Raw genomic sequence first — 131,016 nt, 5'->3', positions numbered from 1 at the left:
TCAGGTAAAAGTGAGAGCCGAAGACATCCCCAAGATGGCATTCCGAACCAGGTACGGACACTATGAGTTCCTGGTTATGCCGTTTGGGCTAACCAACGCCCCGGCCATCTTTATGGATCTAATGAACAGAATCTTCAGAGAATTCTTGGATCAATTTATCATCGTATTCATCGATGATATCTTAGTCTACTCAAAAAGTAGGGAAGAACATGTTCATCATCTTGCCCAAGTCCTGCAGGTACTCAGGGAAAAGAAGTTGTATGCGAAGTTGAGCAAGTGTGGATTTTGGCTCGAACAAACCGCCTTCCTAGGACATGTTATATCGAAGGAAGGGGTGTCGATGAACCCCGAAAAGGTTGAAGCGGTACTTGGTTGGGAAAGGCTGACAACAGTTAAGGAAATTCGCAGTTTCCTAGGGATGGCAGGCTATTACCGCCGGTTTGTCGAAGGGTTCTCTAGTCTAGCAGCTCCTCTGACCCGACTCACAAAGAAAAATGCAAGGTTTGAATGGAATGAGAACTGCGAGAGGAGTTTTTCAGAGTTGATGAAGCGACTGACTACTGCACCAGTGCTGGCACTACCGAGTGGATCAGGAGGGTACACAGTTTATAGTGATGCCTCCTATATGGGCCTGGGTTGTGTCCTAATGCAGCATGGAAAGGTTATAGCATATGGGTCTAGACAGCTAAAGAATCATGAGAAGAACTATCCTACCCATGACTTGGAGCTTGCCGCAATCATACACGCCTTGAAAACCTGGCGCCATTATTTGTATGGAAAGACCTTTCAGATCTACACCGATCATAAGAGTTTGAAGTATATCTTCACTCAGAAGGATCTCAACATGCGTCAGAGAAGGTGGATGGAACTCCTCAAGGACTATGATTGTGACATCCTATACCATCCAGGTAAGGGCAACGTGGTGACCGATGCCCTCAGCAGGAAAAGTGCAGGCACCCTAGCCCATCTGATGGTTTCAGAATGTAGGTCCATCGGGGCTACACAGCAGGTTCGCCTGCGAGATCTGAAGAGAGTCACATGTTTGGGCCACCTAGCAGTCCAACCCGAGTTAATCCAAAGAATAAAGGAAGCCCAGTCAGTCGACCTCGCCCTAGTAACTCGCAAGAAGAATGCAAAACAGGGAGTGAGCTCAGAATTTCATATCTCTGCCGACGGATTGATTCGTTTCAAGGACAGAGTGTGTGTCCCAGATGACAGTGAGTTAAAAAGGGACATCATGACAGAGTCCCATAGTTCAAGATTCGCCATGCATCTAGGAAGTACGAAAATGTACCAAACTATGCGACCTCGATTCTGGTGGAATGGGATGAAGAGAGATATAGTCGACTTTGTATCTAAGTGCTTGGTATGTCAGCAGGTCAAGGCACGATCGGGACATGATGCTATATGGGTAATTGTTGACCGACTCACTAAGTCTTCCCACTTCCTGGCCATCAGAATGACTGATCCTTTGGACAAGTTGGCAAGAATGTATATCCGGGAGGTAGTCAGACTGCATGGAGTTCCAGTAACAGTAGTATCCGACAGGGATCCCAGGTTCACTTCTCGGTTTTGGAATAGTTTCCAGCAAGCTATGGGAACAAAGCTGTCTCTTAGTACTGCTTTCCACCCCCAAACCGATGGACAATCAGAGAGGACAATTCGTACGCTGGAGGATATGCTCCGAGCTTGTGTCCTTGACTACGGAGGCCATTGGGACGACCACCTACCCCTGATAGAGTTTGCTTACAACAACAGTTACCAAGCAAGCATCGGCATGGCCCCATACAAGGCGCTATACGGGCGTCCGTGCAGGTCACCGATCTATTGGGAAGAAGTGGGCGATAGAAGATTGTTTGGCCCGGATTTGGTAGAAGAAACTACGTCCAATATAGTTAAGATCAAGAAGAACATCCAGACAGCTCAGAGTAGGCAGAAGAGTTATGCTGATACCCGGAGGAGGGACCTGGCCTTTGAGAAAGGCGACCGGGTGTTTCTTAAAGTCACCCCCTTCAAGGGAATTAGTAGGTTCGACAGGAGGGGAAAATTAAACCCCAAATATATTGGACCCTTTGAAATCTTAGAAAAGATTGGTACCACTACCTACAGACTAACACTGCCTCCTGAGCTCTCTCGGGTTCATAATGTGTTTCACGTATCTATGCTACGCAAGTACAATCCAGACCCTTCTCATGTCTTGGCTCATGAACCGCTTCCACTCCGAGAGGACTTGTCTTATGAAGAAGTACCGGTCGGTATCACGGACTGAGAGAGCAGAATACTCCGCAACCGGGAAATATCATTTGTAAAAGTCGTGTGGCAGAACCACACGCCCGGGGAGGCCACCTGGGAACTGGAATCAGAACTTAGGGCCCAATATCCCCATCTGTTTGATCAAGAGTAATGAGGCAAATTTGGGGACAAAATTTCTTTAAGGGGGGGAGAGTTGTAGCGCCCGGAAAGGGGCCGACAAAAAAAAAAAAAAAAAACCACGTCAGCAGTCCTGGCCAACCGGGACCTGCCACGTGGCAAGACCACGTCGTTCCGGAACGGGCCACGTTGGCGATCCGCGTAGGCGCGATCGGACGGCCCATATTCAATCAAAAACGGACGGCCCAGATTAAAACAAAATGGATGGCTAAGATCATAAGGCAAAGGGTTATAAATAGAACCCCCACACCAGACCACAAACCCTAGCCGCCTGCCGCTCGCCGGAGAAGACGAACCAGAAGCCAGACGCCGCCACCCGCCGCCGCACCGGGGAAATTTCCGACCGCCGATCGAGGTTGACTGGAGCCGAATCACCAAAACACGAACCTCCCCGGAGAGCCGCCGCACCCGAGAGCGCCGCCGCCGGTAAGCTCCGTTTTTTCGTGATTTTTTGGCCCCCCGAGGACCCTAGGGTTGTTTTCTCCCAGGGACCGATGCGAGTGTGGCCGAATTCGGCCAGAAACGGTCGAAAACAGCCAACCCGAGGCGAATCGCCACCGCCAGCGGCGGTGCCATCGCCGAAGCACGGCGGAGCCGCCGTGCCGGAGTTGCGATATTGGCCGAAAGGGGCCCTGGGCCTAATTTGGGATTTTTTGGAACACGTGCAGGTACCAGTAGTGCGTTTCAGTTCCCCGAAAAAAAATTTAGGGAAAATTAGGGACAACCTGTAGGCGCACTGTGAAGCCGTGTTCGGACCCCGAAACGTGTAAGGACCCCTCACCTTATTTTCTATCACGGTTTTAAAGTTCAATAAATGATAAAACGGTATTTCATGAATCAACGAATGTGTGAAATTGCTTAAGGTCGCTAATGGAGCCCGAGTCTAGTGTGTTTGTCGGTTAACTGTTATTTGGCCTGTTTTACAGTTTTAAATGCAGCATGAGGTTCGATGTTTTTATTTTATAGTTTCGTGTGCATATTTTACTGTTTTATTGATTATGGATTGAATGACCGAGATATTGATGCTGTATGTTGTCTGTTTGGCATAAATTATCGTTTTGCTTGTTTGTATGTGATTGATAATGCTGATTGAGGGAAAATGAGAATGAAAGATTATGTAAATGGAAATTGTATAATGTGTTCAGCCTGACTAGATATCCTAGGAGATAGTGGACGGACCGGGTCCGTAGGGAACCCTACCGGGATTGTGGTCTCCCATACCGGACGGGGTATGGAGATCTTATGTGTTTTGGCGCCCATACCGGACGGGATATGGGGACGGCCCGTTTCACCCTCATACCGGACGGGGTATTAAGGTTTATGGTTTTTGCGCCCATACCGGACGGGGTATGGGGACGGCCCGTTTCACCCTCATACCGGACGGGGTATTGAGGTTTATGGTTTTGGCGCCCATACCAGACAGGGTATGGGGACGGCCCTGGAATCTGATGACGAATGTTAAAGGTTAACGGGTAGCGGGACCCCTATGGACCCCCCACGGATACTAGTAGGCTGGTAAATGAGGAAAAGATATGTTGTATAATGATTGAATTACAAAAGGCGTGATAAGTGTTATGTTTTACAGTTTATATGATTCCATGATTATGATAATGTTATTGCTTTCGTATATTGTTTTATAAATTCCACCGAGGTAAGTGGATGGTAAAGGTTTTATTATTAATAAAAGGATTTGTCGTAAATCATGCTCCATTGGTCTTTTGTGTTTTCTACCCACCTTTACCTCCGTGACGGTGAGATATCGTGATGTCCTTACTGGGCTAGTGTAGCTCATTCCTTATTTAATCATTTCAGATCAGGAAGACATGGTTCCCGAGCCCGTTCCGCAGGAGGACGAGGAAGGGGATGCCTAGAGACTCCATAGTCATACTCATAGCTTTACTTTCGAGTTTCTTTTTTTTTGTTAGTTTAATCTTTTATATTTTGAGCACGTTTTTGATTTTCGTGTAAGGGATGTTAACTGAAATTTTTATCTCGCTTCCGCATTTGATATTTTTGAATATAAATTCCATTTTAAATTTCCGGGGCTGCTACAAAATCCCTAATTGGGCAATCTTATTCTTTTTCCTCCTCCCTTGTTCACTCAAAACCAAGCACTTATTGGTTCACCATAGAGGAGCATATAGTGGCCCGGAACTTAAAAAGAAATAAATCATAAATTGAATGTGGAAGCGAAATAATAGACTTATGATTTATATTCCTTACACAATAATTTACAATAACCAATAGAGCTACGAGAATGACCATTCTAAAAGAATAAGCGAAAAATTAAAGAAATAAATGAAAAATAAAAACAATTAGGTATCATATGACGATATTCACTAGTCTTTGAAAGGAGTCTGGATGGTGAACTATTCACAAATTCCCTTGTTGATCGGGATCTGAATCTTAGTCCTATTTGTAACACCCAACATTTAATATTTTTTATTTTTATTTAATTATTATTATTTTTATATAAATATAATTATTATTTATATGATTTTAATTTATTTTATTTTAATTTAACTTAATGAAAATAATAATATTAATAATAATAAAAAAGGTAAAAAAATTAGTTAGGGATTTAATTAAAAACAATTTTGGAGAAAAATAGTGAAAATTTGGGTTCTGGAGGTATTTTTGAAAGAAAAATCAAAAAATGGAGGTCAAAACGATTTTTAAAAAGTTACGCCATGCCAGCTGCCCAGTCAGTAGCCCCGACCAACCAGGACGCGCCAGGTGGCGGAGGCGCTGACACGGGAGGAAACGCGGGGGGAGCCGTGTGGGCGATCCGCATGCACGCGATCGAACAACTAAGATCTGTTCTTGCGTGCACGCGGCCCAGATCGAAAACGCATACAAACGACCCAGATTGCATCGCTCACGGACGGTTCAGATTAAATCGTGCACGGACGACCCAGATTGAATCGCGATGGACGGTCTAGATTCACTCTTTATTTAATCATGATTGGACGGTCCAAATTAAAAACGATGGACGGTCTAGATCAAAAGCGGATGGGTATACATAACCCCATCAGCACCAAAACCCTAACCCTAATCGCCAGAGCCCCTCACCGGAGAAGGCAATCCAGCCGTCAGGGAGCCGACCGCCGCCACCCATTGCCGTACCAGAGCAATTTTCGACTGCCAAACGAGGTAAAAAAGTTTTCTCTCACACAAAATTCAATTTTAAAATCTCCCATGGAAAAATTGGAGTGAAAGAACAGGCCAATTGGCCGAAAAACGTCACCGAATCTCGGTAACGCCGTTGCGGGGTGTTTCAGAAAATGCCTCCAATGAGGCCTTTCCTTATTTCCGTTCAATATGATTTTTCCACCGTTGTGACCACCGTTTCCTTCTCTACAGGTTGACCAAAGCAAAACACCCAACCGCAACGTTAGCCGGATGAGCCGCCGCACCAGAGAGCCCCACCGTCGGTGAGTTTCAGTTTTTTGTATTTTTTCGGTCCACCAAGGGCCCTAAGTGTGTTTTCTCGTAGGAAACGGTGCAAGTTTGGCTGAATTCGGCCGAAAATGCATTATGGTATCTGATTTATCTATTCTATAATTTTAAATGTATGTATCACTATTTACTTCACTACTATTTGATTTTGAGAATCTAAGATATGATTGCATTGTTGAATGCACGTTACTTGTTTGTGTATTTATGTTTGATTTGGTGACGGAGACTAAGAACAAATAGGAATGGGATGTGATCTAATAAATGGATAAGATGACAGCCTCACTAGATATCCTGAGAAATGGTGGACGGATCGGATTCATAGAGAACCCTACCATGAACGTTGTCTCATACCAGACGGGTTATGGAGACTTGGTCATTTGGCGCTCATACCGGAACGGGGTATTGAGGTTTAATGTCTTGGCACTCATACCAGACGGGGTATGAGGACGGCCCTGGAATTAAGATTATTAATGAAAATGGTTCACGTGTAGCGGGGACACCCCTATGGATTCCCATGGATACTACTAGGCTGGTGAAATGAGAAACGGTGATGATTAGTTATTGTCAATAAATATGAATTTATGATATATTATATGTTACTGATTGTGCATGAAGTTATGATTTGTATGATGTTATTGTCTTTATAGGTTGTTTTCACATGTTCTCCAAGGGTAAGAAAAAGGAAAAATGATTTTAATTTTAATGAATGTATTGGTTTAAAATTTGTACTCCATTGGTTGTTTTTCATTTTCTACCAACCTTTACTTCTGTGACGGTGATATATTGTGATGTCCTTACTGGGCTAGTGTAGCTCATCCCTTATTTAACCATTTCAGATCAGGAGAACCCAATTTCCGAGCCCGGTCCGCAAGAAGGCTACGAGTAGATGCTAGATACTTTATAGTTTCTTTTATTTTTTCCATTTTTTGTATTTCTTTCAGAGAATTTGTTCTTTGATGTTTGTTAGTACTTTTGAGTTATCGTGTAAGGGATGTCAACCTTAACCTTTATTTCGCTTCCGCACTCAAATTATTATATGCATTTCTTTTAAAATTTTCGGGATTGCTACACTCTTGATCTGAAATGGTTAATGAAAGTGTAAGATACATTAGCCCAGTAAAAAATATCACACTACTCACCAATATAGAAATGAAGGTTTAAAAATCATAAAAATACTTAATGGAGTTCTTAAATTAAGTAAATTTATTCATCATAAATAAAACTATTTATTGTGTACTTACCATTGCAAGATTTCTAAAACCGACTTATACAGCCAATAACACAAACAACATCTTAATCTCATACTCAAGTGAGCAAAATAATAAGTTTTCTTTTTTATTTGTTTATTAGTATCCCTGGGGGTCAATAGAAATGTCCCACTACGAGTGAACCTATATCAAACCTTGTTAACTAACCAACCGTACCCCGTCCGATATAAGGGTGAATTGGGCTGTCCTCATACCCTGTTCGGTATGAGCACCAAAAGTACTATCCCTCACTACCCCGTCCGGTATAAGAGTGAATGGGGTCGTCCCCATACCCTGTCTGGTATGAGCACCAAGAATACAATTTCTTGATACTCCATCCGGTATAAGTCAACGTTCACGGTAGGGTTCCTTATGTATCCAGTCCGTCCACCATCTCCCAGAATATCTAGTAAGATAATCATTTACTCATTCACTTAACCAATTAATTTTTTGTTTATATTTTAAATTTTTAGTTTCACAATTTAATCGTAAATTACGCAAGAAAAGTAATATACGCATCAATGAAATAGAATTGAATCATCTTTACCAATTTCAATATATTTTTATACATTTAAAATTGTAAAATTAAACAGTCAGTTAAAACAGGACAAACAATAATAGACAACCGGTTCTGCCTCCATTAGTAACCTGTAATTAATTATCGAAATTTTCTAAATTACGCAAAATATCGTATTATTTATAATTAGACTTCAATTCCATAATAGGAAATAAGGTAAGGAACTCTTACTCGAATTGGTGTCCTAAATAGAGAATTTTCTATTGTGCCTACTGGGGGTCCACAGGTTTTCTATTTTTTTTTGCAAAAATCAAAACACATTTAACGTACCTAAAAATACCTAAAAAAACTAAAATCGGTGTTAAAAACAAATTTTGGCAAATTTCCAAATTCAGGCATGGTGGCACCGCCGTGCTCCGGAGACGGCACCACTACTTGAAGCGGTGGTTTGCCATGGTCTGGCCTTTTTGGCCGATTTTGGCCAATTTCGGCCGATTTTATACTCATCCTTGCGAGAAAACACGTTAGGGGGCTTCGGTTGGCCGAAAAAAGTTAAAAAATAAAACCTACCAGCGGTGAAATTTTCCGATGTGGCGGCTCTGCTAGCTCACCTTTGCGGCTGGGTGTTTTCCTTTGTTCAACATGTATAAAACAGAACGGTAATCACAATGGTGAAAAAATCATTCAAAACAGAAATCGGAAAAGGTCTCAACGGAGGAGGTTTCAAGTTTTTCTTACAGTAGTACCGTCGAGCTTTGCTAACAGTTTTTAGCTCATCCACTGTTCTTTTTGCTCTGATTTGGCCATGGGGTATTCTAAATCAAATTCCAAATGGATATGAGAATTTTTACCTTTTTTTGCGGTTGAATGTGGCTCCGGAGCGGCGGCATGCGGCAGTCAGCTCTCTTCTCCAACAACGGGTTCTTCTTCTCCAGCGGGATGCTGGCGGCTAGGGTTTTGGTTCAATGTGATGCGATATATTTATAGTTGTCTCGAGTCAATCTGGGTCCTTCATCACGTTTGATCTCGACCGTCCGATCGTATTTAAAGAGGAAATAAATCTGGACCGTTTATCATGATTTGATCTCGATCGTACGATTGCGTTTAAAGAGGGAACGAATCTAGACCATCTGCGCGCGCAGGAACGCTTCTAGACCTTCTGATCGCGGGGCTCGGGATTACTAGCGTGGCCTCCCGCGTGGCACCAAGTCAACGTGCCTTGCCACGCGATGCACTCCAGTTCGTCGAGACTGCCGTCCCGGCAGTCCTATGTGGTGCAATTTTTTAAAACTGTGTTCTTAGCCCCAGTTTCTGATTTTTCTTTCAAAAACACATTCCAATCCCAAATTTTTACCTATTTTTTTAAAAATTATTTTTAATTTTGTTCTCAACATATTTTTTTTCATAATTCACATTAAATTAAATTTTATTAATTTTAAAATTAAATTTTTATACATGTTTTGAATGTAAAAATTAATCTCAAGCCAAATTTTGGGACCAGGTAATACAACTCTCCTCCTCTTAAAAGAAATTTATCACCCTCATGCTTAATCAAACAGTTGGAGATACTGAGCTCTGAAGTCTGATTCTAACTCCCATGTGTCCTTTCTTAGTGTCTGATTCTGCAATAGGACCTTAACGAAGAGAATTTTTCAGTTGTAGAGTACTCTGATCTTTCGGTATATAATACCCACTGGTACCTCCTCATAGGATAAATTCTCTTGTAGTAAAAGAAGCTCATGGCCCAAGACATGAGAGGGGTTCGAGTTATACTTGTGTAGCATGGATACATGAAACACATTATGAACTCTAGATAGTTCTGGAGGTAGTGCCAGTCTGTAGGCAGCGGTACCAATTCTGTCTAAGATCTCAAATGGCCTAATAAATTAGAGATTTTATTTTCCTCTCTTGTAAAACCTACTAATCCCTTTGAAATGGGTGACCTTGAGGAATACTCGATCATCTTTCTCAAATTCCAAATCCCTCCTTTAAGTGTCTGCATAACTCTTCTGCCTACTCTGAGCCGTTTGGATGTTCTTCTTAATCTTAACTATTTTGCTTGTACTCTCCTCCATAAGATCTGGGCAGAATAATTTTTTATCACCCACCTCTGTCCAACAAATCGGCAATCTGTAATGGAGGCCATATAACGCCTCGTACAGAGTCATGCCAATACTTGCTTGGTAGCTGTTGTTGTAGGTGAACATTATTAAGGGCAAATGATCATTCCAATGGCCCTTGAAGTCAAGAACATAAGCTCAGAGCATATCCTCTAGTGTGCGGATCGTCCTTTCTAATTGTCCATCGGTCTGATGGTAGAATGTGGTACTAAGAGATAGTTTCGTTCCTATGACTTACTGAAAATTAGAGCAGAACTGAGAAGTGAACCTGAGGTCCCTATCGGATACTATTGTCACCGACACCCCATGTAACCTGACTATCTCCTGGATATACATTCTTACTAGCTTGTCCAAGGGGTCGATCATCTTGATGGCCAAGAAGTGAGAAGATTTTGTGAACCGGTCAACAATTACCCAAATGATATCATGTCTCGAGCGTGCCCTAGGTAATTCTATCACGAAATCCATTGTGATGTGTTCTCATTCCCACTCCGGAATCGGTAATGGTTGAAGTAGACCATCTGATTCCTTAAAATCAAATTTTGAACAAAAAGGAAAGAAAAAATTACCTCCTTAATGTCGACGGTGGCTCTGGTGCGGCTGCGATAGTGCTTAGTTTTCTTTTCGACCGCCCTTCTTCTTCTCCGGTGAGGACAGGTGTGGCTAGGGTTGAATTTTTTAGGATGCGATGCATATATAAATTTTTTGCGTCTATTTGATCGTCCGTGCAGGCACACGTGGCTCATTCCCCGCCGTTAGATCGCTCTTATTTGGAAAATTAATCTGGATCATGCGATCTAATTGAATCTAGTCATTCAATCACACCAAAAAAGAGAACGAATCTGGGTCGTCCGTGTGTGCGGGAAGAGATCTGGGCCACTGGATCTGTTAGCATGTGGATCGCCCATATGGCTTTCCGCGTGGATGCATGTCCACATGTCTGCCACGCGACTCACGGTGACTAATCACGTTACTGACATGGTAGTCTATCTGGCCAAATTTTTATTATTTTCACTTTTATCCCAATTTTTCAAATTTCTTTTCAAATAGGTCATCCCTTATTTATACTCGGTCCCTAATTTTTGGAAATATTTTCAAATGCACCCAAAAAACAAATTTTCTTCAAAAAATCCAAATAAAATTTAAAAATAAATTTTTCTAATTTATTTTATTATTGCGATTTAATTATATCTGTAACGACCCCGAAAATTTAAAAGGAAATATATAATAATTTAAGTACGAAAACGAAATAAAAGGTTAAGGTTTACATCTGTAACGGCCCTGGAATTTTAAATGGAAATATATATATATATATATATATAAGAAAAATTCTAAATGCGGAAGCGGAATAAAAATTTTGATTAATATTCCTTACACAATAATCCAAACGTACTAAATGTATGAAAGAATAACTAAATAAAGTAAATACTAGAGATGAATGTTATAAATAAAACTAGGAAATCTTTATACATCTACTCGCCGTCTTCCTACGGGACGGGCTCGGAAACACTCCTAGGGCCTTTGGTGGGCCAATAAATTACAGAAAACCAAGACTTACCGGCGGCAGAGCTCTCAAGCGCGGTGGCTCCTCCGGTGCAAGTTGCGATTTGGTGTTTTGCTCCGGTCAACCTGTAGAGAAAAGGATGGTGGTCACAGTGGCATAAAAATTACATCGAACAGGAACCGGGAAGAGTCTCATCAGAGAAAAAAACTGAGGAAACCTGCGACGGCGCCGCTGGATTTTGGCGGTGTTTTTCGGCTAATTGGCCGGTGGTTTGGCTCCAATTTGGTCACAGGGAGGTTCAGCATCGAAAAACGAGCTAATGGGAGAAATTTTACCTCGTTTGGTGGCCAAAAAATCCTCCAGTGCGGCAACGGGTGGCGGTGACCGGTTCCTCCGGTGGCTGGGTCGTCTTCTCCAGCGAGGGTTCTAGCAGCTAGGGTTTGGGGTTGGGTGTGGATGCAATTATTTATAACCTTCTCCTTTTAATCTGAGCCGTCCATCATGATTTAATCTGTGCCGTCCGATCGCGATTAAATTAGAAATAAACCTGGGCCGTCCATTACGATGCGATCTGGGCTGTCCGTGCGTGATCAAATCTAGGTCGTCCGTACGCGTGAGATCTGGGCCGTCTGTGCGCACGGGAACAGATATGGGCCGTCTGATTACGAACACGCGGATCGCCCACGTGGCTTCGTCCCGCGTCAGTGTCCCTGCCACGCGGCGTGTCCTGGTTGGCTGAGGCTGCTGACCGGGCTGCTGATGTGGCTGCTGACGTGGTGCAATTTTTTTTAAATTACATTTTGACCTCTGGTTTTCAATTTTTTTTCAAAACACCCCCAAAATCCAAATTTTCACCCATTTTTTTCAAAATCAATTTTAATTAAATCCAAAAAATAATTTTACCCCATTTTATTATTATTATTATTTTTATTTCTATTATATTAAATTAAATTAAATTAAAACCCTATAAATTAATTATTAAAATAAAATAAGATTAAACAAAATTTCAATAAAAATTAAAATAATAAAAAAAAAAAGTTTTTGGTGTTACAACTCTCCCCTCCTTAAAGAAATTTGGTCCCCCAAATTTGCCTATTACTCTTAGTCGAACAAATAGGGATACTGGGCTCTAAAGTCTGATTCTACCTCTCAGGTAGCCTCCATTGGCGAGTGGTTCTGCCACACTACCTTTACAAATGATATTTCCCGGTTGCGAAGTATTCTGCTCTTTCGATCCGTGATACCGACTGGTACTTCCTCATAAGATAAGTCCTCTTGGAGTGGAAGCGGTTCATGAGCCAAGACATGATAGGGGTCCGGGTTGTACTTACGTAGCATGGATACATGGAACACATTGTGGACCTTAGAGAGCTCTAGAAGCAGTGCTAGTCTGTAGGCGGCAGTACTAATCCTGTCTAAGACTTCATATGGTCCAATAAATCGGGGATTCAGTTTTCTCCTCCTGCCGAACCTATTAATTCCTTTGAAAGGAGTGACCTTAAGGAACACCCGGTCGCCTTGTTCAAAAGCTAATTCTCTCCTGCGGGTGTCCGCATAACTCTTCTGCCTGCTCTGAGTCGTCTGAATATTCTTTCTGATTTTAACTATTTTAGACGTGGTCTCCTCCACCAACTCTAGGCCGAACAATTTTCTATCGCCCACTTCTTCCCAACAAATCGGTGATCTGCATGGGCGCCCATATAACGCCTCATACGGAGCCATGCCAATGCTCGCTTGGCAGCTGTTGTTGTAGGCAAATTTTATCAGGGGTAGATGGTTGTCCCAATGGCCCCCAGAGTCAAGGACTCAAGCTCGAATCATATCCTCAAGTATACGGATTGTCCTTTCTGACTGTCCATCAGTCTGATGATGAAAAGAAGTGCTGAGAGACAGCTTTGTTCCATGGCCTGCTAAAAGCTACTCCAAAACCGAAAAGTGAACCTGGGGTCCATGTCGTATACCACTGTCACTGGAACTCCATGCAATCTGACTATTTTTCGGATATACATTCTTGCCAACTTGTCCAAGGGATTGGTCATTCTGATGGCTAGGAAGTGGGAAGACCTGGTAAGCCGGTCAACAATTAGCCAGATGGCGTCATGTCCTGAACATGCCTTAGGTAATCCCGTTACGAAGTCCATGGCGATATGTTCCCACTTCTGCTCCGGGATTGGTAAGGGCTGAAGTAACCCGCCTGGGCGTTGATGGTCTGCCTTGAGCTGCTAACATACCAAGCATTTAGATACAAAGTCAACTATGTCCCTCTTCATCCCATTCCACCAAAACCAGGGTCGCATGCTTTGGTATATTTTGGTGCTTCTAGGATGCATGGCAAACTTGGAGCTATGGGACTCTATCATGATGTCTCTCTTTAACTCACTGTCGTCTGGGACGCACACCCTGTCCTGAAACTGGAGTAACCCATCGGCAGAGACCTAAAATTCTAAGCTCGCTCCCTGTTCTGCATCATTCTTGCGGGCTACTAGGGCGGGGTCGACTGACTGGGCTTCCCTTATTCTCTGTATTAACTCGGGCTGGACGGTCAGACGGCCAAAACATGTGACTCTCTTCAGGTCCTGAAGCCGAACCTGTTGTGTGGCGCTAATTTGTCTGCGTTCTGAAACCATTAAATGGGCTAAAATACCTGTATTTCTCCTGCAGATGGCATCTGCCACCACGTTGCCCTTACCCGGATGATACAAGATATCACAATCATAGTCTTTAAGGAGTTCCATCCACTTCTCTGATGCATGTTGAGATCCTTTTGAGTGAATATATGCTTCAGACTCTTACGATCGGTATAGATCTGGAAGGTCTCTCCGTATAAATAATGGCGCCAGGTTTTCAAGGCGTGTATGATTGCGGCAAGTTCCAAGTCATGGGTGGGGTAATTCTTATCATGATTCTTTAATTGTCTGGACCCATAGGTTATGACCTTCCCATGCTGCATCAGGACACAACCCAGGCCTAGATAGGAGGCATCACTATAAACTGTATATCCCCTCGATCCACTCGGTAAAACCAGTACGGGTGCAGTGGTCAGCCACTCCTTTAATTCTGAAAAACTTCTCTCACATTCCTCATTCCACTCAAACTTGGCATTCTTCTTTATGAGTCGGGTTAGGGGAGCCACTAGACTAGAGAATCCCTCGACGAACCTGCGGTAATAACCTGTCATTCCCAGGAAGCTACGGATCTCCTTAACTGATGTCAACTTCTCTCAGCCAAGTACCGCTTCAACCTTTTCGGGATTCACTGATACTCCTTACTTCGATATGATGTGTCCTAGGAAGGCGGTCTGCTCAAGCCAGAATCCTCACTTACTCAACTTTGCATATAGCTTCTTTTTTCTGATGACCTGCAAAACTTGGGCTAGATGGTGAGCATGCTCTTCTCTACTTTTTGAGTAGAACAAGATGTCATCAATGAACACAATAACAAATTGATTTAAGAATTCTCTGAAGACCCTGTTCATCAGATCCATAAAGATGATTGAGGCGTTGGTTAGCCCAAATGGCATGACCAGGAACTCATAGTGTCCATACCTGGTTCGAAATGCCATTTTGTCTTCTATTCTTATTTTCAGCTGATGGTAACCTGATCGCAGGTCTATTTTGGAGAAGACCTGCGCACCCTGCAGCTGATCGAAGAGGTCGTCAATTCTGGGAAAGGGATATTTGTTCTTGATTGTGACCTTGTTCAATCCTCTGTAATCAATGCACAGTCTCAACGTTCCATATCCCTTTCTGGCAAACGTGACTCCAGCACCCCAAGGAGACACACTGTGTCAAATAAAACCACTGTTTTACAATTCAGTGATTTGTTTCCTCAGCTCTTACATCTCAACGCGGCTCATGCGGTAAGGAGCAACCGAAATCGGCTGGGTGCCTGGTTGTAAGTCTATAGTGAACTCAACTTCCCTGTCCACTTGCAGTCCGGGCAGTTCGTCCAGAAACATATCTAGAAAGTCTCGGACTACCAGAATCTCTTAGATATAAATTTTCTTCTTGGGCTTGCCTAGTTAGAGAAAATAGCAAGGTTAAAGTACTTAAAAATTAAGGAAACTTGCCATCAAGGAATAAGTATCAAATGATCTTATTAATTTGTAAATGGCTCCTCATTAGGAGGATTAAATACAACCTTCTTGTTAAAGTAATTTATGGTGGCGTGATACGTCGCTAGTCAATCCATCCCTAAAATTACATCAAAATCCCCCATGTCTAACCCTATTAGATCTACACTCAGTTTTCTATTTGCTATCTCCACGGCACAAACCCTGTAGACAACTTCCCCTAATAGTATTTCACCCCTAACAGTAGACACAAACAACATTGAATCAAGTTTATCATGTGATACATTAAGTTTGGATGCAAAAACATGTGAAACAAATGAATGTGATGCACCAGTGTCAAATAAAACATGAGCAATATGGTCACAGATAGTGTACATACCCTGTACCACGTCCGGGTCGGCATCGGCATCCTGCTGTATGAGGTTGTAAACCCTGCCCTAAAAAGGAGGTCTTCCTTGGTTCTAGTTCCTCGAGCATTCTCTCGCATAGTGATGGGCACTACCACATATGTGACAGGTGTTGTTGAGGCGATAGCATGGTCAGTCCCCGTGGTCCCTGCCGCAGTGCTGATAGATCTTGCCACGTGCTGCCCCTGGAGCCTGAGGGGGAGCCTGGATCGCCGGTCTGGACCTCTTATTTTGTTGGACTGGCACAGTAGGTACTGGTCTGCGGGGTGGAGCTGAGGGTCTGTGACTCGCTGCTAACTGAGAAAGGGTGTTGAAACTCCTCTCCACGATCTGCGCCTTTGCCAGAACGGCTGAATATGTCTTGAGTTCTAGTACCAATAAGTGCCACTTAATCTCTGGGCGAAGGCCCCACTGGAACCTCCTGCCTTTCTACCATCATCCATCAATGTTTCAGGGGAGTATTGGCCCAGCTCTAGGAACTTACGAGCATATTCTAAGACCGTCATGTTTTCCTGGACCAGTTGAACAAACTCCGTCTCCTTTAAATGTCGGATGTGCTTGGGGAGGTACTCCGCATGAAATGCTGTTAAGAACTACTCCCAAGTGACTGGCGTAGGCAGGGTGGTCTGCTTGAGCTCCCACCAACGATCTGCTTCCCCCACCAGCATGTAGGAAGAAAGAGTAACCCTCTGCTCATGAAACACTCCTAAGGTCTTGAAAGTCTTCTCTGTCTCCGCCAACCAGTACTGGACATCTTCAAAAGAGGACTCATCTGCAAAAGTGGAAGGGTTTAGTCTCCTGTACCTCTCTACATAGCTTGGGTCAATCAGGGAAGGAGTTGGGTCCCGTGGAAGGGGGACTGAGCCAGGCTGCGGATAGACTAGGGGGCCCTGTGGTGGCACCTGCTGATATAGTGGGGGCACCGGATTATACTGTGGCGGTGCCGGGCAGTACTGTGGCTGGGGCACCAGATTATACTGTGGCGGTGGTACCGGGGGGTACTGTCGAGGAGCAGGCTCGTGCCAGGGTGGCTTGAGATCTACTCGCTGTAGCGGTGGCTCAACCTGTGGTAGTGGAGGAGGGTCGGGTAACTCCCTTCTCTCGTCTCGGCCTTGCTGGGCAGCAATGATCCTTTCTAGCATCTCAAATATTCTATCCATATCTTCCCGAAGCGAATCATCCCAGGCTGCTCGGTTTAGTGGGAGTCTTCCTCTCCTCATCTCTCTGCACCTGCATTTCACAAGGAATGGTTGAGTAATGATTAATCGATTGGTATTTCTCTAAATATTATTATGTAAGGGACGAGTCCGAGGAACGCGGCTCTGATACCAAATGTAACGGCCCCGAAATTTTAAATGGAAATATATATAAGAAAAATTCTAAATGCGGAAGCGGAATAAAAATTTTGATTAATATCCCTTACACAATAATCCAAACGTACTAAATGTATGAAAGAATAAACTAAATAAAGTAAATACTAGAGGTGAATATTATAAAAAATACTAGGAAATCTTTAGACATATACTCGCCGTCTTCCTGTGGGACTGGCTCGGAAATCAAGTCTTCCTAATCTGAAATGGTTAAGTAAGGAATGAGCTACACTAGTCCAGTAAAGACATCACACTATCTCAGTGTCACAGAAGTAAAGGTTGGTAGAAAATAAAAACGACCAATGGAGCATAATTTATAACAAACTCATTTATCAATAATAAAAACTTTTACTGTCCACTTACCTCGGTGAGATTCATGAAAATAACTTATGAGAAATAATAACATCATAAACATCATAAAATCATGCACACTCTGTAACATAACACATATCATACTTTTATATTTCAATCATCAGGCAACAAATTTCCTCTTTTATCAGCCTACTAGTATCCATGGGGATCCATATGGGGTCTCCGCTATACGTGAACCATTCACATTAATAACTTAATTCCAGAGTCGTCCCTATACCCGTCCGGTATGGACACCAAAACCATAAACCTCAATACCCCGTCTAGTATGAGGGTGAAATGGGCCGTCCCCATACCCCGTCCGGTATGGGCACCAAAACACATAGAGTCTCCATACTCCGTCCGATATGAGAGACCACGTTCTCGGTAGGGTTCCCTATGGACCTGGTCCGTCCACCATCTCCCAAGATATCTAGTGAGGCTGTCGACATTATCCATTTATAAATTCATATACCTTTTTCTATTTTTCTTAATCTCAATTATCCAATCAATATAAACACGTAAACCAGTAATGGACACCAAACAAGGCAACACAACATCGGGTTCACAATAATTCAAACCATAATAAATAAAATCGTGATTCATACATATGAAACCATAGAATAAACACATCAGACATCATACTGCATTCAAAGCTGTAAAATAAATCAAACAACACTTGATCGAAAAATACATCAGATTCGAGCTCCATTAACAACCTTAATTAATTATACATATGTATTAATTTAAAACATATTATTTTATCATTTATTAAGCTTTAATGCCGTAATAGGAAATAGGGTGAGAGATCCTTACTTGTTTTGGAGTCTGAAATCGGGTTCTCACTGTGCCTACGAGCAGTCCCTAGATTCCTTGAATTTTTTCACGGAAACTGAAACACACTTCTGGTACCTACACGTCCCCAAAAAACCCTAAATCAGACCCAGAGCCTTTTTGGCCAATTTTAGAATCTCGGCACAGCGGCTTCGTCGTGCTCCGGCGACGACGCTGCCACTCACAGCGGCAACCCGCCTCGGGTTGGCTGTTTTTGGCCGAATTCAGCCAAACTTGCATTAGTTCCTGTGATAAAACACCCCTAGGGCCCTCGGTGGGCCAAAAAATTACAGAAAATCGAGACTTACCGGCGGCGAAGCTCTCGGGTACGGCGGCTCCTCCGGTGCGAGTCGCGATTTGGTGTTTTGCTCCGGTCAACCTGTAGAGAAAAAGACGGTGGTCACAGTGGTATAAAAATTACATCGAACGGGAAACGGGAATGGCCTCATCGAAGGCAAAAAATGACGAAACTCGCGACGGCGCCGCTGGACTTCAGCAGTGGTTTGGCTCTGATTTAGCCACAGGGAAGTTCAGCATCGAAAAACGAGCCAAGGGGAGAAACTTTACCTCGTTTGGCAGCCGAAAAATCCTCCGGTGCTGAGGCGGGTGGCAGCGACTGGTTCCTTCGGTGGCTGGGTCGTCTTCTCGAACGAGGGTTCTAGCGGCTAGGGTTTAGGGTTGGGTATGGATGCGATTATTTATAACCTTCCTCTTTTAATCTGAGACGTCCATCATGATTAATCTGAGACGTCCGATCACGATTAAATTAGAAATAAATCTGGACCGTCCATTGCGATGCAATCTGGGCCGTCCGTGCGTGATCAAATCTGGATCGTCCGCACATGTGAGATCTGGGCCGTCCGCACGCGCTCTTGATCTGGGTCGTCCGTGCGCGCAGGAACGGATCTGGGCCGTCCGATTACGCGCACGCGGATCGCCCACGTAGTTCCCCGCGTCAGCGTACCTGCCACGCGGCGTGTCCTGGTTGGCCATGGCTGCTGACGTGGCGCTATTTTTTTAGATTACGTTTTGACCTCCAATTTTCGATTTTCTTTTTAAAAACATCCCCATAATCCAAATTTTCATCCCTTTTTTTCAAAATCAATTTCAATTAAATCCCAAAAATAATTCTACCCAATTTTGTTATTATTATTATTTTTATTTCTATTAAATTAAATTAAATTAAATTAAAACCCTATAAATTAATTATTAAAATAAAATAAAATTAAACAAAATTTAATAAAAATTAAAATAATAAAAAAAGTTTTGGGTGTTACAACATTCCTTACACAATAACTTAAAAATACTAAACAAACATTATGGAATGAATTCTCTGAAAAAAATATGAAAAATACGAAAAGTAATGGAAAATAGAAAGTATCTAACATCTACTCGCAATCTTCCTGCGGATCGGGATCTGGAACCAGATCCTCTTGATCTGAAATGGTTAGATAAGAAATGAACTACATTAGCCCAGTAAAGATATCACATTATCTCACCAGCACATAAGCAAAGGTTAGTAGAAAATCAAAACAACTAATGGAGCACTAAATTTAGCAAAATCATTTACCAATCATAAAATCATTTACCATTCACTTACCATTGTGGAATTTATGAAAACAACCTATAGAGACAATAATATCATACAGATCATAACTTCATGCACGATCAGCAACATAGAACATATCATAAATTCATATTCCTTAATAATAAACTAAATTATAATCGTTTCTCATTTTACCAGCCTACTAGTATCCATGGGGATCCATAGGAGTGTCTCCGCTACACGTGAACCCTTTCCCTTAACAATCTCAATTACAGAGTCGTCCCCACACTCCGTTCGGTATGAGTACCAAGACATTAAACCTTAATACCCCGTCCGGTATGAGGGTGAAGCGGGTCATCCCCATACCCCGTCTGGTATGAGACAACGTTCATGGTAGATTTCCCTATGAACCCGGTCCGTCCACCATCTCCCAAGATATCTAGTGAGGCTGTCATCTTATCTGTTTATTTGATCACACCCATTTCCTGTTTTTCCTTAATCTCCGTTACCAAATCAAATATAATCACATAAACAAATGAACATGCATCCGGTAATGCAATCATATCTTAAATCCCAAAATCAAACAGTGGTCAAGTAAGGCAGTAATACATGCATTTAAACCATAAAACAGATAAATCAAATACCATCATACTTTTAGACTGTAAAATAAATCAACAGAAATCAACAGAGAACAATGTCCGATTTTGGTCTCCATTAGCAATCCGTAATTAATTATGCACATCTATTTAATTTGTACAAAATATCGTATTATTATTCATTCAAACTTCAAATCTATTATAGGAAATAGAGTGAGGGGTCCTTACTTGATTTGACACTGAAAAGCTAAATGGTTTACTGCGCCTACGGGCAGTCCCTAGGTTCCCTGAATTTTTCTCTGAGAATTAAAACACGCTTATGGTACCTACAAATGTCCCAAATAAACCCAAAAATCAGTCCCCAAGACCTACTTGGCCAATTTTAAAAATTAAGCTGTCGTGCTCCGGCGATGGTGCCGCCATCCGCGACGGCAGTTCGCCTCAAGTCGGTCGTTTTCAGCCAAATTCGGTCGATTTTATATCGATTCCTGCAAGTACACACGCTAAAGGGCCTCGGTGGGCCGAAAAAATACGAAAAACTGAAACTCACCAGCGGTAGGGTTCTTCGGTGCAGCGACTCCTCCGGCTCACGTTACGGTTGGGTTTTTTACTTCAGTCAACCAGTAGAGAAGAAAACGGTGATCACAACAGTGAAAAAATTACACGAAACAAGAATCGGGAAGGGCCTCATTGGAGGTGGTCTGTGAAATTCTCCGCAGCAGTGCCGCTGGGATTAGGCGGTGTTTTCCGACCAATTGGTCGATTCTTTCACACCAATTTGACCATGGGTGAGTTTAAAATTTGATTTCGTGCAAAAGGAGAAATTTTACCTTTTTTGGTGATCGGAAAGGGTTCCGGTGCGGCGGTGGGTGGCGGTGGTCGGCTCCTCAGCGGCCGGGTTGTTTTTTCCAGCGAGGGATTCTGACGGCTAGGGTTAGGGTTTGGGTGCGGATGGGGTTATTTATACCCATCCACTTTTGATCTGGGTCGTCCATCGCTTTTGATCTGAACCGTCCGATTGTGATTAAATAAGGAGTGAATCTGGGCCGTTCATCGCGATTTAATCTAGGTCGTTCGTCCGCGATTCACTCTGGACCGTCCGTGCGCGCGAGAACAGAGCTCAGCCATTCGATCGCGTGCATGCGGATCACCCATGTGGCTCCCCCCACGTGGTCTCCTGCGTCAGCGCCTGTGCCACTTGGTGCGTCTTACTTGGTCGGGGCTGCTGTCCAGATGTTTGACGTGGTGCAATTTTTTTAAATTGCGTTTTGACCCCAAATTTTTACCATTTTTTTCTAAACTTATTTTCAATTTAATCCTTTATCAATTTATCTAATTTTTTTTATTAAATTAAAATAAAACAAAATATAATAAAATAAATTAAATAATTAAAAAAATTATTTATTAATAAAAAATAAAAAATAAAATTTTAGTTGGGTGTAACAATATCATACCTAAATTTCAGACCCGGGTGTTACAATTAAAATAAATTTTTTTAATTTATTTTTTATTTGAATTTGTTTAAATTGGTCAAAATTAAAAAAATATATATTTTATCAACTGTCACATGATTAAATCTAATCACAGAATTTCTAACAAGTAAAATTTGGTCATAAATTTTCTCTTTCAATACATAAAATAAACTTAATTATTAATCTTATATATAAATGTTAATTTTCACCATTTCAAGTTATATGATTAAAAAAATATTAGCTACTTTTATAATTAAGTTAACATATGCATATTGTGTGTAAAATTAATTTTATTATTTTTCGTTTAATATGATTTAATGAATTTAAACATATTCAATACATGCATTGTATATAATGTTTATAAGATGTTTATTAGTAACGAAAATAAAATTTTGCAATTAATAACATTTTAATTTCATGAAATACAAATTTTCATTTATTTGTAGTGGTCTTCTCTCAAGTCTTTTTTCTTTTTTTAGGGTCTTTGTTGTCATTGTAATGTATCCATAAACGTGTGTGTGTGTGTGTGTATATATATATAGTAATGTGTTATTTTATTCAAAATATCATCTTAGTTTTTATGTAATGACCAAATTCTTGATTATCAGATAAATTATATTTGGGGATCACAAAAAAAATCTATATAATATATTTAATGATCATATTATTTGATCTTAAGTTGAGATTTTTCTCATTAAATCCAAGTAAATAAATATGTTGAAACACGATAAAATGATAAAATCATTAATAAACTATAAATGATAATTTATATAGATTAGATTGATCATTTTTATTGGTGTTATTAATTATATAGTTTAAATAGTATTATTTAGTAAATAGATACACAATCATAAAATTATGTTATTTAGTAGAAAAGAAAATTATTGAATAATATATTATATATATGGTTTTGAATTAGCGAGCGTTTTGGATAGACCCTTATGAATTCGGAGAAGAAGAGGAAGAAGAAGAAAAGCGAGAGAATAGTTTAGGAGAGACACTTGTAAATTAGGAAAAGAAGAAGAAGAAAATCGAGAGAATAGTTTAGGAGCTTATAAAGAAAGAAGAGGGAGTGAAGGAGGGAAGAAGATATAGAGAGCTTTTAAGGAAAAATCAAAGGCTTATTATAAACTATAAAAGTAAGTGAAAGTCATTTCGAGATTTGAAAATGAGATTGAGAACTTGGGAAAAAAATGTTTAGAATGTCAGAAAAGAAAAAATAAAGGTTTAGGAAAAAATAAAGCATACAACGAGCAAACAAGAAGAAAAAATAAAGGTTAAAAAAAAAAGAAAGATTAAAAGAGGGAAGAAGATTTTGAGAACTTTTAAAGAAAAATCAAAGACAATTATAAACTACAAAAGTAAGCAAAAATCATTTTGAGATTTGAAAATAAGATTGAGACCATGAGAAAAAAAAAATGTTTAGAATGGTAGAGAAGGAAAAATAAGGGTTTAGAAGAAATTAAGGTATACAACGAGTAAATAAGAGAATGAAATAAAGGTAAAAAAAAAACAAAAAACAAAAGAATCACGTCACATGCAAAACTCCGCAAAGAAAATTCTATTTTCGGTGCGAAAATAATTCGAAACAAGAAAGAGATAAAGACAAAATAACCAGTCTACGACTACTGTTCCACGAACTCTTCCTCACTCTTAAACCATTAATTGAATGTATTATTCTAAAAATTTTAAACTAATAACAAATAGTTCAATCAATTATTCATACATTAACACATTCATTCGTAAATAAATTTTTTAAATTAAAAACGTAAATTAAATACAGACCTATTAAATATTGTACAAAATTAATTTTTAATAAAAATAACAAAACTATAATATTAACACTAAAATTTAGAATACCAATGGCCAAGCACAAAAGCTAATTTGAATTACTACTATTTTCTATTCGTTAACAATAAATATAAAATTATACCTAATAAATATATAATTTCATCATTAAAAAAATAAACAAACATATAATGCGGTGGTTATTTTATTGCAATTTACAAACCCAATGGAACCACAAAAACACTTTTAACTGTGAGTAATGGATAATTAATCCAAGCACTCGCTGTAAGTGGGTTGGTACTCGGTAATGGTAGGTGGCCGGTTGCCGGTGTCCTTTTACACGTCGCCATCGCACCGGCTTTCTTTATCCTTTTTTTTGCTTTGTTTGTTTCATGTTTTCTTCGTCTATTTTCAATAATGCTAAACAAGATTTTAACTTTTTCAACCTCCAAAAACGTCAAATTTCGAAAATCCCAATAGTTTTGGACACTGGTTTATATAAACTACACACCAAACTTCTGCACCTGCAATATATTTGTCTAGAAACCAAAAACACAGGTCATCCGCCATCTCTGTTTCTCGTCTTCCTTCGACTCTTCCGGTAACTTCATCCTTTCCTGCTTTTGGTTTTGTTGGGTATTGTTACTTGTCCACTTGGAAATTGTTATATCAGAGCATGGGTTTTCTCATCAATTGAAGATAGAATTGGCGACGGCTTCTCTGGTTTTTGGGAGCCGCCTTGTGTTGATTGATGGGAATTTCGAGGAAAGAGAAAAAGAAAAAAATTGGGAAGTTGGGTTTTTTTTTTGCTGGGTTCTTCTATGTTGACTTTTGGTAATAGCTTTTTTATTTAGTCAAAAGAAGCGACCGGTGACTGGTCAAGTCCACAAATGGGTTCTTGTAATTAATTGGTTGATGGTTGCTTGTTAGGTGCCTGTTAATTTATATTGGGTTTTTTTTCCTTTTCTCCTCTTCAATTGAATCGTTTTCCAATTTGTGTTTTGACTTGGTGGGTATTGTTTTGATCATCAACAACTTTGATTATTCGATGCTGGTGGGTATTGTAGAACTCTAAGGTAATTATTCTTTCTTCATTTGCCTATTGGAAATGGAGAAAAAGATAGATGAAATGTTGTTGGGTGAAAATGACTTGCTCTCCGCTACTTTTGGAATTATTCTTTTCTCTATGTTGTTTTCTTTTAATTATTATTCGTTGTCATGAGGCTTAGTTAGAAATTCCTGATTGGCTCCTTGGAAAAAAGTTTTTTGTTCTTATTGAAATTGGGTTGGAAAATCAGAGACTTTCTGGAAAGTTAAACTCTCAGTTTTAAGAAAAGGATTTATAGGTAAGGTGAAGGTTTCAAGTTTATCACGTGTTTGGGTGTAAGGAATGTTTTTCTCTGGTTCTCAGGAGGAGATGGATAATGGAAGAGTACACCCGAATTGTGTTAATGCTTCAAATCCCTACCATGAATGTGGTGTTAGCTGTATAGAGAAAATTTCTCAAGGCAAGGGAAGAAAAGATGTCAAAAAGACTGGTAATTGTCTTTCTTTTTGTTTTTGTTTTGTTATCTTTCGATTTCTGTACTTCATATCATATTCCGCTTTCATCCAAGGCCTATGAGTAGGTAGTTTCTGGAAGTATTAGATTGGTGCATTTTGGATTTTTGTTTTGAACCTTTTGATAAGTTTTCTTAGACCCACCCATATAACTTACAGTTTTATGGATTGGCCTTTTCTCGTTTTTTTTTTTTTTTAAAATCAAAATACGTGTTATCTAAAATGCACGAGCCTTTCTAATGTTTCAGTTTAATATGGGGCTGATCCTGCATCAATTCAATGTATTTTCATTAGATATTACATGTAATGAAGACAAGCAAAAGTTTGGTCCACTTTATTTGGTTCATAGCCTTCCCATGTCCGTGTCACTTACAAGGAGGAAACTGAATATATCGGGTCTATTGCAGATTATAGAATTAACACAATATGACAACTCATTTGTGAAACTAATTGATCAAACCAAGTCATTGGAACTGGCTTGTAAAGTACTCCGGCAATTGATTCTCATTCATTTTTACCTTCTATTAATTGAAGTAGGTGTTATCAAAAAGTAACATTTTGCATCTTTTCTTTTTCTCTTCATTTAAGTACAAGTTCTTGGTAATTATCAAGCCTTAGTCTAGACTGAGTATATTGGATATGTTGGTAAGTCCCGTCAAAGACTTGAAATTGATTTTGTTTTAACTCAATCCTAGATATGTCTCGAGTAATAATTATCCAAATAAATTTGTTCACATAGAGACTGTCTGAACTTGTCTGGGTTTCGTTGACTTGTGGACACTCGTGTAAATTTTTTATTTTGTAACTTTTTTAGACAGTAGCAGAGGTAAAAAAGGTGAGCTTAGCAAGGGGAAGGATGAGGAGAGAAGAGTGCGCTCGTCTTGCACCAGGGCATCTAATCCTTACCATGAATGTGATGCCAATTGCTCCAAAAGAACTGCTGGATCTGATACTCGGGGGATTAAAAATGATTCAGGTCCCCGCCACCCCTCTTCTTTTCATGTTTGCACCCATGGAAATGCTGGAAATAACTATAAAAACACCAATTTAATTATTTTCATTGGGAGCAACCTACAGTGATTATGAGATTAGAGATAAGGACAGGCAGTTCATGTTAAAGATATAGCATGAGGAAAGTGAAAGTAACTGTATTATAAAAATAGAGGCATTATTGAAACAACCTTGACATGTTTTTTTCTGAGATTCAGCTTTAAAAGTAGTCGTAGACTGAGACGTATTAGGTTTTCTGTTTCAAAATGACATATCCACCTTGGTGATATCTAGGAAATATAAAAACTTCATACTCATGGCTTTCTGTGGTTAATATTGATCTCTCGACTCACTTTTCGTAGCATCCAGATTAGGAGACTACAGTTATCTAGTTCATATTGTGGTTGCATGACAATAGGGAGGATACAGCTCTTGCCTTAAAGATGAAATTTCTTAGGGAAAATAAACCAATAACCATTGGTTTATTCTGATTGAATTTACGCTAAAATTACATATATGGATAGTATCTATATCAGTAAATCATTTCCTACCCATTTATGGGTCTAAAAACAATATATTTCTCAATTTAATTTGTAATTCACCTAGCTTTGGTACCTCACTGTTTCAGGCTCCAAGATTCTTGAGATCTCAAGAACCTTTGGTAAGAAAAAGAAGGAATCTGAATCTAATTCGAATTCTCATCACTCATCAGATGGCAGCCATGAATCAAGTGTGGGACACCCTGCAAAAGCTCCATCACCTCCATCACATTCTCCTGCAAAGAAAAATGTTGAATCAGGGAATTACGAGTCATTTTCCTCGGCTGAGCAACGTGATGGAGACATCTATTCTCGAGAACAATCTTTTGACAAGGAGCAGAATCAAGCTCCTGAAACAATTCCTATATATGCAAATGGCACGGTATTTAGCTTAAATTCTGTCTTTCATTATCTTCATTTCATAAAAATATCCTTTTTACCAATTTTGAGTATTCCTTTGGCAGCCTGATCATCATAAAAGCTCTCCAAAAAATAGTATGAATGGCATTCTTGGTCAAACACCAAACAAGCTAGAGAAGGATGAAAAAAAGCATTATGATTCACCTGTGGTAAGCGACATAGCTAGGAGCTTTAGTTTCTTAGGCCTTCTCCGCTCACAGGAGGACAGTGATGACGAAGAAATCCAATCCGTGATTTCCGATTCCTGTGTCTCGGTTGGAAACTACCATGTCAGAGCAGGTGTCTCTTCCATCCTAGAATCCATCTTTGATAAGTACGGAGACATTGCTGCAGGCTGCCAATTGGAATCAGTTTCCATGCGGGGTTATTATCTAGAATGCTTGTGCTCTGTGGTTCAAGAGCTGAAATCCATTTCGTTTAACCAGTTAACCAAATCTAAGGTTCGGGAAATGCTTGCTGTTCTTAATGATGTAGAATCTGCAAAAATTGAAGTTGAATGGCTTCGAGATGTTCTCAATGAACTCTTGTTAGCCACAGAACTCAACAGTCAGTGCCAAATAATGGAATCAACAAAAGCAAACTGCAAACATGATTTGGAGTCAACCAAGAAGGAACTCGAAGATCGGATGGAAGAGTTGGCTCAGAAAGAGAAGGCGGTTGAGGAAGCTCGGGAAAGGGTCACAGAGACCAAAGCAAGCCTGAGGGAGCTTGAGCTCGAGTATTCTCGGTTGAACAAGAGCATTTTGACTTTCAAATCCAAGGTTGAAAAATTCCATGGCAAGTCCCTTGTAGATGAGCTCTTATAAATGATAAAGCATAATATAGTACTTATATAAGTTATTGTACTTGAACTGAATCATTAAACTGATGAGAGAAGCTGGCTTGATATGAATTATAAGGCTTAAAAGGGTCTTGAAATATTGCAGCAGCAATCTGATCTGTGTTTGAGGGTTGGTTATTTTTCTTTTTTTTTTTCTTCTTTTTTCCCTTTAACTTTTAATTTCTACACTACAAGATGAAGCAGTGCTTTAATTTTTTAAAGCGGCCAGTTATTTTTTTATTTATCTTTTGTATACTGATATAAGTATTTGTTAATATACTTATATGCAGCATTGAGAATTTAATGAAACTTTGGCAACCTCCATCTATTCATATGTTAACTATATATATAATATCAATTAGTTTTATATTATGTTGAGATGTTAATAATTCATGTAACTACTAATTTTGCAGAACCCAACTTTATATCATAATATTAAACTATTAGTTGTAAAAGTTATTCAGTTTATCTCGCATAAAAATTAATTAGCAACAACGGACGAAATCAAGAATCACTAACACGGCAAGCTAGCAATTAAAATTTTTACGCTTTTCTTGAACACACGACTTTAAACCTAACGGAATAAATAGTATTTATTACTTTATAAATATATTATGAATTGACAGCTGCCGATTTATAATATTTAATTTAATAATATCAATGACTTATAATAAATAAGAACTTTTCTAATTAGAAGAAATTGAATCGGAGTTAGAAACAATTCAATTGTCGGCCATCCCTTTTCATATTTGAGTTTGATCTTAGTCCAACCTAATCCAACTCCAAACAATTGAATACCCTAAATATAAAGCAAACTAATTCACTTTAAGAAAAAAATTGTATATGATTATCTGCCAGCTTTATTCAACCATATAAGAATTAACAAATCATTGTAGAAGCCTTTGTCCCCCAGTGCAGTAAGACAAATGAAATTCTAACATAATGAGCATATAACTCAAGAAAATAATATAATCAAATAATATTTAATTAATATTAAGTTTATATTAGTTATAATCATAATTCATCTCAAATTTTTAAACTACTTCAACTAAAAAATTTAATTAACACAGAAGTTTTTTTTTTTACTTAAAAATATAATAAATTTGTTAAAATGTAAGTCAATTTTATTACTATAATTCTACTAAATGTATATAATTATTATAAATTAAATATTATTATATTAAAATAAATGATAGGACCCATGGAAAATTCAATATATTCACACATTGGTTAACAAATTTCACTATATTGTCTAAATATTAAAGCTTTCAAATATTTTATTGCTTTTAAGTAAATTTTGTCCACATGTATTTTGTAACACCCACCAAAACCTCTTTTTTTTTAATTTTTTATTAATAAATGTAATTATTTATTTATTTATTTTATTTTATTATATTTTATTTTATTTTAATTTAATAAAAAAATAAGTAAAAATTTATTAATGATTAAATTGAAAACAATTTTAAAAAAAATAGGTAAAAAGTTGAGTTCGTTGAGTATTTTTAAAAGAAAAATAAAAAACCGGAGATCAAAACATAATTTAAAAAAAATTTGCCACGTTAGACGTCCGAATCAGCAGCCCCGACCAAGCAGAACGCGCCAAGTGGCAAAGGCGCTGATAAAGGAGATCACGCGGGGGGAGCCATGTGGGCGATCTGTGTGTGCGCGATCGAACGACTGAGATCCGTTTCCGCGCACACAGACGGTCCAAAGTAAATCGCGCACGGACGACCAAGATTGAATTGCGATGAACGGCCTAGATTCATTTCCTATTTAATCGCGATCGAACGGTGCAGATCAAACACGATGAACAGTTTATATCAAAAGCGGATGAGTATAAATAATCTCATCCGCACACAAACCCTAATCGCCAGAACTGACCGCCACCCCAGAATTTTAAACACACTCATGGCCAAATCGAAGTGAAAGAACAGGCCAATTGGTCGGAAAACACCGATGAAGCCCGATGCCACCGTTGTGGAGAATTTCACAAACTGCCTCCGATGAGACCCTTCCTGATTCCCGTTTCGCGTAATTTTTCTACCATTGTGATCACCGTTTTTTTCTCTACAGATTGACCGAAGGGAAACACCTAACCGCAATGTGAGCTGGAGGAGCCGTCGCACCGAAGAGCCCCGCCACCGGTGAGTTTCAATTTTTTGTATTTTTTTTGCTCATCGAGGCCCTTTAGCGTGTGTGCTCGCAAGAATTGATACAAAATCGGCCGAATTCAGTCAAAAATGGCCAACCCGAGGCGGACCGCTGCTGGAGCACGACAGAGCCACCGCTGGCAGCAGTGTCGACGCCGGCTCCGTGCTGAATTTTCGAAATTGGCCGAACGGGCCCTGAGAATGATTTTGAGTTTATTTGAAACATTTGTAGATACTATAAGCACGTTTCAGTTTCCAGAGAAAAATTTAAGGAATCTAGGGACCGTCAGTAGGCGCAGTAAACTGTTTAGCTTTTCAGCATCAAATCGAGTAAGAACCTCTTACCCTATTCCTTATCATAAAATTAAAGTTTAAATAAATAATAATACGGTATTTTGTACAAATTAAATATATATGCATAATTAATTACGGATTGCTAATGGAGCCCGAATCAGACACTGTTCTCTATTGATTTATTTTACAGTTTAAAAGTATGACAGTATCTGATTTATTTATTTTATGGTTTAGATGCATGTATTACTGTCTTACCTGACCATTGTTTGATTTGGGATTTGAGACATGATTGCATTACCGGATGCATGTTTATTTGTTTATGTGATTATATTTGATTTGGTAATGGAAACTGAAGGAAAACAGAAAAGGGGTGTGATCAAATAAACAAATAGAATGGCAGCCTTACTAGATATCTTGAGAGATTGTAGACGGACTGGGTACATGGGGAACCCTACCGTGAACGTTGTTTCATACCGAATGGGGTATGGAGACGGTGTAATTTGGCACTCATACCGGACGGGGTATGGGGACGATCCACTTCACCTTCATACCGGACAGGTATTGAGGTTTAATGTCTTGATACTCATACCGGACGGGGTATGAGGACGACCATGTAATTGAGATTGTTAAAGAAAAGGGTTCACGTGTAGCGAGGACATCCCTATGAACCCCCATGGATACTAGTAGGTTTGTGAAATGAGAAACGGTTATGATTTGGTTTATTGTTAATGGATATGAATCTATGATATGTTATATGTTACTGATTGTTCATAAAGTTATGATCTGTATGGTATTATTGTTTCTGTAAATTGTTTTCTTAAATTCCACTATGGTAAGTGAACGGTAAATGATTTTATGATTGATAAACGAATTTTCTAAATTTAGTGCTCCATTAGTTGTTTTGATTTTATACCCACCTTTGCTTCTGTGCGGGTGATATAGTGTAATATTCTTATTGGGCTAATGTAGTTCATCCTTTATTTAACCATTTCAGATCAAGAGAACCTGATTTCAGAGCTCGATCCGCAAGAAGACTGCGAGTAGATGCTAAATACTTTCTATTTTCTATTACTTTTCTTATTTTTCGTGTTTCTTTTAGAGAATTCATTCCGTAATATTTGTTTAGTACTTTTAATTTATTGTGTAAGGGATGTAAACCTTAACCTTTTATTTCACTTCCGCACTTAAATTATTATATTTTTTTTTTGAATTTCCAAGACAGTTACATATTTGTCTGTGATTTATGTATACATTATATGAGCAAGTACATAAACCATTACTAAGTTAGAGTCAGAATTTCATTAAATATGTAGAGTTCACACTTTATAGATATATTATAAATTGCAATAACTATTTCATAATACTTGTTTTAGTAAAATCAAATACTTAACTCACTAGTGTGTTAGTGATATTATCTTTACAAAATTGAGTTAAGTTTTAATAAATTTATTATACTTACAGACGAAATGAACATTACGTGAAAATTATGAACATTATGTAAAAATTAAATTCTTTTAATTAGGATAAACACAACATTAAAAAAAAAAAAACAGTTGCTTTGACAAATAAATTTAGAAGCAGTTGGGATAAAGATGACTAAATTGATTTGTTTAATAAAAACTATCCTTCTTAAATGGGTGAAAGTACCTAAAAGAAAATCAGTCTATTTTCAGACATCAGCTTTTTGGATTTTAATGGCTGGATTTAAGCTTATAGAAATTGAACCTTCACTCTGACTTAAGAAATTTTTTTTTAACGAAACTAAGACAATCTTAATTATTTCATACCGACCAATATTTTATCAGGTTGTCTAGACCAGAACCAAGTAATCAAGCAGAGCCAGAAACAGAAAGAAAATGAGAGAGATACCAGATATGACTGAGTTCACAGATCTGCAAATAATATAATGGAAAATTCATCAATACATATCTATTCATCTAGAATATAATAATGGAAATATAAGTCAACTATATCTAAAAATGTCTCAAGCTCAAATATCTAACATTAGCTCATCAAAATCTATTTAATATTAGATAAACTATGTACATATAGTAATAAAACTAAGTGCATTAGTTAAGGGGTATATTTAATAACTTCAAGCTTACAATATTAACCATATATTACTAGTTTTTTAGTTGTAAGATCTGAACATTTAGATAACCTAACAGTTATAGCACTAGGGCGTACAACTAGTATTATAAACTTACAGTAACATTATGCGTTAGTCATTGAGTCAACTAGCTGACTATTTGGGTGCCAAATATTCTGTAGTTCCTGGTTTCCCATGGTTTCTGCTTATCAAGGTAGTAAGATTTAAGACAAATTTGCACCCATGGTGGATTTCTAGGAGCATTCTCACTTTCCTGTTGATTGTTACTCCCTGCTAATCCCAACAATTTGTCTCGCTTCTTCCTCAAGTCATCAACAGAGGGATAACCATCAAATAGCCTCTCCTACCAAAGATGCATGTCAAATTTAGAATCATGACCCAAGGAAATTAATAGAAAGAGAATCAAAAAGGAAGGACACGATGTCTTCGTAAAACTGTTGGAAAATGGACACCGCACTGACAAATTGAAAACAACAAATCTAGTAGCAGCTCTTACCCCATCTTCACCATACACATAAGCATGGATTCTGGCAGTTGGATCCTCTAGGGTAAACCTAATTCTGTAAATCCCACTGGGAGAACGGAAATCTTCTGCTCGCCATGGAAATGATGCCACAACCCGAGCCACACACTTAAATTTTGCTGTTACCTGTACAAAGCTCATCAATAAATCTACTCAGCTCAAAAACAAAAAGCATTTTAAGCACTTAAATCTTCTTTTAATGCCAGTTATTTTCTCATTGAACAGCATCCTAACAATCAAATTTTTTTTGTCTAGGGATGCAAGGCCCCACCCACTTTCTCATAAAAGAAATGCTTTTTTGTGTAATTGGTGACGCAAAACCACTTTTAATTGAAGGCTTTGCATGATTAATTACAAGGAGTTGGATACCTGGGCAACTTTCAGAATCATGAAAAAAAAAGAAACATGCAGGATGGCATATGAGTAATTAGTTTGAAAAAGAGAAAATCTACTGCAAGAAGAAGATACCAAACAAACAGCAGCTTAGATCCTGTGTATAAATCTTCATCGTAAATATGTGTCCGTACATGCTAAAAACCATAAAATCTACACACCTTAAAGTTTAAACCCTGTTTTCTAAAATGAAAAGAGAGAACCATATTTTTACTTAAACAATTAAAACCTTGAAATTTACAACCTGGAACAAACAGTTAAACCTTCAATTCACTTTAGGATTGTAACAATACTCGAGCAGCAAATTAGCTGGACCATGACCATTAAATTATTCTTATTCTCAACTACATTTTTTGAGCACCCTTGCCCCAATGGTCAATCAGAGAGGAAGATTTGATGAGAGATAAACTGCCACGTCCTGGCTTTTGATGTTCTAATAACTATCAAATTTCGAACCAATTTGGCAGCATGACCATATACCTAAACCTTTTTCTTTTCCTGAAGTGGAAAACTGTTGCCAGTTTTCTTCCCAAAACTAATGACAAATTGTTAAATGTCAATACCATATCATCCCAGAACAACCAGGCAAACTTTCAATCAGGGGCTGCAAAACAAGCAAGCAAAAATGATTGAACCTAAAGGACCCCTAACTAATCCCAGTCTCCTTTGTCAAAATTTCTAGGACATACTCCACTCTGACCATTGAAGAAATTTAAAATCCAGATTTATGTCAAGATTTACAGTATTAAAGGTAAATAAATAAATAAATTATCGAAAATATAGACCATTCATGCTATAACAGAAGTAGTAATTGTACAGGTACTGAAAAAATATTCAAGATGATTTTCTTACCTAAATTGGGATTAGGTTGTTGAGTCTGATGATAAAAAGTACAAGCGGTAAACACAAACTATATGGCAAATATAATAATAGATTAAATATAAGAGTATATTTATCCATTTACCAAATATAAGTTGTTCAATATAACATGCGTAGATGGCGAGTGATTGAATCTTGTCAAAGAAAAGCCCTTGGTGAAAATATCAATTAACTAATATTGACTGAGAACATATAGTACAACTAAATGTACTGCTTGTATTTTTCATCGAACAAAGTGCATATCCAATTCAATATGTTTGGAATTGATCAGGTTAGCAGCCATATGAGTAGTGGTAACATTATCATAAACTAAGATAGAAAGTTTTGATGAAGCAAAATGAAGCTCCCTAAGCATGTTATGGAACAAGGATATATTAGAAACTAGCCATTCTGCCTCATGCATTAGAATGAGAAACCATAGTCTGCTTCTTGGAACACCAAAAGATCAAATTGGTGCCAAGAAAAATGCAATACACTTTGGTGGATATTGGTGTCAACTCATTCTGCCTAGTTTGCATCCAGGCATCCTACTAAGTGTGTAAAGGAGTCAAAGATTGAAGCTCATAATATAGAGCATCCCACATCTAGCATAATAGTTTTTTGAAATAAAAGTATGAAGCTTGTATTGGTATAAGGTGCTAAGGGAGCACCACCCATGTACAAAATTTACAACTCAGTTAGTATATCTACAATGTCAACTAGATCATCAAGACAATCAAGTTTATGCCCCAACAAGTTAGAACCAAAGTAATGAAACCAGTTGTCCTTAACTTTGTTGAAATCAGACTCAATCCCATCAAAAGTCCTGTTGTTTCTTTCTTCCCAGATGACCCAAAAAATAGTAAGGGAAATGAGTCTAATAGATTTATTCTTGCTGCCTAAACCCTCCCAGGCCATCAGTTCAGTACAAACATTTTCTACTATTGCCCAAGAAACTCCCAACAGTCCAAGAATCATGTTTCAAAGATTGTGAGTAGTCGGGCATCGAAAAAGAAGATGATTGCAGGTTTCCAGGGCATTTTTACATAGGAAGCATCTGTTTGCAATAAAGTGACCTCTTTTCATCAAATTGTCCAAGGTGAGAATCCTCTTGTTGGCGGCCTCCCAAGTAAAAAAAGAAATCCTTAGGGTAGCACCAGAATTCCAGATGATCTTGGAGGGAAAGGTTATAGGAACATTCTAGTTGTGGCCATCCAGAAAGTAAGATAGTGATTTGACAGAGAAGTGGTCATTCTTCTTGAGGTTCCACAATAGTTTATCATCATTGTCATTAAGAAAAATACTGGCCAAGATGAGAAGTAACGATTTATACTGTTCTAATTCTCAATCGTCAAGGTTCCTCGCAACCGGGATATTCCAGGAAACATAGCCATCAAAACCAGCAGCTTCTCTAACAGTGGCAGATTTATTTATAGCCAAGGCGTAGATAAGAGGGAATCTGTCCATGAATTTCTCTGTACCGCACCAAGTATCTTCCCATAAACAAATTTTTGTCCCATTGCCGATAGACCATTTAGAGCGGCCCAAAACAGTACCATTCATGTTGATGATATTTCTCCACAAACTCAAACCATAATTCCTGATTAGTAAGATCATGGAGATTGTTGTTATATCACTTGCAATTGATAACCTTTTTCCATTACAGAAAAACTAGTAGTTGTGACACATGTTTTGATCCATTTTCTCCATTTGCTTTCAAAACCCATTCTCTGAAGCATGTAATCAAGAAATTGCCAGTTAACATGATCAAATGCTTTTTCCATATCTAATTTGCATAAGATACCTTCCTTATTGTGTCGGAAGATGTCGTCCACCACCTCATTAGCTATAAGAATGACATGCGTGTTGGCAATTACTGATGATGTGATGAAGCATCATGGACAACCTGTTAGCCAGTACCTTTAATAGCAATTTGTAAATGCAACCAATGAGATTTATAAGACAGTATTCGTTGATGTTCCTGACTTGAGCTTTCTTTGGAATCATCACTAGGAAGGTAGAGTTGAGAGATCGGACAAAAGAACCATGAGAGTGAAAGTCACTGAAAAACTCAAGAATGTCCAGTTTGATTACCTCCCAAAAGGTTTAAAGAAATCTGAAGTTCCGGTCCCGGAGCTTTATCCCCCTCACAGTTCTTTAGGCAGGACCAAATTTTCTCCTCGGTGAAATCCTCTTTAAGTTGAGATTTTTGGGCTTCAGTAAGGCTGTTGAAGGAAAGGTTGTCAAGTTTAGGTCTCAAGTCAAAATCTTCCGCAAATAGCTTCTGGAAGTAGTCTTTAGTCCCCTCTCTCAAAGCCTCATTACTTTGAAACAGTTGCGTTGCATGACCAGTTCTTCAATAAAATTCACTCTCCTTCTGTGATTAGCTAACAAATAGAAATACGTGGAGTTTTTATTTCCATCTTAAAGCCATTTTTTTCTTGCTTTTTGCTTCCAGAATATGGCATCCATATGCAATTTTTTGGCTAGGTCAGCTTTCAGGGAACATTTTCTTTCTCTACCCGTGTCAATAAGATTACCACATTCTTCTTCTCCGTCCAGGATATCAATTTCAGAAATCAAATCAGTAATACTCTCTTCTTCTTTCCGACCAGTTTCCTTAACCCACTTTTTAATTTCCTGCTTTATGACCTTGAGCTTGGTAGCAATTCTGAAGCTCATAGTCCCCTCGGTGAAAGTATTAGTCCAGGTGTCAGTGACAAGTTTTTTGAAACTGTCAAGACTCAACCATTTGTTGTCCAGGCGGAAGGAACAAGGCCCCATTTAATTCTATCCATAGAAAGAGAGATGGGAAGTGATCAGAGGTAGCTCTAGAAAGGACATTTTGACTTACACCAGATAACTCCAAGAGCAACTCTGATGAGATAAGAAATCTGTCTATTCTTGAGAATGAATGATGGCTCCTTTGGTTGCTCCAGGTCCACCTCCCCCCTTTTAAGGGTAGGTCATTAAGATCAAGCTTGTCAATTAAGACCCTGAACTCATCAATGTCGTTGATTGAAGAACTACTACCTGATCTTTCATAAGATTTAAGAACCATGTTGAAGTTCCCACAAACAATACCCTTCTCTCCCCAGCTATTTCTGACACGGATTAACTCCTCTTCAAGTAGAGAACGCTCTGCCGGATTGCCTCTACAATACACTCTAGAGAAGTACCAAGAATCATTGTTGTTGTTAGAAAAAAGACAAGAGATTGAAGTTTCACCTGAGATGACATCCAGACGCTGTGCTTTGTCTTTTCTCCACATAATCAGAATGCCTCCAGCAGCGCCTTTAGCAGGTAGAAATTTCCAATCAACATCAACCATTCTCCAAATACTGCCAATCCTTTTATCGGTGATGATTTCCATTTTAATCTCTTGAAGACAAATAATAGTTGGCTTCCATCTACTGAGACAGCACCATATGATGTGCCTTTTCTTATGGTCATTAAGACCTCTGACATTCTGTGATATAATTTTGTCAATTATTTAATCTAAGTAAGTTGAACACCTGTTTCTTTAGATTTCTTACTTTGACCCTCGTAATTGATAGAAGACTGAAGGTGCTTTAGTTCTCTGGACCCATTTTCTTTATGCTTTTTCTTATCATCCTGAAGCAACAAAGGCTTACTTCTGCAAGTACCAAGCTTCCTTTCCAACTCCAAGAATAGGGTTTTAGCTTCCATTTCACACCCAAAGGAGGAAGCCCCAAGAAATTTGCTGATACAGAAAATGTTTTGAGTGATCCAGTCAGAGAAAATTTGATGATCGTATCTGTTCTTATCTTTCAGAAGTGTCTAAAAACTTAATGACTTCAGTCAAAACTCTGTCGTTGCTTGTGACTTCGACCTCCACAAGGGTGTACTCATGTGCAGATTGATGCACCACCATTGCGAAATCCAGACCAGAAAGTTTCTCTTCTTCCATGCACATGGATGGGCTGCAAGGTAAAACGGGTTCAGCACCCCAGGAATTTAAACAGAGGACATCAGCAGCCATGTCACGATAAGGTTTAGGGTTAGGGGGCTGTTTAGGAGAGAGCGAAATCTCATCGAGTAAAGTGGCCTCTTGCTGCTCCGAATTAGTAGAGGACGGGATTGGGTTCTGGCTCGGGTTCGGGTGAGGATCTTTTACCTTTTCTCTCCACGTCCATTTCACCTTTTGATTCACCCAAGTCGGGCTGGCTTTCTTTTTAGGCGTTCGACTTGGACCAGCCTGATTAGTCCATTTTTCTTTTTCCATCCAAGTGTACCTAGGCTTATGAAGTTGAGCAGATTTCGCATGGGCTGAAGTTGTGTAGGCCTTTTGCAATTTCCCGCTTGAGCCTGTCTTTTTTTAATTTCAAAAGCCGGGTTGTTGGCTTTCCGGGTCAGGTCAGGTACATTCTTCCTTGCCCGCTTAGGGCTAACGATAGCTGAGCCCAACACCTCCGCATATGACTTTATCTCTGTGATCGGAATATTGAAGTGGTAAATTTGTTTACAATTCAGGTAGTTAAAATATAAATGAGAGGATTCAATTTGGTTCTGATTAGAGAGTGTGGCTGAGACGACGCATTCTTGGTTCCTCATAAAAAGATTTTTTAGAGGCGTATCAGTGAGCTCAAATATGGCCTTTATAGTGCACCACCAACCACCCACTTCAAACCCATCTAGGATAAAAATTCTTTTGACAAATTGATCTCTTTCCTCTTATAAGACAAGATTTCTACCCCTTCTATTCCATACTAATGCAAGAGACGCCGATGGTGAAGCTTGATGTTTCTGCCCCATGCCACTCTGCCTTTATTCCAATAAAAGTCCTTTAGGCAATCAACGATCCATTCCACCTCGGTCTTGTTAAGAGTGATAGATATACGGTTTCCTCTACTATTTTCGTAAATTCTTAGCCATCAGGTTTCTTTCCATCACAAACAAAGTCAAAGGTTTTCCTCCCAATTTGAACAAAGCGTTTGACGTTTTCTGGAAGCATTTTAGGAGGAGCTGTGGTTTTCAGTCGGTTGTAGCACAAGGCCCTCGAGAGTGGGATGATGGAGCTTGTGTGATGAAAGTAGAAGGGAGAGTTGGAGAAGAATGAGGGAGCTGAGAAGAGTGAGGAAGATGAGTAGAGAGATTACTAGAGAGAGAGTTTTTAGAGAGAGAGAGTAACGCTCAAGATCAAGGCAACCCTTTATCAAATCCACATCTAGCATAATATACGTTTTATATCTTGGAAATAGCCCCCCTGAGATTCATGCATGTGTTGGTAAGCTTGATTATTAGCAAAGGAAATCCCGGGGCAAGTCAGGGTAAGATATCGCTGATCCAAAAATATTGCAATATGAAGTAACACCCGAAGCAAAAAACTAAAGTCTTTACCAATCTAACTACAAGATAGTACAAGTGTGGTTAGTGGCTAACAATCCTCCATAATATGTTGATGCAATAAATCCATAGTATACTTGGTCAAGAAAGAGACCCTCTTTATTAGGAGAAACTTGGATACCCAAAAAAAAATAATAGAGAATACTCGAATCAGCAGTTAAATAATACCATTAACATATAACAGGATTATAACCAATATAAGAACCATGTTTGTAGATAAACATCAACATGTCCGTTCGACTTAAAATGAATCCTTGACTAGAAAGAAAAGATGTGAAACGTTGAAACCAAGAACGGAAAGACCAAATAATTAGTAAAATCAAGTTGCTTGCTAACATAATTCTTAATGTCGGAACCTCCAAAGAAAGATAAAAAGCACGGAAAAATTGAAAGAAGAAGAAGAGGAGTCGGCTCTAGTAGAGTAAGAAGAGCATATGCTGAGGGAAGACAAAAAGATTTTGAAGAAGAAAATGATATTTTTTTGTTGATGATCGGCTCTGATACCATGAACAGGTATGAAAGAAATATTTACGGTGATTTTATTAATAACCACATGGGATTAGGTTATAGAGTGCTAATAATACAAAAGTACAAGAGTAGTAATAAAGAAAAATTGTATGACAAATTTAATAGCATGTTCTATATAAGTATCTATTTGTCTCTTTAGTAACAGTAATAGTAATAGTAATAATAAATTGTTCTTAAAACTTATCTAAAAGGAATAGAATTTGGATTTTCATAGCCCATGTACTGCTTAAAAAAATGTTCTCCATGTACAATAAAAGAAGCTCAACAACACAGTACCTCTGAATAAGTGAGAACATCCATTAACGTGAGGAATGGTGCATGATCAGCATCAGCATCAACATCTGTCAGCAAAAGGACGTCAACAGAACAACCTCATCATGGAAGTTTCAAAAAAAAAAAAAGGTGGTGTTGTCCAAATAAAATTTCATCTAGTGTCAAGTAAGAAAATCTAAACAGAAAGTATTAAGTAACCAATTGCAAATCCATAATTAAAACCTGTGAGTCGTGAATGCCAAGGGAAGCACCAGTAGGGCAACCGCCCCCATTGTAATGACAATCGCTCATTATATTTGCTGATTTTGAAAGGAAAAAAATGATAAAAGATAAAAAAATCTGCTGAAAACATAAAATAAATGGATATAATGAATATGTTCATCAACTAATCTATCAATAGAAAGGACAAACCTTTCAAGACTTAATATGAGATCATCTTCTTTCGGTATATATTGAAGCTTCGTATCGGATTTCAAGACACCAAACCATAATCCAGCATTTACTTCACAGCGTAAATCCAAAAGTTTTACCCATTCACCAATTTTTAGTGAGTGCAGAACATACTTTTCCATGGCTTTGTCTAGGACCACTCGAAAGACAGTTCCAACAGTAGGAAACATGCACAGTATGCTTCTTGACAGAGGAAAGGGCTCCAACTGTAGAGCAAGCTGATTATCTCTTTCTTCCTCTAGCCTGTTGTCCACAGTCAACAATGCTTACTAATTTTAGAGGACATAAATCTAAAGGACTAAAACCAAATACGCAAACAACTTATAGAGCTATTCAACTCCAACCCAACTTATAAAATCGGGTGCCACATAGTTTTGCAAGTTCTATAGATAAAGAGAGCTTGTATAACCTTGATATCATGAAATATCCTTGAAAAATAAGGATTACCAGTAACACTCAGATTTCTTCCCTTTGAGTTTGAAATTACAGCAGTCACATTTTTGCTCCTTGGCCATCAAATTGATCCCCCATTTCTTACACTTTTTCATTCAACATACCTTCCTGACTCATCTTATGGTCAAATTTGCACAACAAAGGAGAGAAATTTTTTTTTTCTCAAACCAGCTAGACAAAATTATCAGTACATTGCCAAGCTATTGACAAGGCTCTAGTTCACAAAAAGAAGGTGGTATAGAAAGTAAGAGAGATGCAAGATCAAAAAGCATTGAAGAATATTGTTCCATAAATATATACAAAAACCAAAGAGCATTTGAAGTAAGAGAGACGCAAGATCAAAAAGCATTGAAGAATATTGTTCCATAAATATATACAAAAACCAAAGAGCATTTGAAGACACTTACAGAAACTAAGAAGATAGCCCTTACCCATCAAAGAGGCTAGAAACCACATATAGAAGTTCTTGATGCTAATATTAATTGGGTCCACAGGCAAAATTAAGAAGATATCACTAAGCATAAGTAATTGGTCGACTGGTGAAATTAAGAAGATATCTCCAAGCATAGGCTGAATAAATGGACATGAAAGAAAGGCGATTTAACAATATTTAGGAATTAATTTGAGAATTGATAGTTGCTTACTGAATCATGTAACAACATGCTTTTGCATTTAAATGGTATAGAAGTCCTTTCAGTAAGACTTGTATAAGTAATGGATGGGGCAACTTCACATGTAAGCTAACAATAGAGATAACGTTATAGTTTTCTACAAGGTAACACCAACTCCCAAGCAGTTTATACGATCCAAGTAACTATTAGCCGCAACTAACTAAAGGTTTCCACCAAAAACTAGAAAAGATATATGCTCACATGCAGATATGCACACAAATATAGTACATATTCAAATCTCAGACAGCTACAACTCTAGGGAACAAGAAACTTATTCAAGTATTTTCAAAATTGAGTTGGTGAAGCAGCAAATAATATCAAATAAATTCAGAACTACATCAGCCAGAATGCATTAGTGAGCATAACAACATAATTAGACAGCACTGTCAAAAATGGCATACCTTATCATCAAAGAAAACAGCAGTCAGGACCTTGACTCGTAAGGGATTCAAATCAGTGTCGCAGGCTCTAGGGTTAGTTAAGGACATAATATAATGAGACTGGAGAGACGAAGAATATATAGAATAGAATATAAACAGAGAGAAGAACTTTCAGAGTCCAAAATAGTGATAGTTCTGATTACTCATTCTGGTAATTTTGGTATAATATCTGTACTGCTCCCAATCATTGGGTACAGCAGTCAAATAACAACCTAATGGTACAAAAAGACAGCTGATAACCCAGCCCATATTTCCTACAATATTCTAGTACAATGCACTTTTCTATATTGCCAAACAGTAAAAAGAAAAAAAAAAAGAAAAAAGGAAAAAATGGTGGGAAATTGCCAACATCTATTTGTTATGGTGTTTGTGTTTCAACTTGTATCTTAGTGGTATTTATGTCATGGAAATTAAATGTAAAATAATTAAGTAATTAGTAAATAGGTGTATTTCCAGTGCTATGTGTTTTGTTTTTTGTGTTTGTGTTGCATTTGTGTGTGTTTAGAAGAAACCAACAATGAGTGAAACAGATGGGTGGTTATGCTGATTCTGGAAGTAACTTCCAGAATAACTCCCCTTCCTTCATTCGTGTAAAAACATATGCTGCCTCTTTTAACAGCTTATGTATGGAAAGTTATATCCAAGTATTGAGTACTTTCTTGGTGAAAACATCATAGGATTTTCTTTTAACCAGCTTTTAAAACCAGATTAAAGATAGGTAAGGGAAGAAAAACTCAAAAACATCAAAAAATCCTATCTCTTTCTATGTTCATAGACCCATAACCAGATCTATCAGTAAGGACAATAACAATTTGGGATCAGCTGGGGGTGGTCCATGGTGCTCTTTTGGCGCTTCAACATAGCTTCAATATATTGATACTGCAATTAAGCTTGTTCAGAGGCTATGTTGATCTTTTGGGGTTTGTAAAACTTGATCATAGGCCTTAACTCTTTACTTAACTCACTAACAAAGCTAGATATGAAGTAAGCTTCATTTAGACGAGGATTGGTCCTCAGCATCACCTACTTCAATTCTTCAGACCTCTCTGGGAACTCCATAATAATTCCTTATTGTTTAAACTTGTTAAACTCCTCTACCACATCAATTACTGTCAATCTCCAAAACACTAACATTGCTCTTTTTCAAAAACCATACACTCCATGTCTCCATTTTAAGCTTGCTATCATTGATACAATAGTTAAATTGCTCCCAACCGTCGGGTATAGTGGTCAAAAGACAACCTAATGGTACAAAATGCCAGCTGGCATCTCAGATAACATTTCCCAGCATATTGTAGTACCACGTCATTGTTCATAACAGCCAGGGAAAAAAGTTAGAAATGGTAGGAGACTCCAAGCAGCTATTCTCCCACACAGTGTCGTTTAGGATGTAACAAAACCTCTTTCCATAATACATAAATGAGAGATCATAAGCTTGTTTAAGCTGAGAAAGATCTACCACACATAAACAATTTGTTTTTTGAACCAAAGAAGAGAACCAAAATATATTCACAAGCCAAAAAGGAGTACTGGTCACTTTAACAAGACTAACAAAGGGTTAGCAACAACTAGTCTGCATCATAAAATTTGAGCTATATCATCAGTAGTTGATATAAACTCACTTCTTATGAATACTGGCCGGTGGAGTATCAGTTCCATCCCAAACATATAGCATCAACTCATCTTTATTGATTTCACTGGTGTGGAGAATCTTCATGGGGAAAACCATTAAAAAATAATAGATTAGTGCTTCAACCAATCCAAAATTAGTAATTTTTAGTAGAATCAGAAAATAATACTAATGAAACAAAGAAACAAAGCACTTCGAAGATCCTCGAGAAGATCAAGTATTCAAGGCAAACATGCTTCTAACTTGATCAGAAAGAAATGATAAATACATCCGCATAAATGATATAGTCTCCTCAAGAAAAATAAGTATTTTAAAGAAAATATTGAAAAAACACTCAGATCCAAATAGAAACCAATATATGATCGAACTACCTTGCAAGCTAAATTAACACGTGCACCTTCCTTGATCTCTCTCAAGAAGGAGAAGTTATCTGACCCTAAAATCAACATAAATAAATATTTAAACTATTATACTTCGCAAGTCAAATTGTCCAATATGCACAACATGTACAATAGGTTTTAGGAAAAAAGTACAACTGCAATATGAACAAAATATACAACAGAGCCTATCTAGAAAAATTGCCCTTCACATAACATCAATGACAATAAAGTATAAAGATTCCTGAGGAAGTGAATTCTCAAAGTGCCAGATTTTGTAATATCCTTTGGATAAGGTTTTAACTTGTAACATCAAAAATACCTTCTAACAGAAAATTAGGAAAAGAAAAACATTTATCCTCAAAGTTCCAATTTAGTCCTCTATTTATAGAGAACAACGGATAGAAGTAAGAAATGAATCTACAGCTTATTCTGGAGTTTACCTTCCTCAAATTTAAAATCAACCAACCATCTTCTCAAACCAGCTATAAACTCCTTGTCTTGTTCTCTCTGGCAAAATCTTGAAGAATATTGGTAGGGAACGAAATCTTCATCATCTTTCCCCTTGTATAGGGCAAAGGAAGAGAACTTTTTATTGAAAACAGCATATATTTCCTGCTTGAATGTTTTCATCTGCATAAACAAAATTTAGCTTAAGCAGATGTGATCAAAACATATTTTAATACAACTTGCTCCACCACAGCTAACACTCCAGGCAATATTGCTTTTTTTTTACAAGTGCAGTTACAATAAGAAAATTCTTCCGAAACTTATCCTAATTTCAACAAACATTCATGAAAAAAGATCTTCTCAATCTTATCTCCACATTTTTCTCAATAATAATCTTTGATCATGGAGTCTCTACCACTTGGTGAGCATAAGATCTTCTCAATCTTATGTCCACATTTTTCTCAATAATAATCTTTGATCATGGAGTCTCTACCTAGTTTCAGACTTGGCAGTTCAAGTTGTTGGAATTATTAGATATCTTACCCTGGCTTTACGGATTAAAACATCAGGGTTTTTCATTAGAGTTCAGATGAATCTATGTTTTAGTTTTGTACGTATTTATCCAAGAGATAGTGATTCCATGTTACCTTGAGAATCTGCAATTTGATGCTTCCCTGAACCTGGAAATCCTTATTGTACAGGAAGTTTCAAAACCAAACATCTTTCTTTCGTGGTAGAAAGATGCACTTCCTATGCTAGTTTAATAACTGCTACAGAAAATACTTGCTTCTAGATTCAAACAGACAGCAACTTACTAAGCACAACATGGCCTCAGAATGGAATAATGGGGAAGATATTTGCAATTTCCAAGGCTGCTTAGTAATGATAAAGATCTTCTTACTATGGATGTGCAAGGCTATACCTCACGTTCAAAAGCCTCTCGACATGCAAAGGCTAACATGAAAAATAATTAAAAAAAAAAAAAGAACAACAGAAGCAATATAAACATAGAAACAAGAAATATCACATCCAGCCCTCAGTAATAATTGCTAGAGCTAGGCCAGAATTTTTAAGAAAAGGTTCCCAACTCAACACCTGGTACCTCATCGTGTTTAATGTGGATGGTTGCCAATTGCAAAATATTAATCTGCGACAATCTTCCTAAAAGTTCACATGTGGAAATATCTTATACAAGAGACAGTTACACCACAAGGGAACAGCAAACAAACTTCACTTGATTGCCACCTTTTTTTTCCTTCTTTGCAGTACAAATTACTCACACAAGCCCCGTTAAACTATAAGCAAATTACAATCTACTTCATTATAATGGTTAAACACATTCTAATAGGCCAGACGTTGGCCCAGACGTTCGTTTCATCTTCAAGCATAGAAAACACAAGAAACATCAACAAGGTCAAATGGTTCACACAGTTGACCATAAGGAAACATGAAAATGTTACATATGCTCAATATTTTCAATAAGTTGCTTCAACCAGAACTCAAGTAGAGAGTTAACTCGTTGCAAGTGTTTCGCCTATCAGAAGCCAAAGAACCATGAGGCAGAAATATACTGGAAAAGGAGTAATTTAAAGAAAGCTGTAATCAGGTTATACCATGACACGTGAAAGCTGAATTATGTCCCCAGCTAATCCAACATGAGGTAGCATTTCCATGGTTGGAGCAAAAACATTAACCCAAATCCCAGCTTTTGGATGAGATTCATCAACTATTTTTAGCTTACAAAAGCAATCTGCAAACAAATAATAAATGCTTGCTAAGCAACACATACACAACGGAAAAAAATAAAATGTTTAACCACACTCCTTCCACAATGACAGTTAAGGATCAATTAAATTATGCATACACAAAAATGGAAAACTAGAAAAAAAAACTCAGGTATTCATTGAATAAATAAAAGCTAACATATAAAATCCACCGTGTAGAAATGAAAAAGCTTAGATATTTACTGAAAAAATTAAATCTAAAAGATAATATCCACAGTGTATGCATATCATCCACGTATACTTCTTCACTGCCATAAAAGCAAAATATTGGTGAGGAGGAGAAATAATTGATTTAAAGTCCCCTATTAAGTCACACATATTGCAGTTAATAAAATTCTAAATAATGCACAATGCCCTCTAAACCAATTTGGCAGGTGCCCATACTTGCAGGTTTTTGGATTCTTTGGCTTGCTCAATCGTACAATTTTTTATGATTGTTTCTCGTCATTTCAGGAGATGTGGGAGAGATTGACTTTTCCGGCCACTTTTACGGGCTAAAGCGGGAACTATTCTAACCATACTCTTGCTAAGCTCCATTAGTATTGAGAGGCAATCGTTCATCCTCCCACAGGATGACCGTTTTCATTGTCTTTGTTGTTTCTTCTAGTGATACAGTGTGAGGAATATGTCTTATCCTCCATGTTTGTATTTGTCTCTCTTTTTTCGTAATAATTCTTCTTTTTCTATCAAAGAAAAGAACAATGCCCCCCAAGCATACAGACAATTAAAGATCTTTAATCCACTGGAAGTGCACCTCCAGCACGGTTAACATCCAATTAACTCCGGTTCAGAGCCTTTCACTTATTAATGCTTGCCATGATCCATGAGGAAAATCATCAAATTTTGATACATGTGCATGATAATGGCATGGGTAGATGCTACCATTACCTTAAATGCATTGTCTCCTAAAGAAATGGACAATGGTTTCTTGTGGATCTTACACTCCAATTCATCCAACTTAAAACAGAATATGCTTTCTTTTCTCCATATGCAGTTCTATGTCAAACCAAGCAGCATATGGAAAATATAAAGAAGACCTGCTACAAGAACACTACTAACAAAAGGAAAAGTTTGAGAAAGGGGAGAGTGCATAAAGAGACCACATAGATTTTAAATATTGCATTACTCCATCCAGAAAAGGAATAACATGGACATGAAAGCGTCCGGGAAAATATCAAGTCTTCGAGGATATGTACCAATTCACGATGCACTTAGTCAATTTCTTTTATTTTTCCATCAAAAAGTTAAGTTTCAACTTCTACCAACGATGATAATTTTTTTTTTTGAAATAAAAGTCAATTCTACCAATGATGATAATAAATGGAGATTATATGTCAAGCAGAAGAAACACACGAATTTTCATCCAAATTAATACTGCATAAGGCAAGCAAGGGATACAAAACATAAACCACAATCTGAACACCCCCTTAAAGAAATATACCACAAGATTCTTGATTTCTTGTATCTAATTTCTTTAAGACTCTCATATTTCAAAAGAAAAATTCTTAAAGATTCTCTACCAATTACCACATATGGATTCCAAAAAACTGACACAAAATTTTTTATCTTATCCATTAAACTTGAAAATTCATCCTTAGCCATTTGTTTGACTCTGGAAGAAACTTAAACAAGAATATAAACTAAAGGGCAGAAAGAGTTTAAACAGACTTTTTTTTGGGGGGGAAAAGCAAGTTTTTGCAAGGCTAACGATACAAAGAGGTTAGAATTCATTAGGTGGATTACATTTAACAGTCTCCCGGCCCATTCTTGGTTAACTTTATTAGTTACCCCAATGCCTATTTTGGCCATGAACACATGATATGCACAAGAAAATGAGTTGAAATCAAAAGGCTGATTAAATTTCAGTCAACAAATAATATTCAAGTGACAGAACAAACGATTGGGTTACAAGTGATCTCATTAAAGGACATAATTTTAAACACTACTTGGTTGAAAACCATGAACAATAGTCAAGTGAATCTTATCAAATTAAAAGCCAAATATTTTTTCAGGAAACGGAGACTAAGTGAAGAGACTATTAAAAGAGGATGCAAAAGATATATTGTTAGCAATTCTTCTAAGTTTTAAGAGATATAAGTGAATATCAACCGGCTCAGAACAAACACCTTACTTGCAACTTACATCATTCTACTACCAACCAGCTGGTGGGTGGAAGCAGCCGTAAGCCCGGCCTTTTTATCATCACTGCCGGTGAAAGCATTTTGTACACCATAAGTACCACAGAAAATAACTTAGAAATTAATGGACCGAGAAATTACATTAAACAAGACAAATTAGTATCATTTACTCATCCCATGAAAACGTAATGGCCCACCAAAAACTAGCAATTACAGGACTCCAATGCCTATTTTGGCCCATGAGGTCATTATATGCACGAGAAAATGAGTTAAATCAGAAGCCTGATTAAATTCAGTTAACAAATAATAGTCAAGTGACAGAACAAAAGATTGGGTTACAAGTGATCCCATTAAAGGACATATAATTTTAAACACTAATTGGGTGAAAACCGGGGACAATAGTCAAGCAAAACTTATCAAATTAAAGCCAAATATTTTCCCAGGAAAAGAAGACCAAGTGAAGAGATTATTTAAAGATGCTGCAAAAGATATATCTTCTAGGAATTCTTCTAAGTTTTTTTAAAGATATTTAAGTGAGTATCGACCGGCTCAGAGCAGACACCTTACTTGCAACTTACATCATTCTACTACCAACCAGCTGGTATGCGGGAGCAGCCGTAAGCCCGGCCTTTTTATCATCATCGCCGGTGAAAGTATTTCGTAACACCATAAGTACCACGGAAAATAACTTAGAAAATTAATGAACCGAGAAATTACATTAAACAAGACAAGTTGGTATCATTTAGTCATTTGGTCCACCAGAAACTAGCAATTATAGGACTCTTGAGATTCAATAAAATGCCATCAGTTATTGGTGCAGCGCTTCAGGAAAATGGTCCTTATACAAGTGAAAAATCAGATTATTCAAGGTGGAGACACGAGAAATCCACTTCTACTTCTAAAAACTTTGGAGCGTAGGAATCTAGGGTTTTACCAGTGCCGCTGGTCTTCTTAGGGAAACCGAACTCGACAACGACACCGATCAGATTAACTTTCTGGTTGATAGCAGTAGTAGCGTCTCTTATCTTCATAAACACATAGTCATCTCTCTCCATCTCTGTCAGTGACAGTCTAGGTTTTTACATAAACAGACGAGCTGCAAGAAAGGATTCAAATGAAGAAAGAGCAATGGGAGTTTAGGAGGGAAAATGCGGCTTCTAGCGCGTGAGGACATATTGCTTGATATATATTATATATTTTATTTTTATTTATTTTTTATTTCAAAAAAGAAAGAGGATATATTTTATATATATATATATATTGAGCAAGAATTGACTTATAATTTAATTTTTTATATAGTTTTTAATTTAATTAATTATTCAAATTTATTTTTTGATATATTCTTTAAATTGTTGAAGAATGATATATAACCATTTTAAGATTTTCTCACTAAGAAAATGAATAAAACTATATATTTAAAATAAATTAAAAAAATAATAGATCAAATTATAACAAAAATATTAATATTTAAGTTGAAAAAATTTAAAATTTACAAATTAATTTAACAGAATGGTTTTTTAAAATTAAAAATCAAAATTTCTATTTCATAGTATGCAATTTATTTTAGTTATTATTATTATTATTATTATTTTCACAATATAACTATAGTAATATTGACCCTAAATTTATGCACATATACAGAGAGATAACAATATGAAATTAAGAATTTATTATTTTAATTATCATCAACTGTAACACCCAACCTTTTTTTTTTCTTTTTATTAATTATTATTGTATGAAAATAATTATTATTTATGTAATTTTATATTGAATTTAATTTAGTTTAATTTATCTTAATGGAAATAATAATAATAATAATAATAAGGAGTAAAAAATTATTTAGGGATTTAATTGAAAATAATTCTGGAAAAAATGGGTGAAAATTTGGGTTCTGATAGTATTTTTGAAAGAAAAATCGGAAACCGGGAGTCAAAACGTAATTTATAAAAATTATGTCACGTCAGCTGTCCGGTCAGCAACCCCGGCCAACCAAGACGCTGACGCGGGAGGCCACACGGGAGGGAGCCAAGTGGGCGATCCGTGTGCGCCTGATTGAACGGCTGAGATCCATTCTCGTGCGCACGAACAGCCCAGACAAAAAATGCGCACAGACGGCCCAAATTGCACCGCGCACAGACAGTTCAGATTGAATCGCGTACGGACGGTACAGATTAAATCACGATGAACGGCCTAGATTCATTCTATATTTAATCGCGATCGGACGGTACAGATTAAAAGTAATGGACGGCTCATATCAAAAGCGAATGGGTATAAATAACCTCATCCGCACTCAAACCCTAACCCTAGCCGCCGGGGAGCCGACTGCTGCCATCGGCCGTCGTACCGGAGCAATTTATGACCGCCAAACGAGGTAAAAAATTCTACTTTTTGCTCAGAATTTGATTCTAAACTCACCTATGGCTAAATTGGAGCGAAAGCACTGGCTAATTGGTCGAAAAACGCCGTCGCGAGGTGTCTCAATTTTTGTCTCCGATTAGACCCTTTCCGATTCCTGTTCGATGTGATTTTTCCACCGTTGTGATCACCGTTTCCTCCTCTACAGGTTGACTGGAGCAAAACACCCAACCACGACGTGAGCCAGATGAGCCGCCACACCGGAGAGCCCCTCCACTAGTAAGTTTCGGTTTTTCGTATTTTTTCGACCCACCGAGAGCCCTAAGTGTGTTTTCTCACAGGAACCGATGCAAGTTTGGCTGAATTCGGCCGAAAACAGCCAACCCGAGGCGGATCACCTCTGTGAGCGGCGACGCCGTCGCCGGAGCACGGTGGAGCCGCCGTGTCGGAATTCTAATATTGGCCGAGTAGGCCCTAGGTCTTATTTTTGGGTTATTTAGGACATGTGTAGGTACTGTAAGCGCATTTCAGTTTCCGATAAAAAATTTAAGGAACCCAGGGACCGCCCGTAGGCGCAATGAAAATCTAGTTTTTGGTGTCAAATCAAGTAAAGACCTATCACCCTATTACCTATCATGGAATTAAAGTTTGAATAAGTGATAATACTGTATTTTATCAAATTAAATAGATATGCATAATTAATTACGGTTGCTAATAAAGCCCGAACCGGATATTATTCTTTGTCAATTCCTGTTTGATTTATTTTATAGTTTAAATATACTATGGTATCTGGTTTATCTATTTTATAATTTTAAATGCATGTATCATTGCTTACTTCACAACTGTTTAATTTTGGAAATCTAATATATGCTTCCTTTGTCGGATGCACGTTACTTGTTTATATATTCATGTTTGAGTTAGTAGCGAAGACTAAGGACAAATAAGAATAAGATGTAATTTAATAAATGGATAAGATGACAGCCTCACTAGATATCCAGGGAGATGGTGGACGGACCGGATTCATAAAGAACCCTACCGTAAACGTTGTCTCATACCGGATGGGGTATTGAGACTTTATTGTTTTAGCGCTCATACTGGACGAGGTATAGGAACCGCCCGCTTCACCCTCATATCGGACGAGGTATTGAGATTTATTGTTTTAGCGTTCATGCCGGACGAGGTATGGGGATGACCCTATAATTAAGTCTTTTAAGGAGAATTGTTCACGTGTAGTGAAAACCCCAATGGATCCCCATGGATACTAATAGGTTGATAAAAAGGGGCAATTGTTGTTTGATGATTTGAATATAAAAGTATGATATGTGCTATGTTACAGATTATATATGAATTCATGATATTTACAATGTTATTGTTTCCATAGGTTGTTTTTATAAATCTCACTGGGTAAGTGAACGGTAAATGGTTTGATTATTGATAAATGAATTTGTTTAAATCTACTGCTCAATTGGTTGTTTTAATTTTATACCAACATTTACTTATGTGACGGTGATTAGTGTGATGTTCTTTACTGGGTTAGTGTACCTCATTCATTATCTAACCATTTCAGATTATGAGGACCTAGTTTCCGAGCTTGATCCACAAGAAGACGGCGAATAGATGTTAGATACTGTAACACCCAGAATAATTTTTTCTATTTTTTTTAATTTAATTTAATTTAAATTAATTTTTGTGAATATAAAAATATTAATAATGATAAAATTGGGTAAAAATATTATTTGGATTTAATTGAAATTGATTTTGAAAAAAAACGGTGAAAATTTGGATTATGGGGGTATTTTTGAAAAGAAATTAAAAAACCGGGGGTCAAAACACAATTTAAAAAAATTGTGCCCCGTCAGCGCCACGTCAGCAGCCACGTTAGCGGTCTAGTCAGCAGCCCTAGCCAACCAGGACCTGGCGCGTAGCAAGGCCACGTCGACCCGGGAACGGGCCACGTGGGCGATCCGCGTGCGTGCGATCGAACGTCCCAGATGCGTCCCCGCGCGCACGGACGGTCCAGATCAAGTGTGCGCATGGACGGCCCAGATGCACGCGCACGGACGGCCCAGATTCAATCAAGTACGGACGGTCCAGATTTAATCGCGATGGACAGCCCAGATTTAATCCAAATTAAATCGCGATCGAATGGCCCAGATTAAACCAAGATGGACGGCTGTGATTAAAAGGCAAAGGGTATAAATAAACCCCCCACACCTGACCACAAAAACCCTAGCCGCCAGCCCTCGCTGGAGAAGACGAACCAGACGCCGGAGGAGCCGGCCGCCGCCACCCGCCGCCGCACCGGGGAGTTTTTCGACCGCCGATCGAGGTAAATTTCATACCTCCGGGTCGTTTTTCAATGTTGAGTTCCCCTGTGGCCAAATCGAAGCCAAACGGCCGTAAAACACGACCGAAACCCAGCGGTGCTGCCGCGCCCCTCCTCAGTTTTTGCCTCTGATGAGGCCATTCCCGGCCTCCGTTTGATACAATTTTTATATCACCGTGATCACCATTCTTTTCTCTACAGGTTGATCGGAGCCAAATCACCAAAACACGAACCTCGCCGGAGAGCCGCCGCACCCGAGAGCACCGCCGCCGGTAAGCTTCGATTTTTTCGCCTCCCGATGGCCCTAGGGTTGTTTTATCGCAGGGACCGATGTAAGTGTGGCCGAATTAGGCCGAAAACGGCCAACCCGAGGTGAATCACCGCCGCAAGCGGCAGAGCCGCCGTGCCAGAATTGCGATATTGGCCAAAAAGGGGCCTCGGGTTTAATTTGGGATTCTTTAGGACACGTGCAGGTACCGGTTGCGTGTTTCAGTTTTTCGAAAAAAAATTCAGGAAATTTAGGGATAACCCGCAGGCGCTCGGAAAAGCCTATTTCGAGTCCCGAAAATAAGTAAGAATTCTTCACCCTATTTTCTATCACGGTATTAAAGTTCAATAAATGATAAAACGGTATTTCATGAATCAATAGATGTGTGAATTTTTTTAAGGTTGCTAATGGAGCCTAAGTCTGGTGTATTTGTCGGTCAGTTGTTGTTTGTTCTATTTTACAGTTTCAAATGCAGTATGATGTCTGATGTTTTCATTTCATAGTTTCGTGTGCATGTATCACTGTTTTATTGATTATGGACTGAATGACTGAGAACCCGATGTTGTGTGTTGTCTTGTTGGCATGAACTACTGGTTTGCATGTTTGTGCGTGACTTGATGATGGTGACTAAATAAAAATGGATAAAAGGTTATGTGAATTGGCAAACGGATAATGTGGACAGCCTGACTAGGTATCATGGGAGATGGTGGATGGACCGGGTCCGTAGAAAACCCTACCGGGAACGTGGTCTCTCATATCAGACGGGGTATGGAAACCTTATGTGTTTTGGCGCCCATACCGGACAGGGTATGAGGACGACCCGTTTCACCCTCATACCGGACGGGGTATTGAGGTTCATGGTTTTGGCGCCCATACCAGACGGGATATGGGGACGGCCTTGGAATCAGGTTATAAATGTTAAGGGTTCACGGGTAGCGGGACCCCTATGGATCCCCATGGATACTAGTAGGCTAGTAAAAGAGGAAATCTGTTTTCTGATTATTGAAATGTAAATGTGTGATATATGTTATGTTATAAAGTTCATATGATTTCATTTGATGATAATGTTATTGTTTTTATATGTTGTTTTATGAATCTCACCGAGGTAAGTGGACAGTAAAGGTTTTTATGTTAATAAACGAGTTTATTATAAGTTATACTCCATTGGTCTTTTGTGTTTTCTACCTACATTTACCTCCGTGGCGGTGAGATAGTGTGATGTCTTTACTGGGTTGGTGTAGCTCATTCCTTATTTAACCATTTCAGATCAGGAAAACATTGTTCCCGAGCCCATTCCGCAGGAAGACGGCGAAGGGGACGCCTAAAGACTCTGTAGTTATATTTATAGTTTTTATTTTCGAGTTTCTCTTTTAGTTAGTTTGTTCTTTTATACTTTGAGCACATTTTTTGGTTTTAGTGTAAGTGATGTTAATCAAAATTTTTATTATGCTTCCGCATTTGACATTTTTAATACACATATTTCATTCTAAATTTCCGGGGCCGTTACAGATACCTTATAGTTTTCTTTATTTTTTTTATTTCTCGTATTTCTTTTAGAGAACTTATTCCGTGATATTGTTTAATACTTTTAAGTTATTGTGTAAGGGATATTAAACTTAATCTTTTATTTCGGTTCTACACTTAGATTATTATATATATTTCTTTTTGAATTTCTGGAGTGTTACATCAACACTTAAAATCACCATTGTTTTTCTTAATCTTACACAAATATCACTACATTGATTTAATCAAACAACAAACTAATTTATTTTACACTCACATATTTATATATATGTATTAAATTAATTAATTAATTTACTTGCACGTCTCGGATTAATTTAATTTCATATATATACATGAATATATTATGCTAAATTAAGATTTCTAAAATTAGTAATTAATTTAAATGGACTTATTAAATCAATATTTCAAATTGTTAATTCCATGAACGTTTTATTAGTTTGATTATGAAAATTAATTTTACAAACAATTATCAAAATATTAATTGCTGAGACGAATTTTACATTTTTTTTAAAAAATGTTCTATTTTAAGAAACACTTACACGCTTATTTTCCAAAATTACCCTCACATGATTATTATAATTACACACATGCCCCCTCTATAAAATTCTAAAACCTTCCATCTTCCATGCTCTGCCTCCATCTCCAAAATAAACCCTAGGCGCCACCGACCCGCACCGTTTCGACCTCCGTGGACGCCACCACCCTTTCATCTTCCTTTTGTTCTATTTTATAACCAGAATCAGGTCGAAATCACAATCTTCTCTCGAGCTTTTTCGTAAAATAATTGGGTAATGATGTTTTCTATTTGGTACTTTTTATTAGTAGCGCTATATTTTTTTATTTGTGTCCATATGCGGAGTGGTTACATGATGATTCATTGTCGTTTTGATAAATTCAGTGTTTCTGTTTCTTGTAAAATCATCGACGTTATCAACTGCAGTAAAAATTGTGTTGGCATTTGGTTCGAGCTGCTTCGTTTAATGTTTCTTGTAAAATCATCATCTCACGTATTGCTTCTCTTGCTGGGTTGTTGGTTCGATCTGTTTTTGTATGGAAATGATTATTGTTCATTATTTCGTCTCTTGTTGCTAAATTTAATGAAAGTTGTGCACATAACTCTCAAATTCACCGAGTCTATTATTCTTCCCATGAGCTAATGGGTTTCTTGGTTTTACATTTTTTTTTTGAAACAGAGTTATTTATTTGGTGTGAAACCATATTAGGGAGTAATGGCAGATGATGACTCAAAGCCATTGACTTACATACCTGAGATTATACTGAAGAAAAGGAAAAAGAAGGATGAGTTGGCAATTACAAGGAAACATCAATTGGAGTTGGGAAACCATGGAAAGAAGAAACTGAAGGTGGCAGACATAAAACGACCCGAAGAGTTTGTCCAAGTTTTTAGGGCCAAGGTATTTATAGTCTTCTTGCAATAACAATCAATGAAGTGCAGGTTTATTTATTTTCAAATTTCCACTTCTTGAAAAACATATGTTCCACACCCTCCCCACGCGGCAGCACTGAGAAGTCGTCAAGTTTGGCTAGCTATCTTTTGCCTTATCGCTTTCCTTAATAGAAATCCATTTCATTTGATTTCCACATTCTTGTCATACAACCAGCTTTAAATTTACAAGCGCATATGTGATTTCTACCATATGACGGGGCATTTATTTTTGTAGTTCTTTTTTTTTCAACAATCCATTATTCAAAAGCTCATTATTAGTAAAACTGATGGCTAAGTTAGGATACTAGTCCTGTAAAATTTTTGGAATTTTTAGAAGATAGAATATATTATTTTACTTGTTGAACTCAGATAATTGGGTTATTTATCTCATATGTAGAAAATCTGAATGTGGTGCGAGTAATGTATATGGTAGAGTATAACCTTTCAGTACATTTTATTTCATCTGATAATGATATTGATTATTGAAGCCAAAAGCAAATTCTTGAAGTCCTATGCTAGTTTGTCTTTACCATGGCATAGTAATTGAAGTGGCTGGCCTTTTTGCTTTCGGTTCATGATCTTAGCTATGCGAACTGTTTATTTTGTAATTTCTAGGCATACTCAAATTCTTTCTTGTTTGCCTTGATCATCTTTGTGCTGTTATGAAGTAAGGTATAATCATCCTTAACGAGATACTTTATGATCACAAGAGGTGTCTAGTGAGTAGGAGAATGGAATAATAGAACTGATGATTTTGCCATCTAAGGATATCTGCATAACCATATTAGGAATTTTTGTACTTGAATTTCGTAATCTGCTGTTAATAAAAGAAAAAAATCTAAGTATTTGTTCTTTTCTCAGTGTGGGAAAGCTTTTCTTTTTATTTTACGCACTTCAGTGAATGTTATCTTTTTTTTTTAAGTAAAAAGTATATTATAATTCATTCACAGGCACTAAAGGAATGCAAATTTTATCTTTTTTTTAAAAATAAAAAGTATATTATAATTCATTCACAGGCACCAAAGGAATGCAAACTCACATACAAACATTTACATATAGACCAAAATATATATACTTTTTTTTTAAGTAAAAAGTATATTATAATTCATTCACAGGCACTAAAGGAATGCAAATTTTATCTTTTTTTTAAAAATAAAAAGTATATTATAATTCATTCACAGGCACCAAAGGAATGCAAACTCACATACAAACATTTACATATAGACCAAAATGTCAATAAGGTCCCGTAGATTCTCAAAAAAGTAAAGAGGATGATTTTTAACAAAAAAGACCTAGGGTCTACGAACTAGCTATCCTTAACTGTATCAAAACCCACTTCCTTGCCCTCAAAAGCTCTTTTGCTCCTTTCCTTTCGCACCAGGGATAAGGCGTATGTGTTTCTTCCCAACCACTGATTCCTTTCCACCCCTAAATTTCCTCATTTACTGAGTTGCCCATCACCAATTAATGCCCAAGATGCCATAACCAAGGTCTAAAATATGTAGGCGAAGGGGCACCAAAAGATATAGTTGCACGATTCCGCATCCTTTTTGCACAAGTAACAACCATTCACTAGAATCTTTTACTTCCTAATCAACTTGTCCAGAGTAAAGATGCAACTTCTAACTGCCTCTCATGCAAAAAAGGCAATTCTGGGTGATGTATTAACCTTCCAATTTTGTATAGACGGAAAGTCTCTACTTGTGACCTCCCTTTTTTCACATGGTTGTGGAAGGATCTAACAGTGAAAATGCCCATAACATTGAGGCTTCAAAGGGGTCGATCTTTGGTCTCATTGAGTTTAACCCTGGTAAGGGCAAGAAGTAGTGCCTTTTACTCCCTAACTTCTCCATAATTAAGGTTCCTTATGACCTCCACAAACCACTCCCCATTCCCATGTTGCGAATGCATGAATCTTGGATCAAGGCATCATTCTATCAAGCGATAGTATAAATAAGAGGAAGTTGGTCTCTAAGATTAGCGCCTTCCAACCACCATCATGCCATAAGCTAACCTCGTCTCCGGTGCCAATCCATCATCTGTTTGGAACTCCCTCTCTTCCCATGCAAATTTTCTTCTGCATCTTGTTACAACAGGGTCTAGACCCCTCCTCAGTTTCTCTTGAGAATCCCCTCGTGAAAATCTGCATCATATGGAATCTAGTCTCTTGGCCATACTCGTAAGGATCGTCATCAAAGACTTTTGATTGATAGGAATGTCAGATTTTGATGAGAGTAAGTCTTTCGTCTTTTGATAGACGAATTCTTTTCCACCTGGCCAACCGGTGTTCAAAACATGCGGCCACTAGATTCGAAGTCGAGTCTTCCTTAGATCTGGCTCCCAGTGGGGTAGGCCCATATACTTGATCGACAAATTTACACATTTATTCCCAAGGATAATAGACAAGTTGTTCTCATCACTCCCATCACCTAATCTCACCAACTCAAACTTAGCAAAATTAATGTTGAGTCCAGATACTGCTTGGAAGCTCAACAAGATACATTTAATATTAAGTGAAGCTCGGTTCGCAAAAAAGCAGGGTGTCATAAGCAAAAAATAAATTAGTTACCTCCTCGACATGCTCACCTTCCCCACCTTCAAACCCTTAAACATCTAAAGATCTGTGGCTTTCAAGACGACTCTGTTGAGTGCCTCCATAAGAATAATGAGCAGCAGATGGGAGGCCTCATTTATCTCTGAAGAAAGAGGATGGTCCCCCATTAACCATAACGACAAAAGATGTCATAGAAATGCAGTATCTGATTCATTTCCGCCATCTATCTTCGAAACCCATTCTTTTCATCATATAATTGAGGAGGCCCTTGTTCACATGATCATAGGTTTTCTCCATATCAAGCTTGCGTAAAACCCCCTCAATGTTTATCATGTTATTGGTTAATGATCTTGTCTTTAAATTTTTGCTATGCCATTGTTTAGCGATTCTTATATTTTGTTTTTGTATAGGAATTGGATCTCATTCGTCTTAAGCAGAGGATGAAAAGGCCTAAATCAGCATTAATGAAACCAAAGTCAAAATTGCTATTTATCATACGCATACAAGGGTAAGATTATTTTTATTTAGCGATCTTTTTTTCCCCTTAAAGTTAGGTGTTCTCAGTAATTATCTGTCTATTGTTTGCAGCAAAAATGACATGCATATGAAAACTAGGAAGGTTCTTCACAGCCTTAAATTACGAAAGATCTTTAGTGGTGTCTTTGTAAAGGCGACAGATGGTGTAATAGAAATGCTGCAAAGAGTGGAGCCCTACGTCACGTATGGGTAAGAGAAACGAACCTTCATTTCTATTGATTGTGTTCTTCTGTTGTGAAAATAACAAGTCTATGGTAGTGGTTGATACATACTTGGAGTAGAATATGATATGGTTAGATAGAATTGAACATAAATAAATAGTGGGGGGTCTAATCTTTTTTTACTATCATAAGATAGAATCTATTCTTCATATAAGGTGCATTTTCTTATATTTCGAAGCTGTTTGGGCTAAAGATTAATCTGGTTAAGTCTTAACTAGTTCTTTTGAAGCGCTGCATGGGGGTGGGGGTTGGCAAGGCATGGTGAGTGATAGGAGAAGGGAGAAGCTTATCTTTCATATTCCTCTGGCTAGCTTGTGGAAAATTTGAAAGGAAAGAAATAGAAGACGTTTGAGGATATTTCTTTTCTTTTGACAAGTTTGGGATATTTGGTTCTGAACTTTTTTATCTGTTCTTTTTTTTTATTTTTATTTTAGGGCCATCTTCTAAATCTGCTAAATTTGGTGGAGGATTTAAGGGACATCACAGACTTATTGACTAATTTGTAAATTCTGCAGCACTCCCTTAGTGCTCTTAATCCTTTTTCTTAAAAGATGTTGGTGGTTGCAAACTATCTTTGCCTATGCTAGAAAGAATTTGAAGTTTTAGTTTTTCAGAATTTTCTTTTATTTCAATGTCTTTTCTGTTCTCCTTTTATTTCAACATTGATCCTTTGTTTTATATTTTGGTGTAAGACTTCCTTTCTTTTGTTTTGGAGTCTTTGGAACTCTGTTATATTACATAGTTTGTTTGACTCCATCGAAGTGTTATAAGATTTATGACCTTCATATAAAAGATATTTGTGGTTCTAAACATTCTTGCTTGTACAGGTAACTATTGTGTTAGTTTACCATCATTACTGTTCTGATGCAACTGAGGTTGAATAGCTAGATTTCATGCCATTTGGAGGGCATTGAGTAATAGTCAGCAGTCAGACTAGACTTGCTTTAGTGCAAATCTGATTTGTGTCAGAGTGCCATATATGCATGCCTCTCCTTTCGGCTGCAGGGTTTGAGATTTGGGGATCGATTTCTTGACAGCTTTGTTCTGGAGGCATAGAGTATTAGTCCAGAGAGGGGAATCACATTTATCCTGAGATTAATTTATGTACTTTTCTCTGGTTGTTCCCTTCTTTGGTACATTTTAATTGTCAATTCTGTTCAAGATACATTGTTTCTTGAGACAGTTATGGCATCACCATTAGCATGTCAACTTGGCTATCTAACCTCACTGACTTCAAAAACAGTTATCAATCTTTATGATTCTTTTTTTCACTTTCTGAACATTGATTAGTTACATGAAGGAAACATTTACAAGCACCGCCTTGACAAGTAAATCGTTAGGGTTGTTAAGGAAAACATTTCTTACTCACAAAATTTAGTTATCTTGTTTGTTTCTTGTTTCATTTTAGACTCTACCAGGTGTTTATGGCTTTTTCTTTTTAATCTTGCTTTTATGAAGATATCCTAATTTGAAGAATGTGAGAGAGCTGATATACAAGAAGGGGTATGGGCAGGTAGATAACGAAAGAGTACCCCTTACTGATAACAATGTTATTGAGCAGGTATTCAACTTATTCCACATGATCACTGGTATGACTTTGCAAGTCATCTGACGTACTCAATATTTCTAATGCATGTTGAATTTTCTTTACTTTGTTTTCTTTGACAGGCGTTAGGGAAATATGGCATAATAAGCATAGAAGATTTAGTACATGAAATTGCTACTGTTGGCCCACAATTTAAGGAGGTTGTTAGGTTTTTGGGGCCATTGCAGTTGAACAAGCCAGAAGGAGGATTCAAAGCGAACAAACAGTTATTTAAGGAAGGTGGAGAAGCAGGCAATCGGGAGGATCAAATCAATGATTTGATTGATAGAATGAACTAGCGGCCGTAGGGCATGTATCGAAAGATTAGTTAAAGATCTGATAACCTTTTCTAAATGATCTGTAGGCAAGTAACCGTAGTCCGAATGTCAAACCTTGTTTTTTTTTGAATGATCTGTAATGGCAATTACCCTCAAGTCTTAAGGTTTTCCTTACTTCCTGGGTCAGTCGTAAAGTTCGTGTTACCCATGTCTATTTTCATTTTCACGTAAAATCTTTTCGGTGTTTTGTTTTGCTCTTAGTTATTTCCAGTAATGTGATTAAATTTTATATGATTTGATTTAATTAAATTTAGAGAATTAATGCTATTCAATGCAACATTATTGTGGTATTCTTAAAGATCTTTAGACACTTTTGGTGATTGGATTTTTACTATAACCAGAGTGTTTGAAGTTTCTTTCAACTAGAGATGAATATTGAAGTTTTAAAATATGTTAGATTGTATGGTTTTTTGAAATTACTTTTATCTATATTTTATTTTATATTATAAAATTTAAACTCATTTTAATTTTAAATATATAAAGCAAACTTTGGTTAAATTTAACAAATATTTTATATTTCTAGTCTAATCAAATTTCTAGTTAAAATCAATACTTTTAATTCTTATTATATATAAAAATAAATTACACATATTCATCAAATTAGAAAAAATTATATATAACACAATTGAGTATTAAACACTTTTTTCCCTGTAAAATAATAGTTTTTTTAAATTTCTCTCTTTTTTGTCTCTGCTGATGAAATTTAAAAGTCTGAGAGCAAATTTAATTTGACTCTCTTTTATATAATAAATTTTATATCTCACTCCTCCAAAAAAAAAAACAGAGATTGTAGAGGAAAATTTTTTCTCCATCTCATTAATATTAAGTGTCACGTGTCAAATTTTATTTTTCTTGTCTTATTTATTTTTTAATAATTTAAAAGTTAAAATTAAAATAAAACATTAGGTAAAAAGCCTAGATCCTTTTACAGCCCATAATGCTCAGCATGGGATGTAATAAAACCCAAATGACGCAGCCCGACCCGAGAAAATATTCGGACCGGGTCGGTCCGTATCGAAGATGGTCACTTCTTCCGTGTCGTCTTTCATTTCTGAACTAGGGGAAATTGGGAAAACATGTACGAGACTTGCACCAGTTGAGAGGCTGGAGTGGTGAAGATACATGGAGAAGAGCAATGATGACGACAGAGACCCCTGGTTTGCACCAGACAAGCTCTACCATGTTCTTTTTTGTTTGTCTCTCTCCTTCTTCTTCTCTTTACTTGCCTCTCTGACCCGGTACATGTTTCTTAGACGAAACTCCATTTGGATCGGGTCTATTCTCTCCCTGGCTGCTGGAGCCGCCAAGGAGGCTGCCGACCACATGGGTATTTTTCCTTCAGCCGGCGCCTCGGCTAAGGATGCAGTTGCTGACGTAATTGGCGTACTGATTGCTGCTTTGGTTCTCTATATCCGAAAGCATTCCAGGCCCGATTCTGAATTAGGGCAGACCCGTCTAGTTTTGCCTCTTTGATCAAGGTTGGGGAGCCTTGTTATTTGGACGGTAAGCGGGTAATGAGGAGGTCCGGCTTGGAAGTAAGGAGGAAGGAGCAATTTCATTTTTCTGAGAAGAAGGAATAGTGACATGGAGTGAGGTGAGAAGATGTGCTGCATGAGATTAAGGGAGGTAAATATTTGATTTTGTTTAAGTTTAACAAGTCTATTGATATTTGAAGAAACAATTAAATGATAAATGTAATATTTTCTTATCTTTCATGGATACTGTAGAGAATTAAGATATTCACCTACTGCATTTTCTGTCGTAACAGCATGCATAATGGAGTGTGCTATGCCAGCTGTGTTTTCTGTTGTAACAGCCAACTGTTTTGTTATCCATTTCTGGTGCTCCTTTTATTTTTTTCTCTTCGACCTTTTTCTTAGATATATATAAATAGCAGTAGCCTTCTTGTATGGGGTGTAAGAAAATTATATATTTTAAATAGAAAGATTTCTTGGTTCGACAGCTTACTCTGTTCATGGTATCAGAGCGCAATCGATCCAAATTGAGAGAAAACAAATAGTTTTTAGGTATGGGGGGAATTATTGGCGTTACAGAGACTGTGACAGGAAGTGTTCCAGGAGCTAGACATAACGACGAAGATCCATTACTTCTTCAATCATCTAATAATCCAGGCATGATTCTTGTTTCCACTCCATTAAATGGAAACAACTATCTAACCTGGAGTTGTTCCGTGAAGATAGCTCTAGGAGCCAAGATGAAGCTGGGCTTCATAGATGGAAAATATGCAATGCCAAAACAAGGATAAGAGAATTTTGAAAAATGGAATAAAATGGACTGTATGGCACAGTCTTTGATACTAAATTCCATTGCCAAAGACATTGTAGATGCATTCTTGTATACTGCATCTGCAAAGGAACTTTGGCAGGAATTGGAGGAGGGATTTGGAGAATGCAATGGTTCGTTACTATACCACTTGCAGAGGGAGATTTCTTCCATTTCTCAAGGGAACCAAACAGTGGTTCAGTACTACACAAAGTTTAAGAAGTTATGGGATGAGCTGCAATGCTTGCAACTAGTTCCACAATGCAGCTGTGGAGCAGCTCAGCAGGTAATAGACTATAACTCTTCTAGCAAGTTGATGCAATTTTTAATGGGTCTGAATGATGGATATGATAACATAAGAAATTAGATTTTGGTGATAGAACCATTACCTTATGTGAACAAAGTTTATTCAATGATTTTGAGAGTTGAAAAACAAAGAAAAGTTAAAAATGTATACACAGATATCCTGGATAATGTTGCTATGATGACAGTTAATAACAAAAGAACATGTCATGATGCAAAGAATTATGGCAATGATAGAGGTGGAGCTAAGAAGATTGATAAATCTAATTTATGTTGTTCACATTGCAATTTTACTGGACACACCAAAGAGACATGTTTTAAGATCCATGACATTCCTGATTGGTACAAAGACCTCATGAAAACCAAAGGGAAACAAGGTTTTAAACGGATGGCAAATATGGCAGATGTGGATACTAAGATCAATGCTGACAAGGAAGGAACAATTTCAGCAGGTATAAACAACAAGATTCAGGAGCTGATTCAACAAGAAATTAGTAAACTTATTAAAGGGAAATGTATCACAGAGGAGGTCTTGTTAACATGTCTCATTTCCAAGATTTTGCAGGTATAACTTCACACCATTTTGCTTTTAATATACTTGGTCTATTGGAACCTGGTAGCTGGATTGTGGATACAAGAGCCTCAAGTCATGTGTGTAGTTATCTAAAACTCATTCAAAAACTAAATCCAGTCAAAGTCATTACTTTTGTTTTCTTACCTGATGATTCAGTCAATATGGTACATCATGTAGGAGATGTACATTTCTCTCCCAATCTTATTTTAACATGCACTTTGCATGTACCAGTTTTCCAATATAACCTACTATCAGTAAATAAACTTTCAGAAACCTTTTTGATTAAATTTGTTTTCTTTTCTAACTATTGCTTGTTGCAGGACCTACAAAATGAGAAAATCCTAACTGTTGAAAGGGTGATTGGGCGATTTTACATTTTGGATTCAATAAGCATTAGTCCTGACTTGATTGATTATCACACAAATTTGTTAAAACAAAATAGCAATACTGTTAATTTAGTTCATTCTCTCAGCTGCATTTGTATTGATTCCAAAAAAAAAAAAATCAATTCAGTTCTTATCTCTTTGGCATAAAAGACTAGGACATGCTTCCTCTTTAGCTTTGTCTCATTTACATTTTCTAAAAAATAAACATGTTTCCCTTGCTCCTTGTGACGTTTGCCAAATAGCTACGCAACAGAGAACATCATTTCCACTCAGTCATATTAAAACCACCAAAATTTTTCAATTAATACATGTAGATCTTTGGGGACCTTATAACCAAAAATCTTTGACAGGAGCATATTTTTTTCTCACCATTGTTGATAATTTCAATCGTTCATGCAGTGTCCCATGAAGAAAAGCATTGTTGATGTCACTAATCTACATACCTGTCCATTTAATACATTTATATATTTTAAATAGAAAGGTTTCTTGGTTCGACCGCTTACTCTGTTCAGATACTCTTACCAGCAAGTTGAGCTACTTTTCCCTCTTTATCAGAGTTAGATGAACATTTGCCAGTCTTTACTATAGAATTTGAACGGCTTAACAAATTGGAACATAAGCGTATTATTGGGTTCATTAAATGTGATATTAAGCAAAGGTCTTGACCTATTTCTGGTTGGCAGATGAAGTTTTTAAGTAATGGGTTCATAAAAACCAGAGTTGAAGGCCTTAAATTGGTACTCCTGGGAGTCATAAGCCAAGTTAGGCTAGTTAAAGCCCAAATTGTTGTTCTCTTACAACATAATTTCTTTGAAGATGATAAATGTCGCTTAGCTTCTCCCTGTTAAGGAAATAGTTAAGAGTTTCTATGTTTTGTTTCAGTGCAGTAATGGGGCTGGTTGTGAAGTTGACCTGCAATGGAGAAATGGCTGAAGTATGCCATTTGGTGCATGCTCTAACAAAAAGGATGCCCCCAAAATTTATGCAATGAACTGATGGAGGTTTCAAAGGAATTATCGGACCCTTAACCCACCAGGTGATGTATGTATGTTTAAAACATTTTCTCTACTTATTCAAGGAGAAAAGCTTAGAGCTTCCTTGTGTTCTATTATTTTACAATATAATGTGTTTTTATGTGATTACAAGTGAAAATGATATTTATGATATTGGAAGGAGGGGAAATTAACCTTATTCCTACTAAATAGTGAACATATAATGGAGCTGCTATATTAGAATTTTGCTTCTTGCTGATTGTTTTTAGTAATTCTGAGTGATATCATTGGGAGCTTATGTAACATGCCTAACACTTAACATTATGGAGTCAGGTAGATATATTCTTGCACTTATAAACTGCTTTTGCTGTCCATTGCATGCTGTTTCCTGAAGTTGCTCTGAGCTGAGTGGGATGTTAGCAATGCTAGTGGTATTTCCTTCCCGGTTCACTCCAAAAGTCTTCCCTCTCTTTCTTATAACTTCCAAAAAGCAGCAGCAAAGCAATTGAAAAATATTTTTTCATGCTCTGTCTTCTCTGCACAATTGCTTGGTGCATCTGGTAGTGCATCTGGTACTGCTCATCTTATCTTTGTTTTTGGATTTTCTTTCATTCTTTCTTCTGTTTCATTTTCTTCTCTCCTGTTTAGGGTCTCTTCTTTATTGACTAAGGGAAAAAGCACTACGTTAGTAATCTTTAGACTGTTAATGTGTGTGCTCTTTCTGGTTAAAGACTTATTTGAAAGATGCAATGTTACAGTTAGAAAAATGTTTATGCTGAAAGTTTAGAGGCTCAAGTGTCTGATAAATAACTGTAGACACCCATTCCCTGCTGTATCCAACTCAAAAAGGTTACTTTTGTATACAGTTGAAAGGAAAAGGATTATCTTTGCTTATAATAAAACTACAGCTAGGAAAATTGTAGCCTGTAAATGTTTTTGTTGCTAAAAGAAACTGGAAATTATAATTTTTTTGGGTATTTTTTTATTAATGAGAATCATGAATAACTTTATACATATAATTGGTACACATAGCTGAAATTTATCTGTCTTAATGCAACTCCAGAGCGACCTCCTACTCATCTGCGTTGTTCATATTTCACATCTGGATTTGTGATAGAAATCTCATGATAGTTTCTGATGATCACCTTCTAAAGCTTCTCGCAGTTGAAGGCTTTTCATGAGTGTCAGCATCTTCCTCCGGCAGCTTGACTGCAGTATAGATTCCGGCACCACTAAGTGCACCCAGTATGGGAGCTATAAGGTACACCCATATGGCTTTGTAGTTGTTTGCTGCTATGGCTGGGCCTAGTGTTCTTACTGGGTTCATGGAAGCTCCTGTTGATGGTCTGTATCACACGGTAAAACAACACATTCACATATATGTACTTCCTGGAGATCTACTAGAAATTTAATTTTGGTCATTTGACTCTTTAGATTATGGTCTTGTATATGAGGAAGAATAGAAATATATATTAGATTATGGTAATTTGATTTGATTCACATACCCAGCTATGAGTATGTTTAGCATCACGGTTGCTCCCACCGCGATTCCTGCCAGCTCTCCCACCTGCACATCCTCAGACATCAGTTGACTCCTCTGCATACATGTCTCTCCATAATTGTATGAAGAATTCTTTAAATAACCACAATTGAGTTACTCTAATATAATAATGGTATCAAGTTTGAGCATCTCCCATCAAATTATTATTATTATATATTTTGTATTAATTTTTTCGAGTGGTACAAAATATTCATTATAAAATGAATGAAGGGAAGAAGATAAAAGACAGCCTATTCTATAAAATTAATGAACATGGATCTTAGAGATGGGAACAGCTGTGTAAAAATTAAAAATTCTTGGGTTCTGTACATATATATATATATATATACTGCAAGTAGATAACTGAATGCTAATATAGAGAAATATGGATATAAGCATTTGAGGGTATAGGGAAATGAAGTGAAGAAAGATGCTAACTAATCGAATTACAGTTTCCAATTGTATTAAACTAATAACTAATCAGGAAAGTTAAAATTAAAAAGGTGACTTACAGCTCTGGTGTCAGTAGCCACAGCAGTGACAACAAACATGAGATTAAAAGAAATAATAAATTCCAAAGCAAAAGCTTGTGCATATCCTACTGATGGCGATGGAACTGTCACTCCTCCCCCCATCATCGGATGGAAAACTATTTTTAAGGCAAATGCTGCACAGAGTGATCCCACAGTTTGTGCCGCTATATAAGCTGGTACCTGCATTACCCACAGCCAAAATATCAATAAAAATTTGAACTTAATAAATTTTGCATTACTCACAACCAAATTATCAATAAAAATTTGAACTTTATAAAATTCTGCGTTACCCACAACCAAATTATCAATAAAAATTGAAATTTTATAAATTCTGCATTACCCACAACCAAATTATGAATAAAACTTCAAACTTTAATAAATTATACGTATATATATATATATATGTATACTGAATAACTGTCTATGTGTTATTGTGTGTGTGTGTGTGTGTGTGAGAAAAAGAAACAAAATAGAAAAAATGCACTCATGCATAGAGGACTAGTAGGTACATGTTTCCAAGGAAAGTGGTGGAGAGCTGCGAAGGAAATGGTGACAGCTGGGTTAAGATGGGCGCCGGAGATGTGACCAGTTGAGAGAATGACGATCATGACAGCAAGTCCGGTGGAGGCAGCCAGACCAATTAGGGTTTCAGAGCCCTGACTTTTTTGGTTCACGATAGCAGTAGCCGTCCCAGCAAATATCAGTATCAGAGTCCCTATAAACTCTGCTCCCACCTATTCATTACAAAATCATAAGTAAACGTCTTTATCTCTCTCTCTATATACTACATACACATACATATATTTATATGAGTAGTCTACCTTTCTTGCAAGAGAGACAGGAGGGTGAGGCAATGTACAGGTGACAGGAGGGAGTACTGATGGATCTTCTAAGCTCCAATCTCGAAGGGTGAAGCAGTTGCAGGTGTTGATGAGAGATTTTGATCTGAAAAAGCCTGATGATGATCTCTCCCTTCTAAACCCACCAAAGAGAGGAGCACCAGGAGTCCCCGGTGTTGCTGGTGTTGAAGGAGCTGATGGAACATCTTCCTTCTGATCCATCTCTAAGCTTAAATTTGTTTCGGCTGATCTGGTTTACATGCAATATATATATACACATAAGTTCCCCGAGAATCGCAAGAGAGAGAAGAAGGTTAGTGGTTGGAAGTGGAAGTGGACGGTGTGGGACCTTGCAGGAGATTTTCTATTTGAAACCTTGAAGTGAATTTTAAAGTGACAGATGATTCATTGTCTCTCTCTCTCTCTCTCTCTGTATGTACGCCACTCTTTTTCTTTTCCTTTTAGATTTTGTAATGTATATATATATAATATATATATATATTAAGATGATCAATATGTAAAGTATATATACGTACCTTTGCTCGATTACGTGTATGGAAATCCACGTGGTTATAAAGTTTCAGACTTTCAGAGGTGGCATGGAGATTTGTTACTGTAAGAAAATTTTTTGATGTAGACTAACTTTATATTTTACTCTGTTGAAAATGAGAAAATTAAGAAATAGAGACTAATACAAAAATTCAAAATTTTATTTCTGTTAGATATAAATTTTTTTCCAAGTATATATAGATATTAACACAACTTTTAAAATTATAAATACATTAATCATAGTTGATTCTCATTTATGAACCATATCTATTTAGGAAAAGTTTAAAATACATTCATGAACCTTAATTTTTTAGGAAAAATTGCAAGATACATTTTTATAATCTTAACTTTTTTGTAAGATAAAAAATTCAATTAAAATTATAAATATATTAATAATTAATTATAATTCATGAATCATAACTATTTTAAAAAGTCAAAAAATACATATGAAAGTTTAATTCATTAACCATAACTACATAAGAAAAACGAAAAAATATATTTATAACCTTAACTTCTCCTAGGAAAAAAAATTCTCTTAATTTGTAATTTATTATTTTTAACTCTTTAGTAAGATAAAAACTCTCATTAATTTATAAATTATTATTTTTAACTTCTTAGTAAAATAAAAACTTTCTTTAATTTATAAATTATTATTTTTAACTCATTGGTAAAATAAATAATCACATTAATTTATAAATTACTGGACTACATTTGATAATATCTAATTTAGTCTTCGGTCCAAAAATTTTTGGATCAGGATTTTTGTTCTATTCTTATTTGAACGATTAATATCTTTTACTATTAAAAAATTAATTATATTACTTTACATAATTGATATATAAATAATATATTTAAAAATTTAAGTTTTTTGAGTAAATCTAATTCACTTAATTCTAACAAAATTTTTTTAGTATAATCCAAAGTTATATCTGTCTGGTCTTCAGTTAAAAAAATCGTTTGTATTTGATTTTAGTTTAATCATATTTGATTTAGTTTCAGATCGTTGCTCACTCTTATAAATGAAACAACTCTTTCTTTTTTAGTTAGATGACATCATCTTTATCAATATTGATGATGCTCAGCAAGCCCCTATGAATGCTCTAACAGTAGAATTTAGTTCTAAAAACCTAACTATCTCACTTAGATCATGTGTGTTGAGATTATTTTCAATAATAGTTATTTCAAAAAATAAATAATCATGAGACTAAAAAAAATTTAATTCTATAGAAAACTCAAAACTTTTTTTCCTTAATAATGTTAGTGCCTTTATATGTCATCATTTGTTGTAATATTTGGGATCAAATGAGTATTTTTTTTATTAAAAGGGTCGCCGTATGATCTTTTGGCTAAATTACATGAGTGGCATGAAATGAGTTCATTATCATATCATATGGAGTTTATTGCGTTAAGCTTCAATCTTTTTTTATTCCTTTAATCATTGCACTCTCTAATCTTGATAAGAGATTTTGACTCTCTACTAGTTATGATTACATGTACTTCAGTAGTAATCTAATAAATATCGTGATAAAAGAAAAAAAAAAAAAACTCTATAAATAGGTCTTCTTGGTTGTATCCTTATCACTAAGTACAATGTTCCTAGTGAGGCTTTAAATTTTTTCTTGAGTGTTCTTACTACTCTTTATTGATAGTTGCATGTGATGTTTAGATAATATTGCCTACTAATGGTATCGGTCTTCTACCCAGATAGGTTAGCACTTCGTGATGAAGATACGTATTATTTTTAAATAATTTTTGTTTATATTAATTGTTAATTTATTTAATAAAATTTATATTTTTATTATATAAATAAATTATTTACGATATTATGGTAATTCCATTATTGATTTAAGAAACATTATAAGAATTTTATTGTTTGCTATTAAATTTAGTTAAACACTAAGGATGAAAAGTATATAATAATTTATAAACTACAAAATTCTCTCTGTTTAATTAGCAAGTGGGACGATTTTTTTTTTTTAATATTATACCAAACTTTAAGGGAATTTATGTACTATTTTCAAATAAATAATTCTAATAACTCCAACTTTTAAATTAAAAATTTTCAATAACTTTGAATCTTTACAAAAATAAAGATAAAATGTTCTATATTTTTTTAGAATGTATGGAGTATTTTAAATAAAGTGGATAATTAATACATATGGGAATCCTGTCCTCTCTCTCTCTCTCTCTCTCTCTGAATATATATATATATATATATATATATATATATAATAGGTAGGGTTTTAAAGGAAGAATATTAGTAGCTAGGTAGCACAAGTTCTCTTCTCTTCCTGAGATAAAATGTGCATGCTTCTGATAATCATCTACGTCCTCTCCTTTTTTTTTTGACTACTCTTTATATATCTTCCGTTGGCTGGTCAAGAAAATTCTTACTAATCTAATCTGCTCTTTAATTTTCTTGTCATTTCAGTTAGTGTGATACATGATGCATATACACCTTTATATATTCCCTTCAGTTTTCCACCTTTATATATTTACCAAGAAGGAGATCTCCTCGTATCATATGTCTAGTTAATACATGTGTATATACATTAGACGGCAAAGAATACTGCCAGTAGGTTTAAGTTAAATGATCTCAGGTGTATAAACACACACACACACACATATATATATCTACGTAACAGCCATCAAGGTGGCCTCCAACTGTAAACCAAGAAAAATTCAATGCATCAGCCATCAAGATCTACAAAGTGAAATTAATTGAACAAGAAGAAAAAAAAGAGATGAGAAAATAGAAGATGCAAGAAAGAAATAATCTTTTCCATTTTGTTTTCTTGTGCTTTTTGAAGAAAGTAATCAATTAAAATTGGTGGGAAGTCAAAAACTATCGTCTCCCGGCTTATGATTTTGTCCCACACTAAATGTGGCTGCCATGAACCACTCAACTTCGTTCCAGTCACTGTGTGTTTTTAATTTCTGGCTTTAATCATTTTCTACTCACTCTCAAATCTTACTACATATTCTCATTTTCACATCAGTACATGTACACAGTAATTGCTGAAAAGTATTTTGTCTTCTTTCCTCAAACACCTCCATATATGCTTACATACGTATAGACACTACAATGGTATTCATATACTGAGGAAGTCATCATTTTGATGAAGAGGGTATCCTCAATTTACACACATATATCTATATATCAGATATATTTAGAATAAATTAATCATATGTTGGATCAGAACTATGATTAAGTACAAGAATAATTTAAAGTATACATTGGTAAAATCAATTTTGTGGCTAAATCAAGTTTAGGTAATCAAATCAGAATTCGAAATGATTCAAATCCTTAATTATTTCGGAGCAATATATGTGCTCGTGAACAAAGTGCAAGTTGCCATCAATATGTTTTAGGGAGACATGGATTCCAAAGTAACATTGTAGCGCCTGGAGAAAAGGGGCCGAAAAAAAAAAGAAAAAAAAAAGAAAAAGCCACGTCAGCAGGCCCGGTCAGCAATCCCGGCCAACCGGGGCCTGCCACGTGGCAAGACCACGTCACTCCGGAACGGACCACGTTGGCGATCCGCGTGAGCGCGATCGGACGGCCCAGATCAATCGCGCGATCGGACGGCCCAGATGCAATCGCACGGACGGCCCAGATTCAATCAAAAACGAACAGCTCAGATTAAAACAAAATGGACGGCTGAGATCAAAAGGCAAGGGGTTATAAATAGAACCTCCACACCAGACCACAAACCCTAGCCGCCTGCCGCTCGCCGGAGAAGACAAACCAGAAGCCGGCCGCCGCCACCCGTCGCCGCGCCGGGGAAATTTTCGACCGCCGATCGAGGTAAATTTCGTACCCCCGACTCGTTTTTCCACGCTGATTCCTCCTGTGGCCAAATCGGAGCCAAAATTCCGGCCAAACGGCCGGAATACACGGCCGAAGCCCAGCGGCGCCGTCGCGCCCCTTCTCGGTTTTTGCCTCCGATGAGGCCCTTCCCGGCCTCCGTTTGATGCAATTTTTATATCACCGTGATCATCATTCTTTTCTCTACAGGTTGACCGGAGCCGAATCACCAAAACACGAACTTCGCCGGAGAGCCGGCGCACCCGAGAGCGCCGCTGCCGGTAAGCTCCGTTTTTCCGTAATTTTTTGGCCCCCCGAGGGCCCTAGGGTTGTTTTTCACAGGGACCGATGCGAGTGTGGCCGAATTCGGCCAAAAACGGCCAAAAACAGCCAACCCGAGGCGACTCGCCGCCGCCAGCGGTAGCGCCGTCGCCGGAGCACAGCGGAGCCGCCGTGCCGGAGTTGCGATTTGGGCCGAAAGGGGCCCTGGGCCTAATTTGGGATTTTTTTTGGAACACGTGCAGGTACCAGTAGTGCGTTTCAGTTCCCCGAGGAAAATTCAGAGAAAATTAGGGACAGCTTGCAAGCGCACTGTGAAGCCGTGTTTGGATCCCGAAACGAGTAAGGACCCCTCACCCTATTTCCTATCACGGTATTAAAGTTCAAAATGATAAAACGGTATTTCTTGAATTAACGAATGTGTGAAATTGCTTAAGGTGGCTAATGGAGCCCGAGTCTAGTGTGATTGGTGATTTACTGTTATTTGGCCTGTTTACAGCTTTAAATGCAGCATGAGGTTTGATGTGTTCATTTTACAGATTTGTGTGTATATACTACGTTTTTATTAATTATGGGTTGAATGACTGAAAAACTGATACTGTATGTTGTCTGCTTGGCATGAATTACGATTTGCTTGTTTAAATGTGAATTGATGATGCTGACTGAGGAAAAAGAAAATAAAAGATTGTGTAGACTGATAATTGTATTATGGGGTCAGCCTGACTAGATATCCTGGGAGATGGTGGACGGACCGGGTCCGTAGGGAACCCTACCGGGATTGTGGTCTCACATGCCGGACGGGGTATGGAGATCTTATGGTTTTGGCGCCCATACCGGACGGGGTATGGGGACGGCTCGTTTCACGCTCATACCGGACGGGGTATTGAGGTTTATGGTTTTGGCGCCCATACCGGACGGGTTATGGGGACGGCCCGTTTCACGCTCATACCGGACGGGGTGTTGAGGTTTATGGTTTTGGCGCCCATACCGGACGGGGTATGGGGACGGCCCTGGAAACTGATTATGAATGTTAAAAGTTAACGGGTAGCGGGACCCCTATGGACCCCCACGGATTCTAGTAGGCTGGTAAATGAGAAAAAGATATGTTGTATAATGATTGAATTACAAGAGGCGTGATAAGTGTTATGTTTTACAGCTTGTATTATTCCATGATTATGATAATGTTATTGTTTTTCTTATATTGTTTCATAAATTCCACCGAGGTAAGTGGATGGTAAAGGTTTTATCATAAATAAAAGGATTTGTTGTAAAACATGCTCCATGGGTCCTTTGTGTTTTCTACCCACCTTTACCTCTGTGACGGTGAGATATCGTGATGTTCTTACTGGGCTAGTGTAGCTCACTCCTTATTTAACCATTTCAGATCAGGAAGACATGATTCCCGAGCCCGTTCCGCAGGAGGACGACGAAAGGGATGCCTAGAGACTCTGTAGTCATACTCATAGCTTTATTTTCGAGTTTCACTTTTAGTTAGTTTAATCTTTTATATTTTAAGTACGTTTTTGGTTTTCGTATAAGGGATGTTAACTGAAATTTTGATCTCGCTTCCGCATTTGATATATTTAAATACTCATTTCATTTTAATATTTCCGGGGTCGTTACAGTTGGTATCAGAGCCGCATTTCCTCAGACCCATCCCTTACACAATAGTGCCTTAGAGTAATACTCACCGATATATCGTTACTCAATCATTCCTTGTGAATGCAAGTACACGGGAATGAGGAGAGGAAGGCCCCCACTAAACCGAGCGGCCCAAGATAATTCGCTTCGGGAGGATTTAGACAGATTATTTGAGATGGTGGAGGCTCTCGTAGCTGCCCATCAAAGGCAAGAGGAGAGAAGGGAGTTACCCGGACCTCCTCCGCTAGCGCAGGTTGAGCCCCCGCTACAGCAGGCTGATCCCGAGCCACCCCGGCAGGAGCTTGTTCCTCCACAGTACCACCCGGCACCACAGCCGCGGTACGACCCGGTACCACAGCCAAGGTACCAGCAGGCGCCGCCACAGCACATTCCAGTACCGCCACCACATCAGCAGGTGCCACCACAGGGTCCCCCAGTTCACCCTCAGCCGGCCCCAGTCCCTCTACCTCGGGACCCTGCTCCTTCCTTGATCGACCCTGGCTTCATAGAGGTACGGAAGACTGAACCCTTCTACTTTTGCAGGGGGATCCTCTTTTGAAAAGGCCCAATATTGGCTGGCAGAGACTGAGAGAGCCTTCGAGACCTTGGGAGTAGTTCCTGAGCAGAGGGCTGTCATTGCCTCCTACATGCTGGTAGGGGAAGCAGTACGCTGATGGGAGCTCAAGCGGGCCACCCTGCCTACACCAGTTACTTGGGAGCAATTCCTGGCGGCCTTCCATGCAGAGTATCTCCCTAAACACATCCAACATCTAAAGGAAATGGAGTTTGCTCAATTGGTCCAGGGAAATATGACAGTATCGGATTATGCCCGTAAGTTCCTGGAGTTGGGCCGACATGCCCCGGAGACATTGATGGATGAGGGCCGAAAGGCCAGGAAATTCCAGTGGGGTCTCCGCCCGGAGATCAGACAGCACTTACTCGTGATGGAGCTGGAGACGTATTCGGCAGTCTTGGCAAAGGCGCAGATCATAGAAAGGAGCTTTGACACCCGCCCTCAGCTAGCGGGAAGTTCCCGACTCTCAGCCCCGCTCCGCAGGCCAGCACCTATCATGCCTGTCCAACCCAGTAAGAGGCCCAGACCTGCCGTCCAGGCCCCTCCTCAGGCTACGGGGGCAGCACGTGGGAAGATCTGCCAATACTGCGGCAGGGATCACGGGGACCGACCCTGCTACCGCCTCAATGACACCTGTTGCATATGCGGCAGTGCCTAGCACTATGCAAGGGAATGCCCTAGGAACCAGAATCAGAGAAGGCCTCCAATCCAGGGCAGAGTTTACAACCTTACCCAGAAGGATGCTGACGCAGACCCAGACGTGGTACATGGTAAACCCAAGAAAGAAGTTTGTATCCAAGAGATTCCAGTAGTCCGAGACTTTCCAGATGTATTTCCGGATGAACTGCCCGGTCTACCAAGGGACAGGGAGGTCGAGTTCACCATAGACTTACAGCCAGGTACCCAGCCCATCTCAGTAGCTCCTTACCGAATGAGTCGCATCGAGATGGAAGAACTAAGGAAACAGATCACTGAGCTACAAGACAGTGGTTTCATTAGACACAGTGTTTCCCCATGGGGTGCCGGGGTTACTTTTGCAAGGAAGGGAGATGGAATGTTGAGACTGTGCATTGATTACAGAAGGATAAACAAGGTAACAATCAAGAACAAATATCCTCTTCCTCGGATTGATGACCTTTTCGATCAGTTGCAGGGTGCACAGATCTTTTCTAAAATAGATCTACGATCAGGTTACCATCAGGTAAAGGTAAGAGCAGAAGATATCCCCAAGACGGCATTCCGAACCAGGTACGGACACTACGAGTTCCTGGTTATGCCGTTTGGACTAACCAACGCCCCGACTATCTTTATGGATCTAATGAACAGAATATTCAGAGAGTTCTTGGATAAATTTGTCATCGTGTTCATCGATGATATCTTAGTATACTCAAAAAGTAGAGAAGAACATGCTCATCATCTTGCCCAAGTCCTACAGGTACTCAGGGAAAAGAAGTTGTATGCAAAGTTGAGCAAGTGTGGATTTTGGCTCGAGCAAACCGCCTTCCTAGGACATGTTATATCAAAGGAAGGGGTGTCGGTGAACCTTGAAAAGGTTGAAGCGGTACTTGGTTGGGAAAGGCTGACAACAGTTAAAGAAATTCGCAGTTTCCTAGGGATGGCAGATTATTACCGCCGGTTTGTCGAAGGGTTCTCCAGTCTAGCGGCCCCTCTAACCCGACTCACAAAGAAGAATGCAAAGTTTGATTGGAATGAGAACTGCGAAATGAGTTTTTCAGAATTGAAGAAGTGACTGACTACTGCACCCGTGCTGGCTCTACCGAGTGGATCAGGAGGGTATACAGTTTATAGTGATGCCTCCTATCTGGGCCTGGGTTGTGTCCTGATGCAGCATGGAAAGGTTATAGCATATGGGTCTAGACAGCTAAAGAATCATGAGAAGAATTATCCTACCCATGACTTGGAGCTTGCCGCAATCATACACGCCTTGAAAATCTGGCGCCATTATTTGTATGGAGAGACCTTTCAGATTTTCACTGATCATAAGAGTTTGAAGCATATCTTCACCCAGAAGGATCTCAACATGCATCAGAGAAGGTGGATGGAACTCCTCAAGGACTATGATTGTGACATCCTATACCATCCAGGTAAGGGCAACGTGGTGGCCGATGCCCTCAGCAGGAAAAGTGCAGGCACCCTGGCCCATCTGATGGTTTCAGAATGTAGGTCTATTGGGGCTACACTGCAGGTTCGCCTGCGAGACCTGAAGAGAGTCACATGTTTGGGCCACCTAGCAGTCCAACCCGAGTTAATCCAAAGAATAAAGGAAGCCCAGTCAGTCGACCCCGCCCTAGTAACCCGCAAGAAGAGTGCAGAACAGGGAGTGAGCTCAGAATTTCAGATCTCCACCGACGGATTGATTCGTTTCAGGGACAGAGTGTGTGTCCCAGATGACAGTGAGTTAAGAAGAGACATCATGACCGAGTCCCATAGCTCAAGGTTCGCCAAGCATCCAGGAAGTACGAAAATGTACCAAACTATGCGACCCCGGTTCTGGTGGAATGGGATGAAGAGAGATATAGCCGACTTTGTGTCTAAGTGTTTGGTATGTCAGCAGGTCAAAGCAGAACACCAACGCCCGAGCGGGTTACTTCAGCCTTTACCGATTCCAGAGTGGAAGTGGGAACATATCACCATGGACTTCGTATCGGGACTACCCAAGGCACGATCGGGACATGATGCTATATGGGTAATTGTTGACCGACTCACTAAGTCTTCCCACTTTCTGGCCATCAGAATGACTGATCCTTTAGACAAGTTGGCAAGAATGTATATCCGGGAGGTAGTCAGACTGCATGGAGTTCCAGTAAAAGTGGTATCCGACAGGGATCCCAGATTCACTTCTCGGTTTTGGAATAGTTTCCAGCAAGCTATGGGAACAAAGCTGTCTCTTAGTACTGCTTTCCACCCCCAAACCGATGGACAATCAGAGAGGACAATTCGTACGCTGGAGGATATGCTCCGAGCTTGTGTCCTTGACTCCGGGGGCCATTGGGACGACCACCTACCCCTGATAGAGTTTGCTTACAACAACAGTTACCAAGCAAGCATCGGCATGGCCCCATACGAGGCGCTATACGGGTGTCCGTGCAGGTCGCCGATCTGTTGGGAAGAAGTGGGCGATAGAAGATTGTTTGGCCCGGATTTGGTAGAGGAGACCACGTCCAAGATAGTTAAGATCAAGAAGAACATCCAGACAGCTCAGAGTAGGCAAAAGAGTTATGCCGATACCCGGAGGAGAGACCTGGCCTTTGAGAAAGGTGACCGGGTGTTTCTTAAAGTCACCCCCTTCAAGGGAATTAGTAGGTTCGGCAGGAGGGGAAAATTAAACCCCAGATATATTGGACCCTTTGAAATCTTAGACAAGATTGGTACCATTGCCTAGAGACTTGCACTGCCCCCTGAGCTCTCCCGGGTTCATAATGTGTTTCATGTATCTATGCTACGCAAGTACAATCCGGACCCTTCTCATGTCGTGGCTCATGAACCGTTTTCACTCCGAGATGACTTGTCTTATGAAGAAGTACCGGTCAGTATCACGGACCGAGAAAACAGAATACTCCGCAACCAGAAAATATCATTTGTAAAAGTCATGTGGCAGAACCACACGCCTAGGGAGGCGACTTGGGAACTGGAATCAGAATTTAGGACACAATACCCCCATCTGTTTGATCAAGAGTAATGAGACAAATTTGGGGACCAAATTTCTTTAAGGGGGGGAGAGTTGTAGCGCCCGGAGAAAAGGGGCCGAAAAAAAAAAAAAGAAAAAGCCACGTCAGCAGGCCCGGTCAGCAATCCCGGCCAACCGGGGCCTGCCACGTGGCAAGACCACGTCACTCCAAAACGAGCCACGTTGGCGATCCGCGTGGGCGCGATCGGACGGCCCAGATCAATCGCGCGATCGGACGGCCCAGATGCAATCGCACGGACGGCCCAGATTCAATCAAAAACGAACGGCTCAGATTAAAACAAAATGGACGGCTGAGATCAAAAGGCAAGGGGTTATAAATAGAACCTCCACACCAGACCACAAACCCTAGTCGCCTGCCGCTCGTCGGAGAAGACAAACCAAAAGCCGGCCGCCACCACCCGCCGCCGCGCCGGGGAAATTTCCGACCGCCGATCGAGGTAAATTTTGTACCCCCGACTCGTTTTTCCTCGCTGATTCCTCCTGTGGCCAAATCGGAGCAAAAATTCCGGCCAAACGGCCGGAATACACGGCCGAAGCCCAGCGGCGCCGCCGCGCCCCTTCTCGGTTTTTGCCTCCGATGAGGCCCTTCCCGGCCTCCGTTTGATGCAATTTTTATATCACCGTGATCACCATTCTTTTCTCTACAGGTTGACCGAAGCCGAATCACCAAAACATGAACTTCGCCGGAGAGCCGGCGCACCCGAAAGCGCCGCCGCCGGTAAGCTCCGTTTTTCCATGATTTTTTGGCCCCCCGAGGGCCCTAGGGTTGTTTTTTCACAGGGACCGATGCGAGTGTGGCCGAATTCGGCCGGAAACGGCCGAAAACAGCCAACCTGAGGTGACTCGCCGGAGCACGGCGGAGCCGCCGTGCCGGAGTTGCGATTTGGGCCGAAAGGGGCCCTGGGCCTAATTTGGGATTTTTTTGGAACACGTGCAGGTACTAGTAGTGCGTTTCAGTTCCCCGAGGAAAATTTAGAGAAAATTATGGACAACCTGCAAGCGCACTGTGAAGCCGTGTTCGGATCCCGAAACGAGTAAGGACCCCTCACCCTATTTCCTATCACGGTATTAAAGTTCAAAATGATAAAACTGTATTTCTTGAATTAACGAATGTGTGAAATTGCTTAAGGTGGCTAATGGAGCCCGAGTCTAGTGTGATTGGTGATTTACTGTTATTTGGCCTGTTTACAGCTTTAAATGCAGCATGAGGTTTGATGTGTTCATTTTACAGATTTGTGTGCATATACTACGTTTTTATTAATTATGGGTTGAATGACTGAAAAACTGATACTGTATGTTGTCTGTTTGGCATGAATTACGATTTGCTTGTTTAAATGTGAATTGATGATGCTGACTGAGGAAAAGGAAAATAAAAGATTGTGTAGACTGATAATTGTATTATGGGGTCAGCCTGACTAGATATCCTGGGAGATGGTGGACGGACCGGGTCCGTAGGGAACCCTACCGGGATTGTGGTCTCACATGCCGGACGGGGTATGGAGATCTTATGGTTTTGGCGCCCATACCGGACGGGGTATGGGGACGGCCCGTTTCACGCTCATACCGGACGGGGTATTGAGGTTTATGGTTTTGGCACCCATACCGGACGGGGTATGGGGACGGCCCGTTTCACGCTCATACCGGACGGGGTGTTGAGGTTTATGGTTTTGGCGCCCATACCGGACGGGGTATGGGGACGGCCCTGGAAACTGATTATGAATGTTAAAGGTTAACGGGTAGCGGGACCCCTATGGACCCCCACGGATACTAGTAGGCTGGTAAATGAGAAAAAGATATGTTGTATAATGATTGAATTACAAGAGGCGTGATAAGTGTTATGTTTTACAGCTTGTATTATTCCATGATTATGATAATGTTATTGTTTTTCTTATATTGTTTCATAAATTCCACCGAGGTAAGTGGATGGTAAAGGTTTTATCATAAATAAAAGGATTTGTTGTAAAACATGCTCCATGGGTCCTTTGTATTTTCTACCCACTTTTACCTCCGTGACGGTAAGATATCGTGATGTTCTTACTGGGCTAGTGTAGCTCACTCCTTATTTAACCATTTCAGATCAGGAAGACATGGTTCCCGAGCCCGTTCCGCAGGAGGACGACGAAAGGGATGCCTAGAGACTCTGTAGTCATACTCATAGCTTTATTTTCGAGTTTCACTTTTAGTTAGTTTAATCTTTTATATTTTAAGTACGTTTTTGGTTTTCGTGTAAGGGATGTTAACTGAAATTTTGATCTCGCTTCCGCATTTGATATATTTAAATACTCATTTCATTTTAATATTTCCGGGGTCGTTACAAACATACATATAGCTACAATATTATTACACCGTTAGATTGAGAAGCAATAATATTGATGGGAAACTAATAAGTTTTTCAAAGAAAGGTTGGAGCAATGTTATTATATCTCTACGTATTCATTCATAAAAATAAATGAGATTGACGGCGAAAAAAAGTTGTATAATATAAACTCATAGCATTCAATGATATTAAAATTATCTATTACATTTAATGAGTAACTACATACTTGCTGGTTGTTAATAAAAAATAATTTTTAGCATTATATAATTTTTTTTTTCGAAAAGAGACCATAATAATATTATACAACTAAAAACTATAGTTATAAAATATTATACTACTAATTAATCTATTTAATACATGTTACTTAAACTAATTGCTACCAAAATTTCAACACTCATACGTAACTTCTATTGAATAGAGAGATATGGAACTATATATAAGTTTCTTTTTAAAAGGTTATATTTAGAACAAACAAAAATTATTTACAAATTTTTTTGAAAGTTCATATAGTTATTTCAACTATGAGAAATTATTATTTTTAAATAATGAAAAGTTTATGAAGATTTATAATGTATTATTTTAAATTTACATGAAATAATCTAGGATCGTTTTCTATCTTTTAAATAATTTTTTGATTGAAATTGTTATAGATTTCTGTATAAATTCCCAAACAGAGCTGAATTTAATACAACAAACCAGCAAGCAATTAGTTATGTATGTGTGTGTGTGTGTGTGTATATAGAGGTATATATATATATATATAAACCTTTAAAATAATACATACACCGACACGATGATCTGGGCCTCGCTTTCTTCTATTGAAGAATTAAAGAAAGAAAAAGAAAACTTAAGTCAAAAGTAAGGAAGATATGGCCTCCTGCCTTCTCCATAACCTTAACCCTGCACATGTTTTCTAAGGATGTGCAACACCTTCTCCATGCTCAAATCTATATATACATATATATATATACACACACACACACACTATACGTACATAAAAATTCGATGGAAATTAGGAAAAAAAAAAAAAAAAGACAAACCTCAAAGCTTCTCCAAATAGAAGAAAAATCTGCCGGCAAAATAAATATGAGTGGAACTATACAAATAAGATTTCCTTTCAAGAAATTTTTAATAATTTAAAATATTATTTTATAATTTTATTAAAATTAATATAAATGCATGTCTGTTTCAACTTATTTAAGTATAATTAATGACATATGATAGTATCTATTTTTAAGTAGAAGAATTAATTTGAACAAATTGTAAAAGTACATTGCTTAACTAAACGCAATTTGTGTATAGTCTTATTTGAATAGTCATCAACAAGTATAAAGATGTTTACACTTGTGGCTTTTGGATAAGATAATATTCTTTTACCTTAATAATTAGAAGTTTGAGATTAAAGCACTGCCTATTAAAAATGTTCATTGTCCAATCGTGATAAGAGAAGTAGACCAAATTGATATATTCGATTTAAATTGAATTAGATCAGATAAAAATCAGTACGGTTCTCAAGTAAGACATTTTAAACCGAAAAATTTGATAAAACTTAGTTCAATTTTGATTTTGATGAATTATTTTTACTTTTTTAATTTAAACAAAAAAAAGTTTTGTATATAGTTAGTCTCCCTCCTTTCGGTTTACTTTTTATTTTTTATTTCACTTCGTTTTAAATTAAATAATAATAATAATAATAACAAAAATTAAAAACATAGCTCTAATTTCGTATATCTAGTATAGCCTCAATTTTGAAATGTTTTTGCTTCATGATTCAATGTGGTTTAATTTCGACTGTGTTTTTATTGACTAAGTAATAATTTCTTTTTGTTTTAAATTTTTATTTAAATGAAAATTTTAATACGTATGATGAGTTTATTAATAATTATTTATACGTAAAAATATAAGGTGGATTGAATATATATGAGATAGTTGAACATATATAAATTAGAGTTGATTTTGTAGACATAAAAGTTTATATATATCATATATTTACAAAATATTTAAAATCAGTCATTGCTCCAAACACACACATATATATATATATATATATATATATTTTTTTTTTTCTATCTATTCTATATACAATTTGATTTGGATCAATGAACAATGAAGTTAAATACATATATATTACAAGCCCGTCTAGTACTTTGGTGCTTGTCTCTAGTAATGCCCAAAAAAAAAAAACAGGACAATAAAGTCAAGTGTATTTATCACATAAAATTACTGAACTACCCTCGTATAATAAAACCCTAGCCCACCTACGCAACCGCGTGGTAGTTCCTCTCTCTGCTCAGCGTCCGTGTCCGGCGACGGAGCACGTCGTCCACAACAGCCGTCATCCGCAACAGGCAACTGCCTCGCATACACCGTACGTGCAGTCTGGTCTGTTGTCCGCCGCAACAGCTAACTCAAGCCTGGTCAGCCCTCCGAGATCCTCTGAACGCTCAGCCTGGTCTCATTGGCAGGTTCAGTTGCAAATTTTCCTTTTTTATTTATGCCTTATGATCGTCCTGGTGTGAATGCATTGGGGCCTGCAGCAAATATTTTAGCTTTCAGTTCTCTCTCTCTCTCTTTCTCTCTCTTTCTTCCTGACATTGCCAAAAAATGGAGTGTGGGTTCCTCTGTTTTTGCTTCTTCTCAGAGTTGCACTAGTTTTTCTAGTATCTTTGATATTTCACTTTGTCACTGGTGATGGGTTTGTTGCGTTTGAAGATGGTCGATTATTGAAGTCCATTTCTAATACTGGATTTGTTGTTAATATAAATGATTTAATTTTCAGAAAATTGTTAAGAATATGTGATATATAATAGATTGAGATATTTCTTTTGATTCGAATGGGTGTATGGCACAACTGAATGTTTATTTATTTATTTTTTGTATTGGATATATGTGATTGTATCCATCTTGCTTAAAAGTGTATGGAACTGTGTAGAAGGAAGAGCTTTAGTCATCAAGTCCGCAAGTTGGTTGTTGGAAGAGACATGCATGGTTTTGAGTGTTCCGACTTGAATCTCTTTTCGAACAAAATGACAGTCCAACTCGATGTGTTTTGTTCTTTCATGATAAACCGGATTGGCAGCTATATGAAAAGCAGCCTGATTGTCACAATATAATAATGCTGTCCCTATGTGCTTGACATTCAAATTTTTCATTAAATTCAAAATCCATACTATTTCACATGTTGTATTTGTCATACAGCGATATTTAGCTTCTGCAGAAGATCGAGACACAGTTTGTTGCTTCTTGGATTTCTATGATATGAGTGATGATCTGACAAAAATACAATATCCTGTCAGAGATCTCCATGTGTCAGGATATGTGCCCCAGTCGGCATCAGAGAAGGCTTTTACTTGAATATGAGAATTTGCAGGGAAGTGAATCCCTTATTCTGGTGTTCCTTTAATATACTGTAGAATCCTTAGAGCAGCTTGAAGGTGACTTGTCTTTGGAGCAGCTAAGAATTGACTCACACGATTAACAAAGTAACAAATGTCCGGCCGAGTGATAGTCAAATATAACAGCTTCCTAATTAATCGTCTATAACTGGTGACATTACCAAGCGGTTCTCCATCTTCCTTGGAAATCTTGAGATTGGGTTCCATAGGAATAAGGGACGACTCACAACCTAAGTATCCAGCCTCAGAGAGGAGATCAAGAGCATATTTTCTTTGACATAGAGTTATTCCATCATTGTTTCTGGCAACTTCAAGCTCAAGGAAATATCTGAGTGGTCCCAAGTCTTTCATTTTGAATTTCTGATTCAAGCTGTATGTGAAATCTTTGACAGCATTATCATTATTATTTGCAATTACTATATCATCAACATAAACCAAAAGGGCAATGAAAATATCTTCATGATTTTTGATAAACAGTGAGTGGTTACATTGTGACTGAGAAAAACCTTCTTGAGTCAGGGCTGTGGAAAATTTATGGAACCATTGTCGTGAAGCTTGCTTCAATGCATAAATAGACTTGTGTAATCAACAGACAGTATTCGGTGGAAACGTCTCCCCCTCTCGAGGAGAATAGCTTGGAGGAAGAGTCATGTATACTTCTTCATGCAGATCTCCATGAAGAAAAGCATTAGTAACATCTAATTGTGTGAGACTCCAGTGAAAGATAGCAGCTAGAGATAATAAGGTCCTGACAGTGACCAGTTTTGCGACCGGTGAGAAAGTGTCAAGGAAATCAATTCCGAATTGTTAAGTATACTCTTTTGCTACCAGTCGTGCTTTATGTCTTTCAATCTGTCCATCAGTTTGATACTTGATTTTATAAACCCACTTACAATCAACATGTTTCTTTCCTGGTGGTAAAGATACAACTGTCCAGGTATGATTATTGTTCAAAGCACGCAACTCTGTGTACATGGCATCTTGCCAAACTGGCATCCGGATTGCCTCAAAAAAACTCTGGGGTTCAGTGTGTGAAGAAATGGAACATATATAGGAGTGATATTGTGGTGTAAACTTGTCATATGTAAGAAAATTGGAAATGGGATGGTGTGTGCAAGAGGTGTGGTAGTAGTGATGGTCAGACAAGTAGGAAGGAGGTTTACTCTGACGCTGAGGACGAGAAGTGGTGGAGGAATGAGATGGGGTGGCTAAAAAAGAAATATGAGGAGAGTGATCAGTATCTTGTGGAAGAGGTATGACACAATCATGAAAAAAATCAGATGAAATATTATTTGGCCGATGATGAGAAAAAGGAAAAATTGTCTCATGGAAAACTACATGACGGGTAATGTGGATCTGATTACTTTTGAAATCAAGAAGTTTGTAGCCTTTGTATCCAAATGGGTATCCAAGGAAGACACAAGCACGTGCTTGAGGTGAAAGTTTATGTCGCTAGTGTGTAAGTGTGGAGCTATAACATAAACATCCAAAAGAGCGCAAATGATTATAAGAGGGCTTCCGCTTGTTTAAAAGCTCGAAAGGAGTCTTATTAGAAAGTAAGGGAGAAGGGAGGTGATTAACGATATAAACAGCAGTTAAGATACAATCACTCCAATAAACAAGTGGAATATTGGATTGAAAAAGAAGAGCACATGCAACATTCAAGATGTGTTGGTGTTTATGTTCCACAATAGAATTTTGTTGTGGAGTTTCAACACAAGAGTGATAAGGAAGAATGCCTTTAAACTTAAAAAATGAGTGAAAACTTAACTCGTGCGCATTGTCAGACCTTACTGACTTTATAGGTTTTTTGTATTGAGTTAAGATAAATGTATAAAAGTCAGGAAAAATAGTGGTAAGATCAGATTTTTGGCGAAGGAGGTAAACTCAGGTGGCTCTAGTGCAATCATCAACAATAGTGAGGAAATATTTGTATCCCTCAACAGTGTTGATAGCAAAAGGGCCCCATATGTCAATGTGAATTAGATCAAAGGGGTTTAGCGACAAATTATTATGTGATATGAAAGATAATTATCTTTGTTTAGCAAGAGGACAAATAGGGCAATGAAAAGAAGCATTCATCTGAACAACTGGAATATGTAAATCTTTATTTAAATGTTGAAGCTTTATAAAAGACGGATAACCCAATCTAAAGTGCCATAGGCTACATTTAGAATTAACAGATTCGGAAACAACGCAATTACAAAGAAATTTATTTGTAAGAAAATGATAAAGGTTCCCAACTCGTTTACCCCTTCCAATCAACAAGCCCTGAGTAAGGTCCTGAATGACACACGAATCAAGTGAGAAATTAACTGTGCAATTGTGAGTGGAAGTGAGCATGCTAACGCTTATGAGATTAAAAGTAAATGTGGGAATAAATAGGACATCAACCAATGTAAGGGAAGTTGTCAAAATAATATTTCCTACTTGATTGACTATCACTGAGCTACCGTTAGGCAAAGTAACAAGGAAAGGTTTAACATGCTTAAGTTTTGTGAATAAATGGTGGTGGCAGCAAGTGTGGTGGGTTGCTCCAGTGTCAAGAATCCATATGTGGGTGTTGGGTAGGTGTGTAAATAGAGATAAATAGAAGGAAGAGCTAAGTATACCTAAGTTGGTGGAAACAGACGGTGTAGCCGAGTTAAAGTCAGAGGCAAAATCCGAAGGCATGGAGACGCGTGCTTAAATGAGCAATAATGTCCTGGATTTGATCTGTGGCGAGAGCCATAACAGAGGCGACGGAGCTAGAGGTTGCGGACGACACACCGGTGAAACCAGTGGGAGCAACAGTGGAGTAGATATGCGGGGAAGAAGAAGATTGTAACCCGACGGGCTTTGGTGAAGACCCGGTTTGTGAAGGCTCGGTTTGTGAAGATCTGATTTGTGAAGATGCACGCTGTTGGGCTTTAGTGATAACAGATGGGTCGGATGTGCCTTTGGATTTGGGCCAATAACCAGGCGGGTACCCATGTAATTTATAACATCAGGTCCACTACATTGCCCAGAAGCCCACAATGGATACACGTAGGCCTTCTTCTTCCTCCCTGTGCTAAGGCAATATTTGCAGATTCCATTGCGCCGCTGAATGCCTTTGTTCCAACGGCGTTTCCGACAACCCGATGTCTCTCCTCTTGAATCACGAGACTGAAGACTTTCGAGATGGAAGAAGGTATTTCCATCAAGAGGATTTGGCTCCGTACGGACGTGTAGGAATCGTTGAGCCCCATTAAGAAGAGCATGACGAATTCCTGTATAATCATTCCAGGCTTTCATTCCTCCACAACGACATACCGGAGCGGGCTGGTAGGTTTTAAGTTCGTTCCACAACGTTTTCATTTTCGTATAGTAGCTATTGACACTGAGGGCCCCTTGCACTGAGCTGTTCATCATTTGTTTCAGCTGAAAAATGCGAGGGGCGTTGCTTTGTTGGAACCGATCATGGAGGTCGACCCACACTGCCCGCGCACTATCAAGATAGAGGAGACTGTCTGCTATATCTTTTGCCTCGGCGTTGAGAAGCCAGGAGAGAACCATGTTGCAGCGGAACCACGCCCCTACCATAGGATCTGTCTCAGCTGGTTGAGCAATGGATCCATCCACGAAGCCAAATTTGTTTTTGGTGTTCAAAGCAACGCGCATCGCGCGTGATCAAGTGTTGTAATTGTTCCCATTCAGTGTGTGAGAAACCAGCGTAAATCCAGGATGATCTGAGCTGTGAAGTAAAAAAGGGTTGTGGGTTTCATTTGAATGGGTGTTTTGTGAGATTTGGGTTGAAGGCGCCGCCAACGGCTGAAATCGATTCTGTGATGAGGAGCCTCCACCACCTCTAGCCATAGTAGCTTAATGAGGTGCAGCGGAAATTGTAGCGGCTCAAAGCTCTGATACCATATTAGAAAAGTAAATAGACCATAAATTTTTTTGTGTAGTTTATTGATATTTGAATGTATACTATTTATATACAAAGTAAAGGGCAGAACAAGGAATTTTACATGTGGTTTGTTATAACAGAAATGATAACAAAAAAACAAACAATTAATTCTAGTACACAAGAAATAAAAATTGGATTCATGTAACAGAAGAAAGGTTTCTCATTACTTAGCTAGAAAGATATGTGGTAATGAAATAGAGATTAAGCGGAATGGAATTGACTGGATGGTAGAGTTTTGGAAAGACTTGTTTCTTCCATATTTTGGATCTTAGCTCCATGGAATAACATACTACTATTGAAATATGAAAGAATTTAAATATTAGATCAATACACTATGTATAAATGGTATGAACTGCTTAAATAGGAATTTGTGAACAACAAAGAACCAGAGTTATTATTCACCACATCAAAAAAATTTCATTACTGAAAGATGTAAATCTATTGGAAAATAAGAAATATTCATGTCGTATGAAATGGTTGTAGTTTTTTGCTCTAATAACGAATTATTGATTTAACTGAATAACTAAATAAAATAGATAGATCTTTCTCTTTTACTCAAGTCGATGAATTTTCTCAATTGGAAGATCTCCTATATGGATACAGAACTATCAAGAACCTCAGACATGGTTCTGATCTTGAGAAGGAAAGGGAGAAGAGAGAAGAAGAAGAAGAAGAAAAAGAGGAGACCGAAGTCGAAAAAGAGAATAGAAGGGTAAATTCATATTGATTCTTGATTTTTCACATAACTTTCTCTCTCTTTAAACTTTCTCTCTAAACTCTCTGCGCCCTAATGCCAGATTGATCGACCACAATAATATAAGGAATCTTCATGAGCTCCTATGGGAGAAGATTTCTAGCTATTAAAAATAAATCATTCGACTTGGTTTATAAAGGAAGGAAAGCGGACGGGCTAACAATTAGTGAAATGGGCGAGGTTTTCGTTGTTCGATTTTTCTGGAAAAAGATGAATATGGATGGTTCCTAGATGCACTTGATGAGTTTTGGTGGAGGAGGCCGGGAACATGGGCAAAGCACCTAGTCAAGAGAAATTACGAGCTGTAATTTTTGTTTGGAAAAAACAGATGGGGGGAGTATTTGGCCTTAATAGTGCAAGGGGATCAACAAGTGAAGAGGATTTTCTTTTCCGGAGGAGAGCAGGGGAGGAGATGGTGGAAGTTAATGGTGGCTACTTTTGAGCTCGCGGATAGACCCATTAAAAACCCTAAGAACATCGTCGAGAACAAAAGGGTTAATATTGTGAACCTCAAAGTGAATGCAAATGTTATGTCTCGAGATCAGGATATTGTTGTTGGGCGGTTGTCTGGAATTTCCAGTTCTAAAATCTGCTTCTTCTTCTTGTTGCAATTTTTTGAGGCACCTATTTTGTTATAATAAATTACAACTCATCAAAGAGAGCTGTTACCTTGTACTTGATTAGAGAGAACTCAAATCTCGTACTTTAAAATAATATTCTGACTTATTTTTATTAATAGTAAGCATACCCCTTTATATAGATGTTACAATTTTTTTTTAAAAATCTAAATCTAATTAGAAATATCTCTGCTAAAATATTGGAAACCTATATTATTTAGAAATCCAACATTAATGGAAAATCATATGCTATTTAGCAATGTAATACTAATTAGAATTTTATGTTTACTATTTAGGTATTTAATACTAATTAGGATTTCGTATTTAATTGAGTTTCAACATTTTATTTAAATCTTATAAATGCGTCCATAACATTACCTCCCCTCCCTCCCCCCTCCCCCCTCCCCCCTCCCCCGATCTTCAAGTTTGAGATGTGAATATAACATTTTCTTGTCGGTCTTTTTTTGTTATTTAGGACTAGTGTCGCGTTCAATCTCAAGGCAGAACAACCATTTATATTGGTGATCCTGAATAAATGATTCATTGCAGTTATAACACAACTCCTTTAGCTTCATTTCTGTTATTTTTGCTCTTATTAATTTCTTTATAATTAGGAAACAAAAGGCTCGGCAAGGCGAATGTTGATTTTGTGGTGGGAGGATTATGTGAATAGTGTAGAGGTGTTCAAAGGAGAATGTACTATGTTGTGCATTTTCAAAAACTGTAGGGGGGTTCGGAATGGATGTTCACTGGGGTCTACTGCAGAGGGAACAAAGAGGAAAAAACAATTTTATAGAAAGAATTGGAGGAATGCAGAGCCAAATGGGGAAGAAATTGGATTATTGGGGGTGACTTCAATATAACTTTGAAAGGGAAGAGCAGCGTGGAGTAGCTTTCTGGCTTCGGAAGCAAGTGAGTTCAAAGAAGTGATGGATAGGCTGGGGGTAATTGATCTCTCGTTAACTGGGGGGCAATGGACTTGGTCCAATCAAAGGTGCATATAAAAAATTGATAGATTTTTCTTGTCGACCAATTTACTGTTGAATCTTGCTGGTGTGAGTCAAAAAACCCTACTTCGTCGTACTTCAAACCATTACCCTATATGCATTGAGGCCGAAGGGATCCCATGGGCCCCATTCCGTTCTGATTGGATAACAGATGGTTGGGAAAAGAGAATTTCTGAATTTTAGTAGAAGACATGAAAAAATTGTGAGCTGTAGGGCTGTGTTAGTTACAGGTTTCCTTATAAATTAAAGGAATTGAAGAATGCTATCAAGGTGTGGGCAAAAGAGGAGATGGTGAAGGAAAAAATAATGTTTGATCCATTTTGGCGGAGATAAGAGAATTGGATAACAAAGAAAATGAAGTTGGCTTAAATGATGAGGAAAGTGGCAAGAGAGGGTCCTTAAAATTAAAATTGGAATCTTGGTTGAAGGAGGAAATGATGTGGAGGCAGAAATCCAGGGAGAAATCGCTTGAGGAGGGTGACCCCAATATTAAGTATTTCCATGCATTCACTAAACATAGGCGTAGATGCAATTTTATTAATGAGGTTTCAGTGGACAATAAGAAAATTGGTGGAAATACTGAGTTGAGGGAGGCTGTTAGAAACCATTTTTCAAAGCTGTATGAGGAAGACCATGTTATACGGCCCAAGCTGGATGGATTGTCTTTTAGCAGCATATCTGAGGAAAGCAGGCAGTTGTTGGAAGTTGAATTCACTGCAGATGAGGTATTGGAAGGTCTGAAATCGTGTAATGGCAACAAAGCTCCGGGGCCTGATGGCTTCAACTTGAAATTTATCCAATCTTTTTTGTACTTAATGAAAGAAGACATAATGGGCATCTTTAAGGATTTGCACTCTTTGGGTTAATGTGTGAAATTCTTAAATTCCACATTCCTTACTTTTATCCCTAAAAGAAGTAGAGCTATTGAGTTTGAAGACTTTGGGCCAATTAACTTGGTGGATTGCATTTACAAGCTTATTGCCAAATTGTTGGCTAGAAGATTATCAATGGTGCTTGGTGAGGTAATAGGGGAACGTCAACATGCTTTTATTAGTGGGAAGATAGATCCTCGATGCCGTGATGGCTTCCAATGAGACCGTGGATGATTTAATGGTTGATAAAAAGGATGTATTGGTTTGTAAACTTAGACACGGAGAAATCCTACGATTATGTTAATTGGAATTTTGTTGAGTATATATTAGAATGAGTTTTGGGTTGAAATAGAGAAATTGGATGAAATCATGCATCACAATTACTTCTTTTGCTGTTTTAGTCAATGGAGGTCCTTCCAACTTCTTCAATGCTACTAGAGGTTTAAGACTAGGGAATCCTTTATCTCATCTATTTTTTATCATCATGATGGAAGCTCTTAATGGGCTGTTAGGCAGGGCAAAAGATCTACAGCTGATGAGGGGAGTCTTAGTTGGTAGAATCGAGCATATTAAGGACATGTCTCATCTTTTCTTTGCTGATGACATGTTAATTTTCTATTAACCTGATTTCAGGAATTTATTACACTTGTACTGTGTTATTGTGTTTCCAAGTTGCTTCAGGGTTTAAAATAAATCTAAACATATCTGAATTGGTTAGAATTGGTGGTAATAATGATGCGGGTTCTTTTGCTGAAGTCCTAGGTTGTAAAGAGGTCAAGCTCCATTTTAAATATCATGGAGTTCTACTGGGAGCAAAATACAAGTATCAAATTACATGGGAACCAGTGATTGAATTGTGTAAAAAGAGGCTTGTGGGTTGGAAGAAAAATTTCCTTTCAAAAGAGGGCAGGTATGCCCTTATTAAAAGCACCTTGGCTAACCTCCCAATCTATTATCTCTCTACTATTACAATCCATGTGAAAGTAGCAAAGAAGTTGGAAGCCATTCAATGTAATTCCTTTGGGGAGACGATGATGGTGATCGAAAATACCATTTGGTGAAATGGGATGACATCAAAAAACCTTTCAACCATACGAGAAGATAAGAAAATAAAAGTGGTGTTTTTTTCTGTCAAATCTTATTACAAGCATTTAACAGACAAAAACAATGTGATAAGTTTTGATTTTCCCTATAGGCAGATCTGGAAGGCAAAAATTCCCCCTAGAGTTGCTTTTTTTGCATGGGAAGCCAGTAAAGAATGCATCTTGATAATTGATAAACTTAAAAATAGGGGATTGGCCATTCCAAATCGGTGCTATTTGTGTATGGCTAATTAGGAAAGCTATGTGCATGTGCTGCTGTGGTGTCCTGTGGCTTCTGGGTTGTGGAATGCTATTTTTAGTATGATTGGCGTTAACTGGGTGATGGCTGGATCTATTAGGGAGGAATTGTGGGCTTGGGAAGGGATGCATGTAGATAGGAAGTTGAAAAATCTAATTCCTCTATCTTTGTTTTGGATTCTAAGGAATGAGAGAAATTCTAGAACTTTTGAGGGTAAAGCTAATGATTAGTATAATTTGAGAGATAGGTGGTTGCATTATTTTGGGTTTTTATTGTTAGAGTATGACATGATTTGTGATGTGAATTTTGAGCATGTCATTGATTCGTTAACTACATTGTAAAGCTTTTGTATAGGGACGGTACCCCCAATTGTTTGGTACCATGTTAATCACACTAATTACTTTAAAAAAAAAATCCTTTCAACCATGGGGGGCTTAGTATTAGATTTATGGTAGAAATGAATGAAGCCCTTCAAGGTAAGTGGTTATGGAGGTACTTGTGTAAAGATGATAGAGAGTGGAGAAGAATTGTGGAATCGCGGTAGCTGAGTACATGGATAATACGGGTGTAAACATAATCTATAATCCTCATGGGAGGATGAATGGCTTGGTGAGGGCTGCTTTATAAGAAGACTTCCCAGAATTTTTGGTATTGTCCAATCTAAGAAAATGGTTGTTGAAGAGGCATACTGGGTCGCAAATGAGAGTATTGAATGGTCGATTAATGTTATTAAGAATTTGAATGATTGGGAGATATGTGAATATGAAGAGTTGCTGAAGTTACTTGCATTACAGCAGATTTTGACAACGGATGATCAGATTATGTGGAAATTGGAAAAGAAAGGTAATTTTTCTGTTAGTTCGTATTTACAGATATTTGAGCAAATGGGATGCTGCTGTTAACTTGGATTTTCCGGCTAAGCAAATCTAGAAGACCAAGGTTCCCCCTTGTATTGCTTTTTTTTTTTTTTATAGCATGGGAGGCTTGTTGGGAGAGGATTTTAACTCTTGACAAGCTGAGAGTTAGAGGTCATATATTGGTGAACGACTGCTACTTCTGTCTAAAGGTGGAGGAAACTTATAATCATCTTCTGTTGTGGTGTCCTACTGCCTACAACATTTGGTGTATGGTATATGGTCTTTTTGGGGATTGAATGGGTTATTGCTGGTTTGGTTGGTGGGAAATTTTGGGCTTGGGATGATTTATGTGCAAAAAGAAATATTGCGAGTTTAGTCACTTTGACTGTTTTTTGGGTCATTTGGAAAGAGAGAAATAGTAAAAGTTTTGATGATGTTGAGAGTGACATTTATAGACTAAAAAATAGATGGATTCATTATTTATGTAAAAGAGAGAGAGAGGAGACAATGAGGGGATCCAATGTAGATTCTTATGGGGTGACGATGAGGGGAATAGGAAATACCATTTAGTGAAGTGGGATGATGTAAAGAAGCCCATGTATGGGGGGGTCTTGGCCTAAGATCTATTACGGGGATGAATTGTGCGCTTCAAGGCAAATGGCTGTGGATATTTGTCAACTAGGAAAATAAATTATGGAAGAGGGTGGTGGCAGCAAGGTGGGGGAGATTGGGAACGAGATGTGGGGAGAAGGGGGAAGTTTAAACCGCATGGGGTTAGTCTTTGGAAGAAAATCAGTGGGGGTGGCAGGTTGGAAATGGGGGGAACATTTTTTTCTGGCAGGATGAATGATTGGGTGAGGGTAAATGGAAGCATAGGTTTCAGATCATTTATTCCGTTGCTTGTGAGAGAGATAGCTTGGTGGAGGATGTGTACGAGAGTGTTGAGAGGGGGGGAGAGGTTGGAATATCCGGGTTAAAAGAAATTTGAAGGATTGGGAAGTTGAAGAATATTGTAACTTGCTTCTCTTCCTAGCTAATATTAAGCTGTTGGAAAATAGAGACAACAAAATATGGAAACTAGATAAGCAAAAAGGCTTCTCGGTGAAGTCATATTACAATTATTTATGTACAAGAGCGAAAGGGGACGAGCGAACAACATGTTACAAGTAGATCTGGAAATCGAAAGCTCTTCCCTGAATGTCACTTTGTGCATGGGAAGCTGCTCGAGAATTTATCTTAACTATTGAGATGTTCAAAAGGAGAGTCAATACATTGGTTGACAGATACTACATTTGCAGAGCAGATGAGAAATCTTGCAATCACGTTATGCTTAAGTGCCTGGCTGTTTACAATATTTGGACAATGGTGTATGGGCTTATGGGAATGAATTAGGTTATTTTGGACACTGTTAGTAAGGAGCTGTGGGCTTGGTCGAGTATATGTAAAAGAAAAAAGCATTTATTTTTAGTTCCATTAACCATTTTTTGGTTGCGTGGAATGAATGAAATGCGAGAGTTTTTGAGAATATTAAAAATGATTTTGTAAAAACTAGAAATAGATGGATTAACGCTTTTAGTTCTATTTTGTTGGATCATGACATGGGAGATTTAGAAAGGATTGGGATAGTCATTGACCACCTGATAGATATATAATTATTTTGTATATGTGCGGTACCCTTTTGGTACTTTGTTTATAATAATATATTTCTTTTATTTCAAAGAAAAAAAAATCTATGCCTAGCTTGAGGGAGAGTGTAGAAGTCCTAAACAAGATTGGTTCTAGGAAGATTTACTTCCAGTGGAAGTCCTAAACAAGATTGATTGTAGGAAGATTTACTTCCTGGAATGTAGGAGCCCAAAATCTATGATATAGACTTATATTCGGATCTCATAATTTCCAGGGTAGATTTTCTTTCTTCCTAGGAGACTCAATTCTCTCCTAAATTGTAGGTCTATAACTTTTGTAATCATTCTCTATGTATTTGGATGCTGCTGAGCTAATAAAGATGAAGAAGAATTATTAGACAACAGAATGTTAGACAATCTTTTCCTACATCTCATGTCAATGTATTCGATTCTTTTGAAATAATACTCAATTATGTTTAGACATCTTTTCTTCCTTTCCTTTTCAGGCTCTCGATATTATGTACTTTTTTTTTATGAATTCACTCGATTTGTGTGGGTAGTTTATTTGAAAAAAAATCCCAAGACTTTGAGACCTTCAAACATTTTTACAATTTTATTTATACTCGGTCCAATATCAAAATAGAACAGTTTCAATGGTGGAGGTGATGAGTTTCTCAATAAGAAATTTTCAGACCTGGCCTTGCAAAATGTGTAATTTTGATAAGATTATAACAAGATTCAGATTTTGTTTCCTAAATGAGTTCCACCTCAAGGTGGACTCTCAGTTGTAAACTTTGTATAAATAGAAATCATACATAAAATCATCATTCAAGGTTACATGTACTGATAATATTCTGTGTTTATTCAAAAAAAAAAGAGAGAGAGGGAGAGAGATAAAATGTTTTGTGTATCATGCTTCCAACATACTTCCACTAGATTTCTCTCTTTGCCTACCTCCAAACTTCTATCCTTTTTGGGTATAAAACTGCTTTTGGTTGTTCATTGTTGTTGCATATGTGGAATTTATATTTTCTGATACCAAAGTTGCTCGTGCTTTCTGAGTTAGAACCATTTTTTGGTGTATCTTTGTCGTTATTGTTTCTGTCAGATGGATATAAGTTCTGAAGAAGAGTCAGATGTCAGTGATTCAGAGATAAATGAATATGTGGACAAGCCATACCAACAATTGAAAACGGGAAAATACAAAGTAATTGTAAATGGCACCTTAAGATGCCCCTTCTGTGCTGGGAAGAAAAAGCAAGATTACAAGTTCAAGGACTTGCTTCAGCATGCTGCAGGAGTAAGCAAAGGATCTGCTAATAGAAGTGGAATACAAAAGGCAAATCACCTGGCCTTGGCAAAGTATTTGGAGGAAGACCTTGCTAGTGAAGCAGATCATCAAATACAAAATCCCGGTGTACAGCAATCTCAGATTGAAACATCTGAAGACAATCACTATGTATGGCCTTGGATGGGAATCATAGTTAATGTAGTGCCTGATACAAAAGACAGAAAAAGTTTGCTTGACAAACAGTACTGGTTTAAGAGGTTTGCTAAATATAAACCATTGGATGTTCATACCTTTTGGAATGAACGTGATCCAACCGGACAGGCAATAGTGAAGTTCAGTAATGATTGGAACGGGTTCGTGAAAGCAACAGAATTTGAAAAAGCATTTGAAGCGGAGCATTACAGTAAAAGGGACTGGAATGAAAGGAAAGACCATCCTGGTTCAGATGTATATGGTTGGTGTGCACGTGCTGATGATTATCAATCTGTGGGACCAATTGGGGAGTTTCTCCGCCAGGAAGGAAAATTAAGAACTTTTGATGATATTTTCCAGGAAGCTGCTGAAAACAAGAACAATGTAGTTGCAGACTTGGCCAATAAAATTGATTTGACAAATGAAAATTTGCATCAACTACAGTACAAGTACAATGAAAAAACAATGTCTTTAAGTAGGATGCTTGGAGAGAAGGACAAACTACACTATGCTTTTGTTGAAGGTTAGTTCCTCTCTTACAGTTGGTCTGTATGTGTTTTTCTATGTTGTTGTGCATATGTTTAATTGCAAAACATTGAGTGCATTTGGAAGTGCTGTCCAGACTCTTGTAGCAATTTAAAAGAAGCAATGAGGTGTTGTTGACAAAAGTGGTGCATGGTGGATTATCATTTTTAAGGGTTTTGCCTCCATTTTTAGCACTTAAGCTCTAAAATCAAGCTCTTGGGTTTTGGAGCTTTCAAGTGAAGCTCATAAGCTAAATAAATCTTTTTGGTTTTTGCAAAAACTGAATGCCCTTATTTTAAATCACATAATTTCAATGCACAATATGTGACCTGTTAAAATTTGTTTTACCAAAAATACTCTTGTTAAAATCAAATCTTTTATGTAGTTGATAATCTTTATCTAACTATTGAAGATAATTCCATTTGTAAAATGTTGTTTATGATTATTTGCTCAAGTTACAATTATTATATTTACTAGTTTATTTTAAATGCGAAAACAAAATTTAGTACAATGAAGAATACATAATCTTCGGTGATGTTTCCTAGTCAGTGTTTAATCAACACATTTCAAAGTTTATGTGAATATATATTAGTTAGTTTGTGGTTCATTAGAACTTTCATGTTGCCAAAAAAATAATTAATAATAACCATTCTCATGAGAGTTTAAACCTTTAATAAGAGTGTTTTCCATGGCAAAGCCTGAACTCTACTGTAGCACAGAACTTCAGAATGCTTCATATGGTGTTTTTCCTAAAGGGTTTGAAAACCAAAGTATAGTTATCCCTTTATACCATGTACTTTGATCCCTTTGTTTACAAATAACCAAATTTTTCTGAGCTGTTTAGACCAAATAGCAAATTTATATTAGGGGTTTTCTTTCATTGATGAAACATGAAACCAAATATAGATTAATTCCTAAGTTAGTTTTAATTGTTAAACACATATATTTCTTTAAATAGGATATTAACTTGATGTTTTTCTGATTACTGTGGATATTAACTTCAAGGATCAGAAAGAACCAGAATGCCAAACCTTCAGTAACATAGTTCCAGGTATTTGGCTCTATGATTATGTAAAACTCACTTTTTTTTCCATCAGAAACAAGGAAGCTGCAGAGGGTGGCACGGGAAAATATCCGGAGGATTCTTGAAGAGCAGGAAAAATTGAATTATGACCTGGAAATTAAGAAAAGGAAACTAGATTGCTGGAGCAAAGAACTGAACAAAAGGGAGGCGCTAACTGAACGCGAGAAACAAAAACTTGATGAAGACAAGAAAAAGGTAATGCTGCATGCTAAGTCGATCAATTATTGTAAATGGCAATGAAGTTTAACCATCAGCCACTGATGTTCATGCTGTACTTTGTATTGTTGTTTAGCTAGATTAGTTCTCTCGAAACTTTCAGGTCATCTGGGCATGGCCTTATATTTTGTGAGAGTTCCTGAATGGTTTATTTAACAGGATATATCTCTAATGCAGTGTTCTAATTCAACACTAAATTTTAGCAGTGTTTCAGATTACAGTATACCTGGGATACTGTCTTTGAATATGTAAAATTCTTCATGAGTAATTTTCTAAACACTCCTGAATTCTGCTATTTATTTGTAATTATGCTTATGATACTTTACAATTTTCTTCTCAGAATGATGTAAGAAACAATTCACTTCAGATGGCTTCAATAGAGCAAAAGAAGGCAGATGAGAATGTCTTAAGACTTGCTGAGGAGCAAAAGGTGTGTTGTTACATGTAATGCTTTTAACTAAATTCTAAATTATAATTCTCTTTGTCATCTCATGTTTTAATGTGTTGGAGCTGTTTCATGGAATGGATGCTGCTTGTCTTGTGTATCCCGGTTGCTAACATAGTACTTATTGTGATAGATCTCACTGTGAGAGAGAGCTGTTGACATTTGTTCTGGAAGGTGAGAGAGAGAGAGAGAGAGAGAGAGAGAGAGCTGTGGTCGGACGCTCTGCCAACCAAGTGAAGGCAACCAAACATTGGCTGAGCACACTTGCACGGCCAACATTATCGACCTAGGGGCCAGTTGAAATGGTCCTTAGGATAGAAGATTTCTGGCAATCGAGAACAAAACTTTTAATGTCGTCTTTTGAGGGGAAGAATTGAAAGAAATAAGGATGTGTGAGAATTTGAGGGCTTTAGGGTTTCAATTGCATTTTGGAAAGATGAAGTGCACTGGTTGCTGGAAGGGGCACTCACCTTCCAGATTTGTCTGAACGGAAAATTGTTCTCGATGGGCTCTTCTTTTGCCAAATCTCGGTAGAAGAACCTAATAGTGAAATTCCCAGTTGCACTGAGTGTCCGAACTGGTTGGTCATAATTCTCGTTTAATGAAACTGACTCCAAGGTACTCAAAAGAGATTCATATTCATTTATTTCCCAGTCATTGAGATTCTGCAAGACCTCCAGATTCCACTCCCTGTGTTCCCCACCATCTCTAAAAGACACTAGCAGAAATTTCCTTATAACGTGCAATGGTAAAAAACTGAAGGAACCTGTCTCTCAGCGCTCCTCCTTCAAACCAGAAGTCCGACCAGAAACCAATTCTCTCGCCATCTCCTATTCTCCAATTAATGTATTTCTGAAATTTTTTCTATCCTATATAATTTCTTTTTCCACAACCCCTTACTATACGGTCTAGCTAATACTCTAGAGTATCACCCTCTATCCATAGTGCCGTATTTCACCTCTATAACCTTCCTCCAAGGAATACCTCCTCTTTCATAAAGCACCACATCCACTTATCCTGAAGTGTCTGATTCATCTGAGTTACATATCTCAAACCCAGTCTCTGCTGACCCAATTCTCTATGACCTTATTGATATCCTGATTGACATGTAGATACTTTTGTATATGGGTTAGTACCCTTTTGTGCTTGTATATTAATGAAACATATTATACTTTTTATTTCAAAAAAATTAATTGCTAATTTCTAGGATTTTATGTTTATGAAAATTGTCTTAGTGTAAGTCTTATTTTTAGTTTTTAGTGACATGGATTTCTCTCTTTTCAGAGGGAGAAGGAAGAGGCTCTGCATAAGATACTTGAGCTAGAAAGACAGCTAGATGCTAAACAGAAGTTAGAAATGGAAATCGAAGACTTGAAAGGGAAACTAGAGGTGATGAAGCATCTTGGAGATGAAGATGATGCAGCTGTCCAAAAAAAGGTGAAAGAGATAACGGATGAATTGGCTCAGAAGATTGAGGATTTAGCTGATTTGGAGGAAGTAAATCAAGTTCTTATTGTCAAAGAACGCCAGAGCAATGATGAGCTGCAAGAAGCACGTAAAGAATTAATTAAGGTATAACTTCTTTTTTATTTTATTTTTGGGAATTTATTTGCAGTAGTGAATTTGAGCATATGATTTTGGTATATAATATGTTGATTTTAATAGATGCCCGAGTTTGCAATTTGGTTTTCTAGCATCCATTGGACAAGCCATGACCAATAGGTTTAAACTTGACTGGAAATTTGAATACTACTGTACTTATCCTGAATACCTTTTTCAATGGATTCTAGTGGATAGCTGAATGTTACTTAAAAAACAAAACAAAATTGATCACTAATCACCTGAAAAACTTCAAATGACAGTATTTCACAAGCTGTTGTCTTGCTAACTCCTTGACGATATTGGAACTGGATATTGGAACTGGCATCAAACGCATTTATGAAATTGTGTGTGTAAATATTCTTAGCTTATTTTGTATTTCAAGTAATAGCCTGGATTAGTTATGGCTTCACATGCTCCGGCTTATCAATAAACATTTAAGTTATGAACAATCTCTATGTGCAGGGTTTGACAGAGCTGTTGGGCAACCGCACTAATATTGGGATTAAAAGAATGGGAGAACTTGATCAAAAGCCTTTCCTGAATACTTGCAAGCAGAGATTTCCTATTGCAGAAGTAGATGTAGAGGCCTCTACTCTTTGCTCATTGTGGCAAGAAAATCTGAAAGATCCAGCGTGGCATCCATTCAAAATCACAAATGATGGAGGCACTGCACAGGTACACTCTGCATATTTTTTCACATTTCAGTGCGTGATTCTCGTGTATTACCAACTATTTGGAAAAAGGGGACTCCCGGTAACCTTACAAAAAGACTCGATGTTCTGAACTCCGGTCGAATGAAGGATCCATTCTACTGCCCCCTGTCATCTGCCCCTTCTGAGTTGTGAATAGAGTTTAAGCAAAACTATTCCATCTATTGAAATTCCCAATCACACACATTTGGTTTGAAAGGCACATCTGTAGATGCCACCTTTGATAGCTACAATCCATTAAACAATTTCTACATGAAATATTGTTTTCTATAGCTATAACAAATGTCTAAGAATTTTGCTCCAGAGGCACCTATCCACACCAAGAATTATGTAAAAATTTGTGGATTCACTCTTGTTCACCATAAATGGAACCAGCAGGAGAAACTCTTCCCAATCCCTTGTTATACTGTTCCCAATCCCTTAGGAAAAATTAAGCACTCTCCTTTTTAAATGCTGGTACTTGAACTGATCTTCAGGACTTACCTCAAATTATCTATTTTGAGCATCCTCCAATTGTTTGGCCATACTTCTAGAATAAGAAAGGACCTAAAGCAAATAGGTATGCTTAAGATAATAATCTTAATGAGGGTAATGTGTCCATCAGAAAGCTTTTTAATCTCTTTTCAAACTTTTCAAGAATAGGGCTAGAATCACAAGTATCATTGTGCTATACACCCAAAGGAGAACTTACTTAGACCTGGGCTGCCAGCGTATGTCCTTCAATAAATAAGCCATTCCTCAAATGAGAGAAAGCCCACAAAACCGAATTGGTTTGGGCTCATATATTCCATCGATTATCTTTTCTTCCATAATCTATTTCCTTCATAGACAGTGACCCTCAAGATGTGCTAAAGTTCCTTGTGATAAGCACACATTCATTCACCTTTATGATGTCTGTACTGAGATGAAATAAAAAATGTATTTACTTCTGATTCCATCACAAGGTGCATATAGCACAGGCTGGGGGGAGAGGGAAGAGATATCTCATCTTTTGACCTCCGACATTTAACTGATTGATTCTTTATGGCTTCAAGGAGAAACTTAGACCAGATTGTATTTGTTGTAGGAAACAATATTTTAAAAACCTGAAAATAGAAAGTATGTTTAGTTATTGAAACATGTTTTATTATTATGTGGCTTAAAATGAAAAATAATGACATAATTAATGTAGAAATTTATATTATTAAAAATATAGTTCACATGCTTTTTAATTAGGAGTAGTTGTATTTCTTAATTTTTAGTTATTTTGAATCAGAAAGGATAAGATGGAATCTTCAAACAAGAAAATATAGAATACTGAAAAGTTGAAATGAAAAGAAAAGTAAAAGCAGTTATGTGGAGGATAAAGTAAGTGTGAGTTTGGCTGGTTGCTTGGGGGAAGATAACTTAATTTTATGTTTATGTAAAATTAAATTTACATTCCGAATGGTTTCCAAAAATGAAAACATCTTTTTTTAAGGTTTCTAATTTTTCGATGCAATCAGAAAATATTTTTAAATACTATTGTACTACACATATTTTTTCTTTATTTTAAAAAAAGTGAATTTTTCTCAAAACTAAAAAAAAGAATTTTCTTAAACTTAACAGGTCTTCAATATTTAGCAGTTCAATTACATTTGACAATGGTGAATGTTGCAGGAAACAGTAGATAAAGAAGATGAAAAGCTAAAAAATCTCATACTAGAATGGGGTGAGGAGATTCATAAGGCTGTGGTGACAGCTTTGAAAGAGTTAAACGAGTATAACCCAAGTGGGAGATATGTTGTTCCTGAGCTTTGGAATTTCAAAGAAGGACGCAAAGCCACTCTAAAGGAAGTCATTGGTTATGTCGTGAAAAATATTAAGTCACTTAAGCGTAAGAGGGCTTGATCCTAAGGTTCGTATCTATAGCTTATTTTGAAGTTCTAGTTTTTGTAGTAGCTTGTTGATGAGGTTGAATAGAGTTTTTGTTGATTGTTAATCTTAGGAATAATATTTTTCCCAAAGCATTGTAAAATTGCTTCAAAGCAAGAGGACGTAAATGTAAAGACTCGAAACTTAAAAAAAAATAAAGTCATGAATTAAGTACAGAAGTGAAATAATAGAGTTTAGGGTTCACATTTCTTACACAATAATTTAAGATGTCCGATAAGGATACGAGAATGTCTCTTCTAAAATAACAAATGAAAATCAAATAAATAAATAAAAGGCAAATAACTGAGTATTTTAGGACGACTTTCACTAACTTTTAAAGGGAGTTCAGGTAGTGAACTTATTCACAACCCTCTTGTTGATCGGGATCTGGGTCCTAATCCTCTTTGATCTAAAATAGTTAATGAAATGATGAGTTATACTAGTTAAGTAAGAATATCACACTACTCACCAATACAGAAACTGAAGGTTGGTAAAAATCATAAAAACAACCAATAAAACTCTTGATTTAAGTAAATTCATTTATTGTAAGAAAAATCATTTATTACATATATTTAACGTTGCGAGATTTTCAAAATCGACTTATAGAGATAATAACTCAAATAACATTTCAATCTCATATTCAAGTGAGAAAGAATAATAAATCTTTTTATTTGTTTACTGGTATCCTTGATGGTCCACAGGGATGTTCCACTACGCATGAACTCATATCCAACATTATCAGCAAACCGACTATCCCCATGCCCCGTCTGGTATGAGCACCAAAAATACTATCTCTCAATATTCCGTTTGGTATGAGGGTGAATTGGGTCGTCCTCATACCTCGTCCGGTATGAGCGCCAAAAATACCAATTCTCGATACCCCATCCAATATGAGACAATATTCACAGTAGGGTTCCTTATGTATCTGATCTGTCCATCATTTATTAGGATATCTAGTAAGGCTACCATTCATTAATTCTCATGACCAAATAATTTGTCGTTTGCATATTAATTACTAATTTCACAAATCAACCGTAAATTACGCAAGACAAACGATATATATATTAAGGAAGTACAATTGAATTTTTTAACAATTTCAGTATATCATCATGTATTTTAAGCTATAAATTCAATAATCAGTTAAACAAAATAATAAATAAATGACTAACCAGTTTTCGGCTCCATTGGTAACTTACAATTATTTTCAAAATTTTTTAAATTATACAAAATACCATATTACTGATTATTAAGTTTCAGAGAATAAAGTGAGTGATTCTTACTTGAATCGGTGTGCGAAATATCGAACTTTCTACTACACCTACTGCAGTCTCCAGGTTTACTGAATTTTTCTGCAAAGATTAAAACACACTTCACGTACCTAAAAATACCCCAAAAAATCCAAAATCGATGTTAAAAATCTTTTCTAACCAATTTTGGAATTCCAGCATGGCGGCATTGCCATGCTCCGGCGACAGCACTGCGCCTGTGGTGGTGGTTTACTTCGGACTGGCCGTTTTCAACCAGTTTTGGCCAATTTCGACCAGTTTTATACCCATCTCTGCGAGAAAATACATTAGGAGGCTTAGGTTGGCTGGTAAAATTAAAAAAACAAAAATCTACCGGCATTGAAATTTTCCAGTGTGGTGGCTACGTCGGCTCACCTTTGCTGTTGAGCGTTTTTCTTCAGTCAATATGTATAAAATAGAACAGTGAATACAATAGTGGAAAAATCGCACGAAATGGGAAACTAGAAGAGGTTTATCAGAGGAGGTTTCAGGTTTTGTCCGCAGTGCCGCCACTAGACTTTGCCCGTATTTTTTCTCACCTGCCGTTCTTTTTGCTCCGATTTGGCTATGGTGGTGCTCGAAATTAAATTCCGAACGGATAGGAGAATATTTACCTTTTTTGGCGGTCGAATGTGACTCCGGCGCGGCGAGGGTCGGCAGTCGGTTTTCTTCTTCGGCGGGAGGCTGGCAGCTAGGGTTTGGATTTGATGTGATGCGAAAATATTTATATTTATCTCGTGTTAATTTGGGCCGTTCATCGCATTTGATTTGAACCGCTCGATAGCGTTTAAAGAGGTAATGAATATGGACTGTTTATCGCGATTTAATCTCGATCGTACGATCGTGTTTAAAGAGAGAACGAATTTGGGTTGTTCATCGCGTTTAATCGCGACCAACCCATCGCACCTAAGGAGGGAATGGATCTGGACCGTCCACGCGCGCGGGAATGCTTTCGGGCTGTCCGATCGCGGGGCACGCGAATCGTCAGCATGGCCTCCCACGTGGCACCGAGCCTGCGTGCCTTGCCACGCGGGCCGCTACAGTTCGTCGGGACTGTTGATTAAGCGGTCCTACATGGCGTAATTTTTCTTAATTACGTTTTGATTTTCTAGTTTTTTATTTTTCTTTCAAAAATATCATCCGAACCCAAATTTTCACCAATTGTTTCCAAAATTATTTTTCAATTTCATTCTCAACATATTTTTTTCCTAATTTCACGTTAAATAAAAATTATTAATTTCAAAATTAGATTTTTGTACATTTTTTAAATTTTAAAATTAATTCTGGGGCAAATTCCGGACTTGGATATTACAACTTTTTCCCCCTTAAAAGAAATTTGATCTCTCAAATTTGTTTTCTTCTCACTCAATCAAACAGTTGAGGATATTGGGTTTTGAAATCTGATTCTAGCTCCCATGTGGCCTCTGTGTGTGTGATTCTGCCATAAGACCTTAACAAAGGAAATTTTTCAATTGCAGAGTACTCTTCTCTTTCGGTTCACAATACCCGCCGATACCTCCTTATAGAACAGATCTTTCTAGAGTGAAAGAGTCTCGTGGGCCAAGATGTAAGAGGGGTCTGAGTTGTATTTGCGTAACATGGACACATGGAACACATTATACTTTAGATAGTTCTAGTGGTAGTGTCAGTCTGTAGGCGGCGGTACCAATTCTATCTAAAATTTCAAATGGCCCAATAAATCGAGGATTTAGTTTTCCCTCTTGTCAAACCTATTGATTCTCTTGAAACGAGTGACCTTAAAGAACACTCGATCACCTTTCTCAAATTCCAAATCCCTCCTTCAGCTGTCTGCATAACTTTTCTGTCTGTTCTGAGCCGTCTGGATGTTCTTTTTTATTTTAACTATTTTAGCTGTAATCTCCTTCACAAGATGTGGGCCGAATAATTTTCTATCATCCACCTTTTCCCAACAGATCGGCGATCTACATGGGTGGTCATATAACGCATCGTACGAAATCATGCCGATACTTGCTTGGTAGCTGTTATTGTAGGCGAACTCTATTAAGGGTAAATGATCATCTCAATGGCTCATGAAGTCAATAACACAAGCTCGTAGCATATCCTCCAGTGTGCGAATCGTGCTTTCTGATTATCCATCAGTTTGAGGGTGAAATGCGGTACTAAGAGACAGTTTGGTTCTCATATCTTGCTGAAAACTAAACCAGAACCGAGAAAATGTACCTAGGATTCCTGTCGAATAGTACTGTCACTAGCACTTCATGTAACCTAACTATCTCCTAGATATATATTCTTATTAACTTATTTAAGGGGTCGGTCATCTTAATGGCTAAGAAGTAGGAAGACTTAGTGAGCCAGTCAACAATTACTCAAATGACATCATGTTCCGAGCGTGTCCTAAGTAATCTTGTCACGAAATCCATTGTGATGTGTTTCTACTTCCACTCCGGAATTGGTAATTGTTGAAGTAGCCCGTCTGGGCGTTGATGCTCCGTCTTGACTTGCTGACACACCAGACACTTGAAATCAAAGTCAGCCACCTCTCTTTTCATCCCGTTCTACTTAAATCGAGGTCATATACTTTGATACATCTTAGTGCTTCCGAGATGCATGACAAACTTTGAATTATGAGTTTATGTCATGATGTCCATTTTCAGCTCACTATCACATGAAACACACACTTTATCCTGAAATCTGAGCAACCCGTCAGCAGAAACTTGAAATTCTGAATTTACTCCCTTCTGCATCTTTCCTGATGGTTGTTAGGGTGGAATTGGTGGATTAGACTTCCTTTATTCTCTGGATCAACTCAGGTTGAACAATCAGGTGAGCCAAGCATATAACTCTCTTCAGGTCATTAAGTCGTACCTGTTGTGCAGCCCCTATTACCCTGTATTTTGAAACCATTAGGTGAGCTAATATACCTGTACTTTTTCTGCTGAGTGCGTCGGCTATCATGTTACTCTTGCTCGGGTGATACAATATGTTGCAATCGTTGTTTTTGAGGAGTTCTATCAATCGTCTCTGACGCATGTTGAAATCCTTTTGAATGAATATGTGTTTCAAGTCTTATGGGTGGTATAGATTTGAAAAGTCTACTCATACAAGTAATTGCGCCAATTTTTTAAGACGTGGATAATCGCGGTAAGTTCTAAGTCATGAGTGAGATAGTTTTTCTCATGACTCTTCAACTACCTAAACCCATAGGTTATGACTTTCGCATGCTGCATCAGAACACAACACAACCCCAGGTAGGAGGCATCACTATAAACTGTATATTCACCTGATCCGCTCAGTAAGGCCAATACAGGTGCAGTAGTCAACCGTTTTTTTAGTTCCTAAAAGCTCCTTTCACAGTTCTCGTTCCACTCAAACTTAACATTCTTCTTTGTGAGCCGAGTCAAAAAAGCAGTTAGGCTAAAAAATCCTTCCACAAACCTGCGGTGATAACCTGTCATCCCCAGAAAGTTACGAATCTCCTTAACTGATGTCAATTTCTCCTAACCGAGCACTGTTTCAACTTTTTCGGGATTCACTGATACTCCATCCCTTAATATGATGTGTTCTAGGAAGGTAGTCTACTCGAACCAAAACTCACACTCAACTTTGCATACAATTTCTTTTTTCTGAGAACCTGCAAAACTTGAGTCAAATGGTGAGCGTGTTCCTCTCTGCTTTTTCAATAAATTTGGATATCATCGATAAATACAATGACGAACTGATTCAGGAATTGTATGAAAACTCTGTTCATTAAATCCATAAAGATGGCGGGTGCGTTGGTTAGTCCAAATGGTATGACCAGGAACTCATAGTGTTCGTACCTAGATGGGAAAGCTGTTTTGGGAATGTCTTATGCCTTAATTTTTATCTGATGGTAACCTAAACGCATGTCTATTTTGGAAAAAACCTGCGCATCCTGCAACTAATCAAAAAGGTCATCAATCCTGAGGAGGGAGTACTTGTTCTTGATCGTGATCCTGTTCAGTCTTCTGTAGTCAATACATAACCTCAACATCTCATCCCCCTTCCTTGCAAATGTAACTCCAGCACCCTAAGGGAGCATACTATGTCGGATGAACTCACTATCTTGCAATTAATTGATCTGCTTCCTTAACTCTTCCATTTCGACATGACTCATGCGTTAAGGGGCAATCAAGATAGGCTGGGTGTCTGACTGAAGATGTATGGTGAATTCAATTTCTCTGTCCACTAGCAGTTCAGGTAGTTCATCAGGAAACACATTTGGGAAGTCTCGAACTACCGAAATCTCTCGAATATAAATTTCTTTCTTATGTTTGCCTAGTTGGAGAAAATAGCCGAGTTAAAGCACTTGGTAATAGGAAAATTGTCATGAGGGAATAATGTTTTAAAAATTTTATTAATTTGTAAATGACTCTTCATTAGAAGTGTTGAATACAAGTTTCTTGTGAAAATAATTTACGGTGGCGTAATATTTCGCTAGCTATCTGCGGTGTGAAACCGGGGGTCTAAGGTTCTCCACTGCTGAAAGAAAAAATGCGAATGTTTCTCTCTACTATCTGTGCCTTGGTCAGAACGGTTGAGTAGGTACTGAGCTCGAACACATACAGCTGCTGTTTAATCTTATGACGGAGGCCCCATTCGAACTTCCTTGCCTTTCTACCTTCATCCATCATGCTCTCAGGGGAATACCAGTCTAACTCTAGGAACTTTCGGGCATACTCTGACATAGTTATATCGTTCTGGACTAGGTGTGCAAACTCCATTTCCTTCAGATGTCGGAGATGCTCTGGGAGGTACTCTGCGTTGAAGGCCATCAGGAACTGTTCCCAAGTGACTGGGACGGACATGGTGGCCTACTTGAGTTGCCACCAGCGACTTGCCTTTTCCACCAGCATATAGGTAGCGAGTATAACTCTCTATTCGAGAATCACCCAAAGAGTCTTGAAAACCTCTTCTGTCTCAATTAACCAGTGCTCAACCTCAACCTCTTCAAAGGAGGATGTCCCTACAAAAGTAGATAGGTTTAGTCTTTTGTACCTCTCAATGTAGTATGGGTTCATCATGGGTGGAACTAAGTCCCGTGGAAGAGTGACTGGATTGTGCTGGGGAGGGACCGGATGGCTTGTGGTGATACTAGATGATATGATGGAGGCACTAGATTGTACTGTGGTGGTGCTGGGTGATGCGATTGGGGTACCGGACTATACTGTGGTGGTGCCGGGTGATGCGGTTAGGGCACCAGACCATACTGTGGTGGTGTCGGATGGTACCGTGGAGGAACAGGCTCGTACCGAGGTGGCTCAGAATCCTCCCGCTGCAGATGTGGCTCAAACTGTGACAACGGGAGAGGGTCGGGTAGCTCCCTCCTTTCCTCCCGGGTCTACTGGGCAGCGATGAATCTCTCCAACATTTTAAATAGTCGGTCAACATCCTGTTGAAGCGGACCCTCCCAGGCTACTCGGTTTAGTAGGGATTTTCCTCTCCTCATCTATCTGTACCTGTATTTCACAAGAAATAATTGAGTGATAATTCGTTTTTTGGTATTATCTTAGGTCTTTATGTAAGAAATGATTCCAATGAACGCGGCTCTGATATTACCTGTAAAGGTCCGAAACTTAAAAGGAAATAAGTCATGAATTAAGTGCGGAAGTGAAATAATAGAGTTTAGGGTTTACATTTCTTACACAATAATTTAATAGGTCCGATAGGATTACAAGAATATTCATTCTAAAAGAACAAACGAAAATAAAAAAAATAAATAAAAGATAAATAACTGAGCATTTTAGGACAACCTTCACTAGCTTCTGAAGGGAGTCCAGGTGGTGAATTTATTTATAACCCTCTTGTTGATTGGGATTTAGGTCCTGATTTTCTTTATTTGAAATAGTTAATGAAATGGTGAGTTACAGTAACTTAATAAAGTTATTACACTACTCACTGATATAGAAATTGAAAGTTGGTAAAAATTATAAAAACAATCAATGGAGTTTTTGATTTAAGTAAATTCATTTATCATAAGAAAAATCATTTATTGCATATATTTACCGTTGCGAGATTTCGAAAATTAACCTATGGAAACAATAATTCAAATAATATTTCAACCTCATATTCAAGTGAATAAGAACAATAACTTTCTCTTTTTATTTGTCTACTGGTATCCCTGGAGGTCCACAGGGATGTCTCACTACGCGTGAACTCATATCAAACATTGTCAACAAACCGGCCGTCCCCATACCCCATTTGGTATGAGCGCCAAAAATATCATCCCTCAATACCCCGTCCGGTATGAGGGTGAATCAGGTCGTCTCTATACCCTGTCCAGTATGAGCGCAAAAAATAACAATCATCGATATCCCATTTGGTATGAGGCAACGTTCACGGCAAGGTTCCCTATGTACCCGGTTCGTCCACCATCTCAAAAGATATCCAGTAAGGTTACTATTTATTAATTCACATGATCAAACAATTTTTCTATTGCATATTAATCATCAATTTTACAAATCAACCATAAATCACGCTAAACAAACAATATATATATCAAGGAAGCACAATTGAATCATTTAACCATTTCAGTATATCATCATGTATTTAAAGCTACAAATTCAACAATCAATTAAATAGGGCAACAAATAAATGACTAACTGGTTTCCGACTTCATTGGTAACCTGTAATTATTTTCAAAATTTTATAAATTATACAAAATACTATATTACCGACTATTAAGCTTCAATTCCATAACAGAGATAAGGTGATGAATTCTTACTCGAATCGGTGTCCGAAACAACGAACCTTCTGCTATGCCTACTAGCAGTCTCTGAGTTTTTTGAATTTTCCTGCGAAAATTAAAACACGTTTCACGTACCTAAAAATACCCCTAAAAAACTCAAAATCGGTGTTAAAATCTTTTCCAGCCAATTTTGAAATTCCGGCACAGCGGCATTGCCATGCTCCGATGATGGCACTGTCGCCAGTAGCGGTGGTCTGTCTCGGCCTGGCCGTTTTCAGCCGGTTTTATACTAATTCCTGCGAGAAAACACGTTATGAGGCCTAGGTTGAACGGAAATAGTCAAAAAAAGAAAACCTACCGGCGGCGGAATTTTTCGGTGTGGCAGTTTTGCCGTCTCACCTTCGCACCTGGGCTTTTTTTTCGTTCAACCTGTAGAAAACAGAACGGTGAACACAATGGTGGAAATGTCGCACGAAACGGAAAACGGGAAGGGGCTCATTGGAGGAAGTTTCTGGTTTTGCCCGCAGCACCATTGCTGGGTTTTGTCCGTGATTTCCGGCTCACCCACCTTTCCTTTTGCTCAGATTTGGCGATTTAGGCTATCGAAATCAAATTCCGAGCAGAATTGAGAATTTTTACCTTTTTTGACAGTCGGAGGTGACTCCAGCACAGCGGCGGGCAGCAGTCAGCTCTCTTCTCCGATGACTGGTTCTTCTTCTCCGGCGGGAGGCTGGCGGCTACGGTTTGGGTTCGATGTGATGCGATTGATCTTGACCGTCCATCGCTTTTGATCTCGATCGTACGATTGCATTTAAAGATAAAATAAATCTGGATTGTCCATCGTGATTTGATTTCGACCGTACAATTGCGTTAAAAAGAGAACGAATATGAGTTGTTCATCGCATTTAATCGCAACCGTTCGATCGCGTCTGAGGAGGGAACGGATCCGGACTATCCACGCGCGCGGGAATGCTTTCGGGTCGTCCGATCGTGGGGCATGCAGATCGCCAGCGTGGCCTCCCGTGTGGCACTGAGTCAACGTTCCTTGCCATGCGACGCGCTTCGATTCGTCATGGCTGCTGACTGAGCGGTTCTAAATGATGCAATTTTTTTTAATTGTGTTTTGACCCCTAATTTTCGATTTTTTTTTCAAAAGCTCTTTCCGAACCTAAATTTTTACTCATTTTTTTAAAATTGTTTTCAATTTCATATTCAACTTATTTTTTCTCTAATTTTACGTTAAATAAAAATTTATTAATTTTAAAATTAAATTTTTATATATTTTTTAAATTTTAAAATTAATTTAGGAGCAAATTCTAAAACCAGTTATTACATAATATCTTGCCCATAGAATTTTAGACTGAGCCCATTAGGTGGTGAAAAATGTTTTTTTTTTTTTTAATCTACAACTTAACTCAAAGGTGGTCTCAGAAAATATTGGCATTTGAAAATTGTCTCTCACATGATGTTCAGCCCCTTCAATTGGAATTTGGTTATGTGATTCTGCTGTGGAATAATCAAAGCATTATGTTTGGATTTGACTAAATTGGACCATAACATCACATCCCCCTTAAGAAGATTCTTTTGTGCCAGCAAGAAGTTGTGATAGTAGAATGGAGTTGCAATAGATTATTTAAATATATTAGAAATTATAATTTCATTAGATATAAAACTAATATACTATTTAGAATATATTATTATAGTTTTGGTAACTTTAGGATTTAATTTTTTTATTTATTGTAAATATTTCCTATTTGTATTGATATTAGAATTCTTAATATTATTAGCATCAGTTTCATATCTTATATTAGGACTAGCATTTCCAGTCTTATTAGTTTTAGTATTTTTTAGTTTAATCAATAAAAATTACTTCGGGAGCACTATAAAATTTTTAAGAATTTTTCGATATTTGATTGTGTGATTTAATAAACTTTTTAAGTGTGATACTTAAGAACCCTAAGTGTGAGATCTAGTTTTTTTTTTTTTAAATTTCAAAGTAAGCAAATTTAACTCTAATTTTTCCTACATTAATTTAGTATTAGAACTAAAAAAATCCTTACTAAAAAAATCCTTCATCCAAATTCTTAAAATCCTATGCCCAAAGATACCAAATCCATCTAGCAAAAAAAAAATCTAAAAACTAGTACAAATTTGTGGGTCAGTTCCTGTTTTGGCTGGTCAAATGCTACTGACCAATTTTACCGAGTCAAATACTACCTCAATTTCTTCCATCGAGTAAAAGGCATTCTGGCAAAGCGTCACAGTCAAAGGTTTTCATATCACCTAGTGTTGATTTTGGAGAAAAAAATATAAACTTTATTTTTTTTTACGCTTTTTATGTTATTATATTTGAGATATTTATAGAATTTTTAATTTATACATAAGAAAATTATTATTCTAATAGAATTCTGATTACATGAGATTACTATTATCGTAAAATTCTAATTACATCATCTCAACTAATTAAATAATAAAATATTTTAATCAACACAACTCCTAAAGTTGATGTAAAAATATCACGCATGCTCAACTTGTAAATTAAGTTCTAAAGAGATTTGTTACAAACCCAAAGACAATGATCGGAAATAGAACGGTCCGGTAAAGAAGCGGCGGCACTTGGAAAATGACTAGAGAAGGCTGGTCGTAATGGCTTGTGGGTGGAGGAATCAGATCGGCACCGGTATCAAAACCAGAGGCAGACGCGCACGAAAGAGCCAGAAAAAGGAATAGAGAAAGCTGGTCGGAGTGGCTCGCGCATGGAGGAATCGGATCAGCACTAGTGTCGTGAAACCAGAGGCAGACGCGCGCGAAAGAGCTGAAAAAAGAATAAGAGAAAGATAGTCGAAGTGGCTCGCACGCGGAGGAAATAAATCTGCGTCGGATCGCGAAATCTGTCTTGGTGCGGTCGGGTGTGTGCGATAGAGGGGAATATGTGCCAAATCTGTAAAGTTGGTCCCCGTGAGCACACCAGAAGGCCAATTCGAGCCAGAGGAGAAGATTTCCGGCAGCATGTGTGGCTCACGTGCTCAATAAAGACCACCGCAGTAGGCGCGGCAGGCTGGCGGTGAGGCAGACTCGTGGTTTGGGAGTGGATTTTTGATACACAGGTACCAACTCAACCTATTGTGCTATTTAGGGTTTTAAGAAAACCTTGAAAGCAGAACTCTAAAATAGTTATATTTGACTCTAATACCATGTTGATTTGGAAAAAAAATATAAATTTTATTTTTTCACGGCCTTTATACTGTTATATTTAAGATATTTATAAAATTCTCAACTTACAGATAAGAAAATTACTATTCTATTAGTAAAATTTTAATTACATGAAATTACTATTTTCGTAAAATTTTAATTATATCATCTTAACTAATTAAATAATAAAATATTCTAATCGACACGTAACATTTTACAAAGTTTTGGTAATACATGATGAGGCCCAAAGCCCCTTAAACTGTCAGCTTTAATGTAGTGAAAAACTATTTAAACATAACGAATTTAAATAAATAATGCTGAAAAATTTAATTCATCAAGATTTTTAAAGGTTGATTAAGATTTGGCTAATCCAAACTGTATGTCGAAGAATTCTTAGAGACTTTGGTGTGTTCTAAATGCATTTTCTCCACATCATTCATATGCATGATATGTGGTGATGCTCAAACCCAAAGTCCAATTTCATATAGAAGCAAGGCCTGTCCTCCAATAGTTTATCTATCAGTGGCACTGGGACCTGTCTTTTACTTTTTTCTTACTGACAGCCTAATAGTCCACAAAATCGCCAAAATCCATTCCCTTTCTTTCCCAGGAGTCATAGGGAGGAAAAAGAAAATTGCCGAGGTCAAAATGCCATATGTTATCTCAGGACACTGCCCTTCTATCTCATCCTCTTAAAAGTCTTAGTAGCAGTAAGCTGATACTTTATTGGCTCCAACACATGCTCCTAACATAACTCAATGGCCCTGATCGGACGGTGGAGGCAACATGATTGAAGTTAGGAGACAAAATTCAGTGGACAAATCAACCTTACGTGTCGTATATCAGATGCAGAATGAGGTGGTTTCAGATTGCTTAAATAGATTAGAGATTACAGTTCTATTACATATAAAACTATTATACTATAGGGAGTTTATTATTATAGTTTTAGTAATTTCAAGATTTTATTACTATTACTATTTAGTTTTTTATTTGCATTAGTAGTATTTCTTATTCTTAGGAGTAGTATTCCTAATATGATTAGTGTTAGTATTTGTTACTTCAATCTTATTTAGTAAAGATTACTTATGAAACATTAAAAATATCTCCTTAATTTTATTTCTGGAAAAATAATTCAGTTATTCAATAAAATATCTTAAAAGTTTCTTAAATTTTCTGATTGTGTAAAGTAATCACGGTCTCTAGTGTCATGCTCAAGACCTTTTAGATGTGTTTGTAGGAAATTCTAAATATGGTATTTAGGTTTTTTTTTTTTTTTAATTTCAAAAAAAGTGGAGAAATGAACTCTATTTGTTCTAATTCACTAGCGCACGTTTCTCAAGCACTGGAGCATTGCTACTGACAACTGGGCTAGCTGCTTACCAATTTTCAATGTGGATTTTGGCAGGACGTAACTACTACCTTCCTGCATGTGAAAAAGAGGTCATTAATTTGACAAAAGCAATCTATTATGTGGCTGATTCTTTGTGGTACACAAGGGGCATTTTAACCTCAAATACTTATTGGACCTACAGGCGATTGCTTCTCTTTGTTAATGTTAGCTCAACAAATCAACACATTTTAACTCCTCAACGGGATTTGCTGGTCGAGGTAATGAGGTTTTTGACACCTTCTCATGACAACATGACGATCATGACTTACTTGAGGCAGTCTGTTATGGTCCTTACTTAGTATCTTTCTATGGGGTTTTGATTAAAGGCAAAGGAGGTGCAAAATTGGATTGTTATGTGAAGAGGTTGTGGTAGATAAGTCTCTTGGTCTCCCAAAAGCATCTAATCTAGTCTCTCCTGGATTTAGAGTACTTGGCTCTTAAGGGATCAGAAGGTTCTGTCTAACAAGTCTTTAGCTACTATTCAATCATAAGGTTAGGAAATCCATCAAGCACAAGAAGTATACCTGCTTGATTCAGAATTCAGCTTCATGCAATACTTAACCAGATCCCAAAACATAATTACTGGTCCTTAAAATAATTGGAAATCAGTTAGTTGTTTAAGAAGAGTTAGCTACTTGCGCTTTATAACAACAAACAGGATATATGCAAGTGTGGATAGAAGAAGAGTGATTGTGAAAGGCATTGAAGAATAGTAATGCAAGTCTTTTTCCTGTCTCTTTCTGATTCTTATCTCCTGTATTTTTTTTGGTCTCTTTGCTTGGCATCACTATCATATAATGTGGAATTCTTTTTTCTTTTATGGACTGAATGGGATATCAGCGCATAGATTCTCAGAGTGTACGCGTCTATCTCTACTTTGGTTCTCCTTGCATTTCTAATTTTTTGAATGATTTCCTTTATTTACTTCGGTTCTCTTTTTGATAATTTGAGATGGTTTTATGTTCCCATTTTGGCATTTTAGTTAATTTCTTATTCATTCTTGTATTGATATTTATATGCATAACTACAACATAATATGTTATGTTTGAGTTATTATCGTCCATGCTTCAAATTTCTTGATAGTTAAAATTTGATCCTCAAATTGAAAGATGGGAATTAAACTCTCATCCTCAAAGGAATTTAAGATATAGGTGGTGGTCACTCAAATACAAGGAATCGTGTTTTCGTTTTGCATATATTAAAATTAATATGATATCAGAATAGTAAATTGATGAGAAAGTAAATATGAAATTATCTAGATGCAAATTAAATCATCGTAGACTCAAACACTCACATGGATTCTTTAAAAATCAACCCTTTCCCCTCCTAACTGCCTGCAACCCCCTCAAAGAAAAACTGTAGAAGCTTGCTTAAATCTTGTTTTCTTCTTCTTGGCTCATGTTATAGAATTGATGAGTTTCACAAGTGAGTGCATTTTCATTATAGAGAATGATCCGAAATGATGCAAGCTTTATCTTGGTTGGATCTTTGCTGAAGTCAAGAGATGGATATATTCATCAAACTATGTCTTAGGATGTTTCACAAGCCATTGCTATTTCATTCGGACGCAGGGAAGAAGAAGAAAAAGGATGTTATTTTCGAGAATATGATGCAAGTAATAGAACCAGAACTAGGGCTTTTGTTCTCTTGAAGTTGAAGACTGGTGTGTGTATTGAATTACAACAAAGGAACTTCTGTAGAATTGCAGTTTCAGGCGTGGTTAAATTCGGATTCTGTGTATGTTTATCTTTCAGTAACCTTATTATATCTTCTTTATAGTTGCTTATTTTAAGGGTATGTTTGGAGCAAGTGAATTATTCCTAACAAAATTAGTTTAAAACCCTTTAAGTAGAATTAAACAAAATATATTTTAAATTAAAACTATACATACATATATGTATATTTTTGTTTAAGAATATTACATCTATCATTCAAGGGTCCCTTGTGGTTGTTTTGAATATTTGGGTTTAGTTGTTACTTATAATTCTCTACCATTCTTTAAATGTTACAGCATCTTTTTGTCTGTGTTTTGGATAAGTGATATGGAAAGTTTTTCAAAATTAAAAGGGCAAATTTACATGAAATTTGAGACATAAATTAATTTAAATAAAAATTAATAATATATTAATTAAATTATTATTTGTGTCTATAAAGCACTTCCAATTTTATTAAATATTTTAAAATAAAAAATTTAATATATTTAATTAGACCAAAATTCTCCAATTCAGCTTTGGACCGGACCCAACGAGAAATAGTATAATCTTTGAAATATCCAAAAATGATTGTATGTACTTAAAATATTCGGAATTATTTTTAAAAATGTGGTAATAAAACATATGGTAAAAATTAATATACAAAAATTATATAATTTAATGTAAATTTAAATTAAAATTCATATTATAATTGCTTGTTATCACATATAATGTACTACTATACTCAAATAAAAATTAATAGAGAACCATTCTAATCCACAAAAATGAACCTCAATCATGACAACCAACATAACAAGTAGTTTTCAATAAAATTTACATCCATGAATGTTGATGAACATTTTCACATCCCTCAAAAAATTGCACCATCAATCCAAGTTTCATTCATCATCAAATTCATATATTTGAAAGATCAAATACAAATATTTGAACAATTTATGGATTACCGTTTAATCGAAGATTTATAATTTATCAAAAATAAATTAAACTATAGGGTTGATTATATTATTCTAATGTATTAAGACCCATATAGACACCTTACGATATTAAAATATGGACTAATAACATAATATTTGCCAACAAGAAATTATTTTTATGGAAAATAATTCAGGGTTAAATCTTAACACTCACTCCTACATATATATATATAATATATCTCATTGAGGGATGAGAAGGAGAAGACCTAGCGGTTACTTCAAATAGTTAAGACATATTTCCGAAATAAGGTACGCTCGTTTTATATGTTATTTAATTACTTATACGTTGTTTTTTTATATATTATTTAATTACTTATAAGTTGTGTATATAGTCAATCATAAAATTTTCAATTGATATCAGAACTACTTTATATAAAACAAAATATATTAATATGATAACGGACAAAATTTTCTTCTTCTAAAATTTATCATATTTCTTATCCATAGTGGAATGATCTAAGTGCTATTATTATGTGTGTAGATTTATGCCTCATTTACGGATTATATCTAATGAATGTTTATAATTGGTATATGTACGTGTATCTATATATGTATATTTTAATTAAAAGTTCTGACTTTAGTTTTGATTTAGAGTTTAGGTTAGTAAACTGACATTAACGTATTAAAGGTTTTATATTTTTCCATGTTGATGCATGATAATCGATTAAAAACGTTAGGTCAAGTTTAATATATGATTGTTAGGTTTAGATATGTTGAAAAGGCCCCACCTATTAGGTGGGTCGCGCGATCAATTTGCAGAAAATTGGGTCAAACGAGACTCGCCCGATTGTTGGAGAATACGATATGTAACGCCCAAACATGGGTATTTTTGTAATTTTCATATTAATTATTTTTATTAAGTTTATTTAAAAAAAACAAAGAGAGCGCCACGTCAGCAGCCACGTCAGCAGACTCAGTCAGCAGTCCTGGCCAACCAGGACCTACCACGTGGCAAGACCACGTCGACCCGGGGACGGGCCACGTTGGCGATCCGCGTACGCGCGATCGGACGACCCAGATCAAGCGTGCGCACGGACGGCCCAGATGCAATCGCAAAGACGGCCCAGATTCAATCAAAAACGGACAGCTCAGATTAAATCAAAATGGACGGCTGAGATCAAAAGGCGAAGGGGTAAAAATAGAAACCCCACACCTGACCACAAAAACCCTAGCCGCCTGCCCTCGCCGGAGAAGACGAACCAGACGCCGAAGAAGCCGGCCGCCGCCACCCGCCGCCGCACCGGGGAGATTTTCGACCGCCGATCGAGGTAAATTTCATACCCCAACTCTTTTTTCCACGCTGATTTCCCCTGTGGCCAAATCGGAGCCAAAATCTCGGCCAAACGACCGAAAAACACGGCCGAAACCCAGCGGCGCCGCCGCGCCCCTCCTCGGTTTCTGCCTCCGATGAGGCCCTTCCCGGCCTCCGTTTGATGCAATTTTTATATCACTGTGATCACCATTCTTTTCTCTACAGGCTGATTGGAGCCGAATCACCAAAACACGAACCTCACCGGAGAGCCGCCGCACCCGAGAGCACCGCTGCCAGTAAGCTTCGGTTTTCCGTAATTTTTTGGCCCCCCGAAGGCCCTAGGGTTGTTTTATCGCAGGGACCGATGCAAGTGTGGCTGAATTCGACCGAAAACGGCCAACCCGAGGCGAATCGCCGCCGCTTGCGGCGGCGCCGTCGCCGAAGCACGACGGAGCCGCCGTGCCGAAATTGCGATATTGGCCGAAAGGGGCCCTGGGCCTAATTTGGAATTTTTTGGAACACGTGCAGGTACCAATAGTGCGTTTCAGTTCCCCGGAAAAAATTCAGAAAAAATTAGGGACAGCCTGTAGGCGCACTGTGAAGCCGTGTTCGGACCCCGAAACGAGTAAGGACCCCTCACCCTATTTCCTATCACGGTATTAAAGCTCAATAATGATAAAACGGTATTTCTTGAATCAACGAATGTGTGAAATTGCTTAAGGTCGCTAATGGAGCCCGAGTCTAGTGTGTTTGTCGGTTAACTGTTATTTGGCCTATTTTACAGTTTTAAATGCAGTATGAGGTTTAATGTTTTCATTTCATAGTTTCGTGTGCATATTTTACTGTTTTATTGATTATGGGTTGAATGACTGAGAAACCGATGTTGTATGTTGTCTTGTTTGGCATAAATTACTGTTTTGCTTTTTTGTACGTGAATTGATGATGCTGACTGAGGAAAAGGAGAATGAAAGATTATGTAGATTGATAATTGTATAATGTGGTCAGCCTGACTAGATATCCTGGGAGATGGTGGATGGACCGGGTCCGTAGGGAACCCTACCGGGATTGTGGTCTCTCATACCGGACGGGGTATGGATACCTTATGTGTTTTAGCGCCCATACCGGACGGGGTATGGGGACGACCCGTTTTACCCTCATACCGGACGGGGTATTGAGGTTTATAGTTTTGGCGCCCATACCGGACGGGGTATGGGGACGGCCCTGGAATCTGATTACAAGTGTTAAGGGTTAACGGGTAGCGGGACCCCTATGGATCCCCATGGATACTAGTAGGCTGGTAAATGAGGAAAAATATGTTGTGTAATGATTGAATTACAAAAGGCGTGATAAGTATTATGTGTTACAGTTTATATGATTTCATGATGATGATAATATTATTGCTTTCGTATATTGTTTTATGAATTTCACCGAGGTAAGTGGATGTTAAAGGTTTTATTATTAATAAAAGGACTTGTTGTAAATCATGCTCCATTGGTCTTTTTGTGTTTTCTACCCACCTTTACCTCCGTGACGGTGAGATATCGTGATGTCTTTACTGGACTAGTGTAGCTCATTCCTTATTTAATCATTTCAGATCAGGAAGACATTGTTCCCGAGCCCGTTCCGCAGGAAGACGACGAAGGGGATGCCTAAAGACTCCATAGTCATATTCATAGCTTTTACTTTCGAATTTCTATTTTAGTTAGTTTGATCTTTTATATTTTGAGCACGTTTTTGGTTTTAGTGTAAGGGATGTTAATCGAAATTTTGACTTCGCTTCCGCATTTGACATTTTTAATACACATATTTCATTTCAAATTTCCGGAGCCGTTACAGTTGGTATTAGAGTCGCGTTTCTTCGGACCCATCCCTTACACAATAGCGCCTTAAAGAAATATTCACCGATATATCGTTACTCAACCATTCCTTGTGAATGCAGGTACACGAAAATGAGGAGAGGAAGGCCCCCACTAAACCGAGCGGCCCAGGATAATTCACTTCGGGAGGATTTAGACAGACTATTTGAGATGGTGGAAGCTCTCGTAGCTGCCCAGCAAAGGCGAGAGGAGAGAAGGGAGTTACCCGAACCTCCTCCGCTATCGCAGGTTGAGCCCCCACTACAGCAGGCCGATCCTGAGCCACCCCGGCAAGAGCCTGCTCCTCCACAGTACCACCCGGCACCACAGCCGCGGTACGACCCGGTACCACAACCACGGTACCACTAGGTGCCGCCACAGCACATTCCAGTACCCCCACCACATCAGCAGGTGCCACCACAGGGTCCCCCAGTTCACCCTCAGCCGGCCCTAGTCCCTCTACCTCGGGACCCCGCTCCTTCCTTGATCGACCCCGGCTTCATAGAGAGGTATAGAAGACTGAACCCTTCTACTTTTTCAGGGGGATCCTTTTTTGAAGAGGCCCAATACTGGCTGGCAGAGACTGAGAGAGCTTTCGAGACCTTGGGAGTAGTTCCTGAGCAGAGGGCTGCCATTGCCTCCTACATGCTGGTAGGGGAAGCAGTACGCTAGTGGGAGCTCAAGCGGACCACCCTGCCTACACCAGCTACTTGGGAGCAGTTCTTAGCGGCCTTCCACGCGGAGTATCTCCCTAAACACATCCAACACCTAAAGGAAATGGAGTTTGCTCAATTGGTCCAGGGAAACATGACAGTGTCGGAGTATGCCCGTAAGTTACTGGAGCTGGGCCGACATGCCCCGAAGACATTGATGGATGAAGGCCGAAAGGCCAGGAAATTCCAGTGGGGTCTCCGCCCGGACATCAGACAGCATTTACTGGTGATGGAGCTTGAGACATATTCAGCAGTCCTGGCAAAGGCGCAGATCATAGAAAGGAGCTTTGACACCCACCCTCAGCTAGCGGGAAGTTCCCGACCCTCAGCCCCACTCCGCAGGCCAGCACCTACCATGCCTGTCCAACCCAATAAGAGGCCCAGACCCGCCATCCAGGCCCCTCCTCAGGCTACGGGGGCAGCACGTGGGAAGATCTGCCAGTACTGCGGCAGGGATCACGGGGACCGACCCTGCTACCGCCTCAACAACACCTGTCACATATGCGGCAGTGCCCAGCACTATGCAAGGGAATGCCCTAGGAACCAGAATCAAAGAAGGCCTCCAATCCAGGGCAGAGTTTACAACCTTACCTAGAAGGATGCCGACGCAGACCCGGACGTGGTACATGGTATGTATACTATCTCTGGCCACATTGCTCATGTTTTGTTTGATACTGGTGCATCACATTCTTTTATTTCACATGTTCTTGCTTCCAAAATTTGTGTATCACCTGATAGACTTGATTCATTATTGCTTGTATCTACCGCTAGGGGGGAGACATTGCTAGGAGATGTTGTCTACAGGGCATGTGCCGTGGAGATAGCAGATAGGAAATTGAGGGTAGACCTGATAGGGTTAGACACGGGGGATTTTGATGTAATCCTAGGAATGGATTGGCTAGCGGCGTATCACGCCACCATAGACTGCTTTAACAAAAAGATTGTATTTAATCCTCCCAACGAGGAGCCATTTACAACTTAATAAAATTATTCAGTACTGATTTCCCCTAATGGCAAGTTTTCTTAATTCCCAGTGCCTTAATCTTGTATTTTCTCTAACTATGAAAACCCAATAAAGAAGTTTGTATCCAAGAGATTCCAGTAGTCCGAGACTTTCCAGACGTATTTCCGGATGAACTGCCCGGTCTACCAGCGGACAGAGAGGTCGAGTTCACCATAGACTTACAGCCAGGTACCAAGCCCATCTCGGTTGCTCCTTACCGAATAAGCCGCATCGAGATGGAAGAACTAAGGAAACAGATCACTGAGCTACAAGACAGTGATTTCATTAGACACAGCGTTTCCCCATGGGGTGCCGGGGTTACTTTTGCAAGGAAGGGAGATGGAACGTTGAGACTGTGCATTGATTACCGAAGGATAAATAAGGTAACAATTAAGAACAAATATCCTCTTCCCCGGATTGATGACCTTTTCGATCAGTTGCAGGGTGCACGGGTCTTTTCTAAAATAGATCTACGATCAGGTTACCATCAGGTAAAGGGAAGAGCAGAAGACATCCCCAAGACAGCATTCCGAACCAGGTACGGACACTATGAGTTCCTAGTCATGCCGTTTGGGCTGACCAACGCCCCGGCCATCTTTATGGATCTAATGAACAGGATCTTCAGAGAGTTCTTGCATCAATTTGTCATCATGTTCATCGATGATATCTTAGTCTACTCAAAAAGTAAAGAAGAACATGCTCATCATCTTGCCCAAGTCCTACAGGTACTCAGGGAAAAGAAATTGTATGCCAAGTTGAGCAAGTATGGATTTTGGCTCGAGCAAACTGCCTTCCTAGGACATGTTATATCGAATGAAGGGGTGTCAGTGAACCCCGAAAAGGTTGAAGCGGTACTTGGTTGGGAAAGGCTGACAACAGTTAAGGAAATTCGCAGTTTCCTGGGGATGGCAGGTTATTACCGCCGGTTTGTCGAAGGGTTCTCTAGTCTAGCAGCTCCTCTAACCTGACTCACAAAGAAGAATGCAAAGTTTGAATGGAATGAGAACTGCGAAAGAAGTTTTTCAGAATTGAAGAAGCGACTGACTACTGTACTCGTGCTGGCTCTACCGAGTGGATCAGGAGGGTATACAGTTTATAGTGATGCCTCCTATCTGGGCCTGGGTTGTGTCCTGATGCAGCATGGAAAGGTTATAGCATATGGGTCTAGACAGCTAAAGAATCATGAGAAGAACTATCATACCCATGACTTGGAGCTTGCCGCAATCATACACGCCTTGAAAACCTGGCGCCATTATTTGTATGGAGAGACCTTTCAGATCTACACCGATCATAAGAGTTTGAAGCACATCTTCACTCAAAAGGATCTCAATATGCATCAGAGAATGTGGATGGAACTCCTCAAGGACTATGATTGTGACATCCTATACCATCCAGTTAAGGGCAACGTAGTAGCCGATGCCCTCAGCAGGAAAAGTGCAGGCACCCTAGCCCATTTGATGGTTTCAGAATGCAGGTCCATTGGGGCCACGCGGCAGGTTCGACTGAGAGATCTGAAGAGGGCCACATGTTTGGGCCACCTAGCAGTCCAACCCGAGTTAATCCAAAGAATAAAGGAAGCCCAGTCAGTCGACCCCGCCCTAGTAACCCGCAAGAAGGATGCAGAACAGGGAGTGAGCTCAGAATTTCAGATCTCTGCCGACGGATTGATTCGTTTCAAGGACAGAGTGTGTGTCCCAGACGACAGTGAGTTAAAAAGAGACATCATGACGGAGTCCCATAGTTCAAGGTTTGTCATGCATCCAGGAAGTACAAAAATGTACCAAACTATGCGACCTCGGTTCTGGTGGAATGGGATGAAGAGAGATATAGCCGACTTTGTATCTAAGTACTTGGTATGTCAGCAGGTCAAAGCAGAACATCAACGCCCAGGTGGGTTACTTCATCCTTTATCAATTCCAGAGTGGAAGTGGGAACATATCACCATGGACTTCGTGTCGGGACTACCCAAGGCACGATCGGGACATGATGCTATATGGGTAATTGTTGACCGATTCACTAAGTCTTCCCACTTCCTGGCCATCAGAATGACTGATTCTTTGGACAAGTTGGCAAGAATGTATATCTGGGAGATAGTCAGACTGCATGGAGTCCTAGTGACAGTGGTATCCGACAGGGACCCCAGATTCACTTCTCGGTTTTGGAATAGTTTCCAGCAAGCTATGGGAACAAAGCTGTCTCTTAGTACTGCCTTCCACCCCCAAACTTATGGACAATCAGAGAGGACAATTTGTACGCTTGAGGATATGCTTCGGGCATGTGTCCTTGACTCCGGGGGCCATTGGGACGACCATCTACCCTTGATAGAGTTTGCCTACAATAACAGCTACCAAGCAAGCATCGGCATGGCCCCATATGAGGCGCTATACGGGCGCCCGTGCAGGTCACCGATTTGTTGGGAGGAAGTGGGCGATAGAAGATTGTTCAGCCCGGAGTTGGAAGAGGAGACCACGTCCAAGATAGTTAAAATCAAGAAGAACATTCAGACAGCTCATAGTAGGCAGAAGAGTTATGCAGATACCCGGAGGAGAGACCTAGCTTTTGAGAAAGGCGACCGGGGTTTCTTAAGGTCACTCCTTTCAAGGGAATTAGTAGGTTCGACAGGAGGGAAAAATTAAACCCCAGATATATTGGACCCTTTGAAATCTTAGACAAGATTGGTACCGCTGCCTACAGACTTGTACTGCCTCCTGAGCTCTCCCGGGTTCATAACATGTTTCACGTATCCATGCTACGTAAGTACAACCCGGACCCTTCTCATGTCTTGGCTCATGAACCGCTTCCATTCTAAGAGGACTTGTCTTATGAAGAAGTACCGGTCGGTATCACGGACCGAGAGAGCAGAATACTCCGCAACCAGAAAATATCATTTGTAAAGGTCATGTGGCAGAACCACACGCCCAGGGAGGCTACTTGGGAACTAGAATCAGAATTTAGAGCCCAGTATCCCCATCTGTTCGATCAAGAGTAAGAAGCAAATTTGGGGGACCAAATTTCTTTAAGGGGGGGAGAGTTATAACGCCCAAACATGGGTATTTTTGTAATTTTCTTATTAATTATTTTTATTAAGTTTATTTTTAAAAAAAAAAACAGAGAGCGCCACGTCAGCAGGCCCAGTCAGCAGTCCTAGCCAACCAGGACCTGCCACGTGGCAAGACCACGTCGACCGGGACGGACCACGTTGGCGATCCGCGTACGTGCGATCGGACGGCCCAGATCAAGCGTGCGCACGGACGGCCCAGATGCAATCGCACGGACGGCCCATATTCAATCAAAAAAGGACGGCCCAGATTAAATCAAAATGGACGACTGAGATCAAAAGGCAAAGGGGTATAAATAGAACCCCCACACCTGACCACAAAAACCCTAGCCGCCTGCCCTCACCGGAGAAGACGAACCAGACGCCGGAGTAGCCGGCCGCCGCCACCCTCCGCCTCACCGGGGAGATTTTCGACCGCCGATCGAGGTAAATTTCATACCCCCGACTCTTTTTTCCACGCTAATTTCCCTTGTGGCCAAATCGGGGCCAAAATCCTGGCCAAACGGCCAGAAAACACGGCTGAAACCCAGCGGCGCCGCCGCGCCCCTCCTCGATTTTTGCCTCCGATGAGGCCCTTCCCGGCCTCCGTTTGATGCAATTTTTATATCACCGTGATCACCATTCTTTTTTCTACAGGTTGATCGGAGCCAAATCACCAAAACACGAACCTCACTGGAGAGCCGCCGTCGATAAGCTTCGGTTTTCCGTAATTTTTTTGCCCCCCGAGGGCCCTAGGGTTGTTTTATCGCAGGGATCGATGCAAGTGTGGCCGAATTCAGCTGAAAATGGCCAACCCGAGGCGAATCGCCGCCGCGACTCCGGAGCACGGCGGAGCCGCCGTGCCGGAATTGCAATATTGGCCAAAAGGGGCCCTGGGCCTAATTTGGGATTTTTCGGAACACGTGCAGGTACCAGTAATGCGTTTCAGTTCCCCGGGAAAAATTCAGGAAAAATTAGGGACAGCCTGTATGCGTACTGTGAAGCCGTGTTCGGACCCCAAAACGAGTAAGGACCCCTCACCCTATTTTCTATCACGGTATTAAAGTTCAATAATGATAAAACGGTATTTCTTGAATCAACGAATGTGTGAAATTGCTTAAGGTCGCTAATGGAGCCCGAGTCTAGTGTGTTTGTCGGTTAACTGTTATTTGGCCTATTTTACAGTTTTAAATGCAGTATGAGGTTTGATGTTTTCATTTCATAGTTTCGTGTGCATATTTTACTGTTTTATTGATTATGGGTTGAATGACTGAGAAACCGATGCTGTATGTTGTCTTGTTTGGCATAAATTACTGTTTTGCTTTTTTGTACGTGAATTGATGATGCTGACTGAGGAAAAGGAGAATGAAAGATTATGTAGATTGATAATTGTATAATGTGGTCAGCCTGACTAGATATCCTAGGAGATGGTGGACGGACCGGGTCCGTAGGGAACCCTACCGGGATTGTGGTCTCTCATACCGGACGGGATATAGAGACCTTATATGTTTTGGCACCCATACCGGACGGGGTATGGGGACGGCCTGTTTCACCCTCATACCGGACGGGGTATTGAGGTTTATAGTTTTGGCGCCCATACCGGACGGGGTATGGGGACGGCCCTGGAATCTGATTACAAGTGTTAAGGGTTAACGGGTAGCGGGACCCCTATGGATCCCCATGGATACTAGTAGGCTGGTAAATGAGGAAAAATATGTTGTGTAATGATTGAATTACAAAAGGCGTGATAAGTATTATGTGTTACAGTTTATATGATTTCATGATGATGATAATGTTATTGCTTTCATATATTGTTTTATGAATTTCACCGAGGTAAGTGGATGGTAAAGGTTTTATTATTAATAAAATGACTTGTTGTAAATCATGCTCCATTGGTCTTTTTGTGTTTTCTACCCACCTTTACCTCCGTGACGGTGAGATATCGTGATGTTTTTACTGGGCTAATTTAGCTCATTCCTTATTTAATCATTTCAGATCAGGAAGACATTATTCCCGAGCCCGTTCCGCAGGAAGACGACGAAGGGGATGCCTAAAGACTCCATAGTCATATTCATAGCTTTTACTTTCGAATTTCTATTTTAGTTAGTTTGATCTTTTATATTTTGAGCACGTTTTTGGTTTTAGTGGAAGGGATGTTAATCGAAATTTTGACTTCGCTTCCGCATTTGACATTTTTAATACACATATTTCATTTTAAATTTCCGGCGCCGTTACATGATAACTTTTTTGCAAACGACTTCTAAAATTGTAGGACCATATATAATTTTCAAAAACTAAGTGGCTTAATCAGAAAATAAAGATTTTTAATTTTACTTGCATATGTATTCCGTTTTCTGATTATGTTTACATCTTTTAATAATTAAATTTTTATCCTATAATTATTTTTTGTAATACTCAGACCCGAAAATTTAGCTCAAGATAATTTAATATATATGCAATAATAAATTAAAATAATTTAAATTTTAATCTTTTAAGAAAATTGAGTTTCTGGATGTATTTAAAAATATTTTCGAAAATCATGGCCAAAATAAAAATAAAGGAGGACTTATTCGAAAAGAAATTTGAAAAACTGAGGTAAAATTGAAATTCATAAAATTTTGGCCATGTGGACAGCCACGTCAGCAGTGCAGCCGGTCTTTGTGCGTCGCGCGGTGGACCCGTAGACACACATCCACACGGGAGGCCACGCGTGCGGCCCATATTAATTCTCTAAATAATTGCGATCCAACGGTTGAGGATGGACCACGTCTATTCAAATGGATGATCCAAATTTAATGAAAAGGAGTATTTAAACTCATCTTTACATGGAACCCTAACTCTAACTACCAGAGAGAATATCGAAGAATAAGAAGAGGGGCGGCTGGAAATTGAACCAATCATCGGAGAAGAAGACTGACCACCATCACCGCCACACCGAAGCCACCACCGATGCCGAAAAGGTTAAATTTTTTTCTTTTCATTCGAAATAGAATTTTGAACCTCCCCACACTCATATCGGAGCCAAAAGGCCAAAGGGTGAACCAAAAAACGTGAGTGAAACTTGACTGAGCCGTGGCGATCGCGACCCAAAAATGCCTTTGATGAAATTCTTTCTCGTTTCCCTCATATTTTTTTTACCTTCATGT

At 38.3% G+C, this 131,016-nt stretch overlaps 6 protein-coding genes and 2 non-coding genes across 32 annotated transcripts; 4 read left to right on the top strand and 4 right to left on the bottom strand.

Moving 5' to 3' along the window:
• Positions 1-23,996: 23,996 nt before the first annotated feature.
• Positions 23,997-28,151, top strand: LOC110821070 (uncharacterized). 11 transcript variants are annotated; one of them, XM_088220955.1, is made up of 5 exons: positions 23,997-24,020; positions 25,122-25,248; positions 26,085-26,246; positions 26,889-27,181; positions 27,264-28,151. In XM_088220955.1, exons 1-5 carry the CDS (start codon positions 24,018-24,020, stop codon positions 28,023-28,025), a joined length of 1,347 nt encoding a protein of 448 aa, XP_088077081.1. In that variant the 5' UTR covers positions 23,997-24,017; the 3' UTR covers positions 28,026-28,151. The 11 variants fall into 11 exon arrangements, with proteins under 11 accessions (XP_088077081.1, XP_021906472.1, XP_088077083.1 ...); XM_022050780.2 differs by lacking the exon at positions 23,997-24,020 and adding an exon at positions 24,171-24,311; XM_022050779.2 differs by lacking the exon at positions 23,997-24,020 and adding an exon at positions 24,647-24,786.
• A 3,991-nt stretch (positions 28,152-32,142) lies between these two features.
• Positions 32,143-50,081, bottom strand: ATPOT1B (Nucleic acid-binding, OB-fold-like protein). 2 transcript variants are annotated; one of them, XM_022050850.2, is made up of 11 exons: positions 49,863-50,081; positions 46,620-46,756; positions 45,000-45,189; positions 44,551-44,615; positions 44,172-44,260; positions 40,947-41,228; positions 40,758-40,834; positions 40,539-40,603; positions 33,090-33,242; positions 32,691-32,936; positions 32,143-32,375 (listed from the first exon to the last, which is right to left on the bottom strand). In XM_022050850.2, the coding sequence occupies exons 1-10, from the start codon at positions 49,981-49,983 to the stop codon at positions 32,721-32,723; spliced, it is 1,395 nt and encodes a 464-aa protein (XP_021906542.1). In that variant the 5' UTR covers positions 49,984-50,081; the 3' UTR covers positions 32,143-32,375; positions 32,691-32,720. The 2 variants fall into 2 exon arrangements, with proteins under 2 accessions (XP_021906542.1, XP_021906541.1); XM_022050849.2 differs by lacking the exon at positions 32,143-32,375 and having other exon boundaries at positions 32,533-32,936.
• On the bottom strand, positions 48,899-49,001 carry LOC148266093 (small nucleolar RNA snoR113). Its single transcript, XR_015820861.1, has one exon. It is a non-coding gene; the product is annotated as a small nucleolar RNA snoR113 (small nucleolar RNA).
• On the bottom strand, positions 49,473-49,575 carry LOC148266092 (small nucleolar RNA snoR113). The gene has a single exon (XR_015820860.1). It is a non-coding gene; the product is annotated as a small nucleolar RNA snoR113 (small nucleolar RNA).
• A 5,938-nt stretch (positions 50,082-56,019) lies between the features above and the next one.
• Positions 56,020-62,197, top strand: LOC110821134 (Ribosomal protein L30/L7 family protein). Of its 2 annotated transcripts, none has more exons than XM_088220954.1 (6): positions 56,020-56,144; positions 56,595-56,816; positions 59,813-59,910; positions 59,991-60,128; positions 61,619-61,721; positions 61,829-62,197. In XM_088220954.1, the coding sequence occupies exons 2-6, from the start codon at positions 56,631-56,633 to the stop codon at positions 62,042-62,044; spliced, it is 741 nt and encodes a 246-aa protein (XP_088077080.1). In that variant the 5' UTR covers positions 56,020-56,144; positions 56,595-56,630; the 3' UTR covers positions 62,045-62,197. The 2 variants fall into 2 exon arrangements, with proteins under 2 accessions (XP_088077080.1, XP_088077078.1); XM_088220952.1 differs by having other exon boundaries at positions 56,032-56,189.
• Positions 62,198-63,119: 922 nt separating this feature from the next.
• LOC110821030 (uncharacterized) lies at positions 63,120-68,125 on the top strand. 6 transcript variants are annotated; one of them, XM_088220951.1, is made up of 4 exons: positions 63,554-64,652; positions 65,074-65,234; positions 66,512-66,665; positions 67,685-68,125. In XM_088220951.1, exons 1-3 carry the CDS (start codon positions 64,607-64,609, stop codon positions 66,560-66,562), a joined length of 258 nt encoding a protein of 85 aa, XP_088077077.1. In that variant the 5' UTR covers positions 63,554-64,606; the 3' UTR covers positions 66,563-66,665; positions 67,685-68,125. The 6 variants fall into 6 exon arrangements, with proteins under 6 accessions (XP_021906403.1, XP_021906402.1, XP_021906401.1 ...); XM_022050711.2 differs by lacking the exon at positions 65,074-65,234 and having other exon boundaries at positions 63,120-63,709; positions 66,517-66,665; XM_022050710.2 differs by lacking the exon at positions 65,074-65,234 and having other exon boundaries at positions 63,120-63,709.
• NIP6;1 (NOD26-like intrinsic protein 6;1) lies at positions 67,575-69,892 on the bottom strand. Its single transcript, XM_022050705.2, has 5 exons — positions 69,516-69,892; positions 69,204-69,428; positions 68,674-68,874; positions 68,127-68,188; positions 67,575-67,967 (listed from the first exon to the last, which is right to left on the bottom strand). The coding sequence occupies exons 1-5, from the start codon at positions 69,753-69,755 to the stop codon at positions 67,763-67,765; spliced, it is 933 nt and encodes a 310-aa protein (XP_021906397.1). The 5' UTR covers positions 69,756-69,892; the 3' UTR covers positions 67,575-67,762.
• Positions 69,893-84,603: 14,711 nt separating this feature from the next.
• Positions 84,604-119,109, top strand: LOC110821008 (factor of DNA methylation 1-like). 8 transcript variants are annotated; one of them, XM_088220948.1, is made up of 9 exons: positions 84,607-84,875; positions 97,918-98,815; positions 99,915-100,096; positions 100,458-100,547; positions 101,847-102,134; positions 102,627-102,839; positions 104,513-104,750; positions 117,339-117,541; positions 118,895-119,109. In XM_088220948.1, the coding sequence occupies exons 2-7, from the start codon at positions 97,918-97,920 to the stop codon at positions 104,741-104,743; spliced, it is 1,902 nt and encodes a 633-aa protein (XP_088077074.1). In that variant the 5' UTR covers positions 84,607-84,875; the 3' UTR covers positions 104,744-104,750; positions 117,339-117,541; positions 118,895-119,109. The 8 variants fall into 8 exon arrangements, with proteins under 8 accessions (XP_088077075.1, XP_088077074.1, XP_088077073.1 ...); XM_088220947.1 differs by having other exon boundaries at positions 118,731-119,109; XM_088220950.1 differs by having other exon boundaries at positions 84,651-84,875; positions 118,770-119,109.
• Positions 119,110-131,016: the final 11,907 nt, after the last annotated feature.

Source organism: Carica papaya, chromosome 5 (assembly GCF_054855325.1).
Source record: "Carica papaya isolate Zhongbai chromosome 5, ASM5485532v1, whole genome shotgun sequence".
Classification (NCBI taxonomy): domain Eukaryota; kingdom Viridiplantae; phylum Streptophyta; class Magnoliopsida; order Brassicales; family Caricaceae; genus Carica; species Carica papaya.
This window is presented reverse-complemented; position numbering and strand designations above follow the sequence as displayed.

Coding starts and splice junctions, on each gene's coding strand:
- LOC110821070 (XM_022050778.2), top strand. CDS start 25,101: ATGTTTTTCTCTGGTTCTCAGGAGGAGATGGATAATGGAAGAGTACAC. Junction 25,249..26,084: donor AAAAGATGTCAAAAAGACTG/GTAATTGTCTTT, acceptor TAACTTTTTTAG/ACAGTAGCAGAGGTAAAAAA. Junction 26,247..26,888: donor GGGGATTAAAAATGATTCAG/GTCCCCGCCACC, acceptor TCACTGTTTCAG/GCTCCAAGATTCTTGAGATC.
- ATPOT1B (XM_022050850.2), bottom strand. CDS start 49,983: ATGGAGAGAGATGACTATGTGTTTATGAAGATAAGAGACGCTACTACT. Junction 45,190..46,619: donor TTCAGCTTTCACGTGTCATG/GTATAACCTGAT, acceptor TTGTTTATGCAG/ATGAAAACATTCAAGCAGGA. Junction 44,261..44,550: donor GTGTTAATTTAGCTTGCAAG/GTAGTTCGATCA, acceptor TTCCCCATGAAG/ATTCTCCACACCAGTGAAAT.
- LOC110821134 (XM_088220954.1), top strand. CDS start 56,631: ATGGCAGATGATGACTCAAAGCCATTGACTTACATACCTGAGATTATA. Junction 56,817..59,812: donor TCCAAGTTTTTAGGGCCAAG/GTATTTATAGTC, acceptor GTTTTTGTATAG/GAATTGGATCTCATTCGTCT. Junction 61,722..61,828: donor ATAACAATGTTATTGAGCAG/GTATTCAACTTA, acceptor TTTCTTTGACAG/GCGTTAGGGAAATATGGCAT.
- LOC110821030 (XM_022050711.2), top strand. CDS start 63,206: ATGGAGAAGAGCAATGATGACGACAGAGACCCCTGGTTTGCACCAGAC.
- LOC110821008 (XM_022050669.2), top strand. CDS start 97,918: ATGGATATAAGTTCTGAAGAAGAGTCAGATGTCAGTGATTCAGAGATA. Junction 102,135..102,626: donor CACGTAAAGAATTAATTAAG/GTATAACTTCTT, acceptor CTCTATGTGCAG/GGTTTGACAGAGCTGTTGGG. Junction 102,840..104,512: donor ATGATGGAGGCACTGCACAG/GTACACTCTGCA, acceptor TGAATGTTGCAG/GAAACAGTAGATAAAGAAGA.